We start from the raw sequence: 121,896 nt of genomic DNA on the forward strand, positions 1-121,896 counted from the left end.
TGTGGAAGGAAAGAGATATGATTGATTGGTGATCTAAAGAGACTGAAGCCAAGATAAGTTGAAGAAGCAAGAAACACTGCTGAATTATTGCTTGTAACAATTTTTCCAGATCCTGGATCAGACATGGGTTCTGGTTCCTGCCAAAGCAGGCTAAGAGAAATATCCTTGTCCTTGACTGTCTATCAAAAGCTATCCTGCTCCTATCCTCCTTCACCACCATTGCACCAGCTGGTACCTTTGGCCTGGCTGACCAGCCGTAAAGCTTGACCGTTGGTGACTTCCCTCTCCCCAATAGGCTGCATAGCTCTTTCCAGCACCCTGGCCATTAGTCAACAGGGAGGAGGCTTCCAGCTCAGTTCTGGCTTGATTTCTCAGTGACCTAAAGCACAACCATGTGGAGTCTTCAGCAATACCATCTAGTTCTGGTGGGCAACTGAGAGCCATGGCAATAGCCTCTAATGTTTTGGCGGGGGTGGGCATCAGGGACCTTCCTGACCAACAATTCACCACTCTGGCATTAAATTTTTTTAATAACAATCTATGGCTTCTGGGTACAAATTACCTCCACAGGATACTTCTGCCCAAACTCTCTTATAGTGTGTGTGTGTGTGTGTGTGTGTGTGTGTGTGTGTGTGTGTGTCTTAACATATATATTACTAGGATAGGTTATATATTATTACAAAGTAGGTTTCCATATGGCTTATTCATTACCTCTTAAATTTTTATTAACTCCCCTCCTACTCCCTCCTCTCCACCATCTCCTCTCCCGACCCCAGTTAGACCATTTCATTCCCAATATCTGCTCTTCTACTTATGCATCGCCTATAGCCTCCCCTTACTCCCTCCTCTGTTCTCCTTCCCTCATGGCTCTTTTCTAGCTGCCTGACCTCCACTACTGACCTTTACTCCAACTCCCGTACCACTGTAAACATTTGAAGCTAGGATCCACATGTAAAAGAGGTAACATGCAGTGTTTGACTTTCTGAGCCTGAGTTACCTCAGTATATTTTCTGAATCCACTCATTTCCCTGTAAATTTCATAATTTTATTTTTTATAGCTGTACAAAACGCCATGTAAATGTACCACATCTTCATGATCTATTCAGTTGAAGAGCATCTAGGCTGGTTCCATTTCCTAGCTGATGTGAATACAGCAGCAATAAACCTGGATGAGCAAGTAACTCTATAGTAATATGTAGAGTCAGTCCTTTGGGTACATTCCAAGGATTAGTATGGCCAAGTCATAGCTCCACATTGATTTCCACAATGGCTGTACCAGTTTAAATGCCCACCAACAATGGAGAAAGGTTTGTCTTTCTCTAAGCCCTTGACAGCATTCATTGTCATCTCTTTTCTTTATGATAGACATTCTGATAAGCCTGAGATGACATGTCAAAGTAGTTTTAATTTGCATTTCTCTAATGGATAAAAATGTAGAACATATTTTTAAATGTTTATTGCCCATTTGCAGTTCTTCTTTTCAGGAGTCTCATTCAGTTCTGTAGCTCATTTTAGAATTGGGTTGTTTGTTTTATTATTATATAGTTTCTGGACTTTTTTTAATATCCTGGGTATTAATCCTTGATCAGATGTTTAGCTGGCAAAGATTTTCTTCCATTCTGTGGGCTGCCTCTTTGCTCTATTCAGTGAACTTTGCTGTCCAAAAGCTCTTCCATTTCAAGAGGTTCCAATGATTGATTAGCTGTCTTACTCGCTGAATACCTGGGATGCTAGTCAGAAAGTACCTGGGCCTGTATATTCCTTTTCCTCTGGCAGTTTCAGAGTTTCACGTCTGATATTAAGGCCTGTGATCCAGCTAGAGTTGATTCTTCTGCCTGGAGATAAGGATCTATCTTCATCCTTCTACATATAGACATCTGCTTTTCAAGGTTTTTCAATGCTTCCCGATGAACATCAGGATTGTTTGTTTATTTTTTTCCTATTCAGTAAAGAATACAATTGGATTTTGATGTGGATTGTATTAAATCTATAAATTGCTTTTGGTATAGATATTTTCACGATGGGGATTCCTGAAATAAATGAACATGGGGTGTCTGCATTTACTGATGTCTTCTTCAATTTCTCTCTTCAGTGATTTAAAGTTTTCATTGTAGAGATCCTTCACTTCCTTGCTAGGCTAATTCCAAGGTACTTTATTATCTCTGTTAGGCAATTGTGAATGGGCATGTTCCACCCATTTCATCTTCAGCACGTTTGCTATTGGTGTATAGGAAGGCTATTGACTTCGATGTATCCTGTACTTTGAGGAAAGCAGTTATCACTTCTAATTGTTTGCTAGTAGAGTCTTTAGGGTTCCTTATGTATAGAAGCATATACCTGAAAATGATAATTTGACTTCTACCTTTTCTATTTGTAGCCTTTTTATTTATGTCTCTTGTCTTATTGCTGTAGCTAAGTCTTCAAGTACTATATTAAATAAAAGTGGAGAAAGGGGACACTTGTCTTGTTCCTGATTTTAGTGGAAATAATTCAAGTTTGTTCTATTTACTATAATGTAGGCTATATTTTTGTCATATATAGCTTTTATTGCTTTTTAATTAAATTTTATTTATTTTATTTACAAAAGGTTATACTCTTATAACCCTCTTCTCTACCCGCCCTCCCATTCACTGTGAGGTCCTGAAGGCCAGGGGTAGACTGTGCCTTGGGCTAATCCCACCCACACTATGGCTCTTAAAATCTTTCTGTCTTTTCTTCCCCAGTGTTCTATGACTTTTGGTGGGTGTGTTAGAAATCTGATTTAGTGTTGAATTCTCTATAGCCTCTGGATTTCTGTTTTGATGACATTTGAGTGACCACCCTATATAGCCTTTCTTATGTCAAGATACATTCCTTCTATTCAAAGTTTCTTTAGGATTTTTATCATGAAAGGATGTTAGATTTTGTCAAATGCCTTTTTCACATCTATTGAAATGTTCGTGTGATTTTTGTCCCTCAGTCCATTTATATGGTGTATTATATTTTCTGACTGGTATATGCTGAGCCACTCCTGCATCTCTGGGATAAAGCACACTGGATCAGGGTGAATGATATTTTTGATGTGGTCCTGTATTCTGTTTCCAGTATTTTGTTGAGAATTTTTATATCTATGTTCATAAGGGACATTTGTCTGTAATTTTCTTTTTTATTGTGTCCTTATCTTTTTTGTGTCATAGTAATGCTAGCTTCATAAAAGGAGTTCAGTAGTATTTCTTCCTTTTCTATTTTATGAAATAGTTTGAAAAGCATTGATGTTAAATCTTCTGTAAAGTTCTCTTAATAAATCCATCTGGGCCTGGACTTGGTTAGTTGGGAGCTTTTTTATAACTGCTTTGAATTCATTGATTCTTATAGGTCTGTTTAAATAGTTTATCTCATCTTGTTTTAATTTTGGTAGGTCATATACATCTAGAAATTCATCTATTTCTTTTAGATTTTCAAATTTAGTGGAGTATATGTTTTTAAGGTTTGTCTTTATGATTTTCTGAATTTTGTTGTATCTATTGTAATGGTGCCCTTTGCACCTCTAATTTTATTTATCTATTTATTTATGTTATTCAGCTCTAACCTCTTTCTTTTGGTCATTTTTGCTAAGGTTTTACTGATCTTGTTTATTCTTTCAAAGAATCAAGTCTGTTTTATTGATTCTTGATATATTTTTTTGTTTCCATTCCATTAATTTCTGCCGTGATCTTCATTATTTCTTTCCATATCCTGACTTTTTGGTTTGGCTTGTTCTTTTTCCATCCCTTTAAGGTGAAGCATTAAGTTGTTTCCTTGTAACATTTCTAATTTCTTAACATAGACACTTAAATCGATAAATTTTCCTCTTAGCACTGCCTTCATTGTATACATAGATTTTGTTATGTTGTGTTTTCATTATCATTTGATTTTAGAACTTTTTGGATTTCCTTCTTGAGTTACTCAATGACACGTGTACGATCCAGTAGTGTATTGTTTAGTTTCCATGAATTTATGTATGTTCTTCTGTAGCCTTTTTGCTGTTAATTTAATTTAATCCTATTGTGATTCCTATAGAGCACAAGGAATTATTTCAATTTTCCTGTTTTTGTTAAAATTTGCTTTGTATCCTAATATATAGCCTATTTTAGAGAATGTTACATGTGCTCCTGAAAAGAATGTATGTTCTGCAGCATTTGGATAGAATGTTCTGTAGATGTCTGTTAGGTACATTTATTCTATGACATCATTTAATCCAGATTTTTCTTTGTTTATTTTCTGCAGAGATGATCTGCCATAATTGGTGAGAGCAGGGTATTGAAGTCATCCACTACTCTTGTGCTTGGAGTAATCTGTGATTTTATTTACACCTAGTAGTGTTTGTTTAATGAGATTAGGTACACCCATGTTCAGAGCATATATGTTTAGAATTGTAATGTCCTCTTGTTGGATTGTTACCTTAATTAGTATTAAGTGACCTTTTTATGTCTTCTAACTAATGTTGGTTTGAATTCTATCATGTCAGTTATGAGAATAGCAACTCCTGCTTGTTTCCCAGGCCTACTTGCTTGAAATACCATTTTACATCCTTTCACCCTAAGGTAGTGTCTTTTATGGGGATGAGTTTATTGGAGGCAACAAACAGAAGGATCTTACTTGGCAATCCAGTCTGAAAGTCTGTGTATTTTGGTTAGAGCCTTGAAGCCATTGATATTATGAACTATTATTGAAAACTGGTGTTTATTTTTGCCAGTCTTCTTGATTTTATAGCTTGCTATTTTTATATTGCTCTTTTGCATTAACTATTATTCAAGCATGGATTATCTTTTCCTGTGGTCTCATGTATATGCTTTTCCTTCTCTTCAGGCTAAAAGGATCCCTTCCAGTATTTTCCATAGAGCTGGCTTAGTGGTCATATATTCCATTATTCTCTTTTTATCATGGAAAGTTCTTCTTTATCCTTCAGGTTGTGTCAGACAGCTTTGTTGGATATGCTAGTCTGAGTTTGTAATTGTTGTCTTTCAAAACTCCAAGCTTGGGCTGGAGAGATGGCTTAGTGTTAAGTGCTTGCCTGTGAAGCCTAAGGACCCTGGCTCGAGGCTCAATTCCCCAGGACCCACATTAGGCAGATGCACAAGGGGGCGTACGCACCTGTCATTCGTCTGCAGTGGCTGGAAGCCCTGGCACGCCCATTCTCTATCCCTCTCTCTGCTTCTTTCTCTGTCTGTCCCTCTCAAATAAAATAAACCAAAAAAATTAATTAAAAAGACTCCAAGCTTTCCCAGCCTGTAAAGTTTGTGTTGAGTAATCTGATGTTGTCCTGATGGGCTTTCCTTTGTATGTGATTTGATGCTTCTCTCTTACTGCTTTCAATGTATTTTCTTTGGTTTGTGTATTTAGTAGTTTAATTATAATATGGCAAGAAGAGGTTCTTTTCTGATCATATCTGTTTGATATTCTAAATGCCTCCTGTATCTCTATTGGCATCCCTTTTTCTATTTGGGAGAAATTTTCTTCTATGATATGGTTAAAAATATTTGCTATGGCTTTAGATTGAAATGTTTTCTTCTGTACCCCGAATTCTTAGGTTTTATTTCTTCATAGTATCCTGAATATTTTTAAATTCCCACTGTAACTTCTTATTAGTTTATCTTTCTCTTTGTTGGAATTAGTTTGTCTTCAAGCTCAGATATTCTGTGTTCTCTGTGATCCATTCTGTTAGCAAGGCTTTATAGTGTTTTGTTTTATTTGACTTGCTGTATTTTTCAATTCTAGGATTTCAGATTGGTATTTCTTCAGAATTCTATTTCCTTGTATCCCATATCGACCTCCTTATCTCATTAAGTTGGTTTCCTGTATTCTCTTGTGATTCTTTCTGAAGCTCGTTGTCGTCTTTGATTCCTTTGAACATACTTATAATCATTCTTTTGAATTCTCTGTCTGGCATATCATATAATTCAGTCTCACTGGAGATCATTACTGTTGGATTTATAATTTTGGAGGAATTACGTTGTCTTGATTTTTTGTATTTCTTTTACACTGTAAGGCTTTTTGCATCTTGAGTAACTTCAGTGCTTGGATTTTTTTCGTTATCTGCTGTATTCTCAGACTTGTAAGTCACAAGTTATATATTCAGAGTAGGAGCTCAGGATGCCACATGTAGCTTCTATATTACTCCCAGAGTAATGGCAAGAGTGACCCAAGCTGTTGGATATGCCTGTTACATAAATTTCCTAGTATCAAATTAATTACAATGTTTCTTTTGATTTCAGTAATTGCTGGTGAATAAACAAATGAGGCTGATAAAAGTTATGTGATGGTTTTGGTTACTTGGAAGTGGGAGTAGTATATGGTGAGTAAGTGTGAAGATTAGTAGTAACTTTTAAAAGATGGAGGTGGAGCCAGGCATGGTGGTACACACCTTTAATCCCAGCACGCAGGAGGATCTGATATGGAAGGCCACTCTACATAGTGACTTCCAGCTCAGCCTGGACTAAAGTGAGACCCTACCTCAAAAAACAAAACAACAACAAGAAAAAAAAAAAAAAGAAAACAGGTGGAGGTGGAACAAGTATCTGGGAGAGGGAGGGAAGTTGGGGTACTGTTAATTTTACTTGTGGAGAATTAGGAGGCGTTATCTTCTTGTTGCTGTCAAAAAACTTCTGACCAGAAGCAGCTTATACAACAAGAGAGTTATTTCAGGCTTACAGATTCCCAGGGGAACATCATCAATGGTGAAGGGAGCTGTCTCACTTCGGCACCCACAGCAGAAAGAAACGACTGCCAGTAGCAGTCAGCACCCACAGCTGGAGCTCCACCAGGCTCTCCGTACACCCAGTAAAGCTGCACTGAAGATCTTGTCCCGGCGATGCCTCTTTCAGCACAGCTATGCCCACTGGAGAATTAAGGAGGCAGCTTAACCAATAATATCTAAGGCTGGGCTGCCGAGATGGCATATCAGTTAAGGCACTTGCTTGTGAAGTCTAAGGACCCAGGCTTGATTCTCCAGAACCCACATAAGCCAGATGCACATGATGGTGCATGCATCTGATGTTTGTGTGCAGTAGCTGGAGACTCTGATGAACCCATCCCCTGCCTTCCCCTCTCTCTCTCTCTCTCTCTCTCTCTCTCTCTCTCTCTCTCTCATAAATAAAATGCAAAAAGAACAATTTTAAAAAACTAAGGCATACATTTGCACTCAAACCACCACAAGGGGATAAAGAGGGGAGAGTGTGGTAAAGACGTTGGAAAGTGAGGGAAAGTAAACAAATTATGAGTGAGAAAAGCGGTTAGGAAGATTCCAATAGAAGGCTGGGTGGAGCACAAACCTAAAATCCAACTGAGCTATATACAAACACAAACAAGATTAGCATGGAATATTTATGTTTGAGTGAGAGTTAAAGCAAACAGACAGACCAACAAAACCAAAAGCTCTAAACTGGGTGGCCATGGTGAGCCATGCTCTTAATCCAGTCAATTGGGAATCTGAGATTCCTGGACCAGAATGGGCTTCAGATCAGTCTGGGCTATAGTAAGACCTTGCCCCCTAGAAAGAAAGAAGAAAACAAGACACTCTAAATTAAGAAATATCAAAAGTTAATCCTAAAATACAGTTTATTTAAGATGGCAAAGTAGACTAAATGTATACCAGATCTAACACATCGGTATCTTTTTCTTCTTTTTATTTATTGAGAGAGGCGGGGAGGGGAGAATAGGCACGCCAGGGCCTACGGCTACTGCAAACGAACTTGACACATGCTCCACCTTGTACATCTGGCTTACACGGATCCTGGGGAATAGAACCTGGGTTCTTTGGCTTTGCAGGAAGTGCCTTAACTGCTAAGCCATCTCTCCAGCCCCACATCAGTACTTTTGTCTTAATGGGCTGGAGTTTGAATTCTTTCTCTACCCAGATTCTTGCCCTTACCAACCTGCCCTGATATGGAAGGTGCAGTTACCACTCCCAGGGCCAGCCTGTGCACCTGGCCTTGGTGCAGGTATTGCCCCAGTGTGCAACAGCCCGGTTACCTTTCCGGCTGACTTCTTATCTCACCTACTTTGAGTGTGAAGTCGGTTCCCTCTCTGGGGCCCTGTGGGCGTGGCTCGGCAGGTTAGGTCTGTAGATCTGATCTTCAGGTCAGCTATGCTGGATGCTGTGTGGGCCACGGGTGGCTCGGTTCCCTTGGCGTCTTTAGGTCTCCAGTGGTTCCAGGTTGTGGCGTTCAGGGGAGGGGAGATGATGGAAAGCTGTCTGCCTTCTGGAGCTGCTCGCCGTGTCCTTCTTGTCATCATCTTCTTCTTCAGGGCCTGAGAGAGTGGAGAAGCCTTTCCCAGTAGTCACTGGCTCACGAAGCTCTTCCTGGCTGTCGCTGACTGGAGCCAGTTCTAGCTGGTTGCGTGGCTGCTGGAAGCTCTTGGCTCCCTCCGGCTGGTTTGCAGGGGTCTCATCTGGCTCGGTAGTTCCTCGCACGCCTCCACTTCGGGGTAGAAGAGTGCATTGGCGGTTATCGTGACTCGTCTCCCCCTCCCCCCCCCCCGCCCCACGCAGGCTTCTTTGGCCAGGCTGCTGTTCTGCGATGTTAACCCCAATCTTCACCTTTTTCCGAATTTTACCACTGCTCTAGTGTGGCTCGGTTTTCACTGCGGCTGGCCTTCGAGAGCCGCTGAGTGAAGGGCGCTCCGCCCGTGCAAGCTCGGTTGGAGAGACCTGCCCCGCTTTGATGGCACCTCCATCCTCCCTCTGCCCTAGTCCTCCCTTCCTCCCTCCTCCCTCCTCCCTGGCTCCAGCCAGCTGCCGACTTTCCCACGCCTGCCCCCACCTATATTCCCCACGCAGGGAGTTGATCGCTCCCTGGAGGTGAGTCCTGGTCACAACCTGAATCTTAGAGGCGCAAAGGAGCAGCACCAGGACCCCCCCCCCCCCCCCCCGGGGAGGAGCTGAACAGGTCCAGCACATTGCCTCTCTCCTGGCCTCGACTGCTCCACCGCACGGCTCAGTATAGACCTCGCTGCTTTCTCAATCCGCTGTTCTCCTCCCCACGGTAATTGCCTGCAGCTTGGGGCGTCGCCTCGTGGGCTCCACATCGTTTGCTTCTTGCGATTTCCACATCACTGCCAGCCTTCTTGCTCCGCCCCCATAGCTTGCCTTCTGAATGCTTTCATGCCTTTAATATCTGCTGCTCTTCCCTCTGCCTCACTTCCAATAACTGGAAGGAATTTAAATGCAGAGAAATGTGGGTAGACGCAGTGTGCTCTTTTCGTCGCTGAGCGTTCACTCGAGCTGTCTTGGTGTGACAAGTGAAGACACACACACACACACACACACACACACACACACACAGCTGCCTGCTTCTCCATGCCGGTTTTCTCTGACTGAGCAGCCTCGGATGGACGGCCACCTTGTCCTGATACATCACCAGCCTCCCACAGAGCATGGAAGCTGAGGAGGGACATAGCTGCCTGTGTCTGTTATTAAGGAGGATTATTACGGTCAGCATGAACCATTACATACCATGGGCTATCCCTGTGCTTGGTGCCTCCAGATATACATGCATCGAACTACAGGGCTTTCTGTTCTGCCTGCATCCCCTGAACATCCGTGCAGCAAGTATGGCCATGTCTGCACTGTCATCAAACCCTGTCTCTGCTGTCCTCCCGCTGTGGGACCTGGACACCTCACCTGGCCTTTCTGAACCTCAGTTTCCCTGTCTGTGAATTGAGGATTGATAATAGCACGCGTCTGGTAGGGTTTCTTCCGAGGGTCACGTCCTTACCATAGGTGGAGCTGGGGAGCACGGGGCTGGAGACTGCTCAGTAAGTAAAGTGCTTCCCTCGCAAGGACGAGACCCTGAGTTCAACCCCCAGAACTCATGTAAAAATACCAAGCATGGGGCTGGGGAGAGGGTTATCAGTTAAATGTCCTTGCTCTATAAGCCTGCCAACCAGAGTTCAAATCCCGGCACCCACATGAAGTCAGACACATTGCATCTGTAATCAACGTGCCTACAGCAATGGAAAGGGGAGCCAGGAGAGTCCCGAAACTAGACTGGCCTTGCTAGTGGCAAAAAGAAAGAGAGAGAGAAGGAAAGGAAGGAAGGAAGGAAGAGAAAGAGAGAGAAAGAAAAAAAGAAAGGAAGAAAGAAAGAAAGGTTAAAAAAAGGATAAGAGAGAAGCAACACTTTGAAGCTGTCTTTTGCTTCATACACACACGTACAAGTGATAATAATAATAAATCTTTTAATTTGGTCAGGCAGAGACAGGAAGATTCCTAGACAATTAGTCTCACCTAATTGGTGAGCCCCAGACCAATGAGATGACACCCAAGCCTTGCCTCTGCCTCCACATGCATGTTGCACCCATGTGCACACATACTGCATCCCCCGTGAACACACAAACATAGTTCACACGCTGGAGGTTTTGCATGGGTCGCTGCGTGGAGCGGCGCCATGAGTGCAAATGCAAGTGCTGACCTGGCCAGGGGTGTGTGCTGGGCCTCCTTCCACTCCCTGCCCAGCCTGCCAGGCACGGGAACGCCAGCAAAGGAGGAGTGGGCCTGCCTGCCCGCTGCGGTGGATGCACACACACCTCCACACAGCACGTGTGTGCACACAGCACATGCGGGCATGCGTGTGCACATGTACACAGCTCTTGGAGAGGAAACAAGTGTTCTAGTGTGTAAGTGTTACATCCTCTGCAAAACTGATCCAGTCAGAGGTTCGCTAGAGCCTGAAATCAGCTTCAAAGGCTCACCCTATCTGCCCACACCCACCAGTTAGGCTCCATGTTCCAAAGGTTCAATCACCATCCCCCCCCCAAAGCGGTACCACAAGCTGGGGACCAAGTGTTCAAACATGCGAGTCCATGGGGGACACTTCAGACCCCAACCTTAACAGGACAGACTGTGCCAGGCTCCTCCCAGCTCCTCCCCAGAAGGCCCCACACCTCTGCTCGGGCACTTTCTAGCATGTGCCTGGCTATGTGTGTCGTTGACATGTCACCTGAGCTCTGAACGAGAGCAGATGGTTGGTGGAGACCTGCTGCCAAGGAATGGAAGGAGCCTGTAGACAGACTGCGCTCTGACATTTCCATTCTGGGGGTAAAGAGATTACATCTTTTTATTCTCATAGAACCTTGATCAAGAACAAGCCCCTCCCTCTTATTTCATGTCCCTGTTTTTCCTTCGCATATGAAAAAGCCCAGTAATGGAACATCTTCCATCGAGAAATCCATCCCCCAGATCAACACGAGGTCCTAGTTCAAGGTCATGCCTCCTTTCCAAGAGTTTTGCAGCCTGCCATCTATGCTCTGCATTTTCTTGCTTTCCTGGAGAGAAGGATGTACCAGGACTGTGTGCATCCCGTAGGATTTCTGGCCCATTTTTGATCTACTGCATGGCTCTTTTGGCATCCTTCTGATTTTTGTAATGTTTCCCTTTATGTCATGACAGCAGCTCCCTATCTTTCTAAGGAGGGGACCGTGACCTCAGGCAGAACTTGTTGAATTGCTTTTCAATTCACCTGTGAGATTGTTTCCATTTGCTATCGGAAGCTCCATTCTAGCTGCTTCATTCCAGGAAGCTTTTCCAGGTCGCCTCCAATTTTGTTCAGTTCAGCGTAAAACTGAAAAATCTTCGCAGAAGCTGACGTTTCCACTTTCTGAGAGAATGTTGGTGGACCATCCTGGTGAAATGCTCATGTTTTGATTCCACCATGGGCTTGGCCGTGACGAGGCCACGGGAAGTTATCTTCCCTTTGCATGCCACTCTGCCTTCACTGGGAGATGGACCACCCAGCAAGGAGGAAACTTGCTGGGTGGTCCAGGAAGGCCCTCAAGAGTCGGCAGTCTTGCTCTATCCTTGACTACAGCTCCTTGGCAACAGTTTTGTCCTTTGTCCTTGCCTTGGAAAAGTAATGGTTGAGGTGCATATCCAAACCGCACTGCTGGGAGCACTAGAGAAGAGGAAGAGAGGGTGCAGCTGGACACGAGATAACCAACCAAGATGCCCAGGTAAGAGGAAGGGCGGCCTTCTGGGAAAAAGCAACAAAGCACTCTGCATAGGCTCTGTCTGACCCCCATGAAGCCACCCTTGCTTTTTGTCTTTGGTTCTGTTGTGCTGAACCCTCCCCTGCCCAGGTACCAAGAAAAGAGAACCATGACCAGTTCCTGGGTTGGAAAGGAGATACATGGACACCTCGTGGGGACTGATGACATTGCCAGGGCTTCCCTTCTCCATAGCCCATTTTAAAGATCAACTTGTTTCTCTAGCCAGAAATCATCACTCACCCAAGACAGAGAAACTCATTGGCAGCCCACTTTCTGGGACCCCTGTCTGTTGTAGAGAGCTTTATACTTTTGCTTATAAGTAAACTTAGCATAAACTTTTTCTCTAAATTTACTTTCTCTCCACAATAAAATTTTACCGTCAAGACTCATCCCTTTGGGGATGGCCAGATGGCTCAGCAGTTAAAGACACTTGTTTGTAAAGTCTGCTGGCCTCGGCTTGTAAGGAAAGTGAAAGAGAAAAGCAAGAAAAACATCAGAATTGATCTCGACAGAGACTTTATTAAAGCACAGCAAGGGGCTGCAGCCTTCTTCCCGGAGGGAAGGCTGGGGTTCAAACTTATAAGGAGGATTCTAAAAAAAAAAAACAACCCGGACTGGAGCAAGTACAGATCCAAGGGAACTAGACAAGGAACTGTAGTTACTTGTATTCTTTCTCAGAATAAGCCTTTTCAGCAAAATTTGTAGGGAGGATACACCAGATGGTTTCTGTTCCTTCAAGGCCTTCTGAGTTAAGAGAAGTTGATCAATCAGGGAAATTATCAGGCTTTTCTGGGACTGAATGCCTCTGATGTTTCTTCAAGGCCTTCTAGTCTTAGGGACAGTCACTATCCTTTAGTTCCCTCCGGTTTTCAGGGAAAGTCATTAACCCTTCAAGGTTCAATTCCCCAGTGTCCACATAAAACCAGACAAAGTGGCACATATGTCTGGAGTTCATTTGCAATGGCAAGATGCCCTGGTGTGCCCATACTCTGTCTTTCTCATAAATAAATAAGTAAATAAATAAATAAATAAATAAACAAACAAACTCATCCTTTGTTGTCTGTGAGATTCATTCTTCAAATTCCTCAAAACAAAGAGCTGTGAGCCCCTGATTCAGTCGTTTGATGACTGGTAACAGTCAAGGCCCCCTAGTTCCAGAGTTCAGCCCACCTACAAGTTGTGATAAGGCCCATCATTTTCAGAGACCCACGTCATTTGGGCATGTCATAAATGGCAATGCTCAGACCAAGCACAAGTCACAGAGAGGACAGATCACAAAATTCCAAGTGGAGGATGGGGAGATGGCTCAGTAGTTAAAAGTGCTTGCTTGCAAAGCCTGCCTCTCTGGGTTTGACTCCCTAGTATCCACACAAAGCCAGATGTAAAAAGTGGCACATGCATCTGGAGTTCATTTGTAGAGGCAAGAGGCCCTGGTGTACATGTGCACAAACACACACATACACAAACACATGTGCAAATAGTTTTTTAAATCCTAAGGACCATTGAGATTGCTCAGAGGTTAGGAGCATTTCCTGCTCAAATATGTGTTGGAGGCATCCTGAGACCACTGAGTTTGAGTCCCAGAACCCACGTAAGTAGATGTGTGTCCACACATGCCCGTAACCTCAGTCCTGTGGGGAGCAGAGGTCAGAGACTCACCAGGGCTCACAAACCCACCAAGCTCCAGAATCAGTAGAGACTCTGTCTCAAGGAACAAGGCAGGTTAGCAATGGAGTGGGACACTAGATGCTCTCCTCTTGTCTCAGTGAACACACACTTAGGGTGCCACATACACTTGTGCATATGCTTATATACACCACATCACACCTACCATGCATATGCAAAAAAAAAAGTCCTAAGTGAACAGAATTGCTCAGATGTATCTCCACCCTACAAGAGAGAGAATTCAAAATCAATAAAATGTGCCAACCAAACACTCAATCTTGTTCTGAAGAGGGCCATGCCCTGGGAACTGGAGATACTCACAGTACACATACGTATCTCCACTGACCACTTTGTTCCACGTTGACAGACTCCTGGTTCAGGATCATCACATCCTAGTGATAGGTCCAGCATTCATGTAACCTACTTCATATCAGCGAGATGGAGGAGCCTCTTACAGGGTTTCTGGGAAACATTGTCTTCTGGGTAAAAGCCAGGGCAAGTCTCTCTCCCTGGTTCTATTTCCTGTCCTGGATGTAGGTTGCTTGTATATGACTCGTGGAACTGAAGCTGTTTTCTTGTGACCAGGACAGAAGGCCAAGAGGCCTACAGGGATAGTAATATCACATTATTAAATGTTTGGCTGGTTGAGTCAGGGGTCAGCAAGCTTTTCCTGTTTAGGATCAGGTAGTAAATAAATGGGATTGATTTTCTTAGCCACATAGTTTTTGTGAGAGCTTCTCAACTCAAAGTAGCAAGGGGAAGAGAGCCACAGACTATATGTAAGTGCATGAGTGTGACTGAATTCCTGGAGAACTTCATTTGTAGGTAGTGAAAATTGAATTTTGTATAATTTTTCAGGTCATGAAACATTATATGTATTCTTTTCATTTCTGTGGGCAATGTGTGTGTTTATGTGTGCTCATATGTGCATGCATGTTATATAGGTGCATGTACATGCATGTGTGGAGGCCAGAGGTCAACAGCAGAAGTCCCAAAGTTTTCCTCAATAACGCTTCACTTTTTGGGTTTTTTTTGAGACAAGGCCTCTCACTGAGTCTACAGCTTACTGATTAATCTAGACTTGTCAGCCAATAAACCCTAAGAATCCATCTGTCTCCTCCCCAGTGCTGGGGTTACAGGCATGCATCACCACATGCACATTTTATGCAGCTCCTGGGGATCCAAACTTGGGTCCTTATGTCTGTGAGCAAGAACTTTGTCCTCTGAGCCCTCTCCCTAGTCCATCTCTGTTTTTTAAAAAAATATTTTATTTATTTGAGATAAAGAAAGAGACAGAAAGAATGGGTACACCAGGGCCTGTAGCTATTGCAAAGGAACTCCAGATGCATGTGCTACCTTGTGCATCTGGCGTTATGTGGGTACTGGGAATTAAAGCTGGGTCCTTAGGCTTTGCAGGCAAGTGCCTTAATGCTGAGCCATCTCTCCAGCCCATCTCCCTAGCCTCTTGTTTCATCTGTTTAAACTGGGAGGCATCATGCCTAGTCCGTAGGAGTCACCAGCATAGACAGCAAGACAGATCTGGACATGGGCTTGTGGGTCCCTGGAGGACAATGGGCCCACTGTTGCCTGGGTGTTCTGTTCCTTCTAGGTACTTCTGCTCTTCCAATCTGCAGATGGCAAAGCTGAGATCTGGAGAGGTGATATAAGCTGCCTAGGCTCCCTGGTGTTGGAGTTCACAAGTCTAGATCCCAGCAGCCTAGCATCAAGTCCAGGACATTCCTTCAGGGGTACACCTGCTCACTGACACACAGCATCTGCCTCATTTTCTTCTAAGCTGTGACAGTTGTCTTCATGTCTACTGCATTTCATTTATGCAAAATTTATTAAAAATAAAGGCTCAGGGGCTGAAGAGATGGCTTAGTGGTTAAGCACTTGCCTGTGAAGCCTAAGGACCCGGGTTTGAGCCTCAGTTTCTCAGGACCCACGTTAGCCAGATGCACAGGGTGGCACATGCATCTGGAGTTCATTTGCAATGACTGGAGGCCCTGGGGCGCCCATTCTCACTCTATCTACCTCTTTCTCTCTCTGACTGTCTGTCACTCTCAAATAAATAAATAAACAAAAATTTAAAAAAAAATCAGAGCTCAGGAGATATCTCACTGAGTAACGCAAACAATGAGACCCTGAATTCAATCCCTGGCACCCACATTAAATGCTAGGCGTGGTGATGAGCTCTTGTAAACCCAGTATTGAGGAGACAGAGACAAGCAGATCCTTGGGGCTCACTGGCCAGCCATTCCCCCCACAAACACTGAGCCCCAGACCAACGAGATACCCTGTTTCAAAACGAGGTGGACAGTCTTCCTGGAAATGGCACCAAAGGTCGTCTTCTAGCAACACGTACACAAGTTAAAAAAAAGAAAGAAAGTTACTGAAAACCTTGAACCAACCTTTGCTAAGGACCTGCCACATGGCAAACATTTCAGAACACTGCATCCTGCAACAGTCGTGAGGCAGGTGCTTTCAGGCCCACTTCACAGGAAGCAAAGGCTCTCAGGGGACAGCTCTGTGACCAAAAAGTGGGTGACGGTCTAGGTCCCTCCACCATTCCTGCTGCTCTCATAGTCCACAGAGTGTTCTTATAAAGCAAACAAGACCCTTCGGCCAGGCCGCAGGGTATTTCCCTTTCTGTAATTTCGTGCTGCTCCAGTAGGTGGCTTCGCAGGCTTTCTTGGCAGAGCAAAGGGAATGATGTGGTGTTGTTTGCTAGCCCGTCCACTAGGGGGCAGCAAGAGGCCGCGTAGCCCACGCTCCTCCCCAGGGCTTGCTAGCCAAGACCGAGAGAACAGGCTTCAGCCTTTTATTCCGACATCCTTGTTTTTCTAATGGGGGCGGGGTGGGGATGGGACGGAATACTAGGGGGGTCAGGTTTCTTCCCTGGCACCGCATTTGGGAAACCTTTAACTCAATAAATGTTAATGGAATAGTCACTAAGTTTCCAGCAATTTAGTTAAGTGATGGTGGCGGGGGCTGTGGACCGCGGGGGACAGGAGCAAGCGCTGTGTCCCCTTAATTCTGAAGATGACTGGCAGCCGGGCCTTCAAGGATCTGGGAGGGGTAAGATGGGAAATGCTTGGCTTGTGTAGGAGGACAATGGTGAGGCTGGGTGGAGGCTACGCAGGAGAGGGGCTTGAGAAACCAGCAACAAGCTGATGGCTCTGCAGTGATGTCTCTCCCTCACTTCAAATCTAGGCTGGAAAAAAACCAGTAGAATTCCCAGTTCCAGCCCAGAGAGGGCTGCAAATTTGACCAAAGCCACAGAGCCTGGAAGAGACCTACTGGGGACTTTGAACTTGAGTCTGACTGCAGCTCCTCAGCTTGTGCACCCTATCCCAGCAAAGGCAAACCTAAGCCTCCACCCTTCCTCCCAGCTCCTTCTCTCCCTGCATCGCAGCAAAACCCCCTCTGGGGCCTACAGAGGTAACCAGGAGGAAAATGGAAATAGGGAGGGAAAGGGGTTTTCTAGAAATCGTTTTCCAGAGTCCTGAGAAGAGAATCCCCCAAACTCACATGAATAACTGTGCTCTTTTTTAAAAAAAATAAATATTTAAAAATTTTTCTTTATTTATCTGAGATAGAGAAATGGGCAGAGAGAGAGAATGGGCATGCCAGGGCCTCTAGCTGCTGCAAGGGAACTCCAGAAGTATGTGCCCTTTTGTGTATCTGGCTTACGTGGGTCCTGGGGAATTGAACCTGGGTCCAGTAGCTTTGCAGGCAAGCGCCTTAACCACTAGTCCATTTCTCCAGCCCCTGACTGTGCCCTTTTAAACAGTTTTCACGAGAGCACTGGGCTGGGCTGTCTGCCTCCTGAAAGCTAGAGGCAGCAAACACACACTCATGCTCCTGAACAGAGCCTCAAAGCATACAGAATGCCTCAGTGGTCTTGGAAATGTAAACAAATGCTGTATGCCAGCACCACCATCCTGTTAATAGCACATCTAGCCTGGAGCTCTCTTGACTTGGGTCTAATGATGAAGGCTTGGGCCTGCAGGGCCTATCACAGATGACTCAGACCCAGCCACTGATGGTATTCCGGAGTAAGAAGAGTAAAAGGCAGGGGTAGATGCCAAGAGACTCTGGCCTCTCTCCTGCCCCAGACCTGGAAGCCCCACGTTGGGTGGTGAGCTGAGTTCTGTCTTGTTGCCTGTCTAGCCTTCCACCCAACAAGGCACAAGCTCTACCGTACTCATGGTACAACCAAGCTCTCTCCAGGCCTCAGGCCATCTTCCTGCCCCCATTTTTCTCTTATGGACAGTAGAGGTTAATATTGTTCAGCAGGAGTTGTCAAAGCCTTGCGTGGATCCCTAGTGCCAATGATGGGAGGCAGAAATTGGGTAGGCAGCTTAGGGGTGATGGACACCAAAGTGAATATCTTTCTCTTGGGTAAGTTCAGAAATTGTCCTTGGGCCTGTGGGAAAATCAAGATCATTACACTTTCCTATAGGTCAGAAACATCAGAAGGATCTGGCCTTCCTTATCTCTGCCCCCTTAGGGAGTCCTTCCACTCCTTCTTAGAGAACTAAGATTCCTGGGAACACTGACCTTTTCCAGAGGTTATGCCTGCAGAAACCTGCCACCAGGACGAGACTGGCTAAACCAGCTGCCCAGCCACGGGCCCATAAAAGTCCCCAACCTGAGTCTCAAGATGGGCTTCTCAAACCCTGTCTTTTCTCCTAGGGCAAGAGCTCTGCCTTGCTTCCTCCTCTTAAGTTCAGGGCTTCCCAAACCCCATCTTTCCACCTTGGACAAGAGCTATGTCACCCACCCATCCTTTCTTCCTCCCTTCCTTCCCTCATTTCCTTTCTCCCACCCTCCCTTCCTTCCTTCTGGACAAGTCATCAGAGCTCAGAGCTTGGTTCCTCCCCTAAGCTGCAGAGGGCAGCTGTACCTGTGCCCAGGCTTGCTGAGACCTTGTGAGCTTTCCAGGGTGGCCATGAGTTCATTTCCACAGTGTGATGCCATGCCAGGGTAACGGGCAGAGCCTTGCTCTCAGCAGGCACAGTGGGAGGCCCTCCTGGCCTTTTCCAACCGCTGGGGGCCGGGAGATGCATCACTCTAGTCCCTGCTCCAGCCTCATAGGACCATTTCCTCCAAGTGTCCTGATGAAGACACTTGTCATTGGCTGCAGGGCCCAGCAAGCTAATTCAGTGCAAGCCCAACTCACGATCCTCAATAACATCTGCAAAGACCCTTTCTCCAAGCACAATTGTCTCAGAACCTGTAGGTTTTGTTTCTGGGACTTTTTCCCACCACTCACCCTACCTCTGGACACAGTCTGCAGCCCGTATCTGCAGGTAACCCACACACATCCTGCCTGCTCGATACGGTTGGTCATCTGTCTAACCTTAGGTTCCTTCAGTGTCATACAGTAGGAACATGCACCACACCAGAGCAGGATCCGGGGGCAAGAAGTCACCCTTCCCCTGGCCCGATCCCCTGACTTGCCAAGACGCAGCTTCCAACTTGACCAAACCTGTTCAGCTTTGAGATGTGCTTGATTTCTCAGTGTCCTGCAACTCAAGTCTATGTATCTTCAGCACTGAGGTCTTATCATCTAGTTCTGGTGGGCAACCAAGAACCTGTATCGTTTGAAGACTTCAGGGGCCTCCCTAACCAACAACTCCAGGGGAGATAGCCTACTCCTGGCCCTGGGGTTTTCCTATAACAGCCTACAGTTTCTGGGAGCTGCATTATCCACCCATCAGTTTTTAAAGATCAAAGGAGTTTTTCCTGGAAGGAAAGGAGGATGCCTTCACCAAGTGAGAGTAAGTTCTGTAATGAGCCAGGCCTGTACAAAGGAAGATTGGGGATAGCCATGTCTAGTTGGGCAAGGAGAAGGAAAGAGAATGGCTTGAGCCTGAGGTTGAAGTATAAGGAGACCAAGGAAGTCTGAGGGGGCTGAGAGATACCAAGTGTTGTAGTCAGCTCCACGTTGCTTAAATGAGCATGCATCTAGACACAGTTTAGGGGAGAAAGGATTTGTTTCAGACTTATAGATCTAGGGAAATTTCCATCAATGGTGGAAGAAGCTGGTTTCCTTTCATAGATCCAAGTAGACAGAAACCATCAACAACCAGCACCACAAACTCAAACCACCAGAGATGAAACTTCTCTCTCTACACCTTTGGGCTGGAATCCAGATCAGCCCCCAAACCCACCTCAGGACTGGACTCCAGGATCCACCCCAAGTGACAGTTCCTCCAGCAAGATGGCAAGAGACCCAAGTTACAAATTTAATTTTAAAAAATTGCCCGAGGGCTGGAGAGATGGCTTAGCGGTTAAGCACTTGCCTGTGAAGCCTAAGGACCCCGGTTCGAGGCTCGGTTCCCCAGGTCCCATGTTAGCCAGATGCACAAGGGGGCGCACGCGTCTGGAGTTCGTTTGCAGAGGCTGGAAGTCCTGGCGCGCCCATTCTCTCTCTCTCCCTCTATCTGTCTTTCTCTGTGTGTCTGTTGCTCTCAAATTTAAAAAAAAAAAAAAATCTTTAAAAAAAAAAAAGCAAACAAAAAATTGCCCGAGTCTATGGAGCCATACATTTACATTATCACATTCATACTACCACACCAAGGAAGGGTGGGAGATCTGAGGTGACTGAAGAAGGCTGAGGGAATTAAAGGGTGAGGAAGGCTGAGAGGGGTGAGGGAGCCTGACGAAGCTGAAGGGGGGTGAAGGAGGCTAAAGAGGCTGGTTGAGGATGGACAAGTTAGAATAACATAGTGGGCTCCAGGGTGGCTTGGGGGCTCTCCTGCACTGCCTGGTATCCTGTACAGAGGACAGCAGCCCAAGGGATCCTGGCTTACCTAGGAGAAAGTGGTAGTGCAAATGGTTGGCAGGTGTGAGCACAGCTGAGTTGGTTGTGTGTGAAAAGCATGCTCAAAATCATTTATGTCTTCTAAGAGCTGGCTACAGTGAGAGGACCAGTCTCTCCCTGACTAGCAAGGCCCAGATGCCACATTGTCATAGGAAGTAAGAAAATGAAAGAGCTACAGGAGGGTAAAGAATGTTATAGGTTCTCTCCCAGACATGACCTAACTATGGCATACACAGACTCACAGCTGATGTGGTTATCGGCATAACACCTGCCCAAGACTGTGCCTTTCAACATTCTTCCACAGATGGGGAGAGACTTATGAGACCCCACCTCTCCCTGAGGAACTATTGGCAGTTAGTGGTTGCTTGCAGGAGACATTTTCGTCAGCGGTGCAGCCACTGGTACATTACCCATGCTCTGGTAAATAGCACCCCATTTGTGATCATGCAAGCAAACTTAATTAAACTCCGTGAGTCACCAAAATAATAACAACAACAGACATGCCTACAGTGGGGTGAGGAGGTGGAATTTCAGACAAAGGGAGACCTGGTGGGGCTGGAGATATCGCTTAGTGGCAGAGCACTTGCCTAATGCATACTGGGTTTAGTCCTCAGTACTGGGGGAAAAGAAGGAGCTTGTGGGAAATAAGCTATACACTTTAAGTATATTCTGTAGGATGTAATGGTTGGATGTAATTTGTCCCACAAGGGTTCCTGTTAAATACTTGATTCCTACACATGGCAATGTTGGGGGTTGGTGGATCCTTTAAGAGGTCGGGCCTGTGTGAGAGCCATAAATCCTTGTGACAGTTAATCTCAGTTTGTCAATTTGACAGGATTTGGAATAACCATGGAAACAAACCTCCTGGGTTGTCCATTAGGTATTTTCTCGATTAGAACCCATATAATGGCACCATTCTGTGGACTGGTCCTGGAGACTGTGTAAAAAGGAGATGTTCGTCTTAGCAGCAGCACTCCTTACTCACTGACTGCTTCCTCTGTGCTCATATAAAGATGGGATGCTTGATCCTACCACGTATTCCCAGGTGGACTCTATCCTGTGGAACTGTAAGCATAATAAACCCTTTCCTTGCTCAAGTTGCTTCTGGCTGATGTTTTATTCCAGACATGAGAAAGTAACTGATCATTCTGACCCCCGACTCTCTGGCTTCCTGTCTTGTGCTGTGATCTCCTTCCTATGTGCATGCCCACTTGAAATAAACCTCTTCTTTATAAAGTAGCCTGCCATTTGAATGCGAAATAAATACAAAGAAAAACATCCTGGGATAAAGAGACTGTTCCAGCGTTCCTTAATGTGGTATTCTCAAATGCTCTTGACCATGGAATACTTCTCTATTTTTATTTTTGGTGGAAAATTGGTTAAGATCTTGAGAAATATAGTCTTTGATGCATAAATGAGATGATTACAGGTTCCCTTCAAGTTTTCGATTCATTACATTTAAAAAAGAATGGAATTCAGCCACCAGGAGAGACTATTCCAGGAAGAAATGAACTCATTCATCATAAGAAAGGGGACCAGTGAGTGTGTAAGAATGGGCAGAGAAAACACAGCCCAGCTGGCCTGGAGCAAGGAGTTGACATGTCTGGATTCCTTCTGCCTCACAACAATGTCCTCTTCTCAGGCAGGAATGTGGACAGAGAGCTCCTTTGTCTCTGTCCAGTGCCCTGGGCGGAACCCTTTTCATCTTCACAGGAGCATCCTGGTACAGGATGCTCCTTCACCGCAAAGGTAATTCTGCAGACCTTACCTCACTGGGGTGTGTCCCTAACTAGCTTTCTTCTTCCAGCTACTTCAAAGTATGAAACAGACCTCCTTCACTCCTGTGGTTGACTTCAATCCTTCCTTCCTGCAACAAGTCGATTCGGTACCTGCCAGAGCCTGGACCTGGGGTCTGAGCAGGACCCAGAGATGAGTGCGGGGTCTGATGTTTTCACCTGGCCACCTCTCCCTGAGCACTCATGGCTCCTCAAGTCCAATGTCAGATCTCTGGGGCAAAGCTTGTCTCTGCTTCCATCTCTGAAGGACCCCACTGTAGCAAACAGCTTCAGGTTCGCTGAGATGAACTTCCAGACAAGGCACAGTTATGGAGGAAGGACTATTTATTGAAGCTTACAGATCCAGAGGAAGTTCCATAATGGCAAAAGAGGCTACCCTGCTTTCACAGGACGAAACACACAGAGAGCAAAAAGCTACACCACACAGCAAACATCAGGAACTCCAGCTAGGCATACTTTGCAAATCTTAGATTTGAATGTCAAGCCCACCACCACACCTTATGGCTGGACCCTCAGATCCATCCAGTGACACTGCCTCCATCCAGGTGGCTACAGATGTAAACTACAGACTAATAGAACACTGAATATATGGGGGGCCATGTATTCAAACTACCACACACCCATTGTGACACAGGGAGCTAGTGCTTGCATGCACCAGCCACCTCCAGCTGTGGGCAAGGGAAGGACAGAATGAATGATGCAGAATGACCCAAGCAGGTAGCTGACTCAGGCTTTGAGATGAAATCCAAGTCCAAATAGGTGCCAAAGTCCACCTTTCCTTCCGTATTGAGCATCTGATGGTTATTTATTTAATGACCGAAGCACTCAAAGAAGAAATGTGAGGCTGAGAAGGGCCTCAGAATCACTGGAAATCATCTTATGGCCCCTGCATGGTCTTACTAAGTGATGTGGACATGTGATTCATTTCTCTTCCTTAATCTAAAATGATATCTAAATGAAATTATGTACAGGGGAGTCCATCTATTACATGTATGGAAGCCCCTTCCTTCTCCTATTTCAACTCCATGCCCATGGCTACACACATGATGATAGAAAGCAAAATGCTTCTCATGTTAACAAAAATGAGTAATATGTAATATAAATAATACAACTTCCTTTGGGATAGGAAAAGTAATTTTAAAGTTCAGAGGGAAGAATAAATATTCAAGAATTGCCAAGAAAAATGTTAAGAAGTGGCAGTGAGGAGGAACTTGCCTGAGCAAATATTAAAACTTAGCTATAAAGACACCACAATAAGAAGCTTGCCTTTCAAAATATAAATATATTCCTGGCTCAGAATAGAATCCTTTAAAGCAGACTGACACAGATGTGAGATTGCATACCATGGAAAGGGTAGCCACTCAATTCTTCAGTTACTAAATGCTGCATATTTGGCTCTGATCCTGAAGAAAATTGGATCCTTTCTGTGTGGTGTATACAGTAGTAATTTCTAGACAGATTGAAGATTTAATGGAATGGCTGAAGCTTCAAAAAAAAAAGACCAAATAAAATACAGAAGGGGGCCATGCCTTGTGTTAATTACTTTTCTCATCGCTATGACAGAATACTTGGCAGAAACAGCCTGAGGAGGAAGGACTTATTTGGGCTCATGGTTTCAGAGCTTACAATGCATCATGGTGGGAAGGGCAGGCATCCATGGCAGCAGGGCCTTGAAGAGCAACTTGTTCACTTCCAGGCAGATCAGGAAGCAAAGACAGGACCAGACTCTGGGCCAGTCTACAAGCCCCAAGGCCTACACCCACCAGCTAGACCCTACAGCCCAGTGTCCACGAGCTCCCAGAATAGTGCCTTCATGTGGAGAGTGTTAGAGCCTCAGAGCCCTGTACCCCTTCCTCTCTCCCTCCACCAACTGACCATCATTGAGGCTTCAAAGGTCTCACTTCCTCCAAAAGACCTCAACAGGGGCAGTCCAACCAGCCTGGCTCCTTCGCCAGCCAACAGCCCTTGCCCCAAAGGAGGCATGCATAAGGCCTTCCTTGGGTGCTCCCCTCTCTCTTTTCCTTAGCTAATTCCTGATCTAAAGTGTGCCCTCTCTGTGTCTCTTTCTCTTTCTCTCTCTCTGCTACTCTCTATCTTTTCCTCTCTGCCTCTGTCTCTCCCTCTCTCTGTATATACTTTTTTTCCTTTCTCTTTATTTCTCCCTTCTATTTATTTTCTCCCTCCTCCTCCCTCCCTCCCCCCCCCTCTCTCTCTCTTTCTCTCTCTCCCTTTCTCCTTTCCCCAGCTCCTTCCACCCTTTGCTATTTTACCCCAGGTTTTCCAAAGTTCCCTTACACCTGCTCTGGCCTTGCTAGTGACAGGAAGCTGGCAGCTGTCCTCCTCCAAAACTTTCTCCCTCTCATCCTAAAACTACCCCACTCTGAACTTCTCAAGAAATAAATCTCTATTAACACACACACACACACACACACACACACACACACACACACATATATATATATACACACACATATATATATATTTATATATATGGAGAGAGAGAGATTTATATATACATATATATTATGTATATATAATTTTATTTATTTACTTGAGAGAGAGAGAGAAAGAAAGAAAGAAACAGATAGAGAATGGACACACCAGAGCTTCTGGCACTGCAAACGAACTCAGATGCATGTGCCACTTTGTGCAGCTGGCTTACATGGGTCCTGGGGAATAGAACCTTGGTTCTTTGGCTTTATAGGCAACCACCTTAACTGCTAAGCCATTTCTTCAGCCCTCAAGAAATAAATTTCTCTATGCCAAGAAGACCATGGCTCAGTTCCTCTATCCAAATCTAAGCGGAACCAAATATTCAAACATATGAGGGACATTTCACATTCAGACCACAATATGCCTTATTTACTTATGTAAGGTATAACACAGATGCCATGTAGGAAAATATAGACAATTTCATAGTATTAAAATTTTCTCTCTTGGAAATGAGGCTATAAGACCCAGATGTGGTGGCTTAGGTGTTGAGGCAAAGTGACTGCCACAAATTCAATGCTAGCCTGAGCTACAGAGTAAGAGCCTACCTTAAAAAAAAAAAATGATACCATAAACAAAGACAAAAGAAAAAGAGTACTCTTGGAGGACAAGTTAGATTAAAAGATAAATTGGTGGAGAAAGGATGGACAGCCCTATTGGGGAATACAGCAGGGATTCCATGGACTTCCAGTTAAGATAGCAGTGTGGTAGCCAGGCCAAAGCAGCCTAGGGGGACAAATCAGTAGAAAAACACCACGATACACACTTCTACCAAAACGTGAAGGTATATCAAGAATTATCAAACACACTAGAGAAGCAGGACAGAGCAGAGCAGCCAGAATCAACTCCTGCCATGGCACCCGTCCCGGCCCTGGTCTCTGAGATGAGCTGTGCTGGGCCTGCCCTGCCCTGCCTGAGCTACAGTTGCAGAACCCAGATGGGAGGACTCTCCAGTCACACCAGCCTCCTCACAAAGTCAAAAGCCTAAAGAAGAAGGAAGAGGAGGAGGAGAGCAGGAGGAAGAAATCAGGGACCAGCTGAGTGGCTCCTGAGGAAGGTGACCGTAGGGAGAGCTCCCGTATAACTTCAGGCACCTGCCACAGCCTTTCGTCCCTCAGCCGGCAGTGCTAGCAACCACTGGAGGTCTGGGGAAGGGAGATCAGCCACACAGTATCCAGCACAGCTGATCAGAAGAGAGAGCTCACCAACCCAGGCAGCCTGGCCAAGCCCACAGTACAAGAAAGAGGGACACAAGTGGGCATGCAGCATAAGTCAGACTGAAGCCATCCCAATAAGTAACGGCCTACTTACACCAGCTCATTACCTGCCCCAAAGCCTGATAGGTTGGCCTGTATTGGAAGTGCTAATCATACCTTCCATGTGAGGGCAGGTTATGTGTTAGATTTGATTGATGGCTGGATTTGCCATGCTTAAATAAGCTGTATTGGGGGGGGTTGCCTTTTGTTGCTTCCTGATTTAATAGTGCCTTTGTCTTCTTCTGTCATTCTTGGGAGCAGAGTCTCACTTGATCCCAGGCTAAACTGGAACCCTTACCAGACCAGAAATCTCCGCCTCCTAGTTGATAGGATTAAGGGTGTGGGGCAACACTCACCCTTATGGACTTTGACATTTTTAGATTATCTGTTTGCCTTAATACCCACCTTTACATATATACTCCATGCTGGTATTGATTAAGTATGTATATTGCTTGGTTGAATTTTGGAATTTGCCTGTATTTTACTCCACCAGCCTAATAGAATACTTGCATAGCAGGTAAACCCTACACCTAGGGTCACTTCTGCTATTACTCTGGGAGAAATATAACAGCCATACAGGGCACCTTAAGCTCCTACCCCAAAGATATATAACATCAGACTTACACAATTCATAATACTGCAGATAATTAGAAAACCCAAGCATCAAATTAACTCAAGATGTAAAAATCTTTACATTATAATACAAGAAACACAAAAAATTCATGACAATACAATTTCACCAAGAATTATAAATCTATCAGAAGTGATCTCCAGTGAGACTGATTTAGATGAAGTGCCTGATAACGATTTCAAAAGAGTGATTGTAACTATGTTCAAAGGAATCAAAGGAGAAAACAAACTTCTGAAGGAGAACACAGGAAACCAACTTAATGAAATAAGGAGGTCAATATATGACATGAGTAAGGAAATAGAAAAACTGAAGAAAATCCAATCATAAATGCTAGAAATGAAGTCAAATAAAAAACTCTATAAAAAGTCTCACCAATAAAATCGATCAAGGAGAGGACAGAATATCTAAACTAGAAGACAAGGTGGACTATGTAAAACAATCCAACAAAGAGACAGGTAAACTAATAGGAAGATATGAATGGGAATTTCAAGACATTCAGGACATTATAAAGAGCTCAAACATAAAAATTCAGGATAAAATAGGAGAATTTCACTCCAAAAGCATAATAGGCATTTTCAACAAAATCATGGAAAAAAATTTCCCCCAAATAGGGAATGGGATGCCAATACACATACGTTTCCCGAGTTGCGGAGAGCGCGGTGTGAGGGGAAAATCCCGCACCTGGCTTGTCCTGCGGCTCGAGCCGAGAGTCTGGCGGCTTTCTGCCGTGCCGCGGCTGCGGCGGTTGGCCGAGCTGCCCCGGAGCCGCTGTTCCCGCCTGTGCAGGCTCTGGATGCTCTATAACTCTTCTACTTCTCCGCTGCCGCCTCAATTTCCTATACACCTCACTTTTTAGTAAAAGTGTGTATTTTGCTGAGTTTTTTTGGTCTTTTCCCCCCCTAAGCTGCTTTGGCGTGGTACCTACGCCGCCATCTTAACCGGAAGTCTAGCTCTAAGAGCAGTAATAACTCTTAATATCAATAGCCTCTTTGTCCCAACCAAAAGACAGGCTTGAAGACTGGATTAATAGGCAGGATTCTTCTGTTCATTGCCTCCAAGAAACTTACCTCTCTATAAAAGACAGACACTATCTTAGGGTGAAAGGATGGAAAATGGGATTTCAAACAAATGGGTCTAGAAAACAATCAGGGGTTGCTATCCTAACATCTGACAGGATAGACTTCAAATGATCATTAGTTAGGAAAGATAAAGGAGGTCACTTTATATTGATCAAAGGAGCAACTCAACAAGAGGACATTACAATTCTAAACATATATGCCCCTAACATGGGTGCTCCCGATTTCATCAAACAAACACTATTAGGCTTAAAGTCACACATAACACCAAGCACAATTGTAGTTGGTGACCTAAATACCCCACTCATCAATTGACAGGTCATTCCAGCAAAAAATAAACAGAGAGACCTCTGGATTAAATAAACTCATACAACAAATGGACCTAATAAATATCTACAGAATATTGCATCCAAATGCTGCAGGATACACATTCTTTTCAGTAGCACATGGAACATTCTCTAAAATAGACCATATATTAGGACACAAAGAAACTCTTAATAAATACAGAAAAATTGAAATAATTTCTTGTACTCTATCTGACCACAATGAGGTTAAACTACAAATCAGTAGCAAGAAAAACTATAGAATATATACAAAATCATGGAAACTAAGTAGTACATTACTGAATGATAAATGGGTCATTGAAGAAATCAATAAGGAACTCAAAAACTTCATATAATCAAATGCTAATATTAACACAACATACCAATAAGACAGAATTTAAGAAGTGCTAAGAGAGAACTTTTTAGCTTTATGTGCTATTAAGAAATTAGAGGGGCTGGAGAGATGGCTTAGTGGTTAAGTGCTTGCCTATGAAGCCTAAGGACCCCGGTTCAAGGCTCGATTCCCCAGGACCCATGTTAGCCAGATGCACAAGGGGGCACATGCATCTGGAGTTCGTTTGCAGTGGCTGGAGGCCCTGGCGTGCCCATTCTCTCTCTCTCTCTCTATTTGCCTTTCTCTCTCTGTCTGTCACTCTCAAATAAATAAATAAAAATGAACAAAATTAAAAAAAAAAAGAAATTAGAAAGGTTAAGTAAACAACTTAATAATTCACATTAAGGCCTTGGAAAAAGAAGAATAAGGTAAACCAAAAATGAGTACATGGGAAGAAATAATAAAGATTAGGGCAGAAATTAACAAACTAGGAGAAAAAAAATACAAAGCATCAATAAAAATCACAAATTTGGTTCTTTGAAAGGATAAACAAGATTGATAAACCTTTAGTAAATCTCACCAGAAGAAAGAGAGAAGAGACAAAAACAAATAAAATTAGAGATGAAAAAGTTACCTTATAACAGATGCCAGAGAAATTCAGAAAACCATGAGGTCATACTTTAAGAATATATACTCCACTAAGTTTAAAAACCTGAAAGAAATGGATGATTGCCTAGATTCATATGATCTACAAAACTTAAATCAAGATGAGATAAACTGTATAAATAGACCTGTAACAACTATGGAGATCCAAGCAGTTACAAAAAAAAAAAAAAAATCTCCCAACTAAGAAGTCTAGGCCCAGATGGATTCACCAGTAATTTTTACCAGAGCTTCATGGAAGAAATAACACCAATGCTTGTCAAATTTTTCCATAAAGGAATACTATCAAACTCCTTCTATGAAGCCAGCATCACCCTGATAACAAAACCAGAAAAAGATAGAACAAAAAAGGAAAACTACAGACCAATCTCCCTCACGCACATAGATGCAAAAGTTCTCAACAGAATCCTGGCAAGCAGAATACAAGAATATATCAAAAAGATCATTCATCCCAACCAAGCAGGCCTTATCTCAGAGATGCAGGGATGGTTCAATATATGCAAATCAATGAATATAATACACTATATAAATGTACTGAATGACAAAAATCACATGGTCACCTCAATAAAAGCAGAAAAGGCATTTGACAAAATCCAGCATCCCTTCATGGTAAAAGTACTAAAGAGGGCTGGAGAGATGGCTTAGCGGCTAAGCGCTTGCCTGTGAAGCCTAAGGACCCCGGTTCGAGGCTCGGTTCCCCAGGTCCCACGTTAGCCAGATGCACAAGGGGGCGCATGCGTCTGGAGTTCGTTTGCAGAGGCTGGAAGCCCTGGCGCGCCATTCTCTCTCTCTCCCTCTATCTGTCTTTCTCTCTGTGTCTGTCGCTCTCAAATAAATAAATAAATAAATAAAAATTAAAAAAAAAAAAGTACTAAAGAAACCGGGAGTAGAAGGAACGTACCTTGACATAAGAAAGGTTATTTATAAGCCTACAGACAATATAATACTACATGGGAAAAAACTTGAAGCTTTCCCACAAAAATCAGGAACAAGATAAGGGTGACCACTGTCCCTACTTTTATTTAATATGGTACTGGAAGTCTTAGCTATAGCAATAAGGCAAGAGACACACATAAAAGGGATACAAATTGGAAAAGAAGAGACAAATTATCATTATTTGTAGATGATATTATTCTATACATAAAGGTCCTTTAAAACTCTACTAGCAAACTATTAGAGCTAATAAACACTTTTACCAAAATAGCAGGATACAAAATAAACACACAGAAATCAGTAGCCTTCCTATATACTAACAACGAACATTCTGAGGATGAAAGCGGGGAATCACTCCCATTCACAATTGCCTCAAAAAAATAAAGTATGTTGAAATAAACCTAGCCAAGGAAGTGAAGGCTCTCTGTAATGAAAACTTTAAAACACTCAAGCGAGAAATTGTAGAAGATACTAGGAAATGGAAGGACATCCCATGTTCTTGGATTGGAAGAATCAATATTGTGAAAAATGTTAACCTTATCAGAAACAATCAACACATTTAATACAATCCCCATCAAAATTTCAATGGCTTTCTTCACAGAAATAGAAAAACAATCCTAAAATTCATTTGGAAGCACAAAAAACCTGGAATAGCCCAAACAATTTTGAGTTGCAAAAGTAAGGCTGACAATACCATCATACCTGATTTTAACCTATAATACAGAGGCATAGTAACAAAAACAGCATGGTACTGACACAAAAACAGACATGTAGATCAATAGAACAGAATAGAGAACCCAGATATAAATCCAGGCAGCTATAGCCATCTGATTTTCATCAGAAATATTCACTGGAGAAATGATAGCCTCTTTAAGAAATGGTGCTAGGAAAACTGGACATCTATATGTAGAAGGATGAAAATAGTCCCTTATCTCTCTCCAAACACAATAATGAAGTCCAAATGGGTCAAGCACCTTAATATCACACCTGAAATTCTGCAACTGCTAGAGGAAAAAGTAGGGGAAACCTTCGACATATTGCCATAGGCTATGCCTTTCTGAATATAACCCCAGTTGCTCAGGAAATATAACCACTAATCAACCACTGGGATCTCATGAAATTGAAAAGCTTTTGTACAGCAAAGGACACTGAATAGAGCAAAGAGGCAACCTACAGAATGGGAGAAAAATCTTTGCCAGCTATACATCTGGCAGAGAATTAATATCTAGGATATTCAAAGAACTCAAACTAAGTAAAAAATTAAACAACCAAATTTTAAAAAATGAGCTATGGAACTTTCAGATAATTCTCAAAAGAAGAAATTCAGAAGGTATAGAAACATCTATAAAAATGTTCTACATCCTTAGCCATCAGGAAATTCAAACTACTTTGAGATTCCCTCTTACTCCTGTCAGAATGGCTATCATCAAGAAAGTAAATGGCAATAAATGCTGGTGAGGATGTGGAAAAAGAGGAACCCTTCTTCCCTGTTGGTGGGAATGTAATCTGGTCCAGCCACTGTGGAAATCAATGTGGAGGTTCCTGAGACAGCTAAGAGTAGATTTACCCTATGACCTAGCTATTCCACTCCAAGACATATATCCTAAGGACTCTTCGTACTGCCTTAGAGATACTTGCTCAACCATGTTTATTGCCATTCTATTCACAATAGGTAGGAAATTGAAGCAGCCTAGATATCCCTCAACTGATGAATGGATAATGAGGATGTGGTACATTTATATAATGGAGTTCTATTCAGTGGTAAAGAAAAATTAAATTAAGAATTTTCAGGGAGATTGAGATGGGGAGGGGATATGATGGAGAATGGAATTTCAAAGGGGAAAGTGGTGGGAGGGAGGGTATTACCATGGGATATTTTTTATAATCATGGAAAATGTTAATAAAAATTGAGAAAAAGAAAAGAAAAGAAAAAGAAAATTAAAATATATATATATTTGCAGGGAAACAGATGGATCTTGAAAAGATTATACTAAGCTAGGTAACCCAGACCCAGAAAGCCAAATGCCACATGTTCTCTATCATACGTGGATCCTAGCTACAAATGTTTAGATTTGTATATGAGTTGGAGTAAAAGTCAGTAGCTGAGGCCAGTAAATTAAAAAGGGACTAAATAGAGGGATGAAAGGGGAGGACTTCAGGGGAGCATATGGTATGTATATAAATAAATGAATAGATTACTAAGGGTGCAAGAGCCTAAGTAAGGTCAAAGATTGTTTAAGTGGGAAGAGGGTTAATCAAAATTTAAGATGTTATGTTAGGATACCTACTTTTTTGGATAATGGTGTACCCAGAAGTCATAGATTGCTATACTAGAAAAGTTTAGTGCCAGGGATGGGATACTGTCCAATGAGTTGCTGGCCACAGAGGTCCCCTGATGGCCCCAAAATGTTATAGGCCATTGTCAAGTGTCTTGGTTTCCCACCAGAACTAGATGGTAAGACCCTTTGGCTGAATACTCCACATGTTTGAGCTGCAGGTCACTGAGAAATTAAGCTGGAGCTGAGATGAAAACCTCCTCCCTGTAGATCAACTGACAGAAAGCTGGAAAAAACGCTATGCTACATACAGCCCTATGGGAGAGAGAAGTCATCAGTGGTGGTAAATAGCAATGGACACTGCAATCCTTAAATTTGGCCAGCCAGACCAAATGTGCCAACTGGTGCAATAGTGGCATGTCTGTTATGGGGGAAACTAATTGCTCTCTAATTGTACTGGAGGCCAGCTCCACAGGAGGGAATACATGCCTAGTACTAAAAACCTATGATGGGGAAAGTTATGAGCGCTAGGGGTGTAATATGTGATGTTATCTGGTTAAATGCCTATATTGTACTCACCAAACTGTCCTGTAAACTTTTCTTAATGTTTATACACATATATTAATACTATTCTCACTTTTCGTAGATAACCTTCTCTTTTCAGATGGCAATGACCTCTGGGATGGCCCCAAAGGCACCATGGTGCTGAGAAGAAGTGCTAGAGGAGTGCTCAGCATGGAAATGTCTCTATCACACCCTCCAAGGCACAGGGACTTTTGGGAACAAAGTGGCAGAAAAAAAAAAATGTAACAGCCAAAGAAAGGGTAGAACTGCTTACAATGCACACTTCCAGACACAAAATGGCCTTGACATCCCTTGATCTCGCAGTGCCTGGCACAACCTCCATAAGACTTCATAATAGCAGAAAAAGATGATGACATCAAAATAAAAGAGAGCCTAATGGATAGGGGGAGGGGATATGATGGAGAGTGGATTTGTGAAGGAGAAAGTGGGGCAAGGGAGGAAATTATCATGGTTTACTGACTATAATAATGGAAGTTGTCAATGAAAAGTTTTCTAAAAGCGATTCATTTTCACTAATATTTTGGAATACAGTTTTCCAAGAAATCCCTCTGAGTACAGAAAGACTTAAGAGGCTATAAGTACAATGTTTTTCCAAGGGTGCCTGAGCTGGCAGTAGTCAGAAGAATAATCAGAGGACAGAAACTGAGACAAAGCGGGGGGAGTGGGTGGGAGGCTGCTGGTAGACGTGCTTGTCTTGAAGACATTTGTTCAACCCCAGTGCTCAGTCTGTTTGGTAACAGTGCAGAAAGTATAAGACAGGACCTAGCCCAGGACCCAAGCAGTGGAGGGTTCTCCTCAATGCCCATCCCCAACACCCACAACAGCCAATGTCCCAATGGCAGCAGGTGATCTAGAACATAAAACAGCAACTTTGAATATGAAAGAATGGAAGTGATTCACTAGACAAATACATGCTTATGCAAACCCGTTTACTGTGGGTCAAAGGCTTTGCTCCAGAGCAAGTGAACCCTCTCCAGGAGTCCTGTGTGGATAGAGACCACAGAATCACCAAGGCTTGTGAAAATAGAAAGCCTGGGAGTCAGTGAGAGAGTTCATCCCAAGGAAAAACAGTCAGGGGAATAATGGAGGGAAATGCAGGAAGTTCTCCTCTAGCCTCTGCAGGCTGGTACAGGGGCACCACATCAACATGTATACCACAAACACAGCCACACCACACTTACTAAACACACCGTTAAAAAAGACAAAAGGGGCTGGAGAGATGCCTTAGTAGCTAAGGACCTTGCCTGGGAAGCCTAAGGACCCAGGTTCAATTCTCCAGTGCCCACATAAACCAGATGCACAAGGTGGCACATGTGTCTAAAGTTCCTTTGCAGTGGCTAGGGGCCCTGGCACACCATCCTCTCTTGCTCTCTCTCTCTAATAAATAAATAAACCAAAAGCCAAGCTTGGCAGCATACATCTTTAATCCCAAAATTTGAGAGACTAATGTAGGAATATTGCTATGAGTTTGAGGTCAGTCTGGGCTATAGGATGGGCTTCAGGTCATCCTGGGCCAAAGTGAGAACCTACCTTGAAAAGATAAAAAATAAAAACAAACAAAACACAGATCACATAATCATAAGGGCAGACCTCAATGTACCCTGCTTGATTGCCAACAGATGAGACAATAAACCACTAAGAATATAGACCTGAAAAAAAGCGCAATTTTTTATTAGTTTAAGTGTATTTTTTTCACTTAAAAAAGTATAAATATACAAGTTGAAATGTTTTTAAGATATAGTGTATGTAATTTGTCTATATGTTATGTTTGTTGTTATTACATTTTTTAGGAGTTGAACCTAGGCCCTGCTGTATACCAAGAAAGTGCTTTACCACTGATCTGTATGCTCAGACCTCTTTTTTTAAGACTCATTATTTTGGAAGCATGGTCTTACTAAGTTGCCTAGGCTTCCTGGAACTCATTCTGTCCTTCAGGAAGGCCTTGAACTTGCAGTCCTGCATCAGCCTATCAAGTAGCTGATATTACAGGTCTATGCTACTAGACCCAGATACAGAGATAAAATACATGCATATATGTGGGCATATTTATGCAACTGACAGCAACTATACATGAGACATAAAAAAATAAGCACTACAAAGTACACTGTACCAAGTCCACAAAGGACACCAAAATGTGCAAAGGGTCCGTGATGGTTTGAATGTAAAATGACCCCCATAGCACCGTGTGTTGTGATTAAGCCTCATACGGAGTCCCCAGAGGGTAGTGCTTTTGGGAAATAGTCTTGCGTCACTGGAGGCAGGTCTTGAGCTTTATTAGTGTAGCCCTACAGCATGCTCACTCACTCTTGCTGTTTCCTCCCAGCTCATGTGACAAGATGTGACACTCAGCCTCTACTCTGTCATGTTTTCCCTACCATGATGAAACATCCTCTTTAAAACTGTAAGCTGGAATCAACCTGCTTATGATATTTTGAATGGATATCACCCCATAGACTCAGGTATATATATATTTTATTGACAACTTCTATTCTTACAGACCACAACCCATGTTATTTCCCGCCCCTCCCCCATTTCCCCCTTCATAACTCTGCTCTCTGTCATATCCCCTTCCTCTCTCCATTAGTCTCTCTTTTAATTTGACATCATCATCTTTTTCTCCTATTATGAGGGTCTTGTGTAGGTATTGCTAGGCATTGTGAGGTCTTGGATATCGAGACCAAATTCTGTCCAGACAGTTGTATGTAAGAAGTGGTAAAGCCTGCTCTTGTCTGGATAAATGCATAAATTACTCTCACCAAATTGCCCTGGAAGCACTACACATAATGTTCATACTCATATCTTAATGCTACTCTCACTTCTGGTTAGAGAAGCTTCTCTTTTCAGATGGTGGTGACCACTGAGATGACCCAAAAGGCAACACAGTACTGGGAAGGGACGGAGGAGTGTCCAGCACTGAAACATTTCACACCCTCCAAGGCTCAGGGTCCATTGTGGAAGAGGTGGCGGGAATAATGTAAGAGCCAAAGGAAGGGTACCACTCCTTACGTACAACTATCAGGTGTTTTATTAAAGCTTATAATTTGGGTCTGCAGCTGCCTGGCTGGAGGAAGTGTCCCTGGGGGAGGATCCTGGAGTACAGTCCATAGGTGTGTTTGGGGAATGGATCTGAATTACAGACGGAAGGTGTACAGAGAGCTGTGTAGGCTCTGGGATGCACACTTGCTGCTCTTTGAAGTTTGCTGGCTGCTGGTTGTTTCGCTCTGCTTGGATTTTTGAATGGGAGCCAGTTTCTTCCATCTCTGATGGAGCTTTGGATCTGTAAGCTTGAAATAAACCCCTTCCTCCCCTAACCTATGTTTGGCTGGATATCCATCCCAGCATTGTACAACTGTCTACTACACTGTTCCTTTCATAAGTTGCTTCTGGTCAGGTGTTGTGTTCTGGAAATGAGGAGGTAGCTGCTACATGGTCACCCCTTCCTGCCCTCCCATGCCAAGAAGCTCTCTTGTGGACACAAACAGAGTGTCCTGCAATTTTACTTTAATTCTAACACTGTCTACCTGGAGTTAGAATCAGATCTCACAGGTGACTTCACAAATCTGCTCTCTACCTCACACATCAGTCACAGGTCTCCGTCAACTTCTATCCAACTTGGCTATAAATTGAAGGCTCCCATGATTCCTTTCTTGTGTACTAATTTTATAGACTGGCTCACGGAATCAGGGAGACATGTTTTGGCTCATTAGACTGATTAAGGGATTGATAAAAGTTGCAGTGAGTGGCTGGGGGAAGAACTACATAGGGCAAGGTCCTGGAGGGTCCTCAGCACTGGATCTTCTGTCCCCACACAGATAGGGTACATCACACTCTGGGTTTGTGGGTGTGTTCACTCATCTCAATCACTCTGAACTCCAGCTGAGGAACTTTCATGGAGGCTTCCTCAGATGGATGTGATGAATTTGTAACTTGATTTACAGCCCCAGCCCCTCCACAGAGGACAGAGAAGCCTGGAAATCCCAAGCTTATATTCTTTTATTATATTTTATTATATTTATATTATATTATATTCTTGCCACCAGGGGGTTGCTTCATTAGAACCACAGTGCCATCTACAACCCAAGAAATGCCAAAGGGATGGAGTTCTTCCTGCACCGGAATTAGAGATCTATATAGGGACAAAAGGTCTCCCCTAGCATCACTTCTATTCAGGAAATGACAAGGACTTTAGGACCTCTCTGTCAAGAACCAAGCATGAAGACCAAACTATGTATTTTTTTTTTTTTTTTAGTCACAATATCACAGTGACAAAATCGCAAATTCTTCAAGTACGCATAGAATATTTACCACAATTTACCATGTGCTGGTCTATTTAAAGAGGCTTCAAAAGAATTCAGAAAATTAGAAGCTTCAGAGTACAATGCCTGCCAGCTGGGAAATCAAGCCAAGCCCGCTGTCAGTGGCAAATAGACAGTTACAAGATTGTCAACTGTCTAGAAAGTAAACAAGGGCTGGAGAGATGGCTTAGCTGTTAAGCGCTTGCCTGTGCAGCCTAAGGACCCCGGTTCGAGGCTCGGTTCCCCAGGTCCCACGTTAGCCAGATGCACAAGGGGGGTGCACGCGTCTGGAGTTCGTTTGCAGAGGCTTGAAACCCTGGCACACCCATTCTCTCTCTCCCTCTATCTGTCTTTCTCTCTGTCTGTCACTCTCAAATAAATAAATATATAAAAATTTAGAAAGTAAACAATACTAAACCCACATAATCAAGTTGAAGAAACTTTTTCTCAACCTGATCCTCAGATGTGTGAAAAGTCTGAACTCCTAATTAATACATAGTTTGGTCTTCATGCTTGGTTCTTGACAGAGAGGTCCTAAAGTCCTTGTCATTTCCTAATTAGTAATGACTAATCTTCATTGTCAACCTGACTGGATTGACACCTCTGGATGAATTGGGTGGGAGGGACATTTCCAGGGAAGACTGATTATGTGGGACAAGAAGGGGGGGGGGTGTAAAACTCTTCCTGAATGTGGGCAGCATCATCCAATAGGAGGGTCCTGCACGGAATAAAAGTGGAAGGAGCAGGAAGGCAGCCAGCACCCGCAAGTTCCATTCTTCCCGAGCACATGCGTCTAGTCCTGCTGTCCTCACCTTCCCAGGGACATCAGAGTCCAGAATCTTTAGCCTTTCATCACAGACTCACACCAACAATGCCCCAGGGAACTTCCAGGCTTCCAGCTTCAGGCTGGAGCTGTATCATGTTCCCAGCCTCGAGGCTGCCAGCTAGTTGGACTGAGCTCCCAGCTTCTCTGCCTCTCCACGAAGTACACAGCCACTGCTGGCCCAAAGATGATTATTGTTGGGCTCCACGGTCTCCAATTGCGTAAAACAGTCTGACAAATTCAGAAGTACAAAGGCAAACCACGCCCATGGGGGCAAGCGCAACATTAGTCCCTTACTAGCAGGGGTGACGTGGTTGAGCTGTTTTGGAAGAGTTCCTATCTGCTCAAGCTGAACGTGCATCTATCCCATGACCCAGTGATGCGTCTTCAAGGCGTGCACACAAACTCCCCAGGAAATGTGTATGTGCTTATTACTCACAGCTCTAAAGGGCTGGGGGTATGGCTGGGTTGGTGTGCTTGCCTTGAAAAGATGAGGACCTGAATTCGACCCCCACGCCCCACATAAAAATGATGGGTGTGGTGGTACCTACTTGTAATCCCACTGCTGAGGAGGTGGAGGCAAGTAAAGCCCTAGGACTCACTGGCCAGCCAGTCTATCGACTTAGCAAGCTCCAGATCAGTGACAGACCCTGTCTAAAATAAAAGGTGGGTGGTGCCTGAGAGAAACAATGCCCAAGCTTTTCCTCTTACCTCCCATAGCATGACTGAATTCCAGAGTTTAACAAAACTAAGCAGCACATTTGGATGCTGCCTGGAGCGATCTGCACAGGGACCATGTGCTGGAAGGAGTTATGGAATTGCTGTGGATGCTCTTAGGTGTGGTACAGATGATGCGGTGTGGGAAGATGTCCTTTCTTGTGGAAGATGTACACTGGAGTGAATGAAGTGGTGTCTGTAGCTTACTTTTGAATGGTTTGACAAGAAGGAAATGTGTATAGCAAGGGGGGAGGGGAACTGGTGTAGCAAACTGTTGAAAAGTTGATATTTGTAGATGAGGTGGTACATGGCATTAATCTGCCATTCTTTCCATGTTTCTAGAAACTTGAAATTTTTTTTCTAAAGCAAGTGAAAAGAAGGGACATAGAAAGAAAAATATAAAGCACACCAATTGCAGAAAATTTATAAAAGTAAAACAAAAGACAAAAGAAGAAGAGAATGTCTACATCACCTTCTCCTTAGAAGAAATTCCATCTGTAGAGACTATCCACTGTTTTTACTCAACATTGAATTGGAAGTCCTAGTCACGTAGTAATAGAAGGGGGAAAAGGATTGAACAGCAAAAAACAAAATTACATGGAAAACCCAAGAGAACATACAAACAAATTATTAGAGCTAAGAGAATCAGGCAGTGGCTGTATAGGAAGTCAATAGCAAAGATGAAACACATTTTGATAGCAAAACATCACTGAGCTAAGAAAAGCAAATTGTAACATTACATTTAAATACAGCAATAAAATAAGTCAACAAAGAGTAAATCTAATGAAAGATAATGTGAAATTGCTGTGTAGCAAACAGTACAACTTTATTGATAGCATTTGAGAAGGCTGGAGAGATATACTATGTTCTTAGATGGGAAGATTAGAACTCATAAATATGTCTGTTTCTCCCAAATGAATCTATCAATCCAACTTAATTCCAATCAGTCTCTGAAAGGGCATTTTGTTGAATTGTGGGTTACCAAATTACCAGGACTGACCCGAGTCCAGAAGCGGAGGGCTGGAGCCCTTGGGTGAGTCAGGGAATGTCATCCCTGCACTCCAAAAGAAGCATGGCAGGTCAGTGTGAGCCAGATGAACACTCAGTCATTCGCGTGCTGACAACCAATAGTCTTCATAGAAAAATAAAGCCGGGGCTGGAGAGATGGCTTAGCAGTTAAGGCACTTCCCTGCAAAGCCTCAGAACCCAGGTTCAGTTCCCCAGAACCCACGTAAGCCAGATGTACAAGGTGGCACATCTATTTGGAGTTCCTTTGCACTGGCAGGAGGCTCTGGCACACCTATACTCATTCTCTGGGCCTACCTCCTTCATCTGTCTCTCTCTCAAATAAATAAACATTTTAAAAGAAAGAAAAATAAAATTAAGATCACCACCTCCAACCAACTATAGAACAAAAGAGGCACAGGTGAATTTATGACCTAAGTGTAAAATAATGAAAGTTTAAATTTTTCAGAATAAGCTGAGCATGGCGGCTCATCCCTCTCACCTCAGCACTCGGCAGCTGAAGCAGAACCGTTGCAATTTCAAGACCAAACTGGCTATGCAGTGAGTTCCAAGCCAACCTGGGCCAGGGTGTGGCCCTGTCTCCAAACAGCCTTCTAAACAAACACACAGGAGAAAATCCTCACTGTTTCATAGCAGAAGGTCCAGTATGCGATGCTCGCCTATAATCTCAGAATTTGGGAGGTGAAGGCAGGAGGATCAAGAGTACGGGGCCAGCCCATCCTCCGCATAGTGGGTTTGAGGCCAGCCTAGGCTACATGAGATCCTGTCTCAAAAATAAAAAGGAGAAAGGATTTTGTATCAGTTACTTTCTTGTTGCTGAGACAAAACAGCTGACAAAAAATCAGTTTAAGGGAGGAATGAAGGGTTTATTTCTGCTTACAGTTTGAGTCTACAGCTCATCATGGCTGGGAAGCCGTGGAGGCAGGTGCTTGAAGCAGCCAGTCACATTCAGTCCACGGTGAGGAAGCAGAGAGAGGTGAGGGTTGGTGCCTGGCTCACTTCCTCCTTTATAATGCAGTCCAGGGCTCTGGCCCATGGAATCATGCTGTCCATAGTTAAGATAGTTCTTCCACCTTAATTAATCTAGTCAAGGTAATCTCTCACAGGCATGTCCAGAGGCTATTTTTCTAGGTGAGTTGAGGTCTTGTCCAATTGACAATCAATATAAACCATCACAGATTTCTTTAAAAGAAAGTAAAAACTAAAAAAACAAAAGCACAGGCATGAAAAATGTTAACTAATTTGGCTGTCTTAAAACTGAAATATTTGTATCAAAAGTCACTGTGAACAAAATGAGACAGACCTGTTATATATCATGTCAACAAACAAAGATAACCTGTGTTTCTAGACCAAAGCATCACAGAATTAGGAAAGGGGAGGAGGCTGTGATGGGGGGGGACCCTTCCACATGGACAACACACCCATATTGGGGGTTACTGACTGTGGTAGTTTAAATGCATGTCCCCCAGTAGATTCAGGTGTTATCAAAGGTGAGTTTGCAGGGCTGGAGAGATGGCTCAGTGGCTAAGGCATTTGCCTGGAAAGCCTAACGACCTGAGTTTGATCCCCTAGTGCCCACATAAAGCTGCATGCACAGTGATGAGTGCATCTGGAGTTTGTTTGCAGCAGCTGGAGGTCCTGGCACAGCCATTATCTCTCTGTGTCTGTTTCTCTCGCTCGCTCACTCCTTGTAAATAAATAGATAAAATGAGTTTGCAGCTTCTGCCCCTAGCAGACAGACTCCTGCTGGGGGCGGTGTCACTGGGGGCGGGTCTGAATTCCAGCCTAAGGTATGCAGAGTTTGAGTTCTACCGGGGTCCCTGCTGCTTGCTGCTGGTTTTTGTGCTTGCTCTCTTGCTTCTGGTGCTGGCTGTGTGCTTGTGTTTCTCTTCTTGGGTCCCTGAAAGGGAGGACCAGCTTCTTCCACCACCAATGGAACGTCCCCTGAATCTGGAAGCTTCAGATAAATCCCTTTCTCCCATACACTCAGTCTGGTTTGGAAGTCCATTCCGACAGCGTGGAGCGGACTACAACAGAGACACATAAGGAACTTGTGCGAAACAGTAAGAAAAAGACAAGCGCACAGAGCAGGGGGCAGAGCCATGAGAAGACATTCTTAATTTTTTTTAATTTATTTGAGAGCAACAGACAGAATGAGAAAGAGGGAGAGAGAGAGAGAGAGAGAGAGAGAGAGAGAGAGAGAGAGGGAGGGAGAGAGAATGGGCACGCCAGGGCTTCCAGCCACTGCAAATGAACTCCAGACGCGTGCGCACCCTTGTGCATCTGGCTAACGTGGATCCTGGGGAATCAAGCCTCGAACCAGGGTGCTTAGGCTTCACAGGCAAGCGCTTAACCACTAAGCCATCTCTCCAGCCCAAGAAGACATCCATATACCAGTGCCGGAGAAGCATCCATGAGAAGATGCTTCGTCCCTCTGGGAGTATATGAAAGCTAAGCCAATCTCAGGAGAGAGCTCTTATTCTAGCTCCATTATTGGTGAGGAGCAAGCTCACCGGATGACGTTTCACAGTGATCGAAGTGAGTAATCTTAGCACCTTGCGCGCTTGTACACTGTGCACACACACTCTGCTGGGGTCTGTGAAAGGGAGGAGCAGCTTCTTCCACCACTGTGAACACACCAAGCTACACTGTAGAGCAACTCTTGGGCAGAAGGAAGACACAAGAATACACAGCTCCAGGCCTCCTCCTTACTAACTAGATGGGAAACTTCTGGAAAGCACTATGAAAAGTCAACAGTGTTGGGCAGCAGTGTACCCTGCAAGCTACACAAGTGGCCAGCCTGGCAAGATATGCCCACTAGTGCAATAGAGGCTGTGGCAAGCAAAGATCCTATCCTGGAAGCAGCAGAAAGATGTGGATGGCTCTGACACAGGGGGCTATGGCTCTTGGAAGTCCACACAGGGGCTGGAGCGATGCCTCAGTGAGCAAGGGCACTTGCGATGCAACTGTGAAGACCTGGGTTGGACCCCCAGCACCTGCACAAAAGGCCAGAGTAAAGCTTCTCGGAAGCCTGGCCTACCCTTCCCATGCTGCACATGCCTGCAACCCAAGAGAACGCTGAGAGGGGTGAGGCAGGAGGGTCACTGAGGCCTGGACGCCCTGGACAGCCAGTCTAACTGAAAAACAGGGAGCTTTGGGTTCAGTGAGAGACAGACCCTGTCTTAGGGAAACGAGGTAGAAAAGTAACAGAGGAGAACACCTGATGTCTTCCTCTGGCCTCCACATATGTCACCGGACACTCACATCTGCATACACATATGCATAACACACATACACACGCATGCATGCATACACCTACTCTGTTGACAATACAAGGACTGGCCAGGATGCAGAGATGCAGGAACTGTTGGTGGGAATGCCAAATGGGACCATTTGTTATCAATCAGCTTGGCAACTCCTTAACATGACTGTGAGAAGGGACATCTTATGTCCCACTAAAATATTGTAAGATTTTTTTTTAAATTTTTTTTTTGTTCATTTTTTATTTATGTATTTGAGAGCGACAGACATAGAGAGAAAGACAGATAGAGGGAGAGAGAGAGAATGGGAGCGCCAGGGCTTCCAGCCTCTGCAAACGAACTCCAGATGCGTGCACCCCCTTGTGCATCTGGCTAACGTGGGACCTGGGGAACCGAGCCTCGAACCGGGGTCCTTAGGCTTCACAGGCAAGCGCTTAACCGCTAAGCCATCTCTTTTAGGCTTCACAGGCAAGCGCTTAACCGCTAAGCCATCTCTCCAGCCCTGTAAGATTTTTTATGGGGGGTGTCTGAGAAAGGAGACTCTGAGTTGAAACGTGGGTATTATAAATCAAAATACTTTGTCCCAATTGGAGCGCACTGTGGCTTTAAGAGAAAGGGGAGAGAGAAGGACATGGAGAGCCTGCAGCTTGTCTGTGGGTGTCCAATGCCTCCTTAGTCTACTGGAGACACTGTGGATGTGGAAAAGTGGACCTGTGTGCTGAGGGAGAAATCAGAGAGAGGGGAGAGAAAGAGGGAGAATATATGATAGAGAAAGAATCTAAGAGAGACAGGTGTGTGGCCAGGGATCTGGGGTAAAAAATGCTGTGTACCAGGGCTGGAGAGATGGCTTAGTGGTTAAGCACTTGCCTGTGAAGCCTAAGGATCCCGGTTCAAGGCTCAATTCCCAGGACCCACGTTAGCCAGAGGTACAAGGTGGTGCATGCACCTGGAGTTTGTCTGCAGTGGCTGGAGGCCCTGATGTGCCCATTCTCTCTCTATCTGCCTCTTTCTCCTTCTGTCACTCTCAAATAAATCAATAAAAATGAGCAAAAAATTATAAAAAAAAAATTGCCGTGTACCAACCTAGACAGAAAAGCAAAGAACAGAGAAAGAGGAGCTAGTGGTGGGAGGGTGTTTATGCCCCTTGGAACAAGGGGAGGCTGCTCAATGGGAGGGGGGCCAGTGGGAGGGGGCTGAGCTCAAGAAGCCAACTCAAGAGGATAGGTCCCTGAGGGGCAAAGGGCGGGGGCGGGGCGGGGAGCCCTTGAAGGAATATTCCAGTTGAGAGAAGGAGGGAGGGCTGAGCCTGGAAAACATGGCTTCCTTCTTGCCCAGAACCGGACACAGCCCAGCGTCCTTGGACAGGTGAGTGGAGGAACAGTCTGTGGTACTTACACGTACAGCAGGTAAAATAAAAAGGACAGGGGGCTGCTGGGGGAAGCAGGTCTGTGTCTCCACACCTCCTCCCTTGTCTTTTCCTCCGTGTCTTTCTTCCTCAGACGGGCGTGGAGCCACAGCACGCGCTGGTGGCGCAGGCTTGGCTCTGAGCTGAGCATGTGCGCGGGCTGGGATGACAGGGCACGCGTTCTCCCCCAAGAGGCCTCCACCCAGCAGCAGAAGACAGGCGCAGCACTGCACGCCCCAGGCCAGCTCCCCTGTTCATGGTGGCCACCGGCATCCAGCCCGTCAGAAGGCACAAAAGGACTGATTTCAAAGGAGGCCGTGGAGGCTGCAGGGCAGAGAGAAAGATGAAGCCCAGGCCTGCCACTGAAGACAGAGACCCTAGGAGAGGGGATAAAGGCTAGGCTAGGCTTCTGGTGTCTTCACCCCAACAGGCCTTTCCAGGTCCATGGGCCAATAAGTGCAGTGAACCAGGCCTGATCACTGGAATAAGCTTTGAGGAGCTCTCCCCTCGGCCTTACACAGGCCCACTGGAGCTTTGTTGAGAAGAGTGTGGATGCTGCTCTTCCAGGGCCAGACACGTCAGGCCCCTAAGGCCACAGGCTCCCAGCACAGACCCTCTGCCTTTCTGGGGTGCAGAGTTGCTGCTGTGGCCACTGGTTGGTGGAGAAGCCAAGCAGAGGAAGCCACAATGGGGAGCAAGTCAGAGGCAGGGAGACAGAAAAGGGGAGAGAGGCCATCCTGGGGGGCCTTGCTTGATGCTCCTGAACTTTCCTTAGCTTTTGTTGTCCAAAGAGACAAAGACTTGGTGACTTTTCTGCTGAGCAAAGAAAAAAGAAAGAAAGAACAAAAGAAAGAATGAACGAAAGAAAGAGGAAGAAAATAAAAAGTCTCCTCACCTCATGGGCTGAATGAAAAAGTGGACCATCGCAATATCAACTGCATAAGTTGACAGCTGCTAAGATGTCTCAAGGGTTAAGGGCACTCAGTGATGCATGCGGTCCTCACCCCGGTTCTCCACACATTCATTATTCAGGAGGGGGAGTGGGTGTAAATGTGCACGTACCTTGTTGCTTCTGTTCATTGGGACTGTCACAGCTCCTCAAGTCAGACTGTGCAATCTGGCATCTTGGAGCCTCACTGGAAAAGACTGTGTTGTTGCCCTTGGCTATGACACAAGCTCCCAAGACAAAATCATGATGTGTACTGCTTTGTTAGGCCTCTCCACAGAGACAGAACCGATAGAATAGATGGATGGATGGATGGATGGATGGATGGATGGATGGATGGATAGATAGACAGATAGATAGATTATAGATAATAAACAGATGATTTATAGATGATAGCTGATTAATAGAAAATACATTGATAGATGGCAGATAGATGGATAGATAAATGGGGGAGCAGACAGACAGATAGGAGAGGAGATTTACTAGGGGAATTGGCTCCCAAGACTATGGAGACCAATGGACAACCAGGGAAGTCAGTAGGATGGCTAAGTGCAAGTCTAAAGGCCTTGGAGCCAGGGTGTGAATCTTAGTCTGAGGCCAAGGGACTGAGAGACCTCAAAGGCTGCTGGTACAAATCCTGTAGTCCAAAGAGAAGAGAGAGAGAGAGACAGAGAGAGAGAGAGAAGGAGGGGGAGAGAAATGGAGGGGTCTGGAAAGCAATCGGTTCCTCTGAATTAGGAGATAAACACTGACCCTGGGGATGGAGAGATGGCTCATCAGTTAAAGCACTTGGTTGCAATGCCTGATGGCCTGGGTTTGATTACTTAGTACCCATGTAAAGACAGGTGCACAGTGGCACATGCATCATTGGCAAGAAGCCCTGGCATACCTGTTCTTCTTTCTGTCTCTCTCCCTCTCTGTCTTTCTTTCTGTGTTTGCAAATAAATAAATAAATAATTTTTTAAGATCCTCTCTCTCTCTCTCTCTCTCTCTCTCTGTGTGTGTGTGTGTATGTGTGTGTGTGTGGTTCAGTAACCTGTTCTCAGAGACATTATCAGTGTCTGGAGACTGGATGGGAAGCAACCACAGGAAGAGGGGGAGTTATTGCTGATATCTAGTTGAAAAAAAGATAAAGTTAGCAGTCTTCAAAGCACAGGACAGCATCACCGCCACACAGACGAAGACAGGATTTAAGTCTCATGAGGACAGGATCCGCTGTCTCTCTCTTGTTCACTGGAATGTCTTCAGACCATAGTGTTGGGTTTGGAATAGAGGTTGTGGGACACAGTTTTCTTGGGGTGGGGACATTTATTTTATTTTGTCAGGGGAGCCAAGAAGGGGCAGCAAAGGAATGGTGGCGGAGGGAGGCCGACGGGTAAAGAGCAGCATGGTTTCAGCAGGGGATGGGGACTGGGCAGGAAGAGCTGCTAGTGGCTTGAGAAATGGCCAAGGGGCAGAGACAGGAGCTCAGAAATGCGCAAGGCTGCGCTGGGACCACAGGCAGTGCCCAGGAACTTTGGAAAACCTGGGGCAGAAAGAGGGGAAAGGAACAAGGGAAAGCTGAACCCGACTCTGAATGGAGAAGCAGAGAAAGAGTGAACAGAGGGAAAGGAACAGGAGAGAGAGAGAGAAGAGAAATATAGAGGAAGAATAGATGCATGTGCAGTGAGACAGAGAGAAAAAGGAAGAAAAAGGGAGAGGTGGGCACACACCTTAGATGGAGAACAGAGGGAAGAGAGAGGAGAACGTCAGGAGGTCTTTTCTATACCCCCTTGGGGGAGGGGGAAGTGCCCTGCAAGGGAAGGGCTTTGGGAGATGTGTGGAGGGGTGAGTTGGTGGTCTGGGAAGGCGCCAGGCTGGCTAAACCCTTTATTGAGCCCTTCTGGGGAAGTGAGACCTTTGAAGCATCAAATGTGGCAGATTGGGAAAAGGGAGAAGGGAATGGGTGCAGGGCCCGGAGATTCTAACACACAGCAGAGCCCAGGGGTGTCAAGAAATCCTTGCTGAAGTGAAGGAGTGTGTAACGAAGATGAGTGATAATTCAGACTGGCGAGGAGAAACACCTCTGGGCAGCTGGGTTTCAGTTTTGGCTGCAGGTGAATTTGCCTCCAATCTTCAAATCCTAGAGGAAGATGAGAAGGAGTGAGGTACCTTTGTTAGGTAGTTTAGGGTGACTGGGCCCCTGAAAGTATAAAGCAGGAATGTCTTTGGGCCTAAACTGGCAGTCTTCTTATATTTTCCCTAGGTTTTTTTTTTTTTTTAATTTATTTATTTGAGAGCGACAGACACAGAGAGAAGGACAGATAGAGGGAGAGAGAGAGAATGGGCGCGCCAGGGCTTCCAGCCTCTGCAAACGAACTCCAGACTCGTGCGCCCCCTTGTGCATCTGGCTAACGTGGGACCTGGGGAACCGGGCCTCGAACCGGGGTCCTTAAGCTTCACAGGCAAGCGCTTAACCGCTAAGCCATCTCTCCAGCCCCCTAGGTTTGTTTTTTAACAAGCTATCTGAGCCCCCCCACACACACAGGAGAGAGGACCCCTTTTTAAAATTTAAATCTAATCCTGACATTGTGGTTGGTCAAATTCAATGCCCAGTTCAGTGTCATGGCTGGTCTCTTCATGAGCCTGCCCCTAGCCCAGACCAATCAACTCTCACTCTGCCTCACCTGAGCCAGAAGACAGGCCCCACTACCATAAGGTTATAAATAGGTTTATCAGGGAAGAACAAGCCTGTTTAGACTGAAAGCTGAACTTCAATGTTCTAGTAAGTTGAGGCAAAGGGAGACTCCTGCCTTACCCCCCCATGGGCTCTCTACCCCCTCCTGCCCTCCACATGGCAGCAGCTCCCTGTTCTTTCTCTTCTTTTCTCCCTAAATCTCTTTTCATGTCTCCTTTAGGCCCACATGGGCTCTCAGACCACATTCACTTTCCTTCCATTGGCTTTGTACTTTCCTAAATAAATATTATGATTTAATAATAAGTATCCTTCTCAGACTTACCCAATTCTTTGGAGAAAAATAGACATGAGAGGGCTGGAGAGATGGCTTAGTGGTTAAGCACTCACCTGTGAAGCCTAAGGACCCCAGTTCGAGGCTCAATTTTCCCGGACCCACGTTAGCCAGATGCACAAGGGGGCACACGTGTCTGGAGTTCGTTTGCAGTGGCTGGAGGCCCTGGCATGCCCATTCTCTCTCTGTCTCTCTATCTGGCTCTTTCTCTTTCTCTCTCTGTCGCTCTCAAATAAATAAATAAAAATGAACAAAAATTAAAAAAAAAATAGACATGAGAGCTGGGCATGGTGGCACAGGCCTTTAATCCCAGCACTCAGGAGGCAGAGGTAGGAGGATCACTGTGAGGTCGAGGCCACCCTGAGACTACACAGTGAATTCCAGGTCAGCCTGGACTAGGGTGAAACCCTACCTTGAAACGCCCCCCCACCCAGGAAGAAAAAAAATTTAAATAGACATGAGGTGGGCTGGAGAGATAGCTTAGCGGTTAAGACACTTGCCTCCAAAGCCAAAGGATCCAGCTTCAATTCCCCAGAACCCACATAAGCCAGATGCACAAGGTTGTACGTGCTTCTGGAGTTCGTTTGCAGGGCCTGAAGGCCCTGGCATACCCATTCTCTCTCTCTCTCTGCTTCTTTCTCTCTCGCTCAAATAAATAAATAAAATAAAATACATGGGCTGGAGAGATAGCTTAGTGGTTAAGGCACTTGCCTGCAAAGCCTAAGGACCAATGTTTGATTCCCCAAATCCCACGGAAGCCATATGCATAAAGATGAGACAAGCGCGAGGTTGCACATGCCCACTAGGTGGCGCAAGCATCTGGAGTACAATTGCAATGACTGAGGCCCTGGTGCACCAATTCTCTGTGTGTGTGTCTGTCTGTCTCTATAAAATACAAAAAAATAGACATGAACTAAGGGTCTGGGGTTCAAGAACTCTATTCCTGAACCCTTCATATACCATATCCAAGACTGCCTAGGCTGGATGGGCTTCAGGATGCTAGGTCACTCTGGGAACCAGGTGGTGGGTGAATTTGAAAGAACACTGAAGTAGACAATTTCTTTAGGTCCAATGTTTTATGAAAATGAGCAAGGGAGTGGCCATGTTCATGGCAAGAAGGAGAAAAGAAGGCTCCGAACTGCCTTTACAAGAAGGACAATGTTTTAAGTCTTGAGGAGCAGTCAGAAGGGAGGATCTTACACTGTGTTGTGCTGGGTTGCAACTTCTGAGGTATCCAACCATGTGGACTGAGCAGCTACCGAGTTCCTTAACTCTCAAGCCTGAGATTGCTACTGTTGGATTGCTGTAAACTAATCCAATAAACTCCCCTTTTGAATTTTTTAAAATATTTTTATTTATTTATTTGAGAGAAAGAGGCAGAGAGAGAGAAAAAAAAGAATGACCATGCCAGGGCCTTCAGCCACTGCAAATGAAGTCCAGATGCATGCACCAACTTGCACATCTGGCTTATTTGGGTCCTGAGGAATTGAACCGGAGTCCTTTGGCTTTGTAGGCAATTACCTTAATTGTTAAGCCATCTCTCCAGCCTCTAGACTCCCCTTTTAATACAATTCATTGTATTGGTTCTGTTCCTCCCTTGACTCAATTCCAAAAGGTTAAAAGCCACACAGTCAGATTTGTAGCAGCAACAACCTTACTTCTGGTGCCAATTTTACTATTGCAGTTGCCTTCACATTGTTGGACAAACATCTGACCAAAAGCATCTTGTGGGAGGAAAAGGTATATTTATGGTTACAGACTGGAGGGGAAACATCATGTTGGCAGGGAAAACATGGCATAAGTGGAAATAGATATCACCTCCTGGCCAACATCAGGTGTACAATAGCAGCAGTGCAGTGTGCCAAACCCTGGCAAGGGGAACTGGCTATCACACCCTTATGCCAGGCCTCAACAACACACCTCCTCCAGTAAGCATTCAATTCCCAAATCACCATCATCTGGGGATCGAGTATTCAGAATACATGAGTTTATGAGGCACACCTAACGCAAACCACCACAATAGGTTTTGTTTTTTTTTTTAAATAAAAAGCCCAGCTCTTTGAAACCTTGATTTCCATAATGGAGACAAATTCCTGGGCCTAGTTAGAACAGGGTTAGAGGGAGGAGGGGAAGTGGGAGTAGAGGCTTCTGAAATCTTTCCAAGGAATCCATTTGGTGGACACAGGCATGCCATTGTGAGACAGTCATCAGAAAGCCCTGACAAGCAGTCCCCCAGGGCGGAAGCTTCTCCCAGTGTCTATAGGAGGCAAGACGAGGCACCATCTGGAGCCTAGTGGGGGCTGCAGATGGGACCAGAGATGCTTACAAAGCTCTTAGGGCAAGTCCTCTGGGGGTAGGGTCTGCCCACTTTGGCAATTCCCTTTGGGCCCCACTTGTAACATGAGGCCATGAGCCCCCATCAGAGGCTTCATAAATGCTTTCAGGGCTATGGAGCTTTAGAGAGACGCGTGGCAAAGTCAGGATGGGAGGTGATGCCTGGATGAGAACCCAGCTGACTTTTTTCAAACTCCCCTCCCACCAGAGCAACTTGCCTAAGCTTTCACGGACCCAAATGCCCAAATGTAGCTTTGGTTTCAAATAACAGTGTGATGGTAAGAATCCCAGACTTCTCTTTTCCCATCCCCTTTCCTCCTCCCCACTCATGCTCTAGCCTAGGACAGAGGCTCTGAAACTACCTCCTGCTATGGTAATTGAGACTACGAAGGTTTCACTTCCCCAAGAGTCCAGCAGGGCATCCAGCTAGCCAGCCTGGCTACTGCAGGCTTGGATCAACCTTCCCCAAACCCTGTGCAGAGCATTGCAGTCTCTGTCCTTTCCTTCCTTTCTCCCAGAAGGCTCAAAAACCCTGTCACTGGCCCTCATGCTTTCTCTTCTGCTCTAAGGAACATGCAGTTTCCCCTTCTTTCTCTCTCTCCCTCTCTCTCTCTCTCTCTCTCTCTCTCTCTCTCTCTCTCTCTCTCTCTGTCTCTCTCTCCCTCTCTGCTCTTACTACCAACACTGCCACCCTCTTGCTGGTGTTAAGTAAAATCTTAGGCCTAAGAAAATCATCTTAGAGTCCTCTGTTCCACTGACAGTGGTGCACTTCTCTTGTACCCCAAGAGCTCTTGCTTCCCCTTTAGCCTTAACATTTCAACATGATGGCAATCATCGCCACAGTCTAGTGCCCACATGCCAGCACTGGGGAAACGCGTCACACACTCTGTATGGCAGGTCATGGTCAGCTTCACACTGCTGGGATGAACCTCCAGACCAGATGCAGTTTATGGGTGGAAGGAAATTTATTTGCAGCTTACAGATCCAAGGGAAGATTCATAGTGGCGGAATAAGTTGGCCCCCTTTCACAGGTCCCTGGAGAGAAAGAGAGAGAAAAGCAACCACCACCAATGCCACCAGCACAAGCAAGCACACTTCAGGAACTCCAGGCAGACCTCAAGCCCTCTGTATATCTTTAGTCGGGAATTCGGATCTGCCCCCAGTAATAAACACCTCAGGGCTGAACCTAGGATCCATCCACAGTGACACTAAGTTACAAGCTTGAATAAAACTCCTGGTTCTACGGAGGGGGGCCATCCATTCATATATAAGAGGGAGAGTGTATAGATGTGGAGCTGAGACTCTCAAGACAGAGCGCTTGTTTGGCGGCTTCTCCAGCTGGCTCCCCTATGGGACCCAGGTTCACTCAAGGGCAGACTGGTGTCACCGGTCACTGGCTTGACCACAGCATGGCACAATTTTTCCTGCCTAACGACCAGTGAGGAAGAGGCACAAACCTGAGAGGCCAGGGTGTCTGGCCTGGAGGCCTGCTAGTGTGTCTAGCCCTGGAGCTGTGGGCCCTTCCCTAAGTGAAAGATTGGCAAGAACTTGAAAATGGCTGTGTGTGAAAATGAGTAGAGCCTCAGGACTATGGAGTAAGGAAAGGGTCTTACGTGCCATGGGCATGGAATAGTGATGATATTCCTGGCATTTCTCTGAAGCTGGGAATACGCTGTGAACAACATCCCTCCCTACCTTCTGAGGTCCTTAGTCCTAAAGGAGACTCAGCCCATCAGTAAGATAGACAGAAAGATAAGGAATATGGCATGGGTTATTAAATAATGTACGTGCTAAGAGGCTGGAAAATTCCAGCAAGGAAGAGAATCGGGGGAGGATGGAGCAAGGAGAGCAGAGTTGGTGGTTTCAGATAAGGGACCCTGAGCCGAGAAGCTTCCTAGAGCAAGGTCATGCTTGCGAACCCGGAACGCTCATTTCTCCCATGGCCTCTAGGTGGCAGCAGTACAGACCAGTTCTTCCCTGAGCTACTCCTTTATCTAAAAACGTTGCTGAAAACAAGGACATTGTAGAAACAGTGGCTGAAGAACATCCGGGCTGTGAGTATTGTTCTCTCATCTAGATGAGCAGGGGCGTTCGCTCTTGCAAATACACACCAAGCTATACTTGGGACCTATGCACTTGTGTAGGTTGGAGCATAAGTCAAAATGACACCTCCATCTTAGACATTTATTTTAATCTAAATCATAGCTTGCATTCTTTTGCCCACCTATTGGCGACGAGAGCTAGAGCTCTGTGTCATTTTTCTTAAATTTTATATAATAGTTTGGTGCAGACAAAAAGCTCAGAGTAGTGTCTGACAGGTAGGAAGTACGCCCACGAGCGTAACTCAGTTATGACTTCCGTTCTGACTTTATAGCAGAGGGGGATCTTGGAGTTCTTTGCCCTGTAATCTCATGGCAGAATCCTAGGGAGTTGTTTCTCCCAACCTTTGATGGGTAACTTTACCTGTTTCAATAAGAATTCCAAAGGCCATGATTACCTGTGTGTCTTTGCAATGCACTTGCCTTGCTTGTCATAAGACCCTGCCTTGTCAGTTAGTGAAAGTGTACAAATCAATGAGACCAACTGACATGAAACGATTTGGAAACAAGCACAACTCCTCCTAAGTGAGAATATAGGACTCCTCAGGGCACGGGAGGGGAGAGTTCAGTTAGGAAAGCAACCGTCTTACAGACGTGAGGACCTTAGCTAGATTCCCAGTACCCATAGAATACGCCAGAAGTGGTGACCAGCACTTAAAATCCCAGTGCTTGGGAGGCAGAGACAGAGAGGATCCCTGAAGCTCACTGGCTGGCTAGTCTAGCTAAGTAGTAAGCTCTGGGCCAATGAGAGACCCTGTCTCAAAGGAGGTAGAGAAAGGACCTAAGGATAACACCTCAAGTTGTTCTCTGGCCTCCACATACATGCTCACGTATCTAGACACACATGCATACATACACATGCACACACACACGCACACACACACACACACACACACACACGATTCCTCTGGAGGGGAGACAGGCGAAGGGCAGCTAGAGGGCAGGCTGTGGGCCATGGAGCATTGCTGGGCTGTGGGCAAGAGATACGAGAGGCTCAGGAAACAATGGAGAGCCAGGACAAAGCTGAAAATCTGGGTCAGTGAAGGCCAGCTCAGGGAAGTAAGACTGTGTGTGTGCGTGTGTGCTTGGGTGCGTGTGTGTGTTAGTTCAGCCAAACAAGCACACCAGCAGAAAATTTGCTGTGGTGTTAATATTCCATAATGCACATGGGGTCCTGGGCGGTTCTCTGCCTCATACTCTCCCATGATTGGCTATGATGCAATTTCTAGGAGAAACCTAAAGAGATGGGAAATTTAGGACCTTTTACCACATGCAAACATAGATTTGCCTTCAGGAAAATGTATTGACTTTTGGTCTCAAAAGGTCAGCTGACTTTCTTGGTCTCAAGGACAACAGACGCAGGAAGGGGGCTCCCCACAGGAGAACGTCCTTCTAAAATTGAGTTTATCTTTTGAACAGTTTGACAGAAAACAGAGCATTTCTGTGTCATTTTCCTCACAGTCATCAAATGACAGAACCAATAGCATGGAGCTGAAAACTGGGGACAGAAAGGACTGTGACTTGTCTGTACCATCTCTGCCTGCTCTTTGTACCATTTGCAGTGTCAGCCCATTGCATGCTATCCATGTCTGGAAGTTATCTGTCCAGCCTCCCTCAGTGCCTGCTGTTGTCTCTGAGTGACCCCTCTGCCCCTTACTGATCAATTCTCAATAAATGCAGCTAGCGAGGGTACAGATCTCTGATGGGAGGGCGAGCTGGCTGTGACATTTTCACCACATTGATCGCCAGGGTTGATTTGGCTGATTGGCTGCCTAGGCGGGTGTCCCCTTCCTCCCTCACCACTTCATGTGTGTCCTTCCCAAAGCTGCATGCTCGGTCAAAGAGGACGGATGACCTTGCCCAAGTAGAAAAGGACCGGTCTTCAGTCAAGGGTATACGAGCAGCTGCGCTCCCCTGCTAGACCTTCCAAACAAGCCCTCAAAATACAGATCTCTGCCAGGTCACCACTCAGTAGAGCACTTGCCAAGCATGCGCAAGGTCCTGGGTTCCATCCCCAGTACTACTGAAAATAAAAAGAAATAAATCAGATTTCTGAAGACACAGATCTGATTGATGTTCAACTGTTCCTCCTATGGCCACCAAGCCCTGTGGCTGGCCCTGCCATTTCCCTCAGTACCCGAGCTCCTCCCAGTGACGATCCAGCCCCTCCTCCTGGCTCACAAGAGCCAACTGGTAAGTACTCAGGAATTCACTGATAACTGGAAGTCAGCCATGGTGGAAATATTTTACACCTGATCAACCAATACTAAAATTCACATTTCTTTTGCTTTCCCCTGAAAAGCTAGTTGAACAGTCCACTGCAGGCCACATCCACTGTGCCGTTATGGTCACGCATGCCTGGACCATGGTCCCTTCCTTGCTGACATAAGCTCAGGCATTCGCTCCTCTGGAAAGCCTTCCTGGACAGCTCTGAGTATGAAACCCCACCATCCACTTTCCTTTCTTGGCTTGAAGTTTCCCATGTGTCCCGTGTGTGATGAGTGACTATTGTCTGTCTTCCGGCGGGAATGGAAACGCTTCTCGGTGAGTGCCTCCAGGCCCAGCTGGGCTCACATTCTGGGCTCTGTTCCTGGGCACCGTGTCTTGCAGCAGAAACTCACTCCAGCTGCAGGATGAATGAATGAATGAATGACTTAGGGAAAGATGCACTGCACAAGGACTCCTGAGTCTTGGCTTCTGAGATAGACCTGGCTTTTTTTATTTATTTATTTATTTATTTATTTGAGAGCGACAGACACAGAGAGAAAGACAGATAGAAGGAGAAAGAGAATGGGTGCTCCAGGGCCTCCAGCCTCTGCAAACGAACTCCAGACGCATGCGCCCCCTTGTGCATCTGGCTAACGTGGGTCCTGGGGAATCGAGCCTCAAACCAGGGTCCTTAGGCTTCAGAGGCAAGTGCTTAACCGCTAAGCCATCTCTCCAGCCCAGACCTGGCTTTTTCTCACATCTCTACATGTTCCCTGACATGCCTCACGTTCTCTTGCTGGCATTTTTTTCATGTGCATAGTATGCACATGTCTGTGTATGTGTGTTCCAGTGTGGGGGGATATGCATGCACAGGTGCATGTGTAGGCCAGTGGTTGACCTCATGTGTTGTGGTGGTTTGACTCAGGTGTCTCCCATAAACTTAGGAGTTCTGAATGCCAGGTTCCCAGCTGATGGAGGTTTGGGAATTAACACCTCCTGGAGGGAGTGTATTGTTGGCAGCCAGCTTATGGGTATTATAGCCAGTTTCTCCATGCCAGTGTTTAGACACTTTCCTGTTGCTATTGTCTACCTTATGTTGGCCAGGGGGTGATGTCCACCCTCTGCTCATGCCATCATTTTCCCTGCCATCATGGAGCTTCTCCTCAAGTCTTTTTCCCACAAGCTGCTCTTGGTTGGGTGATTTCTACCAGCAATGTGAGCCTGACTGCAACACATGTCTTTCTCAGTCACTCTCACATTGTTCATTGAGACAGGGGCTCTCACTGAGCTTCAGTTCGACAAGCTAGCTGCAGTCCTCAGGGGCCCGCCTGTTTCCAGCTCTCCAGCACTGAGATCACGGGCACTTACCCTGTGCCTGGTGCCTCATATATGCAGGGATCTGAAATCAGGTCTTCATGCTCGCCTACTGAGCCTTCTCCCTGGGCCCTCTCTTGCCGTCATGTTAGTCCTGTTACCAGATTCAGGTCTGTTCCCTGAGACACTGTATCAGGTGTGCGTAACCTTTGCACGATGCCATTCTGGTTTTGTTTGGGTTTTTTTTTTTTTTTTTTTTTTTTTTTTTTGGTGTTTCGAGGTAGGGTCTCACTCTGGCCCAGACTGACCTGGAATTCACTATGGAGTCTCAGGGCGGCCTTGAATTCATGGCGATCCTCCTACCTCTGCCTCCTAAGTGCTGGGATTAAAGGCATGCGCCACCACGCCCGGCATGTTGCCATTCTTATGTGCAGAGTACACTTAAAAACCATGTATCAAGCTATAAACAAAAATTGGCAAAATAGGGCTGGAGGGATGGCTTACCAGTTAAGGCGTTTGCCTGAAAAACCAAAGGACCCAGGCTTGACTCCCCAGGGCCCACATTAGCCAGATACACAAGGGGGCGCAAGTGTCTGGAATTCATTCGCAGTGGCTAGAAGCCCTGCCATGCCCATTCATTCCCTCTCTCTCTCTCTTTCTCTCTCTCTCTCTCTCCTTCTCCCTCTTTTTCTGTCAAATAAATAAATAAATGAAATAAAACTTTAAAAAATGGCAAAATACATAAGCTTAAGTAAGCTTATGACTTTGTGCTGGATCACATTCATGGCTAGCCTGGGCTACGTGGCCCACAGGCTACAGGTTATAAGATGGGGGTATAGTTAGAGTGACTAGACCCCTGAAGGTAAAACACACAAGAAAGTTTATACTTTCTAGAAATCAAAGATGATCTAATTTATCTCTTGCCTAGTCCCCTAGACCTATTTTCCCCCAAACAACCAGGACCCCTCCTGGGAGGGAAATCTTTTATAGGAAACAATGTGGTTGATAACAGTCAACCCCTGGAACTTGGTGCCAGGGCCAGGGCTAGCTCTTCCTAAGACAGCCCCTAGCCCTAATCAAACAGCTGTCCCTCTGGTTCTCCTGAGCTGGAAGACAGCCCGCCACTGTAAGGTTATAAATACCTTCGCAAGGGGAGGGAAGGCTCTCGGACCACTTGGGAATTTCCTGCTGTGGGTGAGTCTTTTCCTCAGCTGGGCCTGGGGTGGCTGGGTCCAGGCCTAGGCCCAGGCCCAGCCGGGAGGACCCCCTAGCCCTTACTGTCCACATGGGCTCTGTATCTCCTCCAGCTTCCCACTGACCTTTCTTTCCTCTTTTCTTTCCACACTTTTTCCCCAGGCCCTCCACATGGGGTCTCTAGCCACATACGAGTGCCTTTCCTTGGCTCTGTACTTTTCTCAATAAAATAATAATTTAATAGTTATCCTTCGCAGTCTTTGATTCTTTGATTAAAATTAGAAATGAGGGCTGGAGAGATGGCTTAGCGGTTAAGCGCTCGCCTGTGAAGCATAAGGACCCCGGTTCGAGGCTCGGTTCCCCAGGTCCCACATTAGCCAGATGCACAAGGGGGCGCATGCGTCTGGAGTTCGTTTGCAGAGGCTGGAAGCCCTGGTGCGCCCATTCTCTCTCTCTCCCTCTATCTGTCTTTCTCTCTGTCTCTGTCACCCTCAAATAAATAAATAAAATATTTAAAAAAAAATTAGAAATGAACCAGGCATGGTGTCGCACACCTTTAATCCCAGCACCCAGGAGGCAGAGGTAGGAGGATCACCGGGAGTTCGAGGCCACCCTGAGACTCCATAGTGAATTCCAGGTCAGCCTGGGCTAGAGTGAGACTCTATCTCGAAAAAAACAATAACAACAAAAAAATTAGAAATGAACCTAGAGTTTGGGGTTCAAGGACTTTCCTGGACCCTTAGCACCCTGTTATAAGTTGGCTATGTCAGCATCACATAGTGCCTCTACCACGGCCTCCCACAGGTCACTGGTCTCGTCACTCTCCTCTCCTCCTCCTGGGAGGGAGGGAGCTTCCTGAGCTGCTCATGGAAGACTGTCTCTGAGCTAGGAGAAACAAAAGGCACGTGGCTCTTGAGAGATTACCTGAGGTTGGGCCTTATCATCATCATCATCATTATTATTATTATTTACTAAAAAGCACCTCATCTATCCTGACCTAGAATACCTACCCAGCCCAGCTCTAACTTCTACCTTTTCTTCAAGTCACTGTTTCTCCGAGCCTCAGTTTCCTTGTCAATAAAAAGAAAAAATTCCACAAGGTAGTATCTGAATCCCCCTCCCAGTTTTAAGATGAAATGTTTGTGTATTCTTTCCTCCCTCCTGCTTGATATATATGAAGTGAGGTTTGGGGGGCCTAGAGGGGGCAGCTTTACCTGTGTTGAAAATTTCAAAGGCTAGGCTAGAGAGATGGCCCAGCAGTTAAAAGGCACTTGCTTGCAAAGCCCAACTGCCAGGTCCTATTCCCCAGTACCCACATAAAGGCAGATGCACAAAGTAACACATACATCTGGAGTTTGCTTTTAGTGGCAAGAGGCTCTGGCATACCCATCCCCCACCCTCTCTTTCTCTATCTCTGGCTGCAAATAAATAAATAAAAATATTTTTTAAAGTTCCTGTAGCAGTTAGCCTCACGTTGCTGGGAAGGGATGTATTGAAGCTTCCAGATGCAGGGGCGTTCCATAATGGCAGAAGAAGCTGGCCCACTTTCAGAGATCCATGCACAGAGAAATACCACACCAGCACCACAAGCAAGCACAGCCCAGGAATCTGGGGAAGGACTCCAGCACTTTGCAGATCTTTAGATTAGAATTCTGCTTCTGTGTCCACCCCCACACCTCAGGGCTGGACCCTCGGATCCACCCACAGTGACACGAAGTTACAAGCTTTAGTAAAATTCCTGAATCGACTGGGGCACATCCTTTCAAACTACTATAGTTCCAAAGGCTGATTGATTTAGAGCATCTGTGATTGTGCAGAGCTGGAATATTGCAGCCAAATGACCCTTGAAAGCCATTTGTCGCCCCCCTCTGTGTCCCCCCCCCATATCCCGTCAGGCAAAGCCTTTTAGAATGCACAAACAGAGGAGCCCTAACTTCCACCAACCTGAAAGCTAGCAAGGGCCGCCATGAGCATCTGGGACCTTCAGCGGAGGCTGCCCTGCTTGGCTGTAACCCACCTACCTGGTGTTTTCCCCCATGTATTTGGATGTCTTTGAAGGGTGCCTTGATTTATGACTTTCTTTGTTCTATTGCTAGAAAAACTTCATGTAACTGTCATCACGTTGGAACATCATATTTGGGGTCACCTGAATCTATGTTCCTAGGGTGTGGTCACCATAAAAACTTCATGTAACTATCATCACATTGGAACATGGTATTTGGGGTCATCTGAATCTATGTTCCTAAGGTGTAGTCACTCACTTTTGCCTCCAGAATAAGCTATCTCCTATGCCCTGTGACGTAAGAGGTGTGCTTTTCTGAGCATGCCTTTTTCTACTTTTACAAAATTCTTTATCAAAGAAAAAGATTGTTTTAGGGTAAAATCTAGAGGAAAAAGAGATCCCATACTGTATTAACAACTTCCATTTCTAAGGGCATCTGCCCCTCTGCCAAGTCTGCATAACAAGCTTCATGTTTTGAATTTGTTGCTGAGCCTGTCTTACATCTCTGAGAGATGGAGATGTAAGCTTCCTACCATTTTTACTAAGAGGTACACCTGACTTCATATAACTGCGCTGTGTGTACTTATGATCATTGTTTTCATATAACTGGTTTGTGGGGGTCACTTTGTGTCTAAGCGTGAGACAAAACCAACGTGCCCCTAACTAACAGTAATTAAATCTGTGGCCACTTCATTTATGTTTTTAAACTTATTTCATGCTAAAATTACTATTTTACATATGCTTCCAGGTGAATTCCAGGTCAGCCTGGGCTAGATCAAGACCCTACCTCAAAAAACAACAACAAAAAATTACAGTTAAACTTCAGTACCCTGAGGCCTGAAATAGAACTAACCCCCAACTTTCTGTTTATAGCAATCAGGTTTTCTTAAATATTGATAAGGAATTAAATATTTCCTAAATATTGATCCACTCTCAGTAACATTTATTTATAGGAAAACTGGCATAGAGAACAGGATTTGATGTTTTCTCCTTTGGTTGATTGAACCATTTAAAACTTGGTGATACCCAGCACTCAGGAGGCAGAGGTAGGAGGATCACCATGAGATTGAGGCCACCCTGAGATTATAGAGTGACTTCCAGGTCAGCCTGGACTAGAGTGAAACCCTACCTTGAAAAATGAAATAAAAAATTAAAAACTTGGTGATTAGATGTTAAATTCTATTCAAAAGGATTATTTCTATTTGGAACATCATGAAACTTATTTCAGTGAACTCATATTAAAATGTATTACTATACAAAACTGTGATTGTGCCTCCAACCTTCAGGCCTCTGGATTGCTCGTTACTGCAGTGAGCTCTGAGTTGTTGGGATGAACATCCACACCGGACACAGTTTATGGGAGGAAGGGTTTTATTTCAGGCTTACAGGCCCAGGGGAAGTCCCGCCAGTGGAAGAGGAAACTGCTTCCATATGTCTAAGCAGAGAGAAACAGCCAAGACAGCCCATGAAAGCCAAAATCACAAACAAGCAGCCAACAGCAGGCAGAACCCCCCCCCCCAACCCACTTCCCACAGCTCAGACTTCTCTGCATACCTTTGAGCTGGAAATAAGAGCTGGACCCTAGGATCTGCCCCCATTGGCACCTCCTCCAGACAGGAGGCTAGAGATCCAAGTTATAAGCTTTAATAAAACACCCAACCCTATGGGGGATATACATTCAAGCTACCACAATGGTTGAATAAATAAATGGTACAAATTGTCAAAATTCACTCAAGTTTCAGCTTCCTTAGTATAAGACACTCATTAGTTTTTCTAAATCAAGATCTACCTTTTTTAGAAAATATAAATTCCTACCTTATAAAATAGGTACTGGGCAGCCTATAAAATGAATAAGGGACTGTATGAGCCTCTATTAAAGGGAGACATTATATGCTATTATAATGGACTCTTTAAACATGATACTTGAAAATTCACAATTGGCTACCATCTTCCTACAGTATGAGTCCAAGAGACAGAGAGCAGGAGGAACAAGTGGGGCTCTCATCAACTACACAAAGATACCAGGGGTCCCCTCAGCCAGAGGATGACTCTGGCAGGTGCTTTGAACCACCTCTTGTCCTGAAAGACATCAGGCGATGCAAACCCATAGGTTCATATTTGTCACCTCAAACTCGTGCCAATGTTTGAGTCCACGTCTATACGGGTTACAGTAAAGCTGGGTACACATCTTCAACTACACTGAGCACTGAGTGCCCCTGAACTCAAAACCCTTCTGACAACATTTCTGCCAAATCTCATTTGAACTATTTCTTCAATCATTTAATGATCATATATATATATATATATATATATATATATATATATATATATATATATTTGTTTGTTTATTTAAGAAAGTGATAGGGAAAGATAAAAAGAGAAAATTAATGGGTACTTCAAAGTCTCCTGACCCTGCAAACAAACTCCAGATGCATGCATTTTGTTTATCTGGCTTTACATGGGTACTGGGGAATTGAACATAAGCCAGCAGGTTTTGCAAGCAAGCACCTTTAACTGCTGAGCCATCTCCCCATTAAATCACTTTATGTTTGGATTTTTTTTTTAAGCCACCGTTTCACCTTACTATGGCCAGGCTGACCCGGAACTCACTCTGTAGCCAAGGCTAGCCTTGAATTCACAGCAATTCTCCTACCTCAACCTATTGAGTACTGGGATTAAAGGCATGAGCCACTATACCCAGCTTACATTTACACATTAAAAAAATGTTTGACACATGTAATTTTCCCTGGAATATTCCTAAGTGCTAGAAATAATGTTAATCTTGGTTTCAGTGAAGCTACAAATGAGGATATTATGTCCTTTCATTAATCATCCTTGTTATAACTGCAGACTCAAACTCCTACCTTATTTGAATCAAATCTTCATGTTTAAAAAAATTCAAATTTTTTTACTACCTTCATAAAGTAATTCTCCATTGTTTAGTATAACTTGGATAAAAAAATTCTAGCCAATTGACATAGAATTATCTTAAATCTTCCAAAATTAACTCCGGTTTTGGGAAAGTTCCTTTGAAATCCAAACTCTTAGAGCCAGAAACAAATAAACTTTCTACTAAGAAAAAGGTACGAATAGTAACTGGATGTGACTGGTTGGATTACTATGTTACCACTGATCTTAAAACATTTTAAATGCCTTTAATGCCAGCACTTGGGAGGCACCATAAGTTCGAGACCACCCTAAGACTACATAGTGAGTTCCAGGTCAGCCTGAGCTACAGTGAGACTCTACCTCGAAAAGGAAAAATAAAAATAAAAAATTAAATGCAACAAATTAACAGCTTTGACTACTTTGAAGTAATGTTAACCCTGTGGATACTTACTGGGAACACCCAAAGATGTGGGGTGACTTTCCTTGTCCAAATTATACAAAACAGTATGTCTCCATAACTGCAACCTTCATGGAGTTGTATTACCTTAAGAGCCCACGTTTCTTGTTTAAATGAGTATTTAGGCTGTCCTATAATATAGTTGGCTGAGATTTAAGAAAATCAAAAATATTCATATTTTAACATGGAAAAGTAAATAAACAATATTACAAAATAACTTCTGTTGGCATCACATTTGCCTTTCTGATTGTAAAATAAGAAATAATACTTGGTTATGCCCACAAAATCTATGGAATATTGACTTCTCATAAATTGGACCTCTAGTTTCTTTCACCATGAGTATACTAGGTACATGGGAAATGAACATTTTGTTAAAACTTTAAGTGATGTTGGGCTGGGAAGATGGCTTAGTGGTGAAGCGCTTGCCTGTGAAGCCTCAGGACCCCGGTTCGAGGCTCGTTTCCCCAGGACCCACGTTAGCCAGATGCACAAGGGGGCGCACACGTCTGGAGTTCATTTACAGTGGCTGGAGGCCCTGGCGTGCCCATTCTCTCTCAGTCTCTCTCTGCCTCTTTCTCTGTCTATGTCTTTCAAATAAATATAAAATAAAAACATTTAAAAAAAAACTTTAAGTGATGTTATATTACTATCTGAATTTTTCTGTACTGTGAATTTCCATTTACTCCCAGCCTACCAATATATAAGAAAAATATTGGGCTAGAGGGATGGATTAGCGGTTAAGGCACTTACCTGCAAAACCAAAAGACTCAGGTTCAATTCGCCAGAACCCATGTTAGCCAGATGCACAAGGGGGCACATGTGTCTGGAGTTCGATTGCAGTGGCAGGAGGCCCTGGCGCGCCCATTCTCATTCTCTCTCACTCCCTCTTTCTCTGTCAAATAAATAAATAAAGATTAAAATACAAAAAAATTATTAGTCACAAATCAGAGTTATAGCATTTAGATATTGAAGACCACTCTTTCCTAAAATTAAAACTAGGCATTTCTCATGAGGTGTTACATATAAAATCAAGATGACGAGAAGAAAAATTAAAATATAACAAATAGTTTCTGATACTTTAAGGTCAAATAAAATATTGAATAAAGAATAGATAACGATATACACCAGAGGAAACACAGTCAATCTAGTTAAAGGATGTAGTTTTTAGTTGGCTAAAAATGCTTGATTTCCTCATTTGTTGCTGAAACTTCTTCAGGTCATACTGTCCTCATTTAAAAAAATATATTTTATTTGTGCATTTGCCAGGAAAGACAGAAAGAGAAAGGGAGAGAGAAAGAGAAAGAGAGAGAAAATGGGCTTTCCAGGGCCCCTTGCTACTATGATTAAACTCCAGATGAATATACCACTTTGTGCATCTGGCTTTATGTGAGAGCCAGGATACTGAACCAGGGCCTGCAGGCTTTGCAAGAAAGCACCTTTAACGACTGAGCCATCTCCCCAGCTCCATACAGTACTCTAGATTAATTTTAAGTATAATGCTCCTGCTATATTTATATGTCACATGTAAATGTTATGCCAGATACAGAGAACCCCCCCAAAAAAAGATCAGTCTTGGATCACAGTGGCTGTTAAAATTTGATATGGGGCTGGAGAGATGGCTTAGTGGTTAAGTAAGGCACATGCCTATGAAACCTAAGGACCCAGGTTCGATTCTCCAGGTCCCACAGAAGCCAGATGCACATGGTGGCACATGCATCTGGAGTTTGTTTTCAGTGGCTTGATGCCCTGGTGTGCTCATTCTCCCTCTCTTTCTCATTCTCTCTCTTTCTTTCTCTCTCTCTGTCTCCTTCTGTCTCTAACAAATAAATAAATCAGAAAAAAAATATTTAAAAAATTTTGATATGGATCAGGGATTTCCTTCTTTTTAAAAAACATATTTTTATTTACTGATTTGTGAGCCACAGAAAGGCAAGTGAACTCCAGATGCTTGTGCCACTTTGTGCATCTAGCTTTACCTGGGTACTAAGGAATTGAACCTGGGCTGGCAGGCTTTGCAAGTAAGTGCCTTTAACCACTGAGCAATTTCTCCAGTCCAGAATTTACTTCTTCATGGTTTTACCAACTATTCCTATGTCCTGAAGATTGCATTCCTGCTTACTTAGCTTCATTTTTATCAGATCCTAAGAATGAGCCTTCCTCACACTGTGGGCATCACACAGTATTTGGCTTCCCCATGGACAAGGTGTGGTGCTTGGTTGACAGGGGAAATGTGAACTCCAGTTTCCATGCAGAAAACAAGCAGAGCCTGTGTTAAACATACTCCAAAGCTGGTGGACTGACCGGAACGCCCCATGACAGTGCAGAGCTATGATGCTGCAGGTATGGTCTCGAATTATCTTGGGCTATCTTCAACCCCCTAAATTGCCTCTTACTACCTACCTCTGTGTTTGACCAACATCCTGTGCCTTGGTGGTAAATTAGAATTTTGCCTGATATATTCCAACCAACCCGAAGGCTAAGAATGTCATCAGATAGTTTGAGAGGCCTATAGAAGAGATTTCCCTGCTTTCCTGAAACCTACCTACCTGCTGTTTCTACCAATGTATTTTCAAAGTGTCTTAATTTGGGCTGGAGAGATGGCTCAGTGGTTAAGGTGCTTGTCTGCAAAACCTAACAATACAAGTTTGATTCCCCAGTACCTACGTAAAGCCAGATGCCCCAAATGACACATGCATCTGGAGTTTGTTTGCAGCAAGCAAGGTCCTGGTGTACCAATTCTCTCTCTCTCTGCATACAAATAAATAAATAAATATACTTTTGTGTTGTTTATTTTGATTTATTTGAGAGCAACAGACAGAGAGAGAAAGAGGCAGACAGAGAGAAAAAGAGAGAATGGGCATGGCAGGGCCTCCAGCCACCACAAACGAACTCCAGATGAGTGCGTCCCCTTGTGCATCTGACTAATGTGGGTCCTGGGGAATTGAGCCTCGAAACAGGGTCCTTAGGCTTCATAGGCAAGTACTTAACCGCTAAGCCATCTCTCCAGTCCTAAAAATACTTTTTAAAGTGCCTTGATTCATGATTTTCCTTGTTTCATTACTATAAAAACTTCATGGAAAGCCGAGCATGGTGACACCTGCCTTTAATCCCAGCACTCGGGAGGCAGAGGTAGGAGGATCACCGTGAGTTCGAGGCCATCCTGAGACTACATAGTGAATTCCAGGTCAGCCTGAGCTAGAGTGAGACCCTACCTCGGAAAACCAAGAAAAAAAAGAAAATAAGCCTTCATGGAAATGTTGCCACGTTGGAATATCATATTTGAGGTAACCTGCGTCTGTTCCCAGGGCCATGACTGCTCACATTTGGCTCCAGCATCAACTGTGTTTTGTGCCCTTTGTGGCGAGAGCTGTACACGTTTTAGAAGGACATCACGGACATTTGTTAAACCAGTCTTCTTCACAGTTGGGTGCCGTACAGTACAGGTCAATGACAGGCAGCACATACGATGGCTCTCCTAAGAGATGACAAAGGGGCTGAGCTGACATCACAGACATGAAGTCTTCCCTTGCTCGTGGCAGTGCTGAGATGATCCAACCTGCACCAGGCCCACAACCGCACAGCGCACACAGCTGCGTGCCATGCACAGTACTTACCAAAACAAACCACTGGGCCACCGCTTTGTGTATTCATTATATTCTTTTGATCATTATCTTATTTATTTATTTATTTTTTCAAGGTAGGATTTCACTCTATCCCAGGCTGACCTGGAACTTATTCCGTAGTCCAAGGCTGGCCTTGAACTCATGATGATCCTCCAACCTTTGCCTCCTGAGTTCTGGGATTAAAAGCATGTGCTGCCACACCTGGCTACCTGGCTATTGTCTTTTTTGCATGTGTACATGTGTGTGCTGTGTGTATGGGTATATGTGTTCATGTGGATGTGGAGGGAATGATCAACCACCGGGGCCTCTTGCCAAGTGCACACTCACTCCAGACACGCGCACCACTTCGTGCATCTGGTTTTATGTGGGTAGTGGGGAATCGAACCTACACCAGCAAGCCTGCAAGCAAGTGCCTTTAACTATCATTGTTTCAGAATGCACCTTAACTGTTAAGCCACCTCTCCAGCCCACTTTCTCTCTCTCTCTCTTTTTCTTTTTTTTTTTTTTGTTGTTGTTATTGTTTGTTTTTGTTTTTGATTTTCAGGGTAGGGTCTCACTCTAGCCCAGGCTGACCTGGAATTCACTATTTAGTCTCATGGTGGCCTCAGACTCTGAGCAATCCTCCTACCTCTGCTTCCCGAATGCTGGGATTAAAGGTGTGCAGCACCATACCTGGTCGCCTTCTACTTATTTTAAGAAAAAATGATTACTGTTGGACAGTATGTGTGTTATTCTGGAATAGCCACGTGAAGCTCATGGTTGGATCCAGGGGCCACATCAATCAGTTGACCCTTGCCACCTGGCTCCACGTAAGCACATCCTATGATGCTCTTGCCGCCACAGAATTGTCTGTGATGAATTCTCAAAACGCACCCCAGTGAGCATGGCTCAGCTCATTAGATATCCTTTCTCACTGATAAAAGCACTTCAGTAGCTTAGACCTTCAGATTCGTCACAATATTGAAGCATCCAACAAGCATAATAGTCATTACAGTAACAATGCTAGCATTTCACCCAGAGTCTGGGGAGCCCTGGGGCGCTGTCCTTCAACCTGCAGACCCCCCAGCACCTTGGCTTTGCCTGCTCTTGGGCAACCTGGCAGACCCAGTGTTCCCAGTTATCTGCAGCCCTCCTCTTTAGACAGTCTCACCCTTTCCTCTCGACTGACTCTGACAACCACCTTTCTTAGGAAGCGTGGTCCCATCTTTCAAAGGAACCTAGTTGCTGTGCCTTTTCGGAGGGTGTCATCCTTAAAGGCCACTTCCTAGATATCATCAAAGAAGAGACGCCTCTGGTGAGATGTGAGGCTGCCTTGTTGGATAACACAGGCATCACAGAAACCTAATGACTCTACTGGAGCTCAACTGTCCTGAGCTCTTCCTGGCTCTGTTGTAGGTTCATTGTATACAAAAGAGATGAGAGACAAGCTCTTCTGCCTGGCCTGGGGTCCCTCTTCCTGATACAAACGCAGGCCCCCGTGGCTGCTAGCATCCTAGCAACCATAGTAACAATGGCCCACATGGCCGGTGTCTGATCTCCATCAGTTAGTTTCTGGGGTTGGTGTCAAATGTGCTTCATCCTTCCTCCTACCCCCGCCCCCAGATCCTATTCAGACTGATGGCATTGAGGGTCTCCAGGGGAACAGCTCCGGCCAGCCATGGAGACCTGAAGCTGACAACCTTAATTAAGCTTCTTATTTCCCCAAATCATTTTGCATTGCCGAGTGCAGCAAGCCAAACAATGCTCCCCAGGAAGCTCCGATGAGAGAGGTTGGGGTGTTAGCATTCATGGTTGGCAGCAACTAGGGCTCAACAGGAAAATACACCCAGTATGCAGCAGGCGCACAATCAGTGCTTGTGACAGGGTCAATGTAATAAAACGGAGCTTGTATGGATGTCTGTGTGCTATGACCATGCGAGTTACTCAGTCGTTATTGAGTGCCTACTGTATGCACTATGGGTGATGGTGTGGAGACTCTGACGATGTTAGCTTGTTAAATGAGTCCCAACACTGGATGGGTGAGCAGGGGTCACACAGCAGAGGGTTTGCATCTCAGGTGGACCTGGGGCTTATCCACCGGGAACCCCTCAAAGCTGTTCTGCATCAGACAGCCAGCACCAGCTTCGGCTTTCAGAAATACTCTCTAGTGATAGACATTTCTTTTTTCCAAATTTTATTTTTATTTTTTTTTATTTGAGAGAGGAGGAGAGAGAAAGATGCAGATCGAGATAGAGAATGGGCACACCAGGGCCTTCAACTGCTGCAAATGAACTCCAGACACATGTGCCACCTTGTGCATCTGGCTTACATGGGTACTGGGGAATAGAACTTGGGTTCTTTGGCTTTGCAGGAAAGCACCTTAACTGCTAAGCCATCTCTCCAGCCCTATCTATAGATTTTGAAAGGCTTAGAGGGAGACTACTGTGTTGGCTAAAGAAATGATATTCTTAAAACTTCTGGACCCAGGCCTTAGAAGAACTGGCAGCTTTGGCCCCATTCCTTGTAAGCCTTGCCACCAGGCTGTAAGATACTGCAGCTGCCTGGATAGGCTGTATACAGGTCAATCACATCCACCTGTTGATGGTGTGCATGGAGGAGGTCAATCAAGTCCACCTACTGAAGGCCCAGATGTGTTTCCTGTAGTGACCAGCACCAACTGCTGGCCATGTTCATAAACCATTGGACATTGCAATCCAGCTGACTGTAGTCCAGACCACATCACACTGAGCATGCAAATTATCTGGCTGAGCTCAAACAGCCCACAGAACCATGTTGTATAGAAAAATAATTGTTCTAAGCCATTGAGTCCTGGGTGGTGTTTTATGCAGGTGTACATAAGCAATAAATTGCATGGAAGGGGGGAGGTAGGGCCCTGGCCAGTGATCAGATCTGCGGCTCAGTAGGGATCTGAGCATAAAATCTCGTAGACCCCTTCTCACGAGTGCCCAGCAATCCAGGAGTACCACCAAGCCACAGCTACCACCTGCTAAACAATAAAACTCACAGTCCCCTGGATCTACGACAGACAGGTGTCCTGTGGGGAATTCTAATCCCCTGCCCTTGAAGGACAGCCCCCCCCACCTCCATTCTGAACCTCTCCCTGCCCTGCCATCACCAGTGCCCTGGTGTGGACTTGCAGTTGATAAGTACAGGGTGGGTTTACAATCATGTGTCTAGCAGTCCTGCCTACCCCGCCCCCGAGCCTCAGCATCTTCTTCATCTGGAAGGCAGGGCTCTCTGCAGAGCAAATCAGGTCATAAAGGTGACTGTCATGACAGCCCAAAGCTGGTACCAGCACAGCGGAGAGGCGTCAGTCCCTTGCCTCTGCCTGGGTCTCCCTGCTGTGGGAAGCACCTCCAAACTGGGATGATATTTTTAAATATCCCTAGTTTCCGAGGTGTTTGCAAGCTCAGGGGCACACAATTTTAGAGCCTCCTTGCCAGTGAGAGGTGGGAGAAGAGGGTGAACAAAGGGTGGTCAGTCTGCTGAAGTGATGAGTGACTTGCTACACAGAGCCAGCCCCAGGTCTGGGTGGGAGTCCTGTTCTTTCCCATTGGTTAGCACTGTGTGATCTCACTGTGCTCCAACCTCTCCTGGGCCCAACTGTGTGTGTGCACTGAGAATGAAGAATGTGTGCTTGTGTGTAAATTGAGCATTAAGAATGACCCTGGAGGGCTGGAGAGATGGCTTAGCGGTTGAGCGCTTGCCTGTGAAGCCTAAGGACCCCGGTTCGAGGCTTGATTCCCCAGGAACCCATGTTAGCCAGATACACAAGGGGCACTAAGAATGACCCTGGAGGGTGTGTGTGTGTGTGTGTGTGTGTGTGTGTGTGTGTGGTGTGTACATTGAGCATTAAGAGTGTGTGTGTGTGTGATGTGTACATTGAGCATTAAGAATGACCCTGGAGGGGTGTGTGTGTGTGTGTGTGTGTGTACATTGAGCATTAAGAATGACCCTGGAGAGGTGTGTGTGTGTGTGTGTGTGTGTGTGTGTGTGTGTGTGTGATGTGTACATTGTGTGTGTGTGTGTGTGTGTGTGTGTGATGTGTACATTGAACATTAAGAATGACCCTGGAGGGGTGTGTGTGTGTGTGGTGTGTACACTGAGCATTAAGAATGTGTGTGTGTGTGTGTGTGTGTGTGTGTGTGTGTACACAGCATTAGGAATGTGCGCGTGTGTGTTAGCGCACTGAGCATTAAGGACGACCCTGGACGACCCTGGAGTTATCCACCTGCTAGCGCACGTCTGCTGGGTGGGGGAGGGTCGCCTGCGGGGAGGGGGTGCTGGCTGACGCGCTCCGGGTCAGCCTCCACAGCTGACGTCCTCCTCGCTCCCTCCCGCCCGCCCGCCCTCCCGCGTCTGGAGAGCGGCTGGAGCGAGGCCGGGGGAGCCGGGGGAGCGCAGGAGGCCCCAGCCGGCCGAGAGGAGGCGCGAGGCGGCCGGAGGAGCCCCGCGCGGGGAACGGGCACCATGGTGCTGTCGGTGCCTGTGATCGCGCTGGGCGCCACGCTGGGCACGGCCACCAGCATCCTCGCGCTGTGCGGGGTCACCTGCCTGTGCCGGCACATGCTGCCCAAGAAGGGGTTGCAGCCGCGGGACCCGGAGCCCGACCCCGAGAAGGCGAAGCCGGGTGTGCTCCGGTCAGCCCAACAGGTGAGCGCGGCGCGGTGGTCCCCAGCCAAGCGGGGTCCCCGGGGCTGGGGCGACCGGGGCGCGGGAGGCCGCCGCTCGGCTCGGCCAGACGGGGCTGGGCGGGGAGGGGGACAGCGGGCGTGCCGGAGGGGGCTGGCGGCCTCACGAAGAACTGGGGGCGAGGGGCTTGAAGGGACTGGAGGAGGCGGGAGCACCTCAGGCCAGTGGGCGGGGTGGGGGGGGGGTCGAGGAAGAGACCGGGCTGGGAGCCCAAAGGGCCCTGGGATAGGATTCGGGAGAGGCGGGGCGGGTGCCTGCAGCGTTGGGGCGCGGGGTTTAGGGCACACTGCAGAATCAGGGGCGCGGGCAGTGGGGTCTGGCAGAGGGGAGAGGGAGACTGTGGAGCTGGTGCGGGGCAAACACACAGCTGGGAAAAAGTCAGGGGCGGGGAGGAGATGCCCCTTCCTTTGTGCCCCATTCGGGCTGGCTAGCAGGGTCTGTAGGGGTGCCTGAGGTCTGGAGACAGCCTAAGGGGGAGGAGCCTACAGGACCCTCCCCCACCCAGCAGCCCAGAGCTGCAGCCAGTCTGGGGAGCCTCCTCAGCCTGTTTTCGACTTTTGTCCCCTGCTTTTGTCCCCTGGCTCTGCCCTCCATAGAGCCCCTTTGATCAGGAAGTGGGTCATAGATCGCATTCAGACATGCAGGCAGGGGACATGTGACAGCAGGGTCTGCTCCGCGAGGTTTCGGAGCTCCCTCCCTGATGCTTCTGGGAGGGATGGGGCTCCTTGGGGAACATGGAGTGTCTGGTTGGAGTCATTTGAGGGAAGCTGGCCGAAAGGTCGGGGTTGCAGACCCTCTAGACCCTGTAGAGTATAGATCTCAGCCTACTGAGAGCTTGTTGCCTTAAGTCCACCTTCCTTTTCCTAGTCAATCAATTATTCAACCTCCCGCGGGGGGAAGCCCAGTGTGGGTCATCGGTCACTGTATAGCGAGAAGGGAAGGGAAATGGCTTCTGTCCTTGAGGCGCTTAGAATCTCAGGAAAATGACATTGAGGCTGGTTAAATAAGAGCTGGTGGGAGTGGGATGTCAGCCGGCATGATGTGGAAGTGGAAGCAGTGAGCTCCCCAGTGTGGGCGGGGGGGACTCCCATCCACAACTTGTGGCTGGCTGTCTTGTACCTTCCTTCTCACCTGACACACCTTGAGGGACACCTGAGGGATGGAGGGCACCTTCCAGCCTGGCTCTCCAGGCCCTGCTTCCCAGACAAGCACTGGGAAGGACTTGGTGCCAACTGCCTCTACAGAGTCCCTTCCAACTGTCTGTCCTGCTCACCCCCAGTATTCCACACTGTACTGACCATCTGGTAGGGACACACCACGTCCCATCTCCCAGCTGCTTGAGCCCTTTCAGAATAAGCCATGCCAAGCACCGTTTGAGTGCTGTACACATATTAATGCGGTTAACAACTCAACAGAGAAGCTTGCAATAAACCAACCTACAGATGAGGACACAGGTTCAGAGAGGGTAAGTCGCTTGCTCAAGGCCACACAGTTGGAAGTCTTCAAGCCCAACTGCAGCTGAGCTGCTCTGGTCTCAGAGTCTTTTCTAGTTGCTGCTTCACTCCACTTTGGCCCTGCTCAGTCAGGCGAATGGACACCAATGACCACCTTCTGAAGTCTCCGCCTCTGTAGGTTCCCGATCATTTAAAAAAAGACACTGAGTTCTCACTGGACCCCTCTTTCTTCTACGGACTTTGAACACAGATAGCTTCTCACCCTTTAGGTGTCTTGCTGTGTAAATGTCACCTTCTCAGGTAGAATCTTACAAGCTGACACTTGAAGTGAACACCCGGCCGCAGTTCCCCTTTCCTTCCTTGTCAGGCTTGGACACTTGCCGTATTGGCTGGGATCTTTCCCATTCGCCACACACATAAGACTTATTCCCAGCACTCAGTTAGTACCTGGAAACCAGTATTTGTACAACACGAAATGGTTGGCAATGGCACCTCTGCACCCATGGCCAGCACTGTCATGGTATCTGTTCAGACTGAGGTGCACGGGACATGTCTCGGCCACCTAGGGCTCTCTCTATAAGCATGAATGTTTGTGGAGATGTGATGCCTGCCTATGCATGTTCCCTCACTTAGTTCTCTAGGGACAGGGAATTTGGCACCCAGAGGCTAAATCTATAGCTGTGAAAGAGGTGACGTGAGATCTCAAGATGGTTCAGGGACAGTTCTGATTCACTCAGCCACTGACCCAAATAAAAGAGACAAAGACAACACAGTTGATTTCATGGAAGGCCACGGAGGCGGTGTGCAAGGTGGGAGGTGACTGACGAGCGAGTCAGAAAGGCTCCATGAAGATACAGTGGTGTGGGAATCCTAGATTTCTATGGCCCCAGCAGAGCCTTTAGGGGCTTGCTGTGTCCTACTGAGAACTGGGGTGCAGTGTCCCTTCCTTGTATCTCTAGACCCATCTGCTATGTTGATGTGAAACGACTTTGGATTCTTAGCCCCAGGCTGAGAATCTGATTACCTCAAAGGAGAAACTGAAGGCTGGGGAAGCGGCTCAAAGCATTCATTGAGCAAGCATGAGGACCTGAGGCTGGTCCCTAGCACCCACATAAAAAGCCAGGTGTGGCTGTGTATGCCTGTAACCCTAGCTCTAAGGGAGGCAGAGCCACAAGGCTCGCTGGGGTTCCCTGGTAAGCCAGTGGAACAGGAAAACAACATGAGCTCTGGTTTCAATGAGAGAGACTCGGCCTCAGGAAAATAAGATGGAAGAATGAACGACGACATCCGACATCCTCCCCGGGGCCTCTGCGCATGTACACACAGGACACACATCTGCACACAGCCCGAAACAAAAGAAAAGAAAACCAATGAGGTAAATGAAGTTCAAGTTCGTAGTGGAAAAGGACTTTGGGGTCTTCCCTGGGTTCGTAATATGACAAGGATCTGCAGATAGAGTTTGAGAGGGTCATGGTCTTGGGTAGGAAAAAAATTCATTTCATTTTTCACTTATCTCTAACGGAAACTTGGCATTTTCTGTAAGTGGGTGTGTAAACAAGAAACCACTGTAGTATTGCTAATCCCCATGGCACCCGCACTGCAGACACTTACCACATTTTCATTTACGCTCATTTCTCATTCTATACGAGGGCACGTACTGAAGTCCCTGCTGTGTCCTGTCGCTTACTGCATTCATAGGCACATGCATGGCAAGTTCACAAGCAGATATTCTTCTGATAGTCCTTTATAGCCCAACTGCTTTATTTTCTGCTTTTTTAGCACTCTGAGGACACTGTACTCGAAACAGCTAGTAATTGATCCGGCCACAGCCTCCTGTTGAGGACAACATGACAGAGGAGGAACCCCTGGCCATGCAGCCCCCTTTCCTGCCTCTCCACTGGGCCTCAGTTCCCAGTTTCTCACTGGTGTAAATACATTCTCAGGTCCCTTTGTCCTGTTTCCCATGACAATGCCTGTCACTTCTGTGTAGCCCTTGGGAAGGGGTACAAAGAATTCCATCTCTATAGGGCCCTCTCCTAATCTGCCAAGATCGCCAGGATCGTGGAGCCCTGTGCCCTGTCCTCAGCCAGTTGGGAAGCTTGAGTGAGGAGGCCAGAGGGAGGCCAATACATTGCTTTTGCTGCTATTTCTGAATTTATTTGCAAGAGGTACCCAGACCCCTGGTGTTTTCAGAGGCAGCCTCTTTCCTTCCCTGAGGAGCTTCCAGGTAAAGGAGGCCTGCCCTCTCTGGCTCAGGGTCCTGAAATCACTTCCCAGCAAGAGTTGGGGCCTGCCTTCAGGACTCTTTCATTTTACAGTTCTGTCATTCCCCACACACGGCACTTGCCATGTTGTGACCTTCAGCGGATCTTCTGCAATACCGTTGAGTCCCCTGGGGCCTCAGTGCTCTCCTCTTGAGGCACGTGCACAGTCCAAAGCTTTAGTGAGATTGCTTGGCCTTCAGCGGTGGTCACCGCACCCCCCCCTACCAGCACGTCCACTCCCACTGCCATATGCTGCTTAATTACACAGCTCTCTGCTTCCAACACTTGCGACCCAGAACCAGCTTTTATGTTTAAGTGTGCATGTGTGTTTGTGTGCATGTGTGTGCACATATGTGCATGTATGTGGAGGCCAGAGGTCAATGTTGGGCACCCTCCTCATTTGCTCTCCCCTTCTTTTCTGAGACAGGTCTTCCTATGTTCAGCTAAGCTAGCTGGCCAGAGAGTTCCAGGGACCCTTTTGTCTCTGCCTCCCCAGTGCTAGGATTACAAGCACACGCCACTACACCCAGACTTTTATGTGGGTTCTGGGGATCTGAACTCAGGTCCTCATCCAGATGTGGCAAAACACTTCAGCCACTGAGCTATCTCCCCAGCCCCCAAGTGGCTTTGGATGGAAGTCCAGTTCCAAGAGTTGATAGAATGAAGAAAACCTGAATCTTTGTCAAACAATATATGTCTCAGTAGAGTATTTCTCTGGAGCTCAGGAGTATGTTTCCTTCATATTTCCTGTGTCCCTGACAATGTCTGTTGCAAAGCAGGGTGCTTGATCCCCTCAGTGTGTATGCTGAATTAAAACAGTGCACTGTATCTGACATTGAGTAGGAGGAAGAAAACACAAAAGTGGACTCACAGGCAAGAATCTACTTACAAGATGGGCTGGAGAGACTGCTCAGTGGTTAGGATGCCTGCATACAGAGCATAACGATCTGGGTTTGATTCTCCAGGATACACATAAAGCCAAATGCATAAAGTGGTACATGCATCTGAAGTTCGTTTGCAGTGGCAGAAGTCCCTGGCGCACCCATTCTCTCTCCCTCTCTCTCTGCCTCTCTTTCTGTGCAAATAAATAAATAAATAGTTGTTCTTTTTTTTAAATAAATAATCTACTTACACAGTACACTTGAAGCCAGGTTAAGTTTACATACGCTAAGTTTACATACGCTGGTGTGGGGGGGTGGTCAAGAAATAGATGAGGCAAGTGGGGCCAAATGAGGGAACAGAGAGTGCCTGTTTTTTTTTTTTTTTGTTGTTGTTGTTGTTTATTTATTTGAAAGTGACAGAGAGAGAGAGAAAGAGGCAGATAGAGAAAGAATAGGCATACCAGGGCCTCCAGCCACTGCAAACAAACTCCAGATGCATGCGTCCCTTTGTGCATCTGGCTTATGTGGGTCCTGGGGAATCAAGCCTCAAACCAGGGTCCTTAGGCTTCACAGGCAAGTGCTTAACCGCTAAGCCATGTCTTCAGCCCCGAGTGCCTGGTTTTTAATTGGTGCGAATGCTGGTCTCACAGTTTGTTTCCTTTAGAAATCCAACCAGCTCCATGTTTGTCATTATTATACTTTCCTATAAGTAGTTATATGCCAGCAAGGTTCTTACTGAAAGCCACCTGGTTGTGACATAATGTAAGTGAACATAAATTGAGTATCAGGCAATCTTTATCACTAGAACTTTTAGGGTATGTTTGAGAAGGCCGAGACATCCTTCTTTTGTGAGTCTATCCCAAACTCCCTCTCCATTCTACCTGCTGTTTCTTCTGTGGCCATCTCCTGTGATATAAAAGATTCCCTGGGAACCCTCCACCTGTCCTCCTCCTCCTGTGACCTCCAGAGCAGCATCCCCAGGCTGCTTGTCTTCATTATACACGCAAGCGTGAGACAGGTGTTGCATCTCATGCTAATTAGTTCATTCATTAAAGGTTAATGAGCACACTAAGCATGGCATATAGCAGTGAAAACACACTCTTCCCAAGAACAGGTGACATTCGGGGAGTCGTGAGAAGCCCCAAGGAGGGGCACTGCCACCTGCAGCCCAAAGTACAACTTCTTCCAGCTCAGAGTGGCTGTTCTCCACAGGCCCCCCTGTCCATTGCTGAGCACTGAAGGGCCTGTGAATTTCCAACCCCACTCCCAGAATTACTGGACTCTGGGCTGCTTTAAGGTGTGTCCTCCATGGAGTCTCAAACTTTTAATTACAGCGTGTTATTAGGCTGTTTTTGTTTGTTTTCTTGTCAGAGTTTGAACCCAGGACCTTCTACACGCTAAGCACATGTTCTACCACCGAGCTCCCCCACTTCTGGCCTGATTCTCAGCGGATTCATCTCTCAACTCATTACCAGCTAATCTGACTGACAGGCTCTCCCTTTCATACAGCCAACAACAGCGACATCTCCAGAGAGGCACACATGACAGGGACGCTGTAGCTGTCTGTATATGTTCCCTATATGTTCTACACACTTACTAGTCCCACTGTGCATGTGAGCAACATGAGCCTCAGAAATCGTAAGTGCCTACTCAAAGGAAGGCAGAGCTGGGAACTAAATCTAGGGGTCTGGCTTCAGAGCCACACTTAGGATCACAGGGTTAGAGTTTAGTAGGAAAGACCTAGTCAAAATTGGGTTGGAGATGCTGCCCAGGTACTGTTTGCAGCTTCAGACACCTCTCCCAAGGCCTTAACCGTCTGTCAGCTTCAGACATTGGGTATAGCCCAGGGCCCTCCAGGGAGATTTTCCACTGTAAACATGTTTGGGCTGGTTGCTTAGCAACAGCAAGGCTGTTATGAATTTTTCACCAAGAAATTAACATAGATTATTTCAGGGAGATGCACAACACCCACTAGGAGTGCCAGGCCCTTCAAAGCACTTGCAAAATAGACTTCTGTGTCTGTAACCAGCAGAACCTTCCCAGGGTCAGGTCCTGACATGTCACGTTCCTGTTCCTTCCTCAGTTTACTCTCTTGGTACAGCATATGGATAACTTTGGTACGTGGTTGTCCTCATGAGGCTTCCGTAACCCTGTTGTGAACCCCTGCAAAAAACACTGCTGCAACCTTCTCAGAGTGTTAGATGCCAGCCAGGTTACAGCAACCTGAGATGCAGGGAGAGGACTTGAGAAGCCATGGGTCACAGCGAAGGAAACGTGAAGTCAGAGGGGGCTTCAGGTGAAGTGAGAGGGCAGAGAAGAGACCAGCACCACACCCAGAGGGGTAAAGACACAGCAAACTGTCGCAGAGGAGGGTCAATCAGAATCCAGGAGATGAGCCCTTTCCTGAGCCCACTGTTTGACCACAAGGGACCCTGGGGCTGATTCCTCTGTTGGCTGCTGTAACTTACATAGCCAGCAGTGGGGCACCTCCCTCCTGACCTTAGTGTCACTGGATTCAGCACCTCCAGAACTTACTTCTTTTTCCTTTTTTGCTTTTTCAAGGTAGGGTCTCACTGTAGCCCAGGCTGACCTGGAATTCACTATGTATTCTCAGGTGGCTTTGAACTCACAGCGATCCTCCTACCTCTGCCTCCCAAGTGTTGGGACTAAAGACGTGCACCACCATGCCCGGCTTCAGAAGTTACTTCTTGCCAGCCAAGGAAGTCAATTTTGAGGATAGAGGAGAGCAGCCTCTAAGGTTGTTTTTTATTTATTTATTTATTTTGAGAAAAGGGGGGGGGGAGGATATTGGTGTGCCAGGGCCTCATCCAGATACTTGCACCACCTAATGGGCATGTGCAACCTTGCACCTGCCTCACCTTTGTGTGTCTGGCTAATGTGGGATCTGGGGAGTGAAACATGGGTCCTTAGGCTTTGCAAGCACCTTAACCGCTAATCCATCTCTCCTGCCCCTCTGAGGAGGTTCTGAAGGTGGAGGAGAGCAGCTTCCTAGAAGGGTTCTCTGTGTGCAGAATAGAGCACACACCTGTGCATACAAAGGCTCCTAAAGCAATTGATCAGAATGAGTTTGTTAGCATAACTCAAAAGGAAACCAGATGCAAGAAGTATATTCCTCCCTCCCTTTCTTTAATCTTTCCTCTGACTCCTTCCTCCCTTGATCATTTTATTAGTACTGTGTGATAGCTTAATGCTGGGAGGTGGGAATGCAGTAATAGCAGCTATCTCCTCAGACAGAGGCTCATTCTTTATTTCAACTTTACTTATATATTTATTTGAAAGAGAGAAAGAAAGAGGCAGAAAGAGAGAGATTGAGTGAGAGAGAGAGAGAGAGAATGGTGTCCCCAGGGCCTTCAGCCACTTCAAATAAATTCTAGACACATGCACCACCGTGTGTATCTGGCTTATGTGGTTCTGGGGAATGGAATCTGGATCCTTTAGCTTTGCAGGCAAACTCCTTAACCACGAAGCCATCTCTCCAGCCCCAAAGACTCATTTTTCGCTCTTCTGAAACTTTTGGGGTAGTGAGAGGGACTGGAGTTAATAGACGGTCCTGTGAGCATGAAGAGCAGAGAGCATTGTGAGCCTCGTGCCTGATCAAGCTTGAAGGCCAATGGCGCCTGAGCAGGCAGGGCGGGGCACACCCTGGAGTCATCACGCACGTTTGGCTATTCCTGTAATAATGCCTCTGGCTCTGTGTAGGATGATACCAAGGTTAACGTTGTTGTTATTGGTGGTGGTTGTGGTGGTGAGGTGTGTGTGTGTATGAGAGTTAAGGTGAAACTCATATAAAATTAACCAACTAACCATTTTAAAAAGTATGAGCCCATGCCATTTAGTACTTGCAGTACTAAGAAACTACCACTTCCAGCTAGTTTTAGAACATTTTTGTCACCCCAGAAGAAACCCCAAACCCATTCAGCAGGAAGTCTGTCTTCCTTCCCTCCTCCCCAGACCGTGGTAACTGCCATCTGCTTTCCGTCTCCATGGATTTGCCTGTACTGAACATTGCATATAAACAGAACCATATAACATGTGGCCTTTGGGTGTCTGGCTTCTCACGTGGCATAACGTTTCTAAGGCGCAGCCATGTCTTTACGGGTAGCAGTACCATGCTTTACAGCTGGACAGCATCCGTGGCATGCCCATACCCATGTTTACTCCTTCTTCAGGGGAAGGGCACTGGGGTGAAGTCTCCCTTTGAACTCTCGTGGGTGCTGCTCTCTGAGTGTTCCTGAACAAGGCTTGTTTCAATTCTTGCCTTTGGTTCTTTCTGGTGTACAACCAGGAGAGGAATTCTGCACTGGCAAGTCCACATTCAACTCCTGGAGGATCAGCCACAGTACTCCATTTTCTGTTCTCCAAGCAATATGTGAGGCTCCAACTCTCTAGCTCTGTTCTGTCAGTGACAGTTTTCCTTTTTGTTTGGGGGGCGGGGTGATAACCACCCTAGTGCATTCTCCAGCATCCACATGAATAGCTTGGCATGGCCACACATGTCGGGAACCCTAGTCCTGTGGGGAACAAAGACTGGAGAATCACTGGAGTTCGTGAAAACATCAAGTCATCAGTAAGAAACTCGGTCACAAGGAGATGCATGGGTAAAGGATGGCAGGGAGACCCCTCAGTGCTCTCTTCTGGCCTCTTCACATGTATACATGAGGCACATGCCTCTGCATACACATGTGCATGGACCACAGGCCCACATACTACACACATGCAAGAAAAGGAATTCAAAAAGATCCATCAGTCACTGACGAGGTTTTAGCCAACTTGTTGTCTGTGCTGGATGCTTATGAAAATGAGTCTACATGGGCTCACCTGAGGTGCCCACCGTTGCTCATGATTCTCAAGAGAAGTGAACGGCAGTCACAGAAGTCTGTACCCTGCCACCTTGTCCTGAAACTTGTTGCATGTTATTGCTGTCACCTTCCCCTCCTGGGGCCCAGCATGCTTCACTCAGTCAGATATCTGGGGTCTACAACTCAGGCTCCATCTTCCATATTATTTCCCTATCCACTGACATTGCTGGGCAGTGCCAGGCAGAGCTAGGGCACCTGAGGGGCTGGGGCAGCACATGCACAAGCCTTCTCACCCTTGATGTTCACTAAGTGCTAATTCACTGGCTACTTTCATTGCTTTGTAGTAAGGGAAGATCCTGGGTGAATCTTACACAGCTTGGGAGGTATGACAGTGATATTTGGGGAATGAATCTGGTGGATGTGGAATGTGTTGCAGTGTTTCCTATTTAAATAATAGAGCATCACTGCCAGCCTTCAGAACCTTACTAGCCAGCACATTTCCAGGAAGGTATCAGAGTGAGGCGTGAGGGGTGCTTACAGATGTAAATAGGAGTAAGCCAGAGAGGAGAGCGCTCCTGGGGGACTTCTCTGAGATCTAGCCCAGGTTGATCTGGCTTAGGCCCAGGGTGGTTGGATACATTTCACTGACTTCCTCCACTCTCTCTTCTGCTCACTAAAGCCACGGCATACTTTTCCTTCTCAGAAACTGTACAGCTTAGCAGATGGCGAGAAGTGAGGAGGAGCACTGGCTGAGTGGAACAGTCAGTGACTGGACGGGTGGGTGAGTCCAGAGGAGGGCGTCCAGAGCAGCTGCCTCTGCCTACAGCCACAGGAAACACAGGTCCCGGGAAGAGGGAGGGAGCAAGTTCACTGGAGGACCTCTGCGCTGGCATCCAGGAATCCAGGCAGCTGAAGCTCGTGGGCAGCCTCTCTGGAGTGGCTCCCGTCCTTTGTTTTCAGGCCTTCACTCACTTGCTTAACACTGGAAAGAATTGAAAACCTTCAACTGCAAGGCTAAGGAGCCAGCCACCACTCAGGGACATCACACTGCTAAGCCACCCCATTGGGCCTTGCCTCTGGAACAACGCCATGGGGAAATGGAGATTCACTGAGCAGAAAGCAAAGGCTTTGCTTTCCCAACAGATCCCATGTTTTCATGTTCTTTGGCTGTTTTCTCACATGTGCCCAATCTAGATTTAAGTACACCAATCTATTAAAGCAGGATGAATGGGGCTGGAGAGATGGCTCAGTGGTTAAGGCACTTGCCTGCAAAGCCTAATGACCTGGGTTTGACGCCTTAGTACCCATGTAAGACAGACGCACAAAGTGGTGTATGCATCTGGAGACCATTTGCAGTAGCTGGAGGCTCTGGTGTGTCCATTCTCTCTGTCTCCTCTCTACCTCTCTCTACTTGGAAAAAATTAAATAAATAAAAATTTTAAAACTAGATTGAATGAACGTGTGAAAGTGGATGGGGAGGGGAGAGGTCTAGTGGGAGGGGAGAGGGAAGCAGAAGAGGGCATTGAGAGAAGACAGGCGAGCTCACAGCTCAGAGGCAGACATGTGCCCAGCACACGTGAGACCCTAGGGTCCTTCCCTGCTAATGCAAGAGGGAAAAACAGACAAAAATGGCTTCTCTCATCTGTGGAACCTAGATTATATACACACATACACACAGACATGGCATGAAAGCAGCAGGAGACTGGCAAGGGGAAGGAAGAGGACAGAGAGGGGAAGATACTGTGGCAAATATGAACAAGGGACAATATGCATGAAAATGTCATAATGAACCCATAATTTTGTATGCTAACTAAACAAGTAATGCTTTAATAAGGCAGACATGGTGGCCATGCCTATAATTCCAGTATTTGGAAGGTAGAGGCAGGAGGGTCGGGAAATTAAGGTCATCATCAGCTACATAACAAATTTGAGACCAGCTTGAGCTACACAAGACCCTGTCTCAAAAAAAATAATAATAATTTGGGCTGGAGAGATGGCTTAGCAGTTAAGCACTTGCCTGTGAAGCCTAAGGACCCCGGTTTGAGGCTCAGTTCCCCAGGTCCCACGTTAGCCAGATGCACAAGGGGGTGCACGCGTCTGGAGTTCGTTTGCAGAGGCTGGAAGCCCTGGCGTGCCCATTCTCTCTCTCTCCCTCTATCTGTCTTTCTCTCTGTGTCTGTCGCTCTCAAATAAATAAATAAATAAACTTTTTAAAAATTAAAAACAATAATAATAATTAAAAGAAAAGGACTAAGCATGGTGTGGTGGAACATGCCTTTAATCCCAGCACTTGGGAGGCAGAGGTAGGAGGATAGTGATGAGTTCGAGGCCACCCTGAGACTGCAAAGTGAATCCCAGGCCAGCTACAGTGAGACCCTACCTTGAAAATAAAATGAAAGAAGGAAAGAAAGAAAAGGACTATTCTGGGCGGGGGATAGTGTTTGGAGGCTAAGGGAAACAGTTCAGAGGGCAGGAGGGAGCTGATGGAGACAGCTGCAAGGCTGGGATGTCTTCTGTTAGCTCTGGATTCTCCTACGTTTCTCATGGGCTCCTTTCTCCCAGTGAGTTTCAGAGTCTCCAGACATGTTCTTCTCTAGTGCCCCTTCTTTCCCTCCGAAGGAAGGCAGGGCTATCAGAATGAAGGACAGTGCTGTCACTTTAAGAGAAAATGCCATGCAACTTGCAAGCCTTTTCTGTGGCCCTGCAAATGTATCATCCTGTGAGCCTGTCTTCCAGTGCACAAAGGGACTGGAGCCTTGAAGCAGCCACATGGCCATCCTGCCTTGTGCCATGGCCTTGGGTAAGACAGAAAGAGACAAGGAATGAAAAGGGCTGTCAGGAGGGGCTGAACCAATGTCAGGTGGCCTCAGAGCAAGGACAGGGCACAAGGAGAGGGACGACTTCAAAAAAAAAGGTATCTGAAGAATGAATGCATCACAGACTCACATGGGAGGATCTAGGCACTGAAGAGTCCATGGCTCCCTGGGGTGTAAGCAGAGGGTCTCTTACACTCAAGAGGAAGAAGGAGGTGGTGGCTGGCGGGTGCGATGCTTTGTGAATGTCCTGGTAGTGACATGCCTTCCACAGTCAGAGTGCCGGAGCACTCCTCAGGTCCCTACAGGGAGGCAGGGCCAGAGCCAGAGTGAAGTCAGGGTGAGTGGCTGGTATGCCTGCAGCCCACGTGAAGGACAAAAAGCCGTCAGTGACAAAGATGATGCCTGTTGAGCCCACAGTCCACTTGCCATACAGTGTTTCTGGAATCTTCCTTAATCTTAGAAAAACATTCAAATCGCTCTGAAGCAGGAGTCCCTTGTCCTTGTAGCTCCAGGCACCCAGAGATGAGTCTAGCAGGAATACTCACGGTGGATGCCCATGTCTGACTGTACTCAGACCTTGGGGAGGGGAAAAGCAGGTTGAGACCACTGTCAGTGATCCAGGCAGTACCCACAGCCCTACGGTTGTCCCTGGGGGAAGCCCATCAGAGCCATGGGTCTTTTGGGAGCAGAGGGGCAGGGCTAATTGCAACAGCAAAGGAACTGGTAATTGGATTAATAAATAGTATGAATAATTAAGTTCCCCTCAAAGAACCATTGCAGTGTGATTCGATTATACTCATGAGATGACTGGAGGAATGAGGCATTTGGCTGTGTGTTCCAGCTCTAATCCACCCTCCCTTCCACTTGTGACCCCAGTCGGTGGCCTAACCTTTCCACGCCTCAGCCTGGCCCTCTGTCAGCTGTGTTCTCATTGCTGAGCTGTTGTGGAGACTAAAGCAGGTAATGCAGCCAGTGTGGTGCTCAGAATGTAGTAAGTGCTGGGCTAGAAATGGTCCCTTTATGCCTCCACAGCCGCTTTCTGACTCCTCTTGCCCTAGTTCCCAGGCTTAACGCTTTCCCATCTCTACCTGAAGCAATCCCCGCTTTCCGCCTTTCCATACTATGTCCTCAAAGGCCCCCTCCTGATGGCTTTCCTGATAGGCATCCCCTGGTCCGTCATCAAGGTGGTTTTGGCCCAAGGAGGTGTCCGAAGGAGACCTGTGATGCGTTGTTGCACGTCTCAACTGCGGGACTCAGGTTCTTCCAGGAACCTAGCTTCACTTGGCCACCTGCTCTGGTTTCTGTGCTCTCTCCCTCCCTTAGCTCTTTGAAGCCGAGTAATGTTCCCTGACCTGGTTCTTGACGGTGGGACACTCACCATGCATGCAGGCATCCTTGACCCTCCCACTGTGGTAACACCTGCTTTATGAATGGTCCCTCTGTGTGAGCGAACCACGTGCTCCTACCAAAACCCTGACAACAGCGGTGCTCAGTCAAGGTGAGCAATCACCACTGACCCTGAAAATCAGTGAGGAGAAAGAGGATGTTGGCTAGGCAGAGACAGGGCACCAATGAAACTGGCAGGATTGGGACCAGCAGAGACAAAGCCTGTAGTCACGGAAGACTGGGTCTTTTAGGAATGCCTCCATCTGCCAGTGGCTCCGGCATTTAACAGGTGCTTTGCACATCACAGGGCTTTTGGTACCTGTTTGTAAACAAGGCCCTGTGAGCGGGCATCTGAGGGGTTCTTCTCCTTTCAGAGATTGTTCAAGTGTGCGACGAGAAGAGACAGCTGACCTTTACACCACCTGGGAGCCAACTGACCCGCATCTTGAGGATGGCTGGCTCCGTGTGGTCTTGCGCAGCCGCAAACCTGCCAGTGACAGTGGGGCAGGGACCAAGAGAACGTTCGAAGCGGCTCTGCATGATGCAGCAGCCTCTTGATTCTTGACTTCTCAGAGGAAAGCATGCATTCATCTGAGAAGCACATGCAGTTGTGCAAAACAAAGCAAGCATTCCTCCCTCTTGGGGCAGCCAAGTGGGTCTGTGTTGTTTATGAATATTTATGAGGTGGGTTGCATATTTAAGGGGTAAGGTGACTCTTTTTCCCTCCCAAATCTTGGTGGACTAGATCCCCTTTGAGGATATTTCTTCCCATGATCCTCCAGAAAAACTCATACAAGAGATCAAAACCACACTGTAAATGATATTATAATGGAGCCAGAGGCTTAGGTCGCTTGTGGAAAAACAGGTCTAGAGAACTCCTTTAGGCAAGAGATAAGGAGAAGCTAGGGTTTTGGATCACTAGCAAAGTGGGGACTACAAGGGCAGATATTCCTTCCTTTATATTTGGGGCCAAATCACCCTAAACTACCTAACAAAGCTACCTGACTCCCTCTCAAGGCCATACAACACATACACAGATGGGCTGGGCTTTGAATCTCACTCCCCTCAAGGCCAGGGCTGCTCAGCGGCCCTCGATGCTAACCATAACAGTTGAGGATGTAGAGGCAGGAATATCTTTGGGTCTATCCTTGTAGTCTCCTCTTCGCTAGAGAGCAGAGAAGAATCTGGCTTTTCCTTATCTTTTTAAAAAATTATTTTGCATTTTATTTTTATTTATTTGATAGAGACAGACTGATAGAGATGGGGCATGGAGCATGGGTGCCCCAGGGCCTCCAGCCACTACACACAAACTCCAGATGCATGCACCACCTTGTGCATCTGTCTTGTGTGGGTCCTTTGGCTTTACAGGTAAGCTTAAGTGCTAAGTCATCTCCCTAGCCTCTTTGACTCTTGCCTAAAGGAGTTCCCTAGACGTGTTTTTCCCATAAACAATCTGAGCCCTGTCCTGGGAAGAAGTTCCTCTTTCCTAGAATTCAGATTTGATCCTGACAATGTGGTTGGTTAAAGTTGGCCTCATGGCTGGCCTCCTTGAGTACGCTCCTAGTCCAGACCAACCAGCCCTCACTCTGGCTCACCTGAGCCTGAAGGTAAAACCCACCACAGTAAGGTTATACATAGACCCTGACCAGGGACAAGCTCTCTCTCGGCTGCCCATCATCTCTCCTGAACCTCCAGGCCCTTATAAGCCTCGCCCGCCCTCTTCCCCTGCCTTCCACATGGAAGGAGTTCTCTGCACTTTCTTCTTTCCTCTCTAAATCCCTTTTCATGTTTTCTTCAAGCCTATCACATGGGCTCTCAGACCACGTGGGGGTGTCCATTTCCCTTCCCTTGGTTTTATACTTCCTTCGATAAATGTAACAGTTTAATAATCATCCTTTTCAGGCTGGTGAGCCAATTCTTTGGTTAAATAACATATTCAACCTCAGAGTTCAGAGTTCAAGGACCTTTCTGAAGCCCCAGCACCCCATTACAACATAATCAGTCTAATGGCCCCATGGGCCCTCCATCACCTGCCAGCTGCCTGGGTGTTCGGACATCACTTTTGTCACTCTTCTCAGTTCTGCTTCTAGATGTGGCACCACGGTGCACATGTGTGACCTCAGAACCATCTCTCCACCAGCTCTGAATTTCCAAAATCTCCGCATGGGACGCTTCTTCCCCCAGTGCATTGCTTTTCCAGAGACTCGAAGGCTCTCAGTTAGACTGAGTGGCAGTATGAGGTCGGAGCTCAGCTCACCTGCCAGTGGCTCTGATCTGTGACCAACCAACAGTGTTTATTTTTGTGCTTGAGACATTTTTGCCTCTGTCTCTTATTTGTGATGGGTGTGGTTTGTTTGTTTGTTTAATGGAGAACTGTAATATGTGAACAAACTGCAAATTGGTCATATTTCCATCAGGTTATACTCTTATGTTCCCTCTCCCCCATGGTTTCCTGAGTTAGTCATGTCAACATTAAAGGTTGAGGTTTTTGATTATATGGTCAATTTCCTTAGCATTGACTTCTTGGCATCTTCTTTCAGGGGAGCTATCGGAACTTTTGATCCGATAATTCGTAGATAATTGAAGAAACTATGTGCTAGGACAATAATTTGCAACCCAGTTATTGTGACAGTATATTTAAATGATGTGTCAGGTTCAGAATAGAGGATTCTAGCCGGGCGTGGTGGCGCACGCCTTTAATCCCAGCACTCGGGAGGCAGAGGTAGGAGGATTGCCATGAGTTCAAGGCCACCCTGAGACTACAGAGTTAATTCCAGGTCAGCCTGGACCAGAGTGAGACCCTACCTCGAAAAACCAAAAAAAAAAAAAAAAAAAAAAAACAGAATAGAGGATTCTGAGACAGTTTCTTGGGCCTGAGGTTTTATATAATGCCAACAAGAGAGTAGTGAGGTTCTGAGCAGAAAGAGAAAGGAACTCTGATCCAAGAAAAGAGGAAAGGAGCCAAAGAAAGCTCTGAACAGACAGTGGAAGGTGGAAGGGGACTCACTTAACCCAGGGCAGAGAAAGAGAGAGAGAGAGAGAGAGGAAGAAACAGAAAGAAAGCATGCACTAGAGACAGAGAGAGAAAGACAAAGAGAGGAAGAGGGAGAAGGAAGGAAACATCTTAGAGTCAGAAAATCAAGGCGATGGGTAGATAGAGAGAGGAGTGCCAGGGTGAGGGTTCTTAAGGCCTGTGAGAGAAAGAATGGAAGCAGATTCTACCACGTGCTGCATGGGGTGTGGGGAAGGAGCCTGCAGTAACCAGGATTCTGGATGGAACCCCTGCTGAGCTCTTTTTGGAGAAGTGAGACCCCCCAAATCTACAAGTGATGGCTAGGAGGCTGTTTTGGCTCTCAGCTCAGGTGTGGGAAGGCTTAGTTAAGTCGGGGTTCTAAGATCTCAACACTACTTGCATCAACAGAACAGGAGGAAAGGACAGCTCTCTCTGAAACCTCAATTATCAAAACAGGAGGGAATTCCAGAGCTTCAGGCCTGGCATGGCCCAGTGAGGGGTGGTGGAAGAAGGAGGGAGTTCGGAGATAAGTACAATAGGCTACTGAAACTTGATTGTTTTTACCTATTGAAAAAAAAATGGATTTATATATACTCGAGATTGTCCTTGGACCAATGCCTTTTCCACACATTTGCACTCTCAGATGCTTTTCTTAGTGGGAGAGGAAGGAGAAAGAGTTTTGCAAAGCACTCAGGCTTGTATAGCATCCATCAAAGGTGACATGGGTGACATGGAGGAGTGTAGGTCTAAGATGCGCCTCCTCTTCCGAGTGTGTGGAAAGCCCAGAAGTGACTACCCGGATGGGAGAAAACAGCCCCGTTAGACATTGTGGCTTCAAACAGAACAGGGACCATTTCACAGAATTCTCCTTATATTCTGGTTTTAAACCCAGATCCAATCAAACAGAAATCAGCACACGTCTGCTTATGCATTCACCGCACCACTATAGCAAGGAGGATCCGAATCAGCCCCCCAGCCTTGGGAATTGTAGCACTCAGTAGCGGAGATGAGATATTCATAAGCCCTCAAACCACAACCCCCCCCATCGCCCCCCAGAGCTCATGTAGGCAAGGTTAATCCATCAAAGCGCTCTTACCTGCTGAGCTCAGACATCCTGTATGCTACCAGTGGGTAAACTGATACGGAAAATGAAAGCTATTTGCTATTCCTGATACATAGGTATAAAAAGGTACATATTAGCCTTTTTTTTTTCAGTGCTAGGGATGGAACCCAGGACCTCATGCATGAAAGAAAGCATTTTACCATTGAACTATCTCCCCAGTCCACTGAACATGATTTCACAAGGCTTAATATGCTAGCAAATACCTGTTAGGTAGTTTAGGGTGACTGGGCCCCAAAAGTAAAGCCAGGGATGTCTGCTCTTGCAGTCTCTACTAGCTGCTCCTTATCTTGCTTGAAGGAATTCCCTAGATCTGTTTTTGCTATAAATAACCTGAGCCAACTCCTGAGAGAGAGGTCCCCTTTTCTGGAATTTAAATCTAATCCTGGCATTGTGTTTGGTCAAGTTTGGTCCCCAGAATTTGGCACTGTGACTGGCCTCTTCCTGAACCAGCTCCTAGCCTAGACCAATCAGCTGTCTCTCTGGCCCAGCAGAGCCAGAGGTGAAACCAACCATAATAAGGTTATAAATAGATGCGTGCCAGGGGACAAGCCTCTCTCTTAGCTGCCCATTCATCACTCCTGAACCTCTAGGTTCTGGGCTGAGAGGAGAGGGGAACCCCCTGACTGGCCCCTCTCTACCACCTCCTTCCCTCCTCATGGCAGGCGCTCTCTGTACTTTATTATTATTTTTTTCCCTAAACCTCTTTTTACATTTCTTCCAGGCCTACCATATGGCCTCTCAGACCACACGGGAGTATCAATTTTCCTTCCCTTGGTTTTTTACTTCCCTAAATAAATATAATGGTTTAGGAATTATCCTTCTCAGCTTGATTTGCCCAGTGCATTGGTCAAATACAAACATGAACTCAGGGTTTGGGGTTCAAAGACTCTCCTGAACTCCCCACAGACCCTGCATCAGCCTTAGACAAGTTTCAACCTCTCTGAGCCTAGATTTCTTCTGTACATAAAATAGTTGTGCTGTTTTTATATTTGCTCATTAAGATATATAGAATGAAGAAAATATCAGACAACCTCCCTATGGGGATGGGTGAAGATTCAGTGTTAAGGCATGTGTGTTATGCTTTTCAGAGTAGATGGTATGCAGGAAGCGTTAAGAAGGTGGTGGCCATATTGCCTTTTCAGACATTGTGTTGTAATGGCTCCTGTCAATGCAGAATCAAGTCAACAAAGACAATCTCTAGGTGGAATCTGTCCTGTGGTGGCTTCCAGTCTCATGGATCACTTGTAGGTTGGTTTTGTTTATCTATTTTTTTTAATTTTATTTATTTATTTATTTATTTGAGAGCGACAGACACAGAGAGAAAGACAGGTAGAGGGAGAGAGAGAGAAAGGGCGCGCCAGGGCTTCCAGCCTCTGCAAACGAACTCCAGCGTGCGCCCCCTTGTGCATCTGGCTAACGTGGGACCTGGGGAACCGAGCCTCGAACCGGGGTCCTTAGGCTTCACAGGCAAGCGCTTAACCGCTAAGCCATCTCTCCAGCCCTATCTATTTATTTTTAACACTGGTTCTTCCTGTGGATCCCAGGCTGGTTTGCACTCGGGAGCTTCCTGCCTCTACCTCCTAGGTGCTGGCTGGGATGACAGATGCATACCAAGGCCAACAATTCCATTTTAAATTCTGTGTCTTCTCAGAATACAGGGGGTCTAGCAGCTCCCCAGCCCTTTTCTCCTTGGGCCTTGGCTTCGTTACACCTGCAAACTCACTGTTTCCTGAATATACTGCAAACTTTCAGGCCACTGTCTTGGCCCAGAAAGCTCTTCTCCAGCTTCTCCTATCAAACCGCTGAAGCTCTGGTGGTGTTCCACCCAGAGTCAGGATTCTCTGTGTACTGTCCTGCATGGCTCTTTTCCCTACCCCATGTCACCCAACCTCCCTACTGTGGTCACTTTATTGTTGCTGGGCCAAAACACCCGACCCAAAGCAGCTGATGGGTGGAAAGGGTTTATTTTGACTCACAGTCTTGAGGGGAGGCTTCGTGATGGCAGAAGAAAACTTAACATGAGCAGAGCTGGACATCACCTCTGCCACAGCAAGGAGAAAACAGCAACAGGAGAGTGAGCTGAGATCTAGGAAGGGGGAGCTGGCTCTAACACCCCTAAACCCACCCCCAACAACACACCTCCTCTAGCAAGGCTCCACCTCTCGAATTGCCACCAAGCATTCAGAACACATGAGTTTATAGAGGACATCTGATTCAAAACAACACAATGACCTTGAACTTCTGGTCCCCCTGTTTCTACTTCCCAAATGCGGGGGTTCTAAGCATGCAACACCTTACTATCTGGGTGGTTCTAGGGACCACACTCAGAGCTTTATGCATGCTAAACAAGCATGCTACCAACTGAGCTAGCCCTTTTAATTTAAAAGGACCTCCAAGGGAAAACTAGAGTAGGAAGTCCCAAGGGAAGGGGATTGGGACATCGATTGGCTTGGAATACTCAGGAGGAGGTAGTGTGGGTTGGCAGGCTAACCATGGTAACACTGTTTGGCTCCAGGACCAGAAGACCAGCTGCACCGTTAAAGTGGAACTCCACTCTGCAGCTTGGAAACACACTTCTCTTCCCGGGGCCTGATCCTACAGACTTACCCCTGAGCAGCTAGGCAGATGGGAACCCCAGGGCTGGCAGTGCCCTGGGAGACAGAACTTTGCCAGACAGACAAATATTTGTGTGGCACTGAGCACGCAACTGAGAGATGGAGCCACACAAGAGGATTTTTCTGTATCTGCCCTACCTGGATGTCTGGAGCTTACCCCCCCAATCTGGGGTGGGCCCATGTGAGGTACAAGAACCACCCACATCAGTGGCACTTGGGGGGCATTTCTTACATATGCACTTTCCCTAGGCTCCGTCTGAGACAGGGGCCTGGGAATCTGAATTGTACATTTTGTAGGCAAGTGATGCATATCAGAGTATGGAACCCAGCTCCTCCCAGTATCCTCTTCCCCATCAGGAGAAGGCTGTGCAGGGGCCAAGGGAACTCTGGAGACTCTGCTGCTCACTACCTGACCATGATTTTGGACAAGGAGCTAAGTTCTCTACTTCCTCAGCATTCCCATCTGTAGAATGAGATTGACAATCAAAGAGCTTTCCGTGAGGTGAATCTGAGGATTCCATGAGTTCATGTGGAATAGTGCGGGATCCATCCCGGTGGAAAAGGCTAGTAGACTGAGTTTAAAGAAGGGACAGTGACCCTTCCCAGTTGGAAGATGTCAGCTTTCATGGTGGTCAGCCACTGAAGTTGGGGTCATTTGTTATCAAGCACCTGGCCTTAGCTGTCTAATACATTCAGTGTGGCTAACAAGGGGCCTGACAGTCAACTGGGGGTATCTGACCACACCAGAAGTTTAGGGGATCTTTGTTCCTTGAAGGAAGGGCCAGAGATCTAGCTGTGGACTGGACTGTGAACAAGTCTTCGTGCTTCTATAGTCCCTGGAGAAAGTCTTTACACAATTGGAAGGAACAGGCCAGTTTTCCAATTACCTCCTAAGGCCATGTGCACAAATCAGTCAGGAAACCTCCTGGACATCCAGGGTTTTATATTCACTCCAGAAAGCCTAATCAAACAGGTTAGATAAATGGGCAGACTCGTGTGTGTGCTGCGTGCCCACATGCATGCATGTATCTAGATAGTATCTAAAATCTTTGCCTGTGTTTATGCATATAGGTGTTCATTTTATTTACTTATTTATTTCTTTTGAGAGAGAGAGAGAGAATGGTCATGCCAGGGACTTCAGCCGCTGCGAACAAATTCCCGACGTGTGCGTCCCTTCTGCACACGTGTGACATTGTGTACTTCATCACTAAGCATCTGGCTTATGTGGGACCTGGGGATTCGAACATGAGTTCTTAAGCTTTGCAGGCAAGCATCTTAAGTGCTGAGCTATCTCTCCAGTCCTATATGTTCATTTTTGTGTGGGCATACATGTATGACTGTGTGTGTGTGTGTGTGTGTGTGTGTGTGTGTGTGTACATGTGTATTGAGGCCAGAGGTCAACGTTGGGGGGAGTGTCTTCCTCAATCACTCTCCACCTTATTCTTTTTTTTTTTTTTTTTTTTTTTGGTTTTTCGAGGTAGGGTCTCACTCTAGCCCAGGCTGACCTGGAATTCACTACGGAGTCTCAGGGTGGCCTCATGGCGATCCTCCTATCTCTGCCTCCTGAGTGCTGGGATTAAAGGCGTGCGCCACCACGCCCGGCTCCACCTTATTCTTTGAGACAGGGTCACTGAACCTAGAGCTCAGCAATTTGGCTAGGCTAGCTGGCCAGTGAGCTCCAGGGCTTCCCTGTCTTCCTCTCCCCTGCACTGATATTATAGGTACTCACCACCATGCCCACCATGCCCAGCATTTTTATGGGTGCTGGGGTCCTGAACTCAGGCCCTCTTGCTGCCGAAGCAAGTGCTTTACCCATGGAGCTGAGAGGGTTACAGTTAGGATGAGTGGAGCCCTGAAAGTAAAAAAGGCAGTGTTGCTAGAAATCAAAGATGATCTGACTTCTTATCTCTTACCTCATTCCCTAGACCTGTTTTTCCACAAACAGTCAGGACCCCTCCTGGGAGGGAGGTCTCTTATAGGATTTAAACATTGTGGCGGGTCCAGTTCAGCGCCTGGGAACTTGGTGCCAGAGCTAACCTTTTCCTGAGACATCCCCTATCCCTAAGCAACCAGCTGGCCCTGTTTTTCACCTGAGCCAGAAGACAGCCCACCACTATAAGGTTATAAATGCCTTTGCAAGGGGAAAGCAGGCTCTCTGACCAGTTGGGAACTTTCAGCTGTGGGTGAGTTTACCCCCTCCAGCTCCCCACAGGTCAGGAGCTCCTTGAACTCTCTTTTCTCCCCATGGGTTTTCCAGGCCCTCCACATGGGATCTCTCTCCATGCAGGTGCCTTTCCTTGGGTCTGTATATCCCTTAATAAATATAATTATTCTTCTGTCTTTTTTTAAAAGTTCAGTTCTTTGATTGAAATTAGAAACAAACCTAGGGTTTGGAGTTCAAGGAATTTCCTGGACCCTGAGCACACTGTCACAGAATCATCTTTCCAGCCCCATCTATTTCAACTGTTACTAAGGTAGAGCTCACAGACAGTGCAGGCATACGTTGCCAATGTTTATCCTTCAGGCTGTAACCCATATCCCTCCCAGTCATTTCTCCCTGGAAGCAAAAATCCTACCATCTGTCACCAGGGTTAGCATCACTTACTCCAGAATTTCACATAAATCAGGCTTTCTCAACTTCAGCAGGATTGACATATGGAGTTGTTGCCTCTTTGTCATGGGGCTGATGTGGACTGAATGCTTCGTGTGCTAAAGTCCTAATCCTCAAAGTGGTAGGAGTCTAGAAGCAGGGTGGTAGGAGGTGGTTTGGGCATGAGAGTGGGGCTCCCATGAATATGTCGGTGCCCTGATAAGAGGAGACACAGGGAGACGCCCTCTGCCCTCCACTGTGTGAGGAGAAAGGGAAAAGACAGACCATCTGCAAACCACGATGTGGGTATCACTACACACTGGGTCTTCTGACTCCGTCCTGGGCTTCCCAGCCTCCAGAGCTATGAGAAATAAGCATGTGTTGTGTAGGCCATCCAGCCTGTGGTAATTTGTGAGAGATGCTGAGCAGCATTGCGGGCCTCTAACCTGTGACAGTTCCCAGCCTCTCATGGTGACAGTATTCAGCAGCACCAGCCTCCGCATTGTGACAACCAAAACTGTCGGCAGACACCACAAATGTCTCCCAAGGGGCAAATCTGCTCCCAGTTAAGAACCATAGATCTGAGTGTGCTATATCATCGCATATAGTCCTTCCCTAGAATGCTGTGACTTCCCATGGTTGAGTGCACCCGAATTCCACTCCTCCTTACTGCTAAAGACGATTCCATTGTACCAGCATGCCACAGTTTACTTGTTCCCTCACCTCCCTATGGACACCTGGGCTGCCCTCAGATTTGGGCTCTCAGTGTGAACAAACTTGTTCTCAGCGGTCACCTGTAAGTCTTCTAGCTTTATGTTCCATCTCTCCTGGACAATAGGTTGCTTGGTCATAGAGTACATGTGTACCTAACTCTTACTACACTTCTCCAAAGGGAATCAACACTTTCCCTTCCACCAGCCATGGATGCGCATTCTAGTTGTTTTACACCCTTACCCACACAGCTGAGCTGTGTTCCCAAACCCAGCCATTGTAGCAGCTGGCATTTTGGTACTGTCTGAATAGCCTATGCTCAACTCTGTCTTTTCTGTCTTCTTCAAGGTCAAGAACAAGACTGGGGCTTCTTCCCCACTTGCTACATTCAGAAGGAGACCACAGCACAAAAGCCCAAATTAATAAACAGCCCTAGAGTGAACAACTTATCCTATCGTACAAGGGCTGCTAGGAGTCTGTTTATAGAACATTAGCTACCTAATTAATTTCTCCTCTCGCAACCTGTGCCTCGTGAGGGCCAGCATCTGTCTAGCTCAGCCCCGTGCCCCTGATGCTCACGCGGCACCTCTTCTGGAGTGAAGCTCCATCAATATTTGCTCATTAGATGAAGGTTTGGTTAGGGTTCACCTGCGCTGCTTCCAGGCCATCTGCCTGCCTGCATCAGTGCCCCGGAGCCCCAGGCTGCACTTTTCCAGAAGCAGGAGCCAAGGGAGGCTGGGAGGAGGGGCACAAGCTCAGGTACAGGGCAAGGGATGAGTCGGAGAAACAGCTGGGGCTCCAGGGGTCCCCTTCCACCCAAAAGGCTCTGAAGACATCATTGAAAAGAATGATGAGGAATAAAAAGGAAGTGTCTGACTTCCTGCACAGGAGGTTCAAATTCCCTCATGGAGAAAAGGGTCTTACTGTGTGTCCCTAGATGACCTTGGACTTGTGATCCTCCTGCCTCATCCTCACCCCTACTGCTGTGTCTACAGATGTGCCCTGCCATCTATGCCAGCTTCAAACTTCCCTCCCTTCCTTCCTTTTTCCTCCTCACTCTTCTCTTTCCTCTCCCTGCCCTCTCCTCTCTTTTCCTCCATCCTTCCCTCCCTCCCTCCTTCGCTCTTCCTCTTTCCTCTCCTGTAGCAGACAGCTTCAGGTTCGCTGAGCTGAACTTCCAGATCAGGCATAGTTATGGAGGAAGGGATTTATTGAAGCTTGCAAAACCAGGGGAAGTTCCAAAATGGAACTTCCAGAAGAGGTGCCGCATGAGCGTCAGGGGCACGGTGCTGAGCTAGACAGATGCTGGCCCTCACGAGGCACAGGGTGCAGAAGAAGCTGGCCTGCTTTCACAGGACCAAGCAGAGAGAGAGAAGTACAAGCCAAAAAGCCAAAAGCCACACAGCACAGCACACTTCAGGAACTCCTGCTAGGCACACTTTGCATATCTTTAGATTGAAATCTGAAACCCACCCCCACACTTTAAGATCATCCCAGTGACATGCCTCCAGCCAGGTGGCTGAAGATGCAAACTACAAACCAATAAAACACTGGATATATTGGGGGCCTTCCATTCAAACTGCCACAGCTCCCTTCCCTTTTTCCTCCTCTTCTCTCTTTCTCTCCCTCTTTTCATCCCTCCTTCCCTCCCTCCCTCCTCTTCTCTTTCTCTTCCTTTTTCTCCTTTCCTTTCCCCTTCCTCCCTCTTTGTCTCCCTTCCTTTCTTCCCTTTTGTCTGTTTTTATGTTTGATTTTTTTTTAAGGTAGGGTCTCCCTCTGGCCCAGGCTGACCTGGAATTCACTATGTAGTCTGAGGGTGGCCTTGAACTCACGGCGATCCTCATACCTCTGCCTCCCGAGTGCTGGGATTAAAGGTGTGCACACCGCACCGCTCCCTTTTGTCTTTTTGAGACAGGATTTCACTACCCAGCCCTGGCTGACCTGGAGCTCACCGTGTACACCAGACTGGTCTAAACTCATAGCAGTGCCCTTGCCTCTACCTTTCTAGTTCCGGGATTACAGACATGTGCTGACATGCCTGGCTCAGTTGTGTTTTGTTGTTGTAACAAAGAACACACATCAAATTCACCACCCTCACCTGTGCACATGTGCAGTTCAGTGCTGTTGCAGGCATTGAGAATTCTGTGCAGACATCTCTGCCATCTTCATAGCACTTGCTGCTATAACACGGCAGCTCTGCCTCCACTGAATACTAACTCCATTTCCCCTCCACAGCAGCTACAGCATTTAGTTCCTCACCAATAGTAAAAAGGGTTCTGATTTCCCCACAGCCTCACCAGCTCTGTTGGCTAGGAGCCCTGTTGATGGGAGTATGATAGGATCTATCATAGTTTAAAATGAGAGAAAGGGACAGAGAGAGAGAGAGAGAATGGGTGCACCAGGGCCTCTAGCCACTGCAAATAACTCCAGATTTAGGCACCACCTTGTGCATCTGGCTTACGTGGGTATTGGGTAATCCCTGGGTCCTTCAGCTTTGCAAGCAAGCACCTTAACCACTAAACCTTCTCTCCAGCCCTCTATCATGGTTTTGGCTTGCATTTCCCTGACTGGGGGCTGCTCAGCATCTTCTCATGTGCTTAGCGATCATGTGTGTTCTTTGGAGGAAAGTGTATTGAACTTCCTTACCTGGTTCTGAACGGGGCCGTGTGTTTCTTTGGCATTGACTTTCCTCATGCCCTTTGGACTTTGTACATCTATCTCGTCTACTTTGGGGCAGTTCAGAGACGACCAGACTGCAGGGTAGGTAGACTCTGGGGTCAAATGACATTAGCATCAAGGACACAGGCTCTGTGTTTCTCCACTCTGTGCACTATGATGTCCAAGGCTGGGTCACTTTGCAGTTGCAAGGCAGAGCTAAATGTTTCTGCCCAGTGGGAGGAGACTATGTCTACTGTATCATCTGGGCTATCTGGGCTGGCTGCTCCATGACCTACCCAACCACAGGGTAAAAACAAGTCACCAAGATAACGCCAAAGGCTGGGAGGGTTAAAACAAACTCATCTCACCGTGGGAGCTGTGAGTGGCGTGGGGAACCTTAGACCTGGGGGTGATGTTTGGGAAGGTGGAGGGAGTCACAGTGGATATTGGTAGGTCACCGCAGAAAGCCTGTTGCCTGTCCTAGGGTGTGTTTTAGGTACACGTGACAGGCTCTAAGGATGTCAGGGACACAGAAGTTGAGACTCACCGAGCAGGGAAGAAAGCTGACCCATCTCTGCAAAGTCCACACAGAACAGAAGTCCTGGGCAGGACGGACCCAAAAGCTAGGAACCTCAATGGATAAAAGTCCTGCCATGCCAGCAGGAAGACCTGAGTTCAGATGCCCAGCACCCACAGAAAAATGCTAGGGATAGGGCTGGAGAGATGGCTTAGCAGTTATGGCATTTGCCTGTGAAGCCCAAGAACCCAGCTTCAATTCTCCAGAATCCATGTAAGCCAGATGCCCATAGTGGCACATGCGTCTGGAGTTCGTTTTTAGCAGCTAGAGGCCCTGGCATGCCCTTTCTCTCTAGCACTCTCATAAATAATAAATAAAAATAAATGTTTTTTTAAATGTTAAGGATGGCAGTGTTCACATGTACTCCTAGCGCTGGTGAGGTGGAGACAGGTGGATCCTGTGGCTGGCTGACTGGCTACTGCAGCTGAATCAGTGAGAGAGAGAGACTGTGTCTCTAGAAGGCAACCAAGGAAGACACCTGTGTCCTCTGGAAACACACAGGTGCCTCTATGCACATGTGCGCATGCACCTGTACGCACTCAAAAAGAACAGAGCCAGCCACGATTCTCCCATTGTAGACAAGATCAACACAACAGGTTTAAACTGGGAAGTACCTAAAAATGCTCCCCAAGACACCCCAGAATGGTCTGATTTGGTCAAATAAGGTGGCTTCCAGACAAGTGTTGCTGCAGTCCAGAAACCTCTAGACGATCTTTATCATTGATGAACGGGGTCAGGGGGAGGGGCCACCCAAGGGTTCTGCGATTGTCATTTGGTTTCCAGCATCCAGGACCAGCAGGGAAATGATATGAAATCAGAATATCTGAAAATACCCACTATTTGTAGCACTTACCAGTCATAGTGCTTCATTTGCACTCCCTGGAGCCTTGGTTTCTTTGCTTTACAATAGTAGAGCTAATGGAGGTGAATGTGACTTTAAGGAGGATGAAAGACTTGGGTGCCTTAGCCATTGTTCAGGGATGCAGGCCTCGGGGACATAGCCTTTCCTCTGCCTTCCAAACCCCTGTCCTTTGAGGTCTAGTTCAAGTCTCCTGGTCACTTGGAGTCTGTGGCTGCCCATTAAGGACCACATACTGCCCATCCTTGGTCATTGATTAACGCCCCTGCCACCCGCTGCTGCACCGCCAGGCAGATCTGTTAGCTGCTTTTGCTGTTTTGGATGTCTCCCCACAGCAACTTTTTCTGCACATACAGAACTGGTCACCTGCCACTTTCCAGCTGGAAGCCATGCTTAGGCTGGGTTGCTTAAGGCCATATCCCCAGAGAGTGGCTTTGCCCCAGTGGAAGGACTGAGAGGAAGGCAGAGGACAGGTCCTGTGGTTGAGGGTGTGATGTGCTAGGGAAGAGATTGACCTGGACAGACTGCACTTAGGGCCAAGTCAGGAAGGGGGAGACCAGTGCTACCACCAAAAGCTCAATTCAATGATGGGGAGGCCTGGGCTCGGTTTAGAGCTGGGATTTCAGGCCTTTGACAGGAGGTGGAGCCAGTCCCACAAAGCAAAGAGTAGGTGGAGGATGGAGTGAGAGTTCAGGGCCCCGAAGTCACACCAAGGAAAGAGCCCAACTTGTGTAGGGAGCTAGGGGTGGCCGGGAGGGAGGGAGCAAATACAATCAGATTTGCAGTGTCAGAGATGAGTCGAGCAGGGAGGTGAGCTCCCACAGGTCACTATGCAGGGTCTGGGTGAGCTGGAAGAGGAGGTGAGCTGGAAGGGGAGGTGAGCTCTCACAGGTCACCGTGCGGGGTCTGGGTCACCTGGAAAGGAAGGTGAGCTCTCAGGTCACTCTATGGGGTCTGGGTCACCTGGAAAGGGAGGTGAGCTCTCACAGGTCACTCTGTGGGGTCTGGGTGAGCTGGAAGGGGAGGTGAGATCTCACAGGTCACGGTGCGGGGTCTGGGTGAACTGGAAGGGGAGGTGAGCTCTCACAGGTCACTGTGTGGGGTCTGGGTCACCTGGAAAGGGAGGTGAGCTCTCACAGGTCACTGTGTGGGGTCTGGGTGAGCTGGAAGGGGAGGTGAGCTCTCACAAGTCACGGTGCGGGGTCTGGGTGAGCTGGAAGGGTGGTGAGCTCTCACAGGTCACCGTGAGGGGTCTAGGTGAGATGGAAGGGGAGGTGAGCTCTCACAGGTCTCAGTGCAGGGTCTGGGTGAGCTGGAAGGGGAGGTGAGCTCTCACAAGTCACGGTGCGGGGTCTGGGTGAGCTGGAAGGGTGGTGAGCTCTCACAGGTCACCGTGCAGGGTCTGGGTGAGCTGGAAGGGTGGTGAGCTCTCACAGGTCACCGTGCAGGGTCTGGGTGAGCTGGAAGGGTGGTGAGCTCTCACAGGTCACTGTGTGGGGTCTGGGTGAGCTGGAAGGGGAGGTGAGTTCTTGCAGGTCATGGTGTGGGGTCCAGATTTTGTGCGGGAGTTTGGTGGACACCAACTGAGAACCAGTGGCATGGCTGAGTCATTGGATGGAGGAGTAATAAATACAGTAAGAGAGATGGGAAAAGGAATGAAGGGTCCAAGAGTGGGTACATCAGAACAGGCCTGATAGCACCCAGGCCATTCCATGTATGGACAGATGTGAGAAGGGCTGGAGGATCACATGAATCTCATATGCATGCTATGATGGGTTAGAAGCGACCTCTTACCTTCCCAAGCCATGCTCTTTGTTCATGTGTGCCTGTGTGCCCGTGGGTGTTCAGATACACATGCATATGAGTTACTGCAGAGCCCAGAGGACAACCGCAGGCACCATCCCTAGGAACCTTTTTGGAGAGAGGACCTCTCCTTAGCTGGAGCTTACCAAGTAGGCTGCACCACCAAGCCAACTTGCCCAGGGAATGAATGCCCCTGCGCTCATTTTCCGGGGACTGGCATTGCACGAATGTGCCACTGCTCCAGCTGGGCTTTTATGTGGGTTCTGGGAATCAGACTCAAGTCCTCAGGCTTACAAGGTAAGTGTTTAACCCATGGCCCATCTCCCCAGTCCCTGGCCAGGCTTTCTGGAGCCGAATGGAAACACACATCTCCCTCTGCCTTCTGCAAGCAGTCAGGCCACCACTCCTCCTCCCAAGGGTGGCAGGTCCCCTGGTGAAGTAACCGGAGTGATTTACATTTGCAGTTCAACGTTCAAAAATCCACGGAGCCCGTCCAGCCCCGAGCCCTTCTCAAATTTCCGGATGTCTATGGTCCTCGGCCAGCTGTGACAGCCCCAGAAGTCATCAACTATGCAGACTACACGCTGGGGACTACAGAGGAGCCCGCTGCACCCACCAGCCCCCAGGCCCCAAGCGACAGTCGCCTCAAGAGGCAGGTCACGGAGGAGCTGTTCATCCTTCCCCAGAACGGTAGGGGTCTTCTGCCCCCTGGTGGGCAGCACATGAGTGCCATCTGTCCATTTCTGTGGCTGCCACCTGAGACCATGAAGAACCCGTGTCGTGTGTTTGATACTGGGTAGGCAGGTCAGCCCTGTTGTTCACCTCCAGCTTTCCCCTAGCAAGAGGGGAGGCCCTCAAATCTCGTGTGTGCTACCGCAGAAGGAATAAAGAACCCATGACTCAGGCCTTCTGAATCATAGGTTTAATTCTCTGCCCTTTTATAACCTGAGTGTGTGGCAATGGTCATGCTGCTAATAACAAAACCTCTCTGGGCCTCAGTTTCCTCATCTGTGAAATGGGATAATGTTATTACTTGTCTGGGAGGGTTGCTGCAAAATGCAAAATAATGCTTATGAAATACTAGATTCAGGTCCTGTAACAAAGCTCATCAAAAGATATGACTATTGTTAGAGGTCGGAGGATCCGTGAGTTCAAGGCCAGCCTGACAATTCCAGGCCAGCCTGTTGTTACTGCTTTTATTCTCCTGTCCATTTGCACCAGCACCCAGAAGGCAGCACCTGTAAGTGGCTTGCATGGTGCAGGTAGTGGGGTAGCAGGGATAAGAGACATAGCCCTGACCCCAAAAAGTGTGGAAGGCTTTCTAGGGAGGGAATCTTAAGACCCAGAGTATGGTCTACTGTGTGGTTTGGGCAAATTATTTATCTTCTTGTTGGAACAAAATATGTGACAAAATCAAGTTAATTTCTCCCTTGAGCCTTAATAGTTCCAGGTCACAGTCCGTCATAGCAGGGAAGGCATGGGGCAGGAGCTTGAGGCAGCTGGTCACACTCAGTCCACAGTGAGGAAGCAGAGAGATGAATGCTATTGCCCAGACACCTCTCTCCTTTTGATACGGACCAGGACCTCAGCCCATGGAGTGGTGCCCAGCGCAGTTAAAGTGGGTCTTCCCACACCAGTCAACATACTCAGTAAAATCCCCCACAGGTATGCCCAGAGGCTAACCTAATCTAGATCATCCCACACAGGTGATTCTAGGCCTCGCCAAGTTGGCGATCAGTATAAACCATCATGTTGGTTTTCTGCATGCAACTGTGAGGGAGGTGGGGGAGACAGAGCAGTCCAGCGCCTCTGACATTAACATTGACCCTTTTCTAAAACATCTCCTGGCCTGAGTGCACATGACCCACGCTGGCCATGGACAGATGCCACCAGGCCGGAAGTATAGCATTAGGTTGACATTTCCAGAGAAGTGTCAGGCCATGCCACAAGGGTTGTAGAACCTCTTGTGCTAGCCTCCAGGGTGGCCCATGCACAACTTAAATAGATTTAAAATTGACCTAACAACAATGTATGAGCTTCCCAGTAAGCAGGGCAAAATGGTGGTCCCTCTAGTTACAGCCTCTCCCCCAGAAACCTTGGGCTGCTCAAAGCTTGCATAGAGCCTGGATGGGGCCCTCATAAAGGGGGGAAGAGAGAGAGCTGAGCAGTGCCCAGCCTTTATAGAATTTAAGACATGCATGTTCTTTTCCTCTTTTTCTATCTCGAAAGACAATAATCTTTTCTAATCCAGAGAAATCTAGCAAGAATTTGCTGGTTCAGCCAACATTGACCAGAGGGAAAGGCATTAAAGCAGGAGACTGGCTTGACCAACCACTGTCACCAAGCATGTCTACTCCGGTGGCCCTTCACTTTACTACTCAATGTCCCATTCTGGAAGTAGATACCACACCTGTATCTCACTGTCACCATCCCTTGGTCCCTCTGGGGCTACAGAGTCAACTCATGGGTGTTGTCCATGAGCCAAAGCCCAGACTGAGACAAGAAATCTGAATGGATTGGGGTCGGATCTGAGACCACAGGATGAGACTGCCCGATCGCTGAGAGCTCTCAGGGCCACTCTGCTGAGGTGCAGGGTCCTTGGGGTGGCTTTGGAGACCAAGCATGTCCTGCACACGTGTATGCCTTGCTTTACTATACATTGTTCACCCCTGGCCAGTCTGCTCCTTGCATAGAGGTACCAGGGACCGTCCTCTAACTTGCAGGATTCTGACAGCGAGATGCTTGGGACATTCACAGTCCTCTGTATTCTTGCCCTTGGATTTGAAAGTAAATTCCAGTTGGCTTCAAGGGTAATGTGTTGTAGCATCTGTGAACTTTTCATTCTTCTGTAGGGGTTGACTCATGAGAATTTTCCAGATGTGAGGCTCCCGCCCAAGAGAGAGGCAGAGCAAACAATCTGGGCAAATTTAGGAACTTCTAAATTAAAGATGTAACCCATTCATCCAGCAAATGTTTATTGTACCGCGGTAAAGCTGGGCATGGTGGCCCACACCTTTAATCCCAGCACTTGGAAGGCAGCAGTAGGAGGATCGCCATGAGTTTGAGACCACACTGAGACTACATAGTGAATTCCATGGCGGCCTGGGCTAGAGCAAGACCCGACTTCAAAAAACCAAATAATACTCGGGAGGCAGAGGTAGGAGGATCGCCATGAGTTCGAGGCTACCCTGAGACTCCATAGTGAGTTCCAGGTCAGCCTGGGCTAGAGTGAGACCCTACCTCAAAAAATCAAAAAAAAAAATCCAAAAAACAAATAAGTAAATATATAAAGTCAAATCCAGCACCTTTGCCCTCAACCTCTGTTCCCGGTCTCTCGGTCTGTTCTTCACTGATGTTCCCATCTCTTTACTCCCGCAGGGCAGGGAGAGTTAGAGCTGGATGGGCAAGAAGGTTTGCCTACAACAAGGCTGCGACAGCTTTCCTAATAGAAAGGTGGGCCAGGTGTCAAGCTGAGAACTTCCCTTGCCTTATTTCTCTCACAGTGTTCACAGTAACTCCAGGAATGAGTTCCAGGGATGAGGATGCTGAGGTTCAGAGACATCCGTTAACGTTTCCAAAGGCACACAGTTATTACATAACAGATCATGTCAGCAACCAAAGCCCACCCATATCTTGACCACTAGGCCATGATGGTCCCTTGCAATGCAATACCCATGGCCAGCACTTGGGGCTTTAGGAAGCATTGGGTCTGGAGTCAAGGGTTTTTGTTTTGTTTTGTTTTGTTTTGTTTTGTTTTGTTTTTTCAAGGTAGGGTCTCACTCTAGTCCAGGCCGACCTGGAATTCACTATGTAGTCTCAGGGTGGCTTTGAACTCACGATGATCCTCCTACCTCTGCCTCCCGTGGAGTCTTGTTTGAAGTGGTAGTGTGGTAAATGTGTTATCCAGGAAGCAGGATCCCAGTGTGATAGCTATGATGGCTCTGCCTCCAGGTGTTGTGGAGGACGTCTGTGTCATGGAGACCTGGAACCCAGAGAAAGCTGCCAGCTGGAACCAGGCCCCCAAACTCCACTACTGCCTGGACTATGACCAGAAGAAAGCTGAATTATTTGTGACTCGCCTGGAAGGTATGGCTGTCACACAATGGCCACTTCTATGTGTTCACGTCCCCTGGACAAGCCGGGCAGGTGGGATGGGAGGGTCTGCCCCTGGAGGGGACAAACAGCCCCACATTTATGATGCTCGGACACATAGATTGTTCTTACCCCTCTTTCTTGTAACCACACAAAGTAGGGAATTCTTGGTGGGCAGACATCTTTCCACCACATCGTGACTCAAGGACCCTAGCTTCCCGCTCTCAGACCTCCTGTTAGCTGTATCTAGCAGAAGAAAGAAGGAAGAGGAGAGGGACAATTCTCCAACAGCTTAACAGAACAGGCATGAGTCACTTCTGCTCACATGCCCTTGGTAGGTGCTTGGTCACCTGACAGCACCTCACTGCAGAGGATCCTGGGAAATGTGGCGTGGCAGGTGCCCAGGAGGAGAGACAAATGAGTGCTTGGGAAATAGCTATTGCTTCTGCCAGCAGTGCCTTTAGCATTGGAGAGGGCTTTGTGCTGGACACAGAGGGTCTTCCAGAGTTAAGAGACATCTCTGAGCACTTTCCAAGAGCCAGACAGTCTATCTAGGTGAGTCAGGATATCTTTGGTATCCTACCCTGACAATGCATCTCACCACCAGGAAGCAAAAACTTGCGGCTGGCAGTGGGCCAGCTGCATCACGTTTCTGTTTGATTTCTTTTGTTTTTGTGTCAGTCAGCTGTCCACCACTGTAACAACATACCTGAGGAGAAGGAGGAGTGATTTTAGCACAGGTTTCAGAGGCTTTGGTTCATGGTTGCTTCACCCTGTTGTTTTTGGGCCTGTGGTGAGGCAAGACGCCATGGCAGGGAACAAATCTAAAGCAAAGCTGCCGACCTCATGATGATCAGGGAGGAGAGGAAGAAGGAAGGGGCCAGAGTCCCGTGTCCTCTTCAGGGACATCCTCCCAGTGACCTAACTTCCTCCCACCAAGACCTCTCACCTCCCAGCAGCACCATCGACTGGGGACCAAGCACTGAACAACTGGCCTTTGGAGCCATTCAGATCCAAACCACACAGGTCTGTCTGGCTTTGCCTTTGGTACTGGGGAGAAATTTGAGGGTCTCACACATACTATGCATGTGCTCTACCTGGACTCTAATTTTCCTTTGTGAAAAAAAGTTTAAGGATATTTGCAAGCAGAGAGAGATAGAGAGACAGAGAGAATGGCTGCACCAGAGACTTCATCGATTGCAAAAGAACTACATGTGCCACTTTGTGCATCTGGCTTTACATGGGTACTGGAGAATCAAACCTGAGTCATTAGGCTTTGCAGTCAAACACCTTAGTCACTGAGCCATCTCTCCAGCTCTAATTTTCCTTTATGTTTTTTTTTTTAAAGTTTTTATTTATTTGAGAGCAACAGACAGAGAGAAAGAGGAAGATAGAAAAAGAGAGAAAATGGGCACCCCAGGGCCTCTAGCCACTGCAAACGAACTCTAGACACATGCACTCCCTTGTGCATCTGGCTAACATGGGTCCTGGGGAATTGAGCCTCAAACCGGGGTCCTTAGGCTTCACAGGCAAGCATTTACCTGCTAAGCCATCTGTAGCAGACAGCTTCAGGTTCGCTGAGATGAACTTCCAGACCAAGCACACTTATGGAGGAAGTTATATTTATTGAAGCTTACAGATCCAGGGGAAGTTCCATAATGGCAGAAGCTGGCCTGCCTTCACAGGCCCAAGCAGAGTGAAAGAGAAGCACAAACCAAAAGCCACACAGCACAGCACACTTCAGGAACTCCAGCTAGGCACACTTTGCATATCTTTAGATTGAAATCTGAAACCCACCACCACACCTTAAGATCCACCCAGTGATATTGCCTCCATCCAGGTGGCTACAGATGCAAACTACAAACAATAAAGAACTGAATATATTGGGGGCCATCTATTCAAACCACCACACCATCTCTCCAGCCCTAATTTTCCTTTTTAAAGAGAGTGTTTTCCCTTTTTAATGTCTTTGAAAGGTCTAAAAAAATACTTTCATACACATAATAACATCTGGTCTTTAGCATATTTCCATTCTGCAGATCAGGCACGTGAGATCTAGCAAATTCTATGACCTTTCCAAGGTTACTCGAGTAGCAGTGTTTTGAAGCTCAGTCAAGAGCTCTTAGCTGTTGGGATGCTTGGGCCCAGTTCTCTATCCTCTCTTCTCATCAAATGTCAGCTCCCAGTTCTCCAGTTTCTACTGGGAAGACTGTCACCCAAACACCACAGGGTGGGGCTTCACCACAGGATGAATCTACATTAGAAACTCCTTCCAGGGCAGGGGACTAGCTCAGGCACATTGCTTTCATCATGTGTGTGAGGCCCTGAATTTTCTTCCCAGCAATGCAAAATAAACAATAAAAAAAACAAAAAACTAGGCTGGGGAGATGGTTCAATTGATAAAGTGCTGCCCATGCAAGCATAAGGACCCAAGTTCAGATCCTCAGAACCCACATAAAGCCCATGCACCTGCAATCCCAGAATGCCAGGAGGTGGAGATAAGGGATCCCTGAGGAAAGCTGGCTAGCTAGATTAGCTAAATTGGTGAGCCCTACATTTCGTGAGAGACTCTGTCCCATAGATAAGGTGGAAAGAGATTGAGGAAGATGCCCAATGTCTACATCTGGCCTTCACACGCACGTATATGCATGTACACACACATGTATGAACACACACACATACACGGAAGCAAAAAAAAAAAAAAAAAAAAAAAAGGAATAAAACAGGAGAACAAAACCCAAACCCAGACCTGCCAAGAGATGTTCATGAGTGCTGTGTAGTTTGGCTTAATTACCCACAAAGGTGAATGGAGAAAGCACCGGCTCCCCAGGGTGGCACTGCTGGAAGGTGCTGGAGCCTGTAGGAGGTGGGATCTTCAGGCTCCTGGGGGCGTGTCCTTGGCCGGGATTGTGGAACCCTGGTCTCTTCCTCTTGCCCTCATTTGCTCCCCGGTCATGAAGTGGACTGTTCCCCCAGCCGCCTGCTGCGTGCTTATGCCACAATGCGCGACCTCACAGAGCTACGTGATCACTCTATACGATGCTTCTCCAACGTGTGTGTGTTACAGCGTCAGAAAGCTGACTAATACGGTCCACACTGTGACGCATTCAAGAGCACCAAGGATGAGAATGGAAAACATCACTGGTGAGGTCACTGAAGGATGATTCACATAGCCAGGGGCTGTGTGGTAAATATTTAAAGCACAGTCACATGAGTCATGGTATCAGAAGCAATCCTAATAAAGATCCTCCAGAGACCTTCGCACCTTGGTGAACATCTCCAAATCTTGAGTGCCCATTCTTGCCACTGTTCTCCAAGGAAGCCTGGCATGTTCTGGTATCACACATGCCTCCCCCCCCCCACTCCCGTGATGTCCCATTTCTAGGTGTATCATTACATGACATTCCACAATGGTGGTGGTTGGCTCTGGGTTCTTTCAGACACCCAAATCACGACTACTAAGCTGGGTGTTACAGCCCTGATAGGGCCCCCCTTCTCCCTTCCCTGGACCTGGAGAAGTCTCAGGTCTGTGGTGCTTTGTCCTTACCTGCAGCTGTGACCAGTAACCACGGTGGAGGCTGTGACTGCTACGTCCAAGGCAGCGTGGCCATCAGAGCAGGCTCTGTGGAGGCACAGACAGCCCTGAAGAAGAGGCAGCTGCATACAACTTGGGAGGAAGGCCTGGCTCTGCCCCTGGCCGAGGAGGAGCTCGCCTCAGCCACCCTGACGCTCACTCTGAGGACCTGCGACCGCTTCTCCCGCCACAGTGTGGCCGGCGAGCTGCACCTGGGCCTGGATGGAGTGTCCGTGCCTCTGGGGACTGCGCAGTGGGGTGAGCTAAAGACCTCCTCAAAGGTAAGGGTGTCTCCCATCTGGCAGAGCTGGGTGGAGCCTGCTGCAGCCAGGATCAAAAGCAGGTTGGGTCCCAGACACTGCAGTTGCTGGACCAAACTAGGGCCCAGGACTTGGGTTCCTAATGCCTGTTCCGAGGCACGGTTCCTACTTGCTCTCGGTGCAAAGACGCCCCTGCCATGGAGGGACAACATCATGGCTAATGTGGCATCTGCTGTGCTGTCCCCCTTTAAATCCAGTTAGAGTGTTTGCTGTCCTGTGCGCAGAGGAGGGAAGAGCAGGGTCCTTGTGCTCACAGTGCATGCAGACCAAGGGCGCAGGGCTAACAAGGCTAATCTGAGGTGTCTAAGAGGAGCTTAACCGAAGTGCTCTGGTGGAAGGTTCTGGAAGTTCTGGAATGCAAGGCCTTAACATGAGGCTCTGAAGGAGTCACCTGGGCTGAAGGCAGAATACAGCCCAGGCACCAATCCTATATGATGTCCCTGCAAAGGCTGCTGAGCCACTGCCCTCCTTAGAGAGGGACTCCTAGTTGAACAACCTGTGTTCCACTCAGGCCAGTACCATGTGAGGTTGGGGGGAAGGTCGGGGAAGGGGTTTGGTTTTGCAGGGCCCTGGGTCCATGGCCCCATCCAAGAGCCTGGCACTGAGGTACTCCCAGGGAACATCTGATGTCAACCCGCTCTCTAGATCAGTTATGCTTTCTAGAGACTGTGTGATCCACAAAGTTGCAAAAGATGCCCTTTCTGGAGAAAGTGCACCCCTCCTGGGCTGTGGTTATCAACCTGCCAATCAGGGCACTACTCCTGAGCACTCTCACCTCTTGGTAGCTCCACCCCAGACTTCGCCGAATTGGCTGAGGGGACGCTGTGACAACCTCCTTTGCACTACAGGGAACTGAGGCTGACCACAACTGAAGAAGAGCTGTGAGGCACAGTCTTCAGACCCTACATGCTAGATTGTTCTTCATGCCCCTGAGGAGCAGGAAGCTCTGCCCACGGGCACCTTTCTTAATAGTGCCTGGACTAAGGGAGGGAAGAGAACATTCTGTTCCCCACTTACTCTCTCTCTCTCTCTCTCTTTTGTCCATCATTTCTTTTGGGCCCCATTTATCTCTTTCCTAGCTGTGGGGGTTTGATTCACATGCCCCCATAAAATTAGGTGTTCTGAATGCTAGGTTCCTAGCTGATAGAGAGTTGGGAATTAATGCCTCCTGGAGGCAGTGTATTCTTGGGGGTGGGCTTATGGGTATTATAGCCAGTTTCCCCATGCCAGTGTTTGACACATTCTCCTGTTGCTGTTGTCCATCTGATGTTGGCCAGGAGGTGATGTCCGCTCTCTGCTCATGCCATTGTTTTCCCTGCCATCATGGAGCTTCCCCTCGAGTCTGTAAGCCAAAACAAACCTTTTTTCCCACAAGCTGCTCTTGGTCAGGTGATTTCTGCCAGCAATGTGAACCTGACTGCAACACTAGCCTTGGAAATTTGATGAAAGAAAAAATCACAGCCATCCTCAGATAGAGCCAGACCGATCCTAAAGCACACTGTAATTACTGTGAGATTTGGGAATTGTGTGGACTCACAGAGGGTCCCTCCCCACCCCAGGAGAGCCAACACTTGAGCTTTGAAGCTTTCTCTGGAGATCTGGAGATTTCCTCCTCTGGGCTTGGAAGCTTTGATATGAATGCAGAAGGATCAAAATCCAACGGATCCAGGCAGAAATCCCAAGCGCCTTGCCTCAGAGAGCAGTATCACTCATTTATCCCACAAACACCTCACCCAGCTCCTCCAGTGTGCCAAACACCATGTCACGACTACAGTGGAGTCCTACTCTTTGCTTCATCTGTGGCTGTCACTGCTATCCCATGGCTGTCCTGGCATGTCCACTTCTCTCTGGGTGCCTGTGAGGCAGGAGCAAGCCCCAAGTCAGGCCAGGAAGCTGGGCCCAGGTGGGGAGTACAGAACTGGAACCTGCTGGGGAGCCTGCAATTGCTGCCTCCTTAGTGTTGTTCTCCTCCAGGCTGGAATGTGTTAATGGAGGTGCCAGCAGTGCCCCAATTCCAGCCGGAAAACACTCAGCCAAAAGTAGCATGTGCGTCACTGAGATCAACAGTGCGCCCCACTCCAAAGGCAGTCTGGGGTGATTCATGGAAGGCCGCAGAGCAGAGGGGTGGAGATCCGCAGGAGGAGGAAGGAGAAAGGAGGACGGCCATTCTTCTCAGCGAACACTTTGAATAGCTGTGTAGCCAAGCTGGTGCCATTGACATTCTCTAGTATTAGACATCTGGCAAGGCTGGCCCTGGCCCTCACCCCCCAACACAAGTGAGGAGCCCTTCAGGGATGCAAAAGTACAGGTGTCTCACCTAATATAGAGAGAGCAGAGGGTACAAACCTGGTTACATGTGGCCACAGCCTAGCCAGCCATGGAGTTCTGGTAAGTGACCTTGAGTCAGGAGACAGAGCCTGGCATCCCTATCCTTCCATTTCTACAGTCTTGAATGAGCCTTCTGGGCAGACTGTCCACCCAAACAGCCAAAAGTGGGACTCAGGCTCCCATCAGAGAAGATACCATTGGAGCTACTGAGCCTATGTGATAACAAACCCTCTCAAAGGGTCAGGCTCTTATACCTAAAATGAGAGCTATCGGTGGCCTTCTCAAGGCTGTTGTCAAGATTAAATGAGATGAAAAATAAAAAAAAAAAGATTAAATGGGATGTCTTGGTGGCTCACTATGAGGCCAGCTGGTCCACGTATACAAAGTAACTAATTCATGTACCTGTCACCTATCCAAACCAGTCCACCCCACTTTGATACTTACTTTATATCCCCAAAGCTATGACCTCTCCTCACATCCTAGTCACTACTTTGGGACCCTTCCCAGTTAAGGAGGTGTCTGCTTTACTTTCACGTTCTTTTCTAATAAATCTTTGCTTAACCTGCAAAATAAAAAGATTAAATGAGATATCTTACCCTTTGAACTTGTTGGGGCAAAATTTATTTGGTGCCAGGTTATGTGTGCTGTTATTCTGGTCATTCCCGCAATTTCTTGAGGATCTTAACTAATTTTATCATATGATTAGTCATCTCTACTTGGTTAAACTGTTCCCTGCCTCTCAACAGGACACGTTCAGTCCCCCACCACCTTCAAGGGTCCAGTTAACGAAGAGATGAGTAGAGGTGGAGGGGAAATTGCATGCGTCTGGAGTTCTTTTGCAGCAGCGGAAGGCCCTGGTGTGCCCATTCCTCTCTCTCTCTCTCTCTCTCTCTCTCTCTCTCTCTCTCTCTCTCTCTGCCTCTTTCTCTCCCCCCACCCTCAAATAAAAATAAACTTTAAAATATTTTTTTAAAAAAAGGAAAAGAAATCTGTCTTTCCTGTACTGACGGTAGCTTGAGAATTCCACAAGGAGGGCTGGAGAGATGGCTTAGTGGTTAAGTGCTTGCCTGTGAAGCCTAAGGACCCCGGTTCGAGGCTCGGTTCCCCAGGTCCCACGTTAGCCAGATGCACAAGGGGGCGCACGCGTCTGGAGTTCGTTTGCAGAGGCTGGAAGCCCTGGCGCGCCCATTCTCTCTCTCTCCCTCTATCTGTCTTTCTCTCTGTGTCTGACGCTCTCAAATAAATAAATAAATAAATAATTTTTTAAAAAAAAAAAAGAAAAGAAAAAGAGAATTCCACAAGGAAAGGACAAACAGGGACAAAAGGTGTGCATGCCATTGTCTCTTCCCCTGGCCCTGCAGGGTCCTGTGGTGGCAGGGCCAGGGTTGTGCTTTGCAATATGAGATGGTTGCCTGCAGCCCCCCCACCCCTCACCCAGGACAGCAAAGGACAATTTCAAAGGTGCTCCTGTTATAGAATCCTGGGGTCATGTCAGTTATTTTTCCTGCAGGAATGGTGCACCCCAAGGCCATCAGTGGAGTGAGCCAGGCAGCAATCAGGCCAGCTCTTCCCCCAGCCTCTCTCCCAAAGCCCACAGTGGCTCCTGAGCATCCAGATTAAGTACTCACCATGGAATGCTTCAGGAAATGGTGACGACCCTCCTGTTATAACTGACGGGGATTATTATAGCAAACCGTTCCAGACTGGTTATCATGCCACACACTGTTCTAAGCCCTTAAGAGTGAACTCGCGTCATTCTCACAATGGCTCTGCAAGGTGAGACAGTGCTATTCCCATGGCATGCATGAGGAAGCAGAGATGCAAAAAAAAACAAGCAGCTTGCTCTATTAGTGACTCTCCTAATGACTCTGATCACAGCCCGAGGAAGGCTGCCTTCAGCCTATGGCTCGGGGCGTGCCTGTCATGGCAGAGGAGGCTTGAGAGTAGGAACGGTCCCCTGTTGGGAAGCAGAGCAGAAAGCAATGAACGCTGGTGCTCAACTAGCTCTCTCCCTTTTACACAGTCCAGGACCCTAGCCCATGAGCTGGTGCCAGCCATATTTAAGGCTCTCCCCACCTCAGTTAACATAATCTAGTAACAAGAGGTTTGTTTCCATGGTGAATGTAACATCTCATCAAGTTGACAAGATTAACCATCATCCTTGTCCATGGCCACATAGCTAGTCTTGCTCTAGAGTCAGTATCACTGCATCATGTACCCTCATTCTGGCTTATTGATAAGAACTGCAATTTTTTTTTAAATTTATTTGAGAGAGAGAATTGGCCAGGGCCTTTAGCTGCTGCAAACGAACTCCAGACACATGCGACCCCTCGTGTGCATGTGTGACACTGCGCACTTGTGTCACTGTGTGACTGGCTTACGTGGGACCTGGAGATTCGAATATGAGTTCTTAGGCTTGGCAGGCAAGCGCCTTAACCACTAAGCCATCTCACCAGCCCAACTATTACAGTTTTGATGAGTGTCCTTAGAATTATGACCTGTGAACTTTAAGGAGAACTCCTTGCTGTATTTTCCCATTTGGCCCTCAGGAGTCTGCAATTCCTCATAGTACTAAACGTGGCCCAATTTTTTTTTTATCGCTTGGCTTTTGAGAGCCTCCGTGCAGCCCGGATTGGATCTAAACTTGCTATGTAGGCAAGCTCTCTACCAACTGAGCCACATCTTCAGCCCTGAGATGGTGGACATCCAGATACCTCCTGTCTCTGCCTGCAGGCTGTGTTCCTCTCACAGGTTTTACTCCAGTATCTGGTGAACAAGTGCGCTCCCTGTGAGCTTGCTGAGGGGACAGGGTCCCCTTGCGGGTAAGGGAGGACCTTGTCCAGAGACCTGGAACAGCTCCGCAGGACACACAGTAGGGTGCTGAGCTCAGCCCACCACCCACCTTTCACTAACCACGGAGGCCCTGCACTGTAGGAGGCGAGTGTTCTGTCATCTCTAACTAGTGGCCTCCGTTAAGGGGTGGAGGATGGGAGCGCCTCCCTGATTTCCTTACTGCCCAGCAGGGAAGAGAGCCAAAGCCTAAGGATTTAACAGTATGCCATGGATAGGACTGGCTCCGAGTCTCCTCTGCCCTCCTTTCCGCACTCTCTTTCTCATGAGACACAGGGCAGGTCACCACCTCCTGGGCCTTTGCAGAGAAGGCCATTTGCTTGCGGGAGGAGGGGCTACTACCTCACATTACCCCCGCTGTCCACTGTCCACTCACTCCCTTCTCTTGTCCACCAAGGCCCTGGAGCTTAGATTGTATTCAACCTCTGTCTCCTGGGAGGAGTCTTTTTTTTTTCTTTTTCTTTTTCTTTCTTTTCTCTTTAGCCCCTCAGCAAGCTTAGTGACATCATAAACAAACTCCTACAGGAGGCTGATGGGGACTCTATGAAGCTGCATGTGGGAATGGTATGCCATTGCCCCTTGGTTATTGCCAGCTATCTCTGGCATATCACAGAACACCACATGCCCCAGCATTGAGCTAAGATTGCGGGCCTCTGTTGCTGAAGTAAGCCTCTGCTCAGAATCAGTATGCCGCTTTATTGGCCGCAGTTACCGCTTTGCGCTACTCCGAGAGCCTAATCAGTCCACTTGGTGATTGTCACCCTGGCTCCCCTGGAGCCCTCGTGATCTCCCGAGGCACCCTCCGAGGCTGAGGGTGGTGAGGCAGAAGAGAAGGGCTCCATGCTCCCTACCCCTTGCTGGGGCCTGACAGGAGGTTTTTGGCGGTTTCTATGTTGGGTTTAAATGGATGAAGTGAAAAAATCACGTCCTTGGTAAACCACAAATGAAGTCCTGTTGTCAGTCAGGCATGGCTACCTTGCTGCCGTGCGCAGCCTTCAGTGAATAAATCCTGGGGTGCCTGAGGGATTTAAGTGTAGTGCAACCCCAGCCTCCCACCCTTGCTCCGTGGGTTAGAAACCAGCCCCAAGCGTGACGCCCTTCCGGTACTCTCTTCTATTTCAGGAGCCATCTGCAGGAACTGGGGAGGTCCTTCTGTCCCTCAGCTACCTCCCAGCTGCCAATCGCCTCCTGGTGGTGCTCATCAAAGCCAAGAACCTCCACACCAGCCAGTCCAAGGAGCTTCTGGGCAAGGGTGAGTGGGTGTGGGTGTGGGTGTGGGTGCTGGACTGTGTGCAGAGGGTGGTGGCACCTGGCAGGAAATGGGACAGTGGAGGGAGGCAAACGGGAGCACGCCCGCGGAGTCACCCTCAGCTCTCTCCTCCAACCCGGAGCCCGCTAATTTTGCAGGACACATTCATGCCTTCGAGTTCACATTCATCCCTGAGCTCAGCCCACCCACAAGGATTTGGGGTGGGAGGAGCTACCTGCATAGATCCACATTGAGAACAATAGCCTTAACCTTGGAATCCAGGAAGACAAGAGAAAGACCTGTATTAATTACTTTGGCATTGATGTGACAAAAATACTTGAGAAAACAACTTAAAGGGGGAAAGATTTCTTCAGATTTAGGGTTGTGGATGGTTTAGTCAAGGTTGCTTGGCCCCGCGTGCTTGGGCAAACGATCCCGGTGTCAGTAATATGTGGTGGAGGACAGCTGTTCCCCCACACTGGACAGGAAGTAGGGAAAAAGGGAAGGAATACGGATAGAAGCCAAGGCAAGATATAGTCCTCGAGGACCTATTTCCTCCAGCTACGCCACCCCCCAAAGTTTCCACCACTTCCCAAAGATCATCAGCTAGAGACAGTACGACCTGAAGGGCATATCATTTTCAAACCACAAGAGTGGTGATGATGTCCCTGAGCTGTAGGGAAGGCCAGACAGGACTGAAGGTAATGTCTCCCATCCCTGCTAACATCCACTCTCTTCTTGGTTTCCAGCCTTGGCCAACTGCCTCAGCCACACCTGCTCAATGTGAGTCAACAGATGGTGTGTGGTCTGAGGATGAAGCCTGAGGCTTAGGGTATCTATGGCATAGATGTCCACATGTACCTTTTATAAGATCCTAGAAGGTTCCCATTTGTCTTCTGGATACCTGGGCACAAGTCCCGAATCTTGGGGACTAAGCAAGCTCTTCTGTTAGAGAAAAAAAGGAAAAACAACAACAACAACAAAGCTGCCTGGGTTAATTAGACCATACCTGTACTTGGATCTGAGTGCTCAGAACAAGATATAAATAAGACAGAAATCGCCTCTATTTATAGCAGGATGCCAAGTCAAGAGCTGGCACTGCATCCAGCATCCTTGAACAAAGCATCTTGGTAAATTCAGAAAGGTTGATCTTGCTGGCGGATTCCTGAGACAAAGGCCAGAGTTGAATGTACCTCCCTCATCCCTTCCAGTCATTTCCCTGTCCCTTGCTTTTTGTAAACTTTATTTCACAGCTCCCATCAGGATCATTACAGTAAGGCACTCTCAAACATCTCTACAGAAATAACAAACTAACCACCCAGGGGCGATAATGATAGCAATAAATACAAAGTAGCAATTATTCTCACATTAGCTTGGGCAACCTTGACTAATGAAAAAGCAATGTCCCGGGCTGGGAAAGTCTGCCTGGTGGGTGACTTGCTTGTGGATTTTTCCGGGGAGGAAGATGGAAGGGGAGATAGCTGCGGGGACTGAAAGCCTGTCTTGCCCTCTGCAGGAAGACAGGGCCTTCAAGTCTAACTTACAGGAGGTCAGGTGACAAGAATTCAGGCAGCCAGCAGGAGCCCTGGTCTCTTATTACCCTACAGTAAAGCCTGGCTGCAGAATCAAGGGGATGGAGGTGGGCGTGGGGCCCAGTGGTGTTCATCTGATCTTGTTCAATGTCAATTCATTGTCCTGAGGCTGGTTTGAACTGAAGACAACATGTCACTTTGGAGGGCTTAAAGCACTCTAATATACCACAGTATGAGCCAACCAGTGACTAGTCTCATCATATGATGGGAAATCCGAAAATTCAAACTCTAGTATGTTTCTATATCTAAAATTTTCTGGGTGCTTGTGGACATTCCACGCCATGTAACTTGTTTTATGTACAAGATATTTTTTTTTAAAAAAATATGTTTCATTATGGCATCTTCAAAGCCAGGCACAGAGGCCTTTAGTCCCAACATTGGGAAGGCTGCGGTAGGAGGATGGCTGAGTTCAAGGCCAGCTTGGACTAGTTTCAACTACCTCAAACAAACAATTGCTTCAAGCTCTGTGTATATGCTGTATATGAAACATAGGTGAATTTCACATTTATATTTGAGTCCTGACCTCAAGATGTAGTGTCCAAGCAATTATTCCCAAGTCTGAAAAACATTTAACTTTGGAAGCATGTCTGGTTCCAAAGCTTTCCAGGCAAGGTTACTCAACCCGTATTGTCCACCCCACACACTTTTTTGTGAGTTCTACAGAGGCATCAGCTCTGGCTGCCTCCTCCCCACGCACCCCCTCCCCATATCTAGAACAGCCCCTGCCATCCGGCAGACACTTAACAGATACGGAACGAGGGCATGGCCCAGCAGGGGAGTGGAGCATCGTTTTGGGTGCCATCAGCCCTCAGCCTCACTTGGTCTCTCTGCCTGTCTCTTTTTCCTCATTGTCCTTCCCCAGATGTCTCTGTCAAGGTGACCCTGAAACACCAAGGTCAGCAGCTTAAGAAGAAGCAGACAAAGCGGGCCAAGCACAAGATGAACCCCGTGTGGAACGAGATGATCATGTTTGAGCTTCCCCATGACCTGCTGCGGGCATCCAGTGTGGAGCTGGAGGTGCTGGGCCAGGGCGAGGTGGGGCCTGGCTGTGCGCTGGGCCGCTGTAGCCTGGGCCTGCACGGCTCGGGCTCTGAGCGCAGCCATTGGGAGGAGATGCTGAAGAGCCCACGCCGGCAGATTGCTATGTGGCACCTGCTGCATCTGTAGCCAGTCACTGCGCCACCCACCTTTTGGAGCTGTCCTCTGGCACAGCCGTCCAGTCATTACTTCCTTGTGCCCCACCCCCTCACCTGCCCTCTTGTGGCAGAGCTGTCCTCCAGCCCAGCTGTACAGCCATCCCTTCCTTGCGCCCTGTGCTCATGCCAACACCCAGGAGACAGGGACAGACGTGTTGGCCAAGGCCAGGACCCTCTTCCTTTCTCATCACATTCCTGCCTCTATCAAGTGAGTGAAGCCACCAGGGCAGTATGTGGACGCTGGGCATCAGGGTCACACAGAGGACCATGTTCTGCGCATCCACGTTATGGAAGGAGATGCACGCATCTCAGATACATCTCATGAGCAGGTAGGCTGGGGCCAGATGCACAGGAAGTTTAGCTCAGAAAATCGTGGATGTGGAGAATCTGGCCTTTGAAAGGGAAGCACCTCAGCCATGACGAAGGACATGGATGGATTCTGGGTAGGCTCATGGGATTAGGTACTGTGTGGGGAATGAGCCCTGAGCCTGCATTCAGTCACACCCTTGCTCACGGCAGCTCCCCAGCTTCCGTCTGAAGATCGGGGCCTGTGGATGTTCCACATCTTGCACATCAATGCTCTTGGGGGAAGCTTCTGGGGCTTCCAAAGCAGTGTGGCAAGAGCTGTGTTTGATGGGATTCCTTCTGGAGCATTCCAGACATGCTTTCAGCCACCATCCTGTAGGGGTATTAGTGCTACAACCAGCAGGATCTAGCGCTGGCAGTCTGCACAGTCAGTGTAAGCTCAAAGCCTCTGTGTTAATTTATTTTCATATTTACATTGTGTTTATGCGTCGTGGGCCCAGCTCATGGGCTGTATTATGTGTTTATTACCGAAGGAATTTATTATTTTATCTTAGAAATGGTTTTTTATTACACTTGGGGGGGGGGGCTTCCCTGACAAGCACAGGTGGACTCCGCCGTCAGTGACTGCTGGGTTCTGATGGGTAGTCACGTCCACCAGCATCACCCAAGTGTCTCCGCGGAACAGATCTGCCCCTTTCAGCCTGCCGGCGCTTCAGGAGGAAGTTGGTCATGAACGTGGTCTGTGTCGTCTGACCTTGTGAAAGTGGAGATGGAGGACAGACAACTTGAAGGAGGAAATGCAGTCTTCTGAAAATGTGCCTCCCTTTCCTCCCTCAGTTTTGGGGACTGATCCCTTTAACGGACGAACTAGCAGCTAGGTTTGGCTCTCTAGCTCATTATTTCCAATGGATGCCGCCACTGCGCACTAAGTCTATATCACGGGGCTGGCGGTGGGCATATGCTTAACTGGGAGCCAGGATTCCCGTTCTGTTGCCTCCTCGCTGTACAAGGCCTTGATTTGGCCATTGTAACACAGGACGCCTGCGTCATGGGAACCACTGTGCGGGAGTGACATGATGGATAGTTCTGTTCAGCAACTGTGACATTCCTTGCAGAGAACAAACTCTGAGGCACCCGCAGACCAGCTTGAAGCTAGAGGACTGTCTTTCATTTCAAGTTGGCAACTGAGAAAGGCTGAACAATGCCAACCATCCTGACATTTCCAAAGTCAAGGGTTCTGCACTTAAACTCCTTTATGATAACATTCCAGCTCCCAAAAGCCATCAGATGTCAGCCAGCTCCCTAATTTACTTGGGGATTTGAGGACCAGATGGGCAAATACACTGTCCCTCAGGGGGTCCAGTTGATATGGGCCTCTTCCTGGAGATCCGTGCAGAGACCTGGCAACCTTTGGGAGTTTTGTCCTTTCTACACGGAAATAGAAAATCATTTGAAGTAACTTCTACCCATAGAAATAAGCAGTCTAATTCCTCTTTTGTGGGCAAGTATTTTAGACTCTAAGCCAGTCAAAAGGTTGACTAGCTTCTGTGAAGTTTTTGAGGTGAAGTGCTTGTCAGTGGCTTCCTGAAACAAATTTCTGAGATCTCTGTCTCTGCCCTAACCCATTCTTTTTGGTCGGCACAGCAAAAAGAGAATAAACCGCTAGCCTTCTCTTCTTAGTAACATCTGCTACTAGAATCTAGAAACATTTGGAAGCTAGGTTGAAAGTCAGGGCAGGTGGCTGCTACTGTCTTTCCTATCAATCCATGCACCTGGTTACCAGTCCCACTAAAGAACATCTGAGATGGGCTGGGTGCGGCCCAGGCCTGGAATTTCCATTCTACATACATTCACTGCTTTGGGTCTCAAAGGTCGTTTTCTAGACTGTAAACCAAGGGTTACCCCCGGTAGGAGTCACCTTCTACTGTAGGACATCTTGAATGCCAGTTGTCACTTCAGTTAGCAGAGGTTAGAGAAGAGTTTTGCAGGGGGGGTGGGCTCTGTATATTGTACTCACTGGCATATTCCATGTCCCTAGAACAAAGCTATGTCATGGGAGTGTCCTAAGGATTTGTTGAATGAATCAGTGGGTGGAGGATGGATGGGGAGAAGCCAGGAAACACATGACCTAACAGTGACAGCCTGGGGACCTGTCAATGCTAAAGTCATCAGACGTCTTAGCCACTGCCTGGGGATTCATGCTGCTGAGTGTTAGTCGTCACCTAACTACAGGTCTAGCTCTCTAATTGCTATGTTCCTCCAGAATAATCATGTGGGCACATTGTAAATCACCCAGAGATGCCACACTGCCAAACTAAAACAAAAAACAAAACAAACCCCAAAACTTCAGTAACCTTTGCATCAGTTTACTTTGTTCCAGGCACATTTGCAAATTACCTCTGAATAACAGTAACCAAGTCTGTATAAATGGCATCTGTCAGCTTTGACAAGAACACCTTGTTCTTTGCCAGGGAGCATTTTCTATCAAGAGTATGAGGTCGAGTTGAAAATAGAGAGAGAGAGAAGTTCAGGCTGAGACGATGCCTCAGAGGCCACCTGCTCGTTCATGGTGAGTCAGGAGTCCACCTTCACTGACCTGTGACCCCACCTCTGGCATCAAATCAGTGTATACCCGTTGCGTATCTGTCCATCCAGGCTTTGTATGCGTGTGTCCATTCCCACCTGAGATGACTCCTGGGGAGGGGCGAGTAGCAGACACCCTGCTCCAAGCCAAGCTGGACACAGAGCAGGACCCGGGAGCGCAGTCCAAGGTCAGTTCTTTTCAGAGGAAAACAGTCCTGGGTGGAAGGTGGCTGGAGTCCCAACCAAACTGAGGTGGGGCCCTTCAACAGAGAAAGCTAGTCTGTGCAGTTTGTTTCTGCTCTCGGCGTTTTCTACCGTCAGATGCTCAGCATTTGATTTTAGTCCTTGGTCAAAGCACAAGAAGACGCATGAGACATTGTGGTCCTGTGTCTGATGTCACACCACAGAGCACAAATCTCACCATAGTAAATAAAGCATTTTCAACTGGGTCACTAGCTTGGTGTTTCTCTTTTGTTCCACCTAACAGTTTAGTCATTTAAAATGCAGAAAATTTCTTGGGATAAGCACTCACGAAGGCAATTTTACTAAAGCTTCACATGACAAGTACAGTTGAAGTTGAAGTCCCCTTCAGCACCCTTGACTTGGGAACCTGAGATCCTGAATTTGTGAATATTTTTTTAAAATATTATTTATTTATTTGAGAGCGACAGACACAGACAGAAAGACAGATAGAGGGAGAGAGAGAGAATGGGCGCGCCAGGGCTTCCAGCCTCTGCAAACGAACTCCAGACGCGTGCGCCCCCTTGTGCATCTGGCTAACGTGGGACCTGGGGAACCGAGCCTCGAACCGGGGTCCTTAGGCTTCACAGGCAAGCGCTTAACCGCTAAGCCATCTCTCCAGTCCTCTCTGCTTTGACGGCACGGACATGTATGCGCATCCCTCAGCCTGGAGAGTGCCTGCGTGTATTTCTAAGCTTTACTTCAAGTGCACCACACTAGTTTTGTTCAACGTGAAAATTTCTGAGCTTCACCTGTGCAGACATGGAAATCTAGTTCATTTCTCTTTCATCACTCTGTAATATTCCATGACATGGAAATACCACAGTCCATTCTGCTGATG

General features: G+C 47.0%; 1 protein-coding gene across 1 annotated transcript; it reads left to right on the forward strand.

The window, feature by feature from the left end:
• Positions 1–70,925: 70,925 nt before the first annotated feature.
• On the forward strand, positions 70,926–121,264 carry Syt13 (synaptotagmin 13). Its single transcript, XM_004657183.3, has 6 exons — positions 70,926–71,116; positions 101,190–101,415; positions 104,677–104,811; positions 108,371–108,672; positions 115,012–115,141; positions 117,593–121,264. Exons 1-6 carry the CDS (start codon positions 70,934–70,936, stop codon positions 117,895–117,897), a joined length of 1,281 nt encoding a protein of 426 aa, XP_004657240.1. The 5' UTR covers positions 70,926–70,933; the 3' UTR covers positions 117,898–121,264.
• Positions 121,265–121,896: the final 632 nt, after the last annotated feature.

This window comes from Jaculus jaculus, chromosome 1 (genome assembly GCF_020740685.1).
Source record: "Jaculus jaculus isolate mJacJac1 chromosome 1, mJacJac1.mat.Y.cur, whole genome shotgun sequence".
Classification (NCBI taxonomy): Eukaryota; Metazoa; Chordata; class Mammalia; order Rodentia; family Dipodidae; genus Jaculus; species Jaculus jaculus.

Excerpts from the sequence above, each read along its gene's own strand:
- Syt13 (XM_004657183.3), top strand. The coding sequence starts at position 70,934 with ATGGTGCTGTCGGTGCCTGTGATCGCGCTGGGCGCCACGCTGGGCACG. Across the intron at positions 101,416-104,676 it reads GTTCATCCTTCCCCAGAACG|GTGTTGTGGAGGACGTCTGT; the intron begins GTAGGGGTCTTC and ends CTCTGCCTCCAG. Across the intron at positions 115,142-117,592 it reads CAAGGAGCTTCTGGGCAAGG|ATGTCTCTGTCAAGGTGACC; the intron begins GTGAGTGGGTGT and ends GTCCTTCCCCAG.